The sequence below is a fragment of the Macaca thibetana genome, chromosome 1, assembly GCF_024542745.1.
Source record: "Macaca thibetana thibetana isolate TM-01 chromosome 1, ASM2454274v1, whole genome shotgun sequence".
NCBI lineage: Eukaryota > Metazoa > Chordata > Mammalia > Primates > Cercopithecidae > Macaca > Macaca thibetana.
Genome location: NC_065578.1, coordinates 115860775 through 115983259, shown reverse-complemented (window position 1 = coordinate 115983259; position 122485 = coordinate 115860775). Strand labels below are relative to the sequence as shown.

Here is a 122485-nt window from a genome sequence, read left to right as displayed (position 1 = left end):
TTTACATGGCCACTGTCTCTTTCCTTACTGGAACGTCTGGAACATTAGTTCCACCAGGGTCATCTGAGGGCTCCCAGGGTGACCCACACAGACCAGACCCCAGCCTGCACCCCAGGAGGCTCCTGCTCCCCACATACACAGAGCTCACCTCAGCCTTACCTCATAGATGAGGAAGACTTTGGCGCCCACATAAATGCCCATGTGTGTCACGACCCAGACAGCGGTGTTCATGCCTGCGAGAGGTCAGGGCAAGCCCGTCAGTCCCATGCTGAGATGCGAGGCCCTGGACGCCTCCTCACCTCAGAGGGTGAAGTGGGGAGGCCTGGACACCCTCTCCATCTCAAAGCGCAGCGGGTGAGGGGAAGGCCTGGCAGGCGAAGGATCTTGTGTCTCTTGTCCACTACTGTCCACAACCTCCAGCACAATGCTGGGTATATAATAGATAATATCTGTTGAATGAATAAATGCACACAGCAGCAAGCTGTGTGGCTGCTTATCCAACATAACTGTATCCCCGTGCTTCTCCCTTCCTAACATAACTCCAGTCTGCTTGGCAACATGTCCTATTCATGACCACGTGTTTGCCCTAAGCTGTTCATAGCATTCTCTTTCCCTGTGCTAATAACTGGTTTTTCAAAAGGACCCATGACTTAGTTCTGACCAAAACCATGAGCAGAAGTCTACTAGGTAGGGCCGGGGGTTCTAAAAGAGGCTTTCCCCTTTATAAAAAGAGAAGCAGCCACTGTCATATTATCTGGATTGGATCTGCTTAGTACAGCTGTGCCTTACTTCTCGCTCTGAGGAGAGTTACCGTGAAGAAAAATGCAACCCGATGAAGATAGCTAGGGTGGGAGTTGGAAGAAACTGGGTCTTCTATGACATTACTAAAGAAATAAATTAACCATCTCTGGAGCTTGCATATCTCTGGATCTCTTGCTATGGGGCATAATAAATTTTCCTATTATTAAGCCATTGTGAATTGCATCTTTTGTTACTTACAGCCAAAGGCATTTGAACGATAGAGACTATGGCATACACTGTCCCTTAGTCCTGGTGGCTGGCACTGCCCTGTAGAATAGAGCCATGACTTTTATCCACCAGGTATACTGTAGGTAAACATGAGTTAATGTTTTTTCTTTACTTCATTCATACACCCAACAAACTTCATTGAAAACTTATGTGTACAGGCACTGCACTAGGAAGAGTGATCAGAAAGGCAAGCTGCCAACCCCGAGGAAGCTCAGAGCTCAGTGGGAGGAAGACTTTTCAACAGAGAATGACAATCTAGCATGGACACACTACAGCAGAGGCATGCAGAGGTGCCACAGCAGCGGCGGAGAGCAGCAGGCACATGGCGTGAAAGAGGACAGGCAGGAGGGTAGCTAAGTTGCTTTCACAAGAGGTTGTGTCTGATCTAGTCTTGAATGAAAAGCAGGAGATGCCCAGGAGGACCAGCTGGCTGAGTCTCTCAGGAAGAGGGAACAAAAATGTCCCACATTGGAGAGTAGGCAAGACCACTTTTCACGATGGGCCAGGCACGGTGCTAAGAGATTACGTAGACATTGCGCCCTCAGATCCTTAACAATATGCACTCAAGGTAAATACAGTTATCCCGTGTTATAATATGGAAACCGAGGCTTCAAAGGGTCAAGGAACTTGTCCAAGGTCATACAACCAGGAAGTGGCAGAGCCAGGCTTTGAACCTAGATCTTCCAGAGCCCACATTCTGTTTACCACCCCAGCACTCCTCCTACACTAGTGGACCCTGTTAGGGAAGCATCATCTGTAGGGCAACCTAGTGTCCTGCCTGTAAAAGAGAGTACACCTCCGTGGGCAGGTGAGAGAAGAGACTGAGCACACGGGCAGGAAAAGGTATACTCTGAGAGGGGTAGTGGTTAGGTGGGTGGGCAATGGAGAGAGCAGGCAGAAAAGAGAGAATGTGGGTGGCCTGAAAACACCCGTTTCTCTTCTATTCTGTTTATTTTAACTTGAATGGCTTTACTCAGGGTCACCATCTTCTAACCTTTCCCCTTCAAATCACTCTTACAGTTAAATTATCCTGAAAATTTACCAGCCCACAAATTTTTGTTAACCAGCCTGCCACAAATATTACACAGATGGCAGAATAAATAAAATTCATTGGTAGTTACAGCAAGCCTCCCTGAAATGGTAACTGGCCCCGGGCCCACAGGGACTCAGCTTTGAGAAGACTGCCTTAAATAATGAACAGGCAGATGAAACAAACAGTCAGTCTCTGGGCACTGCATGGCACTGCAAGTTGGCACCCCAGGTCCTGCAGACACCCTCGGTTTGCAGGCTGTCTTTTTCATGAAACAAGGGGGGTATGGCAGACACCCATCATCATCATAAAATAATGGCACCAGCTAATTTCCTGAGGCTTCAAGCTCAGCAGGGAAGGATATAATATTGCAAGCCAGCAGAAGCCAAGCAAGTGGTGATACAGTAGTTCTGTTTTACATTACATTAAATGTTACTATTTCTGAAGGGAATATCTGCGGAGCACTGGTGTAACCCATAGCAACCAGCTAATAAATTGTAACTTACACTGGCTCAGCTTATTGTAGGGGTGGAGAACAGCAAGAAAAAAAGAAAAAAAAAAAAAAAAAAGGCAAATGCTGGCAAAAATGCCACATTTTTTCCCTCTTACTACGTCCTCTACACACACACACACATAAACACATGCGCGTGCGCACACACACACACACAGCACAAATACAGGCTGCATCAGCATTCTCTAGCAAAATTACTTAAGGTGAAGCGGGACAATTAGCTGCCAGGATTTTAGAATTCTTGACCTTCCTGTAGATCTATATATACAATGTCTCTTTTAAAGCTCAGAAGTCGTACTTTAAATGTTTCCAACACTGGGCCCTGCCCTCTATGAGGGTGACCCTTGGCATCATTTTGCAGCCTGTATTGAGGATGACAGTCCTCTGCATCCAACCTGCACGTGGAACTAAGCCTAAGCCATTTAGTTCACCGTTTTTCCTTCTGTCTACAAATAGCTCATGCCTAATTGCCCCCATACTTCAAATTCACAGCAGGCTGGTGAGCCTGGCTCTCTGCTACATTGAGCCTACTCTTTGACCTCAACCACGATAGATTCCTTCCATCCATTAATTCCTGTTCCCTGAGCCCTTCAGTCTTTTACACATTCAATCAGTCTCTGTGAAGTGTGGGCATTGGATGTGTATTTACAGGGAATTATTCATGGGGCACTCTGTGGCCTTCAGACAGTATGTTCGTCTATTTGGGTTGACTGAACGTGCACACCCACTGTCTGTCCATGTGAATAGTGCTAAACTTAATGAAAGTGCTCTGTATCCTGAAATGCCCGCCACTTAGCCACCAAGGGGGAAGTGACCAGCACTCAGAGCGCCTGAGTAAGTGTTACTGGGCATCTTCCTTCTGTCTAGCCATCTCTGAACTGTGTACAGAAGAGGAGAGCCAGGGAGTTCATCAAGACTCAGACAACAGGGGCTCTTCCTGTCTCTTTCCCTAGGACACAAGTGAGGGACTTAGAATCAATCACCCATGATCAAGAACCATTTCGGGCATTTGCTAGCTGAGTGTCACTTGGCAAAATCATTTTACTTCTGGGGCCTTCACTTCCTCACCTGCAATGCGAGAACATTGAGAGTATCAGGACGCATTTGGCTGCAGGAAACAGAAAACCCAACTCACAGTGCTTTAAAAGGGAGAGAAATAGAGTTTCTCATGTGACAGTGGATAGGGCAGGGTGGAGCCTCAGTTTCTACTTCTCTGTGCTTCTCTTTTCAGCTGGTTCCTTTCAACCCCATGTTCTCTACCCCAGAGCTTGTCTTACCGCTGCAGTGACACTGTTTGGGAAAAGATTGCCTGTTGGTCTCCCCACCTAGATCTGATCCCTTCATTCATTTATGAAAGCCCTGGCTTCTGGACCAGTGGCTGGCATGTGGTCTGGATGAATGGATGGGTGAATGAGCAGTTGAATGATTCTACAGTCTTACTTCTTGGACAATGAAAAGGGAATTTGGGGCAAATCGAAAGCTGCAACATGTGCAAAAATGCTCTAGAAACTATAAAATGCTACAAGACATTAGGAAATGTTATGGTTATTAACGATTACAATCATGAATCTTCATGCTATAAGAGCAGCCTCCTGGAGGCTGGTGTCAGCCATAACCACACCATAGTGGGGTTTTTGATGAGACAATGGAAGAAAGATGGTTTTTCCAGGAAAAGTAGATGACTTTTGCCCCCTAAAAACAGTTTTAACATCCACAGTGTGACTATTAATGAAAAAGGTCAAAAGGTGTCTTTACAATGGAGAGATGTGATGGATATCTCCTTAACCAAATAACTGAGCATCATAAACATGAAGGACCTCCTGATATGTGCAGCAGGAAGCACACAGTGTCACTTGCAGAGTGTTCTTGCCTCAAACATTTAGCCTAAATATCATCATGAGGAAACCATCAGCAAAATCTAGATTGTGCGATGTCCAACAAGACAAGTGAACTCTAATAATGCCAATGTTGGTCAGGCATGGTGGCTCATGCCTGTAATCCTAGCACTTTGGGAGGCTGAGGCAGGAGTATGGCTTGAGCTCAGGAGTTCAAGACCAGCCTGGGCAACATAATGAGCCCCTGTCTCTAGAGAAAACAAAGAAATTAGCTGGGCATGGTGGTGTGGGCCTGCGGTCCCAGCTATTCGGGAGGCTAAGGTGGGAGAACAGCTTGAGTCCAGGAGGTCAAGGCAGCAGCGCACTCCAGCCTGAACAACAGGGTGATACCCTGTCTCAAAATTAAATTAAAATACATGCCAGTATCCTGAACACAAAATAAGTAGTAAATAGAGGCAGGAAGCTTCTTTTAGATTAAGGGAAACTAAGAAGATATAAAAATCAGTTTTCAATGAGTAAAGTTGAATGGATCCTGGATTATTAAAATACTATAAAATAGATATTTTTAGATAGCTGGACTATATATCAAAGAATGCTATTGCGTCAATGCTAAATTATTTTAGTGTGATCATATTTTAGGAGTGTGTTATTTTTATTTATTTATTTATTTATTTTGAGACAGAGTCTCACTCTGTCGCCCAGAGTGCAGTGGTATATGATCTCAGCTCACTTTAACCTCCGCCTCCCAGGCTGAAGTGATTCTCCTGCCTTAGACTCCTGAGTAGCTGGGATTACAGGCACGCACCACGATGCCTGGCTAATTTTTGTATTGTTAGTAGAGATGGGGTTTCACCATGTTGCCCAGGCTGGTCTCGAACTCTTGACCTCAAATGATCCACCCACCTCAGCCTCTCAAAGTACTGGGATTACAGACGTGAGCCACCGGGCCTGACCTTGTTTTGCTTTTTGAGACAGTCTTGCTCTGTCTCCCAGGCTGGAGTGCAGTGGTGTGATCTTGGCTCACTGCAACCTCCACCTCCTGGGTTCAAGCGATTCTCCTGCCTCAGCCTCCTGAGTAGCTGGGATTACAGGTGCCCAGTACAATGGCCAGCTAGTAATTTTTGTATTTTTAGTAGAGACAGGGTTCTACCATGTTGGCCAGGCTGGTCTTGAACGCCTCACCTCAAGTGTTCCATCTTCTGCCTCAGCCTCTCAAAGTCCTGGGATTACAGGTGTGAGCTACCGTGCCCAGCCTGCATTTGTTTTTCGACTTCTACCTAGGCCAAATTGGGGAGCCTAGGATAACATATCAGAGTACACATATTTGTCAGGATCGCAAGTTTCTTTCAAAAACATTAACTGGTCCCCTGCTGTGTGTTCCTACTGTGTCTCCTCCATCTCCCCCTTTCCTTCTCTCTCCCAGTCTTCTTTTCTCTCTTCACTGTCTTCCCACCAGTTATCTCAAACGCCCCTGCATTTAAATGACCGTTGTCCCTGCCCTCCAGCCCTGCATATCCTAGATAAGACGTCCTTTGAGCAGAAGGAAGGAGAAGAAATGCTGGTTATTTCTTCCCCATCATGTGAACATCACACACACACACACACACCTGAGGCTTGGACAAAAAAGGACAGATTAAAGTTAAGCCTTAGTGGATCAAGTCCACATCAGAGGCAGTCTTTGGGACAGGGTCCCAAGTGACTCTGAATTATGAAAGGCTGGTTCTGGCCCTGGCTGATAAAATGCAGAGCAGACCAAGCCTGGGATGCTAGGCCATCTGGCAGAGTTTCCAGACAGGGCAGGTCCTTGCTGCTTCCTGTCCCTGGGACTAGATGTGGCTAGCAGGACCTACCAGCCATTGACAAGTGGCCCTTCGCCCCCTGGAGTGTCCAGTCCTGACTGTGCTCATCTCCAGATGCACACACCTCTGCGGTATTTGGCCATCTTGTGAATTTATTCCTCAAGTATTTACTCCTCTAATACAATCCTTGCTCCCCAGGCAGGGGCAGACTTCTCCACAGGCAGAATGGGGAGGGGAGCATGGTGATAAGGAAGACTTTGGGACCCCATCCTACTGCATGCTGCCTAAAGTTTAGAACGGGTGTGTCTTAGGCACACAACACTTTTAGGGGTCTAGAAAAAGGTTTTACTTTGTTTTAATGTCAGAATAAAAATAATAAACTTTTGGAGGTCGAAGATTATAGTCTTCCTTATACCAAAGTAGTCATAAAATGTAATCTTTAGAATTTTTTATGGTGAAAGTTCTGCTCACTCCTCCTACTTCCCCGAACACAGTGCCTGGGGCCGAAGAAGATCATGTGGCCCTGAGGACAGGTTGTTGGCTCCGCTTCCCCAAACCCAGGGTGGCTAGAACCTCAGCACCAGGAAAAAAATGAAGACCAGATGCCTCAGGACCTTTGTCCATGTCCCTTTACTCTGCTTGTGGCACCTTCTCCAGCTTCTCTCGCATGAAACAAGACAAATGAGGACAATGTGATGAGTTCTTCACAAAGCCAAATTCATACCAATTCAAGAACACTTCATTTTTGCCTGTTATTATGTCCATTTTATTTCTTTTTCTTTTTTTTTTTTTTGGTATAAAAATGTCCTTTCTTCTATAAAAGTATAATAGTGGATGATATTCTCAATAAACATTATTTCACAAATGTAAAAGTTGATAACCTTTTCCTGGTCCTGACAACCCCTATCCCCAATTCCACAGACAATTTGCTGCTCTGTGAAATCCCACAGTCTGAGAAGCACTGGTTTAGATACTTTGAGTTTATCTTCAAGGCTTACCTCTCACAGGTGTGTAAAGCTAGCATGTTGGGAAGCCGACCCAGGAGGTCACTTGAGCCCAGGAGTTTTGAGGTTACAGTGAGCTATGATCGCACTACTGCACTCTAACCTGAGTGACAGAGTGAGACACTGTCTCTCAGATTAAAAAAAAAACACAAAACTTACCTCTTATGACATCCTTTCTGAAGCCCTCTCTAACCCCAGAGCTCCAGAGGACCCTGTATCACTTCCACCTTAATACTCACTTTCTGTTTGCTCGTTAGCATTTCTCGGCTGTCTCCCCTCCTAGACATCTCTGGAAGACCAAACTGTACCTTACTTCTTCATGTCTCCTCTCCTTAGCATGGTGCCTGCCACACAGTAGCTGCTCAATCAATCTTTGTTGAATGAATAAATATACTAATTCCCAGAAAAATTAAGTTAATGGATAGAGTATCTTCAGCTTTTAGTTTTCTCTCTCTACATTTTTATTAAATTGTTGGCACCTGTTATTCCTTGTCCACTGGCCAGTGCTAGCAGATGACAGAAAGAATTAGTAAGTAACAAATGAATATTAATGGACCCAGACATCGCCGACAGTGCTTAGTTTGACAGCTTTTTTCTATGGACAGGTGTTTGGGCTTATGGTTGTGGTTTTATATTATGTGATAGTATCTGTAAGTTTAAATAAATTTAACTTTTTTTTTTTTTTTCCCCCAAGACAGTCTTACTCTGTCACCCTGGCTGGAGTGCAGTGGCACAATCTCAGCTCACTGCAACCTCTGCCTCCCAGGTTCAAGCAATTCTCCTGCCTGAGCCTCCCAAGTGACTGGGATTATAGGCACGTGCCATCACGCCCAGCTAATTTTTGTATTCTTAGTAGAGACAGGGTTTCACCACGTTGTCCAGGCTGGTCTCAAACTCTTGACCTCACAATCTGCTAGCCTCGGCCTCCCAGACTGCTGGGATTACAGGCGTGAGCCACCGCGCCTGGCCCAAATTTAACATTTTTAAGCAACTTAAGCATAAAGTAGCTAAATATGTAATTTTGTGCTAATTCATAGGCAGTATTTTGAACTTAAATATATCAATATTTCATGGTGTTCTGCAAAGGGTACCATCACTGATCGGAGGAGTCCCACTGTATGAAAATGTTGAAGGTCTGGGTGCGGTGGCTCAGGCCTGTAATCTCAGCACTTTGGGAGGCCAAGGTGGGAGGATTGCTGGAGCCCAGGAGTTCAAGACCAGCCTGGGTAATATGACAAGACCTTGTCTTGACCAAAAAAATAAATTAAAAGAAAATTAGCCAAAAGAAAATCAGCCAAATGTGGTGGAATGCATCTGTAATCCCAGATACTCAGGAGGCTGAGGTGGGAGGATCGCCTGAGCTGAGATTGAGGCTGCGGGGTGTGCTATGATTTGCACCACTGCACTCCAGCATGGGCGACAGAGCAAGACTGTGTCTCCAAAAAAAAAAAAAAAAGTGTTGGAGACTAGAGAAATAGTACTGTCCTGGTGCAAATTTGAACTCTGGGGGAAGATTTTAATTGGAATGAGGGCTCTCTGAAGCTCCAGGGAGCCTAAATGAAGTGGGTGGGACACAGAGAAAAGGGCTGAAAAGGCTTGCCTGAGGCCAAGGCAGTCTCTCTGTCTTGATGCTGCCTCTCATTGCTTGGGTCTGAGAATGTAATTCTCTCTTGTTTATTCTTGCCGAGGCTTTAGATGTGTTCATGTTAAACATCTGCGTATACTGAGGGTGTGGCAAATGACTAAAAGAATTAGTTATTATTGGATAAAAAAGAAATGCCTTCAGTCCCCCTGCTAAAGATAACTCTTCCCAGATTCAGCTCTGACCATGTTACTTCCCTATTAAAAAAAAAAAAAAAGGGCCGGGCGCGGTGGCTCAAGCCTGTAATCCCAGCACTTTGGGAGGCCGAGACGGGCGGATCACGAGGTCAGGAGATCGAGACCATCCTGGCTAACACGGTGAAACCCCGTCTCTATTAAAAAATACAAAAAACTAGCCGGGCGAAGTGGCGGGCGCCTGTGGTCCCAGCTACTCGGGAGGCTGAGGCAGGAGAATGGCGTAAACCCGGGAGGTGGAGCTTGCAGTGAGCTGAGATCCGGCCACTGCACTCCAGCCTGGGCGACAGAGCCAGACTCAGTCTCAAAAAAAAAAAAAAAAGTCTCTAGGGGCTGCCATTTCCAACCTAAGCAAACCCACATTTCTTGGCCTACCATTTAAGGCTTCTCAAATCCTGACCCAATGTAACTTTCCAACATTATTTTCATTACCCCCCTCCACACTCTATAAGTCAGCCAAACCAATCTTACCACGGAGTTTTCCAGACCAGTCCACTTTCTTGCCTGTATGTTTATTATTACTGCTGTTCCCTCCTTCTTTTCTTTATTTTCTTTTTTTTTTTTGGAGACAGAGTCTCCGTCACCTAGGCTGGAGCGCAGTGGCACGATCTCAGCTCACTGCAACCTCCACCTCCCAGATTCAAGTGATTCTCGTGCCTCAGCCTCCTTAGTAGCTGGGATTACAGGTGTGCACCACCACACCTGGCTAATTTTTGTGTTTTTAGTAGAGACGGGGTTTCAACATGTTGGCCAAGCTGATCTTGAACTCCTGGCCTCAAGTGATTCACCCGCCTCAGCCTCCCAAAATGCTGGGATTACAGGCATGAGCCACTGTGCCAGGCCTACTGTTCCCTATTTTCTAGTCCTTACTTCCTTGATTGACACTACCCCACCTTCTCCAAATGGATGTTTTCACCATCTTCTTTGACTTCCTATATCTCTTTCAAGGCACTAAACATATTCTGCTTTCTAGAATAGTAATTTTGATATTCTTATTATCCCAGTTTACAATGCACACACATATATATTTGTCATAAGATATTCATGGTGAGGAAGTTTTATACTTCTGTGTCTAATACTGTGCCTGGTACATTGTTCTCATTGTATCTATATTGCACTGAATTGAATTTGTGTTCTCAATGGTCCCAAGCTGAATTCTGTATCTATTTTACTAATGATCTATGTATCACAATTCTTCCCACTGTAAATCACAGACGAACCAACAAGAAAAGGCATAGTCGACAAGGAAAATTATAACAATATTTCACATATTAAGAAGGCTGGGCTGGGCGCGGTGGCTCACGCCTGTAATCCCAGCACTTTAGGAGGCCGAGGCCAGCGGATCATGAGGTTGAGAGATCGAGACCATCCTGGCTAACACAGTGAAACTCCGTCTCTACTAAAAATACAAAAAATTAGCCGGGCGTGGTGGCGGGCGCCTGTAGTCCCAGCTACTCAAGAGGCTGAGGCAGGAGAATGGCAGGAACCCAGGAGGCGAAGCTTGCAGTGAGCCAAGATAGTGCCACTGCACTCCAGCCTGGGTGATAGAGCGAGACTCTGTCTCAAAAAAAAAAAAAAGAAGTCTGGAGACAGGGAGTCTCCAGGATTGAATTCAGTGGTTCGAGGACTCATTACAGAACTGCCTTCTTCAGCCTGTGGGCCACCCTTCATACTGGTAACATGTGACTGCTGCAGATCTAGTTTCAACACACAGAGCAAAGAAAAGAAACAGAAGAAACATTCCTTCCGTGATTCTCTTGTTATCAGAAAGGAAAATATTTTCTAAGAGACTACCAGCAGATGTCCTGTCACATATTGTTGGTCAGAATTGTAACACATGTTTGTACCTAAAAGAATTGCTGGCCAAGGAAATAAAGCTATCTTGATTGGCCCACACTAACCAAGATGAACAGCCTTGGTCAGGGAAAAGACTCAGATTCCCCCAAGCACATGACCACCACATATCTGAACAAAAGGGAAAGAAAGAAATGACTTTGTTTAGGCATGATAGTGCCAGCCAAGATCTCTCTACATTACAGGCTATATCAAGCCTGGGCCCATCAGAACAGGAGTCTTGAGCTCCTGGATGTAATGAGTAAGTTGGGAACCCTTGCCTCCTACAAGAAGATAATAACAATGGATACTGTTCATTTCTAGATGAGAATTTCTTATCTTCTTTCTCCTCAACGTTCCAACAACCCCAACAACCCTCCCCCATCCTCAAGCTCAGCCAATGACCTTGCTGAGAAAACATAAGCAAAGAAGTTTTATGTTCTTCTACCTACGTGTGACCACCAACTTATGTCAGTGCCCACATATTCTGCCTTTCCTCTCACATTATATAAGATTCATCCTTGCTCCCAGTTAAAGCCAATGCCTTCAATGGGTCCCATTCCCACTCATCTATTCAAGGATATCATCCAGCAAATCTTTTTTTCTCTATTCTTCATCACTTGATTTTCCTCTCTCTACTAGATCTTTCATATCTATAAATAATATGCTCTCAATCTTAAAACCTGTCTCTTAACTGCAGATCCTTTTACCACTATGGACCCATTTCCCCATTTTTCTTTATATGAGAGTTCCTTAAAAGGGTTATCTATAGCCTTGGTTTTAATTCTTCTCCTCTCATTCTTTAACTCCTCCTAAGCAGGCTTCCACACTTTGCACTCTAGTAAAATTGTTTCTCTCAATGTAACCAAAGATGTGCCTTGACTAAATTCAATGATTAATTCTCAGTCCTCATCTTAGTTGATTAGGTAGCAGTATCCAACACAATTGCTTCCTCATTTCTCCCAGAGACACATTCTGTACTTGGTTTTCAGGACACCAAACATGCCTGGTTTTCCTTCTGTTGCACTGACTTTTGGGGATTCCTCTTCCTTTCTAAATGTTATGGTTCCCCAAGGCTCAGTCCTTAAACTTCTCTACCTTTACTCACTTCCTTGCTGTTTTTATCAGTTTCATGACTTTATCATCTATATGCTCATTAATTCCTGAATTGTGTTTTCAGCCTGGACATGTTCCCTGGATTCTAGACTCAGGCATCCAACAGCCTACTTGAAATCCTAATTTGAATGTGCACAAGGCATCTCAAATTTAACATGATTGTACCAGTTATATATTGCTACATAATTAAACTCTGAAGTTTAGTGGCAATTTAGGCTGAGCTCAGCTAGGTGGTTCTTCTGTTCTTGCCTTGGGTCATTCACGTGACTGAAGTCTTTTGGAGATTTACTGGATGGTTTAAGATGTCCTTGCTTACATGTCTGGATATTAGTTGAGCCTATTGACCAGGGCATTTTGGCTGTCCTCCATATGGTTCTTCAGTAGAATTCCTTTTAAGGCCAAGGCAGCATTCTAAGAGGGCAAGTCCCAGTATATAAGGCCCAGTACATGACTCACTGGGGACTATTAAGGTAATAATCTCTCACAATATCCAAAACATAATTCATAACATCTACCACCTGCTCCATCTCATCCACCCCCAAATTTGCTCCACTTACAATTTTCCTCATCTTAGCAAATAGCCACTCCATCCTTTCCATTGCTCAGGCCAAAAACCTCTGAGACATTTTTGAACTCCTCTCTTGTTTTCACAATTCCTTTCACAAATTCATCATCAAACTCTTACAGCTCTTCCTTAAAAATGATATCCTGAATCCAACCCCTTATCACCACCTCCTTCTCTACTACCTAGTCCAAGCCACCACCATCTTTCACCTGGCTTATTGCACTGACCTTTAACTGGTTTCCCTACTGACACTCTTGATCCCCCATAGCCTACTTGCAGCACAGCAGCCAGAGCAATCCTCTTAAAATGTGAATCAGATTCTATCATTCCTCTCCTTAAAACTCCCCAGAGTTTTCAATGGCTAACAAGTTCCTACATGATTGCACTCCCTGCTGCACCTCCCCTCCTTTGTGCATGCACCATTGCCTTTCCTGCCCCACTTCCTACTACTGTCCCTCCCCCACTGAGCTCCAGCCCACCAACCTCCTAGATATTTCTCAATCATACTGGGTGTACTCTTGACTCAGGACCTTGGAACTTGCAGTTCCCTCTGCCCAGAATGCTCTTCCCTTCAACATTTGCATGCTTGGCTCTTTCACCTCCTTTAGGTCTTTAACCAAAAAATTACATTTGCCGGGTGTCTGTGCTGCTCTGTTTAAAACTGCAACCCCTCTTCTCCTAGCACTCCTTTATGCCCTCTCTGGCTTTATTTTTCTCCTTTCACTTTTGATCATCTGATGTGCTATATATTTTATTTATTTACTTGTTTATTGTCTGTCTCCCCCTGCTAGAATGTTACCTCCATGAGGGCAAGATTTTCTTCTTGTCTCTTTTGTTCACTCAGCACCTGGAATAGAGCCTGGCATGTAGTAGGTGTATAATTCACTGAGCATTTACTATGTGCTATGTATTTCACCTAGTGTGTTATTCCTGCATTCCTCACACTAACCCCAATATCTACAATATGGGGGAAAAGCACTATGATATCTCCTTATATAAAGCAGGTGCTATTATCTTCATTTTGCCAATAAGGAAACCAAGGCTGGCTGTGTCACCCAGGCTGGAGTGCAGTGGCACCATCATAGCTCATTGAAGCCTTGACTTCCTGGCCTCAAGCCATCCAAGTAGCCAGGAGACAGGCACATGCCACCACGCAGGACTAATTTTAAATTTTTGGGGAGATGAGTTCTCCCTATGTTGCCGAGGCTGGTCTTGAACTCTTGAGCTCAAGGGATTCTCTTGCCTCGGCCTCCCAAAGTGCTAGAATTACAGTCATGAGGCACCACACCCTGCCTGAACTCTAAACTAGTAAGCTGAACTATCATTTGCCTTTTTTGATGTTATCTTATGCCCCAGAGACAGGGCTGGCGGCTCTGTGGCCTTCTGATGGGCATCTTTGTGTGGTGTGACTTCTGACTGCCTTTCTGTGACTCCATTGCTTACCCGAGTCAACAGTTATGAAAGAAAAGGAGGAGATGGAGGAGGAAAAGGAAGGGGAAGAGATAGAGAAGAAAGAACTGGAAGAGAAAGACGGAAGAGGTGGTGGGGTGATGGGGTCAGGAACCATCAGCTGCCTCTCAGTCTATGGTACAGTACTGGACTGCACAGCCAGTACTCAGGGAAGGGGGACTCTGTGTGCCCCACTCCATGTCCCCAGCTCACAGCACTCCTTTCAAATCCCACTATTATGTCTGTCCTTTTATTCTCTCATGCTAAAGACTGGATTCCCAGGCAGAAAACAAGCTTTTTAATAAGCAGCAGTTGCTGAACTTTCGGAAGAAATCTAACTCCATCCCAGCTCCACTTCCAGGTGGCTTTGCTCCTTCCCTTCCCCCAAAGCTGGCCCCAGGCAAGATTAGGTCACACTCAGATCTGGGGTGGGGCTCAGAAAGGGCTGCAAACCCCCACCCCTACACAGGCTGAAATGGCTCTGTGGTGGGTGAGGATGAAAGGGAACCACTGAATGACATCTGGTGGCCAGAAGCAGGCTGGGGGAACCACTGCTGAGTCTCACAAGTCAGCCATTGTTGCAATGGAGGCTACTTTGGTTCTGTGGCTGAAGCATACACACACACATGTTTAAAGAAAAAAAAATTGTTTTTAAACAGTCTAGGACCAAGACAGATGGCCGTGGCTGATAGTTTCTGGAGAAAAATAGCAATTCCTGTGTTTGGGTTATCATATGATAGGTCACAAAGAAAAGGGGCTTTGTTCTATGATTGGTTTCTCTAGTCAATTAAATGTTTAATATCGGCCACGAGGTTCCTGCTGTTTAAGTAGAGATACTTCAGATAAATTTCACAGATGTGTGTGGATGCTTAATTTAAAGTTCTCTCTTTGTTCTTTCTTTCTCTCTTCTGTTCTTTCCTTCTTTCTACTCCCTTTATTTTCCTCTTTCTTCCCCTTATTCTCCTTTATTTTTTTTCTCTCTCTCTCTTCTCTCTCTCTCCCTTGTTCTCTCTTCTCTCCTCTTTCTCTCTTCCTTCTTTCTTTTTCCTTTCTTCCCCTTCTGGTCCTCCCTTTATTCCTTCCTTTTCCCAATTTTTCTTCTCTGGTTCATCCTCTCTCCTCCTAGCTGTCTCATTTTTATGTTCCTCTGTACTTCTTCTATAAATAGCATATTATAAGTGAGGGGAAAAGGGAGAAGATGCGGGGGTCATGGACGATAGTAGAAATTACACATGACTATGAAAGATGAGTGTTAACATCCACATGTGATAATTTGTGCTGTGAACTTAAGGTACATCTGTGGGCTCCTAAATACAGTCAGCATCACCCAAGCTGGGAGGAAATGCTGCTTTGGGGTAAGTCCCAAGGGCTGGGCACGGGATTTGTGGGTGGCACAAAAGAGGGTAATCAGTAACTAAGGCTCTTGGGTACAAGTAGCTACAAAACTTTTGAACTCTTACTTTTTGTGTGAACCATCCATCTAAAGCAGCTAGGGAGAGAGGCACATGCCATGGCCAGCATCACCCAAATGAAAGCTCATGAAATACCCCCAACGCTGGTTGCTACAGCTTTCCTCTAGGGGCTGGAGGTCTGCTCTGTGAGCTTGAGTGTATAGTCTGGTGTATTTGTTCATTTAACGACTCCTTTATCCATTCCATAAAGATTTAGTTGAGACTAGGTGCAATGGCTTATGCTTATCATCCCAACTCTTTGGGAGGCCAAGGTGAGAGGATTGCTTGAGTCCAGGAGTTCAAGACCAGCCCTAACAACATAGTGAGACCCTATCTCTACAAAAATATTTAAAAATTAACTGGGTTTTGTGGTGCATGCCTGTAGTCTCAGCTACTTGGGGGGCTGAGGTGGGAGGATCATTTGAGCCCAGGAGGTTGAGGCAGCAGTGAGCCGAGATCACACCCCATGTCCAATCCAATCCACTTTACTCTACTCCTGGGTAACAGAGCGAGACCCTGTCTCAAAAAAAAAAAAAAAAAACAAAACAAAACAAAAAAAACTTTAGTGGAGTGCCTGCTATGTGCCAGGCATAGTATAGGGAGCAGCAGACATAGTCATATCAGGCAGCCTCTGACCTCAAGAAACTCAGTAGGTAAAACATACATTAAAAAAATAATCTAAGTAAAAAATAACCTAAGTGGAAAAGTGCTACCTTAGAGGAAGGTCTATACTAAACACAGAGCTTTCATAGATGATTAACTCAATTCTGGACGGACAGGAGGAGGGATACTTCTCAGAGAAACTCATGCTTTGGTTGTTCCTACAAGAAGGGTGGGAGTTTGCCAAGTTGATGGGCAGCAAAAGGAGGAAGGGCATACTGGTAAACTACCTAGCACATGCAAAGGCATGTCCAGGAAGCCATAGATAACTGGTAAGAGCAGGATATAGTAGGATCAAAAGCATAGGGAAAATGGAGAAAGATCAAGGGGGGTTGGAAGGCCCTTTAACCCATTCTAAGGAGTTTGAACCTTCTTTAAGCAATTGGCAGCCCCAGAAGTGTCACCTCTATATTTTAGAAAGATGCATACTTTAGAATGACAGATGGGCAGGGACTGAGATCATTACCTGGGAGATAGGTGGGAGACTATGATAATAGTCTAGAGAGAGGTGATGAAGGCTTGATCTAGGGCAAAAGCCATGAAAATAGAAAGAAACAGACAGCTTCCAAAGAAGTTAAGGAGGTAGAATTGCTAGTCCCTGGTCGCTAATTGACTATGGAAGTGAGAAGTCTAAAATTAATCCAAAGGCTCTGGCTTATGTGATTGAGTGAAAAGTGGTATCATCAACTAAGATAGGAAATTGAGGAAAAAAATAGTTTAGAGGGGCAAATAATGAGCTGAGTTTGGGGCACGTTCAGTAAAAGGTCTGGTGACATTGAGGTGGAACATTTCAAAAGGCAGTTGGCTGGATAGGTGTAAAACACAGAAAAAACGACTGGGCTGAAAATGCCAATTAAAGAGCTGTCTACTGAGAGAGAGAAGGAAAAACCATGTGGGTTGGGGGAGAATGGGGTCATACAGAAAGCACATGGAGGTGAAGAGCTATGCCGAGCTTTTTCTCACACCCCATGTCTAGTTCCATTCACTGTATATTCTGAATTCATTTCCCACCACCTCCATCATCACCACTTTACACTAAGCCTCTATCATCTCTCACCTGGACCATTCAATAACCTATTAATTGGTTTCCTTCCTTCTATTTTTGCTTCCTTACAGTCTATTTTCTATACAAAAGCCAAACTGACTTTTATACAATTAAGTAAATTAAGTTATACCACTTCACGGCTCCAAGGCATCAAATGGCCTCCTTTGACACAGAGACTAAAACCTAAAATCCCTTAAGACTCAACATGATCTGACCTTCATCTTCACCTTCCTCTTTGACCTCACCTACCACCTCTTACTCTTGTTCCCTCTGCTCCTGCCAGAGAATTTCTATCTTTTTAGCATGCCAAGCTTATTCCTGCCCCAGGGCCTTTGTACTTGCTATCCTCTTGGCCTGGAATGTTCTTGCCCCAGATCTTAATACGATTTTGAGTTTCTGTGCAAATTTTCAAGTCTGAATTTTATTTCTTTGAAGAGGCAGCCTCTGACCTCAAGAAACAAGCAAGTCTAATTGTTTTATTGGCTGTGCTGGATGATTTCAGTATCTCAGGGTTTTGTGGGCCTTCCTGGTTATACCTGACTACATGCTGGAAATTCCATTTTGGAATAATTTGAAGCTTAGAGTGATAGGGTTTTCCTCTTGACTCTGCCAGGTACCTGGCACTCCTCCTTGTCTGGAACCACTTTAACCCAAGTTCTAGGCTCAAGATCTCTTGTACTATCCAGGTGACTTGAAGTCAGGTTACAAGTCTGAGTAAGAGCTGGTTTATTTCTGCTTCACATTTACCCAGAAGATGCAGCTGCTAACGGGCCCCAGCTTCAAGCACAGAGTCCCCATCTTCTTCCTAGGCTTTGAGGTTTGTTCCCCTTGCCTTATGAGGTCAAAAGACAGCTTTTGCAGATATTTATTCCAATCCATAGATGTCCTCATGGCAACGGTGGCTTTCAGTGATGGTCCTCCTCTTCTCCTACTTTTTGCCTGGCAATTCCTCACCACTGATAACTATTTTTTCACATTATTTAAATTTTGTCCAGTTTTTTTAGTTGATCTCAGTGGGAACATTGGTACAAATGTCCTGGTCTGATATTAAAAGCAGAAGTCGGCTGGGTGCAGTGGCTCATGCCTGTAATCCCAGCGCTTTGGGAGGCTGAGGTGGGTGGATCACAAGGTCAGGTGTTCGAGACCAGCCTGGCCAACATAGTAAAACCCTGTCTCTACTAAAAATACAAAAAATTGCTGGGCGTGGTGGTGGGCACCTGTAATCCCAGCTACTGGGGAGGCTGAGGCAGGAGAATCACTTGAACCTGGGAGGCAGAGGTTGCAGTGAGCCGAGATCGCGCCACTGCACTCCAACCTGGGCGACAGTGTGAGACTCTGTCCCAAAAAAAAAAAAAAAAAAAGGCAAGAGTCCTTCTTCTCTCAGATCTTCCATGATTCTTTCTTTCATTCAGATCTCTGTATAAGTATTATTTCTTCAGAGATGCCATTCTGATCACCCTATCACAAACAGCCACCTCCAAAATTAGCCAGGTGTGGTGGTGTGAGCCTGTAGTCCCAGTTACTTGGGAAGCTAAGGCAGGAGGATCACTTGAGCCCAGGAGTTCCAGGCTGCAGTGAACTATGATTGCACCTCTGCATTCCAGCCTGGGTGGCAAAGTAAGACCCTACCTTTAAAAAAACAAAAACAAAAAACACCCCAGCCACCTCCATTCCTATGATCTCTGTTTCATTTTGCTTCATAGCATTTATCACATCTGCAACTGATTGCATATTTGTTTGCCTACTTGTTTATTGTCTTTCCAACTAGAACTTATTCATTCAACAAATATTTGTTGATCACATCCTATGTGCTAGGCATTATTCTAGGCATTGGACCTACACTAGAGAACAAGACAGACCAGATTCCAGCCCACAGGCAGCTTACATACCCAGGGGAAGATGGACCACAAACGGAGAAACTAATGAAGAATGTAAACTCATGAGGATAGGAAACTTACCTGCTTTCTTTACCATCCCTGGGCATAGAACAGTGCTTTATGTTAACTGAATTTATTTTTTTAAAGTTTTTGTCCTGATGTTATTTTTCAGTATTATTGAATCCCTGGTATTTCGACTGTACTATTGGTATACTGCTTTTCCTCTCTGAAATATGTGGCATTTCAAGCATGTTAAGGGTTAAACACACTTGCATGTCAGCCTGGAAATATAATCACCATTTATTATATTACTGTTATGGGAAAATATGTTCTGAGTTCCAAATAATTAACTTCCAAGTGAACTTTTGGAAACTGACAGCCAAATTCATATATATTTGGGTGAGATTTGCCAATGTCTTTGCACTCTTTTACAGGGAGAGGCAACGTGCCAGCCAGATCAGGCCAGACAGGCCTGGCGACTAGTAGGGTAACAGATGTCTCAGAAAAAACACCCCATCTAGAAGGCTCCATTCTGCTACAATCTCATGGTTGTTTGGATTCTTAGAATCTCAGATCTATGGTGACACACTTTTCCCTGTGCAAGGACAGACGCTCTGTGATCAAACTAACATCTTTCCTTTGGAGAGGCCAAGCCAAATTCTTACGAGTCCTCCACCTGGACCACAGCATGGTTGAAAGTGGCAGCCAGCCCAGGCAGACAGCCCAGCTGCCCTGGGACGTTGAGAGAGAGAGATTGGGGGTCAGCCAATCTAATTCAGAAAAGCTACTCCAACGCGACAAGCGTCATGGCTTTCAGCCTGCCCACAGGTTTGGGTTCTTTAAATTCTTTAGCAAAGGGAGGGAGCCCATACAGGGAAGAGCACTGGCCAAGAGCCAGAGCTAGATGTAAGGAGACATAGATCCAAGGCTATTGGATTCAGAAAAAAATCAGGATTTGGTGAGATTTGGAAAAGACGAATGGAGAGTCATTAAATGCTCAAGCTTTGGGACTGGCAAAGATCGGGAGCCTGTTGACCATGGTGAGGACTAAGTTCAGAATGGAATATTGGTAGAAGAGATGAGCTCCTCTGATTCTTTTTATCTGGGGTCAAGTTATGTAGTTGAGGGAATTCTCAATCCCAATAAAAAATGAACTTGGACAGAGGGGATGGGATCATGAATCTGAAAATCTGTCACAAAATGTTGACCTGAAAGACCCCTTTTAAAAGTCTTCTTAGACTAGTCTCAGAAATATGTTCAGAAATAAGATCTTCTAAGTGGGGCCTGGGAATCTGCACTTTAAGTGCTTTGGGAGTAACTCATGCACAGCCAGTTTGGGACTTTCTCACTAGTGTAATCAACCTTTTTTTTTTTTTTTTTTTTTTTTTTTGAGACAGAGTTTCGCTCTTGTCACCCAGGTTGTAGTGCGATGGCGCAATCTCAGCTCACTACAACCTCCGCCTCCTGGGTTCAAGCGATTCTCCTGCCTCAACCTCCCAAGTAGCTGGGATTGCAGTTGCATGCCACCATGCTCAGCTAATGTTTTGTATTTTTAGTAGAGACAGGGTTTCACCATGTTGACCAGGCTGGTCTAGAACTTTTGACCTCAGGTGATCCGCCCGCCTCAGCCTTCCAAAGTGCTTGGATTACAGGCGTGAGCCACTGTGCCTGGTCATCACCCTCATTTTACAGCAGAAACTTGGGTCCAGAGAGGTCAAAACACAGCATAAGCAGCAGACCCTGAACTGGAAGCTAGAATTTCTGACTCCTGGTTTCCTGCTCCTTAGACCATGTAAAGTACATGATTCATGAAGAGAATAGCTAATGAACACTGAGAACTAAATACCAGGCATTTTACTAAGTTCTGTCCATATATCAACTCATTTAATCGTTCCAGCCTCCCTTTGAGGGCAGGTGGTATTTGTTATTCCCTTTTACAAATGAGGAACCTAGAGTAAGAGAGGTTAAGTAACTTGACCGGAGTTAGGTGTCAATAAGTGCAGATCTGGGACACAAGCCCAGGCATTTGTCTTCAGATTCGCTCTTCACCGTCAGCCAAGAAAATAAGCTAACACAGCACAGGAGTTTTGTGAAGAAAGGAGAACGTTAGCTGAATACAATTGTATTCCCCCTCTGGGATAAAGTAGTCTTCGAAGCTCCATGAGGGGGCAAATCCAGACCCTTCTCTAACGCTAGATGGCGAATCTCAGGTTCTGAACACCCACCTATGGGTAAAGCCTTTGGGGACTACCCACTCGCTACCCTGATCTCAAGATCCTATAGTCACTTCTCTCTCTCTTTTATTTTTAAAAGACAGATGGTAGGGGCTGGGCGCGGTGACTGACACCTGTTATCCCAGCACATGGGGAGGCTGAGGTGGGTGGATCACAAGGTCAGGAGTTCGAGACCAGCCTGACCAATATGGTGAAACCCCATCTCTACTAAAAACACAAAAAAAAATTAGCCAGGCATGGTGGTGCACACCTGTAACCCCAGCAATTCAGGAGGCTGAGACAGGAGAATCGCTTCAACCTGGAGACTGCAGTGAGCCGAGATCACACCACTGGACTCTAGCCTGGGTGACGGAGTGAGATGCTGTCTCAAAAAAAAAAAAAAAAAAAAAAAAAGACAGATGGTGTCCTGTGTAAATTATTCCCAGGCTTCGGCTCTGGGGATCCTTGCCTGTGTAGGAGGGTAATCACCCAGAAGAAAGCTGGCTCTCGGAAGAATTGTTGAGTGGGACACTTTTAGCTCCAACTTGGCTATTCTGTGAGGTGGGGGGGGGGTTTGCTCTTTTCATTTGGCATTTTGAAGTACATTAAGAACAATTAACATCAGTTGCTTGTGAGTACACAGTATCAGGCTATCCTTAGACAAAATGCCTTGGCTTCAATCTTCTTTCAAGTGATGAAGGATAACTTGGCTAACACCCTTCATTTTTTTCCCCTTAAAACATGTAACTCTATGCCATTTGTGGTTTTATATTAGCCTTTTGGTTATAGCTATGGTAGGTCTAGAAACCTCAAACTGATATAACCACTTGGCCCTATCTTATCCACGAAAAAAATTTGTGTTGCCCCCCCACAGTTTTTAATTAGTTAATTAATTAGTTAATTTATTTGCCCTCTCAACCCAGCTTTTCCTCACTCTAGGAAGAACTAGAAAGAGAGGGATTAATTTATTTTTGAAACACTAGTTTCCAATGAGCAAAATTAAGAATAATTTTTTCTAAAAATGTGGATTTCCTGATTCTCTTAAAAAGCAGGAAAACCAGGTAACACCACACCTTCCTCACCAGCAGCAACACTTTGCCGAAGCTGTGCGTGCTCTTTCAGGCTGTGCTCTGGGGGCATGGGCCCCAGTACTCCCTGGCACTGTGCTTCAGCTTGGCTTCTGCAGGCTTCTGCATTTAACTCCCTGATGGACAAGATCAAGGAGTCTTCCAAAATGTCCAAAATAAACACCTGATTCCAGGCCAGTCCAGTAGAGGTTTCAAAATTCAAATGCAGAATGTTTTGAAGCAAGCTGGAATGTTCAGCCTGGGCATCAGACATTGCTGACTGGGAACTTCTGTACACTCCTCTCCCTTGACATCTCTCCTTCCCTTAGGACTCTTTCCAATTCATTTCTCTTTTTCTTTCTTTCTTTCTTTCTTTCTTTCTTTCTTTCTTTCTTTCTTTCTTTCTTTCTTTCTTTCTTTTTCTTTCTTTCTTTTTCTTTCTTTCTTTCTTTCTTTCCTTCTTTCTTTCTTTCCCTTTCCTTCCTTCCTTCCTTCCTTCCTTCCTTCCTTCCTTCCTTCCTTCCTTCCTTCCCTCTCTCTCTCTCTCTTTCTTTCTTTCTTTTTCTTTCTTTCTCTTTCTTTCTCCCTTCCTTCCTTTCTTTCTTTCTTTCTTTCTTTCTTTCTTTCTTTCTTTCTTTCTTTCTTTCTTTCTTTCTTTCTTTCTTTTTCTTTCTTTCTTCCTGTGCCCTCCTCTCCTTTGACATCTCTCCTTCCCTTAGGACTCTTTCCAATTCATTTCCCTCCCTCCCTCCCTCCCTCCCTTCCTTCCTTCCTTCCTTTCTTTTTCCTTCTCTCTCTCTCTCTCTTTCTCTCTCTCTCTCTCCACTCCTCTCCTTTGACATCTCTCCTTCCCTTAGGACTCTTTCCAATTCATTTCTCTCTTTCTTTCTCTCTGTCTCTCCCTTCCCTTCCCTTCCTTCTTTCTCTTTTCTTTCTTTCTTTTTCTTTTTTATGAGACAGAGTTTCTCTGTTGTTGCCCAGGCTGGAGTGCAATGGCACAATCTTGGCTCACTGCAACCTCTGCCTCCTGGGTTCAAGAGGTTCTCCTGCCTCAGCCTCCTGAGTAGCTGGGATTACAGGCATGCACCACCATGGCTGGCTAATTTTTTGTATTTTTAGTAGAGACAGGGTTTCTCCATGTTGGTCAGGCTGGTCTTTAACTCCCGACCTCAGGTGATCTGCCCGCCTCGGCCACCCAGAGTGCTGGGATTACAGGGGTGAGCCACTGTGCCCAGCCTCCAATTCACTTCTCTGCCTGCTGATGAGTTCCTGAAGGGGCCACCATCATATCACTATTCAGGACTTATTTCATTTAATCGTTTCTATGTCTGGAGGGCAGAGGCATTCTTTTAAATTATACTTTTCTCTCCCCACCCAACACTTTGCACAGTTCTCTGCATATCACAGAGGTTCCATAAATGTGGAAATTAGAAAGAATGCCACACTGGGAATCAGTCATAACACATCTGGTGGTGATGGAAGTCAAGGGTTGAAAGATTATCCAGAAGGATGCAAGGGGCCAAGTAGTATGAAAATGGGCAGATTGAGATTGAAAGAACGAGTAATAGAGAAGGGATAACTGAGTATAGGGGTTCAAAGATGAGGGCCTAGGCAGAGGCCTCAGAAAGTGCAGTCTTGGGAAGAGTTAGAGCACCTTGGTGGGGTCAGAGAGTTCCAAAGCAGGCTGAGATGGACCTTCTGAAAGATTCCTTGACTCTTCTCTTTTTCTCCCCCTCCATATTCAGTTCTTTAGAGAATTTCATTGACTTTGCTTTCTAAATGCTTCCAGACTCCACCCACTTCCACGACCTGCATCAGCACCACCCTAGTTTAAGCCATGATCATCTCTCACCTGTGCAATGGAAAGAACCTCCCATTCAGTGTCCCTTGTCCACCCCTACAACCTGATGCTCTATTTTTACCCAGCAGCCAGAGTGACCCAAGCTCCTCAGGTTTGAAGGTCCTACTAGATTTGGCCTCTTTGACCTCTCTGATCACATTCCTCCTTCTCCTTCTCTTTTATGCCATTTCAGACACACTAACGCACCTTTAATTTTCTGAGCATGTTACGGGGCTTTGCACTTGCTGTTCCCTGTGCTTGGAATGTTCTGCCTCCAGAAATCTCCAGCGCTCACACGCTCCCTGTACTCAGGTCTCTGCTCAAATGTCACTTCCTCTGAGAGGTCTTTTCCGACCACCTCACCTAGAAAAGAGTCCTTCTTCCCACTGTAACCCCCAAACATACACACTATTTCTTTTCTTTTCTGTTTTTTATTTGTTTGTTTGTTTTGGAGATACTCTCGCTCTGTTGCCCAGGCTGGACTGCAGTGGTGTGATCTCAGCTCGCTGCAACCTCTGCCACCCAGGTTCAAGCGATTCTCATGCCTCAGCCTCCCAAGTAGCTGGGACCACAGGTGTGGGCCACCACGGCTGGCTAATTTTGTATTTTTTGTAGAGACAGGATTTCGCCATGTTGACCAGGCTGGTCTCGAACTCCTGACCTCAAGTCATCCATCTGCCTTGGCCTCCCAAGGTGCTGGGATTACAGGCACGAGCCACTGTGCCTGACCACACATTTCTTTACTCCACTTCTCTTCAGAACACGTTACATTACATTATATACTTGTTTCATTGTCTGTGTTTGCCACTAGAATGTACGCTTCATGAGAGCAGAGACTTTTTTTGACACATAGTAGGTGCTCAATAAATAAGTGAAGGAGTCTAGCAGATGGGAACTGAGAACTGCCAGAGTCATGGGTGTCTCTGGGAAAGACGTAATAATTAACGCACAAGGAAAGATTCCTGGCGGGCACAGTGGCTCATGCCTGTAATCTCAGAACTTTGGGAGGCTGAGGTGGGCAGATCACCGGGTCAGGAGTTCAAGACCAGGCTGGCCAACATGGTGAAACACCATCTCTACTAAAAGTACAAAAATTAGCCGGGTGTGGTGGCGCACGCCTGTAGTCCCAGTGACTTGGGAGGCTGAGGCGGGAGAATCACTTGAACCTGGGAGGCAGAGGTTGCAGCGAGCCAAGATGGCACCACTGCATTCCAGCCTGGGTGACAGAGTGAGAACCTGTCTCTTAAAATAAAATGAAAAATAAAACGTATATCTGATAACCATAGTCCCTTACTCAACACCTTCAGTGACTTCCCTATGGTCCCAACCCCTTAACACACCATACAATGCCCTCTAGCTTCTGGCACCGGATTTCTTCTCAGCTCATTTCTTGTCACTTCTCCCCTACAGTCAAGTTTGGGCCCAGCAGAGCGTCCTGGTCCTCTAACCGGGCTCCTTTCTGGGCCCGCAGAGGTGCTGTTTCTTCAGTCTGCGATTCCTTACCTCCCCTCTGTCTCCTCTGCTGCTGCCTTCTGCTCCTTGGCATTCAACCGAGTTTTCCTTTCCTCTGAGACGCCTGGGACCTACCCGGACCAAAGCTTCCTCCTCCTCGCCCCTCCCCCAATAACACAGGGTTGGGGTCTGCATTTTCTTCCTCAGCACTGTACTTTTATTGTCATGTGTATTTTATGGTCTGTGTCCCCACTAGACTGCAAGTTCCATGAGGGCAGGGTGGTCTATTCTGCTTTGGTCGCCTCGTGATGGTGTCTACCCAGCAGGTTGTGCGTGTTGGGTAAGTAGTGAGGGAATGAAAAAGCACTTGCTTTACAGGGCGGTTGGTCATAAAACAATAATAGCTCATATTTACTGACCACTTATGATGTATCAGGCACCATTCTAAATGTTTTACAAGTATGTCACAGACTTCTCACATTACCTTCTTAAGTAGGGGTTATTTCTTCCACGGAACAGATGGGGAAATTGAGGCACAGAGAGGTTAAGTAACTTGGCCAAGGGCCACAGCTAGGAAGCGGAAGAACCGGCGTTAGAACCCAGGCTGTTTCCAGAGTCCAGATTCTATCCAAGAGTGAAGTGCAATATGGGGTTCCACTGCATGAACAGATTCAAGTCTCCAGCAAAGGGCTTTGTTTTTGTTTCCAGGAGAAAGGACGAGCTTCTGTGCCGCGGGCTTCCCAGGTTATGGGTCGCCGGCTGGGCTTTGGGAAGGGCCTGTACATCTCGCAGGCGGCCCCGGAGTCTGGGTGTGAAGCCCTGATTAACTTTGCGGGCTCCTCGGCCCACACGCCAGCGCTGCCCAGGTCCTCCGGTGCCCCCGGTGCCCCCGGCCACTCGCGTGCCCCCGCCAGGCCCGGAGCCCGGACTCGCGTCTCCGGGGGCGGGGCCGAGGGCGGGACCGGGCCGCTCTCCGTGGCCGCCGCCCTGGCCCCGCGCTCGCCTAGCTGAGTGCAGCGGGCCGGGCTGGAGCTGGAGGGGCGGGGACTCGGGAGGGGCCGCAGCGCGGCTGCTGGTGCCGTTGCGGGAGAAGAGGAAGCGGCGCGTCCCCTGAGGCGTGCGCCCGGACGGACCGACGGACGGACGGACGCGCGCGGAGGGAGAGGGCCACGGGCGAGGTCAGGCTCGGCGGGGGCGCGGGCGGCGCCCGGAGAGGGCTGCAGCGAGGGGATCCGGGGGGCCCCGGAGAGGGAGGCGGGGAGGGGGGAGCGGGCCCGCGCCAGCTCCGCTCGGGGTCGGGCCCGAGACCCCTCCCCTGGCTGGGCGGGCACGCGGCGAGCGCGCTCCGGCAGCGGAAAGCGGAGCCCCGGACTCCCTTCTTCCCCGGTCTCTTTTCTTTACAATCAGCGAGAAATAAACACCCTGGAAGGTAAAACAATAGCGGGGCCACCTGGGACGCGTCGCGCGCAGAGCTCCCACGGTTGGGGCGGGGGCCGGGAGTCGCGGCCCCACCGCGGAGCCCCTTCCCGATTTGCCCTGGCGGAGGGTGGGGCTACCTGCGGCGCTCGGACTCGGTAGGAGGTGACGGGAATTCCCAGGAGTGAAGCATTTGGTGAAAGTATTTCAGGAACAATCGGGCTTCCCACTGTTGCCCTGCTCTGGGCAGGGAAACTGAGGCGGAGGGAAAGATAGCGACTTGCCCAAGGTCAGAATGCAGAGGTTGACTGTCCTGGTCCAGGAACCGGACCCAGGTGTCCGGACCAGCTCAGCGCTCAGCCCCAGTGGGTTTTGCAGTCTTGCCTTTGATAAAAATCTCTGTTGTGTTTGTTTTAGAAATCTGCTGGCGCTGGGGGACCGCTTCAGGGCTGCCGAACGCCAACTTGCTTCGTGTGCCCTAGACAGGCGTGGGGCAGGTGGCGCCTCCGTGACCTACCACCATGGATGGAAACGGACTTTTTGGTGAAGAAACCCAAACGGTTGATGTCAGGCAGGGTGATTTGGCCGTCAAAGGTTTTGACGAAACCTGCCTTGTTCTCTTTGGGGAATCTGAATGAGGGAGATCACAGACACCTTCACTGGGAAGCCAAGGACATTTCTGTATAATCAGTGGATGAAAGGATTTTCTCAGACTCTTTTTTCCCTGATCCTGGAGGATTAATCCACTACAGTCTACAATTTCAGTGGAAACTGCAAGGCACACGATGTGGCAGGAGCCGGGAGCGCCTTCGGAATTGTTGTGGACCCTTCCTGTGGCATAGGGGAGTTTTCACACTTGCCTCCACTCCTCCCCTTCCCCCAGACTCCCTCCTTCTGATCTCTTTAATCTGTTCCCATTTTCCGAGTTAAGTTCTATTTCCAAAACTGTTCTCTGGAGCTATAAGTGGATTGCCAGAAATGAGAGATTAGGAGCTGGGAGAAGAGGAAGCGCCTTGTGTTGTGTCTCCTGGAGGCTGCCGACATGAAGCGCTTTTTCCTGGTGCTGAGCTGTCTGGCTGTGCTGGGTAAGTGGCTCTGCTTATCAATACAATCGATGTGAAAGTTTAACCTGCTCTTGGTTCTTGTAATTTCTTGTGGTTCTTTTTCATCAACACTAGGCTTTGGGGGACACCAGGAGGTGGTCGGTGTGTGTCACAGGTTGGAGTAGAGTATGAAGAGGCCCGTTTCTGATCCAGGAGCAGCGATGGAATATCATTTGTTGTCTTTAAGAAGGAACATTTGCTGTTCTTAAAGTGTCTGTCTTGGGCCCTGGGGTGAGGTCCTGCATCTGCACATCTGTGGTTTAGGGACTTCATATGGCTGGTGGGCTGCTGTCTGGTAGCATGACAAACATGGATGCTCTGGTGTTGTCACTTCTTTGTTGGGCTGCGTTGATTCCTAACTGGGAGTGGGAACATAATTCCCCTCTGTCTCGAAAGTTGGTTTGGGTGATAATGATGGTGCCTTTTTTGAGGTGGAAATGGGAGTAAATGGGATAGGGGTTGAAGGGATGCTTTGCCTACCTGAGTGGTCTGTAGGCTAAAAATGTGAGGGCACACTAGTCCTGTGTCTCCTCACCAAGGAAGCTTAGATCATAGTTCTGGGAGAAAGAGAGCCTGAAGAAAAGGAAGCTGCCTGGTAGAGGAGGTTTTAGGATTGGCTTTTGTGCTCCCACAAATCAGAATGCTTGGAGTGGGAAGAAGAAACTATGGCCCTGGGTGAACCTTTGACACCTCTGTTAAGGATCCCCACCACAGTGAAGAGGCCCCTCTGCTCATAAATTGCCTGTTCTTTTTATGCCAGTGAGCACTGTCTTCAGCGTGATATCTTAGAACACATCTCAGGTCTAGGATAAACTTCATCGCCGGGATTTGGTGCCATTCTCTTTCCCCATCTCAGACCTCATACCTAAGCACACCCCCTGCCCTCTCTGTAAGGCTCGGTCCTCTGCATTCAGAAGGGATTATGATTGTTGCCTACAGGGTTCACATCTCCAAATCTAGGTGTCTTGCACGTAACTTACGGTGATCTGTTGGCAGTGGAGATTGCTTCCATACATTGTCTATACCCTGGAAGTAGTTAACAGGTGTGTGGGAAGAGAATGGACTTTAGAATTAGGGGACCTGAGTTCCTATCCCAGCTTCACCATGATTGACATCTGAATATCAATAAAACAGAAACAATAAACAATTCAAGGATATAAGGTGTCGTAAATGCCTTGACTGCCTTAAATAATGTCTGAAACTCGTAATAGATGTTCAATCAGTGGTTCTCAATCAGTGGTTCAATCAGTGGTTCTCAAACTCTCGTGTGCATGTTGGAATCACTGGGGGAGCTTTTAAAAATTCTGATTTCAGGCAGCAACCCCCGACCAGTGAAACCAAACTCCCTTGGTGGGGTGGGACCCAGGTCTCAGCCTTTGAGCTCTCTCAGGTAATTCCATGCATGGTTCACTTAGAGAACCAGTGGGTGAGTTCATTAGCGCCAGTGCCCTACCACCCAACACATGCTGACACGCTGCCGGCAGTGAGTTTAGTTAGTCTTCTGTTCAGCTGTGGGCTAGGATACAGGCAGTGTCTCCCTGTCACCTCTATGCTCAGGCAGAGTCAAGAGGCAGGGAGCCCTCCATTTGCCAGTCTCTTCATATTGGATCTGTATTTGTTGTACTGTATGTGTCATTCGCTTAGTGTCTGGGTTTAAATCAGCAATTAGTGATTCATGTGGATTCAACAGGACACAAACAAGGAAAGCCCTTGGGGAGATTTGGATGTGGGATGGGGTGTGTGGCTAAGGCGGGAAAGAAGGCTGAGTGGCAGGGTGGGGCCCAGGGCAGGAGAAGTAGCCATCAATGGGAAAACAAGGCAATGTGACATTTGTGCCTTTTGTTTCTTCTGGCTGCTCAAGAAATGTAAGGCTGCATGCTGGTCCCCTGCTGTTCACTCTCTGGGCCACTCTGTGGAGTGGAGCTGGGGCCCTGGCACCTGGCAGATGCTGTCATTTTTCCTCCACCCTCACCTTCATGTGTAAACAGGTGCCATGGAGGAAAATGAGCATCAAGGTGGCTTTAAAGGGGCACAGTGGCAGACGCCTAGATGCAGGCTAACGTGGGAAGGTTTGGAACTATAGGCATGCATATGGATCTCTGATTTGGAGCCCCCCTGGTGGAACCTCATCTTTCTCTTCACCTGATGGCTGTCAGTACGGTAGGAAGGAGGCCTGGCTACTACTTTCCTAATCTGGGAGAGGTAGAAGGCGTTTCGGGAGGGAACAAAACCCATGTTGGGGTCTTATTTCCTGCTTGCAGTCTGCTGTGGTCTGGTTCATGTGTTAGCATTCTTGCTGTGTAATGTGAATTAATGTGTAGTGTGAATTTAAAACAGCAAAGAATTCTAAGGTTTTAAGCCCATGTAGGTCACATGCCTGGAATAAAATTTTGTTTATAAAAGTTGGATAAATCTAAGTGCTCTGAAAGTGAGACTGATGCAGGTGCCAGCCTCTAGAAATGGCAATTTTGGTTAGAAAACCCCGGACAGTATGTGAGGGGGTACACAGGGTAAATCTCGGAGACACTCTCATTTCCCTCAACATCATAGACCTGTGCTTTTCTGCACCCGTCCTTTGCCAGTATCTGGGATTGGAATCAGATTCCTCTTTTTCTGTCTCTTGGGACACTGATTCCTGCTTATGTCTTTGTCCTACCGTTTGTCTTTGTACCTACCCCCTTGACCACTGTGTTGTTTTCTTCTGTCCTAACCCTAGGTGCCTCACCCAGCAAGGGTTGTGGTGGCAGTGCATGGCCACCACAGGGTGGCCACAGGGCAGGGGTGGCCCTGCCACCACAACCCTTGGTTCCAATTACAAAGCCACTTAAGCCTGGTCCCGGTTGAGTCATGAGGGTAGTAACGTCTCTACTTGAGGACAGATGTAGCCAGAGGGGCAGAAGATTAGAGAGAGAATGCAGGCTGGTGCAGGGGTAGGAAGGGAAGGGTAACTGGAAATGTGCCTCTGTCTGGGAGCAGCCTGCATGAGTGACAATGACATGGGAAGATGACAGCAATGTGGGAAAGAGAGCATAGGATTTGTGTCTGCAAGAACAGGAAGAAAAATTCTCAGGAAAGATGAATATAAGCTTTAGACACATACAGCACATTTTGATTTTGTGTAGCCATGAAGAGTTATACCTCCCAGACCAGTGCTGATGTTGCAAACAAGATTAAATAGCTTTAAAAGTGTTAGCAATGAAAAATGTAGGAGATTGGGACATCTGAGAACCTGTAGATGGCAAATGATCATTTGTGTTCTGCTCCAGAGGGAGAGAAGTTGATTTGTAGAGTTTGGGAAGTCTCTTCTTTGAATACGGTAAGGCCGAGGAAGCCATGTCTTACTTCCCAGTTAGTTAGAAAAGGTTTCTTAAGGGAGAAGCCAGAGGGTGGTTCTGAAAGGGATTGAAAGAAACTTTGAAGTACTGATGGGTGTGACCTCAGAGACAGGGCTGGAGTGATCAAAGGCAGAAGAGAAAGAGGAGGCAAAGAAAAGTGAGATGGTTTGGAGCAATCAGGAGAAGAGTTCTGAAAGAAGGAGATGAGGATTGTGATTTATGGATGAACAAATATCACTGTCCTAATAGTTGTCCCAGAGGTAGTACACTTCCCTTTCCTGGGGGCCATTTGACAAGGGTGCGGGAGAAGGAAATTCTTGTCAGGAGGACTTCGCCTACTAGGATGCCTTTCAACTGTGAGAATCACTGAGCTACCTCCAAGTACCCAGGGCTGTGTTAAGATGTTGCCATCTTCTACAGTTTTCATGGCAGCAAGACTGCTGGTACTTCCATAATGGCAGTAATACCAGCTCCCCTAACTCTAGTTCTTACTGTGACCCAAGCCCTATATCATCTTTCAGTCTTCAAAACAACCCTGCAAGATAGATACCTTGCATTATCACTTTTTTTTTTTTTGAGACGGAGTCTCGCCTTGTCGCCCAGGCTGGAGTGCAGTGGCGCGATCTCGGCTCACTGCAAGCTCCGTCTCCCGGGTTCATGCCATTCTCCTGCCTCAGCCTCCCAAGTAGCTGGGACTGCAGGTGCCTGCCACCACACCTAGTTAATTTTTTGTGTATTTTTAGTAGAGATGGGGTTTCACCGTGTTAGCCGGGATGGTCTTGATCTCCTTGACCTCGTGATCCACCTGCCTCGGCCTCCAAAGTGCTGGGATTATAGGCGTGAGCCACCACACCCGGCTGCATTATCACATTTTTATAGATGGGGAGATTGAAGCTTAGGGAGGTTAAGTAACTTGCCTAAGCTGGGCACGGTGGCTCATGCCTGTAACCCCAGCACTTTGGGAGGCTGTTGGATCACTTGAGGTCAGGAGTTTGAGACCAGCCTGGCCAACATGGTGAAACCCCGTCTTTACTAAAAATACAAAAATTGGCGGGGCATGGTGGTGGCACATGCCTGCAATCCCAGCTACTTGGGAGGCTGAGGCAGGAGAATCGCTTGAACCCAGAATGTGGAGGTGAGCCGAGATCACGCCATTGCACTCCAGCCTGGGCAACGAGAGCAAAACTCTGTCTCAAAAAAAAAATAAAATAAAATAAAAAAAAGGAACTTGCCTAAGATAGATTGCTGACAGTGGTAGGGCTCCAAGCTCCTGCTGTCTTTCTCCATGTGCATGCTCTCTATTCCCAAGATGATTTCGTGGTCCAGGATGACTTCTAGCCCCAGCCATCAGGAAGGAAGAAAAGGCTAGTGAAGGGTAGGACCTCTCAATGTAAAGATACTTCCTGGAAGTTATATACAGTACTTCCACTGACATTCTCATTGGCTAGAACCTAGTCATGTGACCATACTTAGCTGCAAAGAAGGCTGGAAAATATGCTTATCCTGAGGATCCATGTGTCCTGAGAAAAACTTGGGATTCTATGACTGTAGGGAAAGGAGAGAACAGATTTTGGGGGACAGCTGCCCGTCTCTGCCACAGTCACAAAGCTAAAAAGTGGCAGAGTAGGGTTTTGAAGCCAGGACCATTTGGTTCCAAATCCTGTGTTCTTTCATCTAATAAGCTATTCCCTTTGAGTCTGAAGCCGAGCCTCTGGCCTCCAAGAAGGCTTGTTAAGAAGGCATGAGTTTGATGAATCAACATTTGTTTCGTAGAAAGCAATCTAAATCAGCATATAATTAAACACTACATGTGGTGGTTTTATCAGTGAGTATTAAAATGTTTATAGAGTGCTTATGTGCCACTGTGCTAAACACTTTACATAGCATGACCTTCTGTATAAAGTTCTTAAAGACCATCTCTGTCATGTTCATTACTGTAGCCCCGGAACTCAGCCTTGTGCCTTGCAAAGTAAGCAGGTGTTCAGTTATTTTCTTTTTTATTTTTTTGAGATGGAGTCTCACACTGTTGCCCAGGCTGGAGTGCAGTGGCACGATCTCGGCTCACTGTAACCTCCGCCTTCTGAGTTCATGTGATTCTCCCGCCTCAGCCTCCCGAGTAGCTGGGATTACAGGCACACACCATGACACCCGGCTAATTTTTTTGTATTTTTAGTAGAGATAGGGCTTCACTATGTTGGCCAGACTGGTCTCGAACTCCTAACCTTGTGATCTGCCTGCCTTGGCCTCCCAAAATGCTGGGATTACAGGCATGAGCCACCACGCCTGGCCTGGTTAATTTTTTGATGAGTGAATGGTTTCACAAGGTAGGTGTTGTTTCTGTGTTGGCTTCCTTGATCAAGATAAGGAAATTCAAGACACTTTTCCCTTGAACACAATTATGTTCAAAGGAAAAGAGCTGGAATTTGGCAGAATCTGAATTTGAATTCATATTTGTCTGATTGTAGAGCTTAACGTTTTTTGTGTCATGGATCCTTTTGGCAGTCTGGTGAAGCCTATAGACCCCTTCTGAGCATAACATTTTAAAATGCATACGTGGCTGGGTGTGGTGGCTCATGCCTGTAATCCCAGCACTTTGGGAGGCCAAGGTGGGCGGATCACCTGAGGTCAGGAGTTTGAGACCAACCTGGCTAATTAGCTGGGCATGGTGGCGCCCGCCTGTAATCCCAGCTACTCGGAAGGCTGAGGCAGGAGAATCCCTAGAATCTGGAGGTTGCCATGAGCTGAGATTGTGCCACTGCATTGCAGCCTGGGCCACAGAGCAAGACTCTGTCTCAAAAAAAAAAAAAAAAAAAAAAAAAAAAAAAAGCTTACATAGGCCAGGTGTAGTGGCTCACTCCTGTAATCCTAGCACTTTGTGAGGCAGAAGCAGGGAGATCACTTGAGCTGAAGAGTTCAAGACCAGCCTAGGCAACATAGTGAGACCCCCATCTCTATCTACAGTCTCCTACAGAGTTCAAAGTGAAGTTCAGTGTAGGTGGCTGTTGTTGGGGAAGACGAAGAGGACATGGGCTGAGTGTTCAGAAATGGTCAGGATTTGGATGGGGAGGGCATTCTACTCCCAATGAAGTCCAGACAATGCAAAGGCCTCAGCGGGCCTTTTACAGACTGGAGAAATGACTGTCAGTGGTTTTAAGGACCAGTTTAGGTGGGGTGATGCTGGACACAGAAAATTGGCTTAAATTATAATGAGTTTGGGATTTAGGCTTAAAGTAAGTCCCAGAGCCCAGGCCACTGCTGCTTAGCCCAGGCCTGGGAAATGGAGGAAGCTGTCCCGGTTGCTGACCTCTTGTGGTCCCTGGCTTCGGGTGTGCAGTGCATCCTTAGTTATGACTCCTTGATTAATATTTTTAGCTTCTGACCAGGCATGGTGGCTCATGCTGATAATCCTAGCACTTTGGGAGGCTGAGGCAGGAGGATCACTTGATCTCAGGAGTTTAAGACCAGCCTGGGCAATATAACAAGACCTCATCTTACTAAAAATCAAAAACATTAGCCGGGCATGGTGGTACACACCTGTAGTCTCAGCTGCTTTGGAAGATGAGGTGGGAAGAATTGGTTGAGCCCAGAAGGTCGAGGCTGCAGTGAACTGTGATTGCACTACTGCACTCTAGCCTGGGTGGCCCCCATCTCACACATACAATAAAGAGCGAGACCCCATCTCAAAAAAAATAAATAAATAAATAAATAAAAAAGGAGTTCCTCATTTGCCATGAGTGGACACCTGCTTCTTTACGGCTCGAAGTGAACACAGCTATTCCTTGTAAAGGGTTGGTTTTTACTTTAAGGAAATTTAGAACACCTGTGTGTGAATGCCCCCTGATTTTCAAAGAAATGAGTGGTTGCATCAAAATCAAGCTTGTATTTGTGGAAAATCACATGTTACCAAATTCTCTCATCAAGAACCCTTTATTAACTGACTAATTGTGGGCCACGGTGGCAGGCACTTAACAAAGACCATGGCAGCAGACCTCCCTTAACTGGAACCCTCAGTTAAGTGGGATTTTGTTTTTATTTTTGAACTCCACCTTCAGAAGGGCAAAAATCACAAGATGTGGTAGCAAGGGTTTTTTCTCGAAATTAGCTTCCAAGCAGTCATCAGCTCAGTCTCTATGTCTTCCGCAACTGTAATTATAGTAGCAGAAGAGAACGGTGAGCCTGGGGCACTGCAAGATCCTAAATCAAAGATTAAGTCATATTAACTCTACCCTGGCTGGAAAGTGGTCAGATGTACTTTAAAAAGCTTTATAATAGGCTTTATAATAACGAGAGTTGAAGCAAAGTTTCCACCTAACCCTGTAATTAAATTCACCAGAAGACCCCATTTCCCATTTTCCAGACAACCAAGGCTTTGCCAAACACCACCCGTCCCTGCCCTCTATGAGAGGTCATCCAAGGCTGGCAATGAAACAAACAATCAATTTGCAAATGGACAGGAAGACACTGACAGGATGTGTTCACTGAGGCTAGGTGTCTACCCGGGGAGAGAGGCCAGGCAAGTCTGTTCTTGTTTTCAATTTAGCAGGAGGAGTGAAGGGGAGGCCAGAGTAACTCCTGAGTGGTCAATCTGGAAAGGCCTTTTGGAAGGGCTGGAATTTTAGGCATTTTTCTTACGTAATAGGAGAGTGACGTCCTGTTGGAATTGTGGGGTAGAGGATATTCTGGGCATTTGTAAAGGGGTGGAGAAGCCTGAATGTCCTGGGATGGGAACCCTAAGGGTGTAGGTTTGTAAAAATTGGTGCAGTCGGCCGGGCGCGGTGGCTAACATCTGTAATCCCAGCACTTTGGGAGGCTGAGGCGGGTGGATCACGAGGTCAGGAGATTGAGACGATGGTGAAACCCCGTCTCTACTAAAAATACAAAAATTAGCCGGGCGTGGTGGCGGGTGCCTGTAGTCCCAGCTTCTGGGGAGGCTGAGGCAGGAGAATGGTGTGAATCCGGGAGGTGGAGCTTGCAGTGAGCCGAGTCCGCGCCACTGCACTCCAGCCTGGGCGACACAGCGAGACTCTGTCTCAAAAAAAAAAAAAAAAAAAATTGGTGCAGTCAGTTGCCATGAGGACTGGGTATTTGGGCTAGAGACAGGTGGGCGACAAGTCAGAAAGCTGTGAGTGGATATCCTGGAAGACCACTGAGAGGAGGAGCCAGGGATGGCACTGGACATTTCTGAAGGTGGGGGGCCCACAGGTCGAAGTGAAGCGGGGCCTGTTTCTGTACTAAAGCAAGAGCTTCTGTATATCCATCAAAACATAATCAGGCCAGGCACGGTGGCTCACGCCTGTAATTCCAGCACTTTGGGAGGCCAAGATGGGTGGATCGCCTAAGGTCAAGAGTTCAAGACCAGCCTGACCAACATGGTGAAACCCCATCTCTACTAAAAACACAAAAAATTAGCCAGGCATGGTAGTGGGTGCATGTAATCCTAGCTACTTGGGAGGCTGAGGCAGGAGAATCTCTTGAACCTGGGAGGTGGAGTTTGCAGTGAGCCGAGATTGCACCATTGCACTCCAGCCAGGGCAACAAAAGCAAAAAAATTAAAAAAAAAAAACCTCCATCTCAAAAAAAACCCCATAATCAGAGCAAAAACACTCTAACAAAACTGTGAACTCAGAGAAATTAGTGATGCCTGCTTCCCGTCAACTTTCAGGTGTCCAGGCCTTCTCTTTATTAAAACAGAAAAAATCTGGTACCAGTTGTGTGTTCTTTCTTTGATGTGGTGCAGCTTACCCAGGCTTGCCTTAAGTTGGTGCTATTTTTGTGTATTTAATTCTGTTTTTGCATGTGACCCATTGTCTGATGCTTCAGAATGCAGTCTGCTGCCTCTTTTTGATAGCAACTCTGAGAACATTGTCTTTGCTCTCAGCAGAGCACTGGGTACACCTGTGTCATCGCGGGTGCCATGGCATGAGGCAGGCTTCCCACTTCACTTCTCAAGGACCCATTTTATTAACTCTCCTTCCCCTGGGAGCTCCGTATTTTGAAATCTTTTGTTTCCCAGACAATTAGGGAGTAATTAAACCTTTTTTCCCACATGATAACCAGTATGATCATTCACACTTGATATAGTCCAGTTCTAAAGCAAAATTAGTCTGGTGGTCTGGGTTGTGGATGACCAAAGCACATATGTGTTTGACCCATTAGGTCCCTAAGCCCTGTGGTTAGGGAAAGTGGGGTTATTTTTAGGTGATTTTGAAATCTCTAAGGTGATCAGTTTCCCAACCCCATGTGCTGCTTTGGGCCTCAGGAACCTTGGATAACCTGGATGGTGTTTGTCCACTACTTGTTTGCATTGGTGACCTTGACTGACCTTGCCAAGTAGCACTTTTCAGCAGGGAGAGGGGAAGGAGATGCAGAGTTGAGCAGCCATCATTTGCTGTGGGTCAGATCACACCTACCCTATCCCAGCCAGGTATGATCTATTCCTTTTTAAAAAGACTTTCAGAGAATGAAATTTTACAGTCTTTTTTATATAACACCCCCAAAAGAAAATCTTGATTTTCACTTAAGATTTCATTTGAAGTAAGTCATGATTTAGAACAGCAGATAAAATGCATTAGGGTAAAGTATTATGTAAATGTAAGGTGAAGAGATACTGGTTTCTACTTCAGGAGGTAGCTTATATTTGTTTGCTTTAATTTTTTTTTTTTTTTTTTTTTTTTTTTTTTTGGGATGGAGTCTCGCTCTGTTACCCAGGCTGGAGTGCACTGGCACAATCTTGGCTCACTGCAACCTCCACCTCCCGGGTTTAAGTGATTCTCCTGCCTTAGCCTCCCGAGTAGCTGGGATTACAGGCACCCTCCACCATGCCCGGCTAATTTTTGTATTTTTAGTAGAGATGGAGTTTCACTATGTTGGCCAGTCAGGCTGCTCTCGAACTCCTGACCTCAGGTGATCTGCTGCCCCAGTCTCCCAAAGTGCTGGGATTACAGGCGTGAGCCACTGCGCCTGGCCTAATTTTTGAATTTTAATTTTTTGATGGAGGTAACAGTGACTATAATTCTAAGAATGTAGAAAGTAAAATGTGAACGTTCCCCTCCTTGTCCATGTGCCTTATTGACTTTGATATAGATTCTTTATAGTTTGGTATATATTCTTCCAGACCCTTTTCTATGTATATACTCACAAAAATATATTTTTTCTGACATAAGTGGAATCATGCAGAACATATTGTTCAACAACTTGATTTTAAAGGAATGATTTACTTCACTATTTTTTCAGGCTTAATTTTATGGCTATATCAGAACTGATTTGGTTATTTTATAGCTGGTTGAAGCTGTAATTTGTGAAATCATTGGGAAGTAGTGAGCCTCCTTCAATAACTATATAACAATAACTTTGCTATATCAGGAGAGCAAGTCATAATAAAAATATTACCTTTAAATTTTAATGTATTTAGTGAGAATAATTGACTTGTTTATTCTGCATATTTTCTTCGAAAACACATAAATTCAGCAAATTAAGCACATTCATATTTTGACTATTTTCCTATAATTTTAAAATTATGTTAAATTAAAATGAAGCCTATTTGAAACCTGTTAGGATGACAACCATAAATACTTAGTTTGTGTCTAATTCATTTAAGCGTTCTTGTTTGTTCATGGACCAGAAAAAATGTTTTCCTGTGTTTTCAATTCCCAAGTGGCTCCTCCAGATAGAATGAACTGGACCCGAGTAGCCTTTAAGGTTGCTGGCTGCGGGCTCAGCATTTAAGACTTTAACCCAAAGGAAGATAATTTTTTTCTCAGGCCCTGCAGCAACAGTTATTGCTGTAAAACGATTATCATTTCAAAGTGTTGGGTTACTTCTCATGTTCACGGGAATGACTTTCTTTAAAACCTGTGGGAGCAGGAGCAGTTTCTTGGATGGCTCACCTTTAGACCTGATTTTTAAAATAGTTGCTCTTTTGGAGAGATGGCTGTGGGATTCATGTGTCATATAATCATCCCTTCTTAGACATCAGTGTTTGACTTTCTACCCCTTGTCCTGAGACCTCTGGGGGTAGCCCCTGTTCTAGTAGAATCTACTTCTAATACTTTCCTAAGAAGGCTTTCCCGAGAAGCTCGTTCAACAAATAACCGAGTGTCTGCTACAAGCACTCATTGTTCTGTTATCTCCAGTGCCACAGAATTCAAAGTTAAAATCATGAGTAACATTTTAAGTAGTCACCTGATATGTATTTTTAATCTTTAATAAATAGAAGGATTAATTAAATACACTGTGACTTTGGGGAACTCTTTTTTATTCCTAAGGTACATCTTTTTTCTTGCCACTGCTTAACCTCTTTTCTTCCTGTTTTGTTCTCAGCTCTTCTTTACAGCCATGAGTTACCAATGCCCTGTGCCACCATGAAGGGGGGTATCTGTAGGAGTAAGATCATGAATAGCAGTGATGAGGGGAGAGCGAGGAAAAGGTGGGGGGGGGGGCTTTGAGGAGGCCAAAGGGCAAACTTTTTTTCTTGAAAATACACAAATATCCCAAGTCCTGGGTGTGTGAAATGTCTTTATTACTGCTGGGGATGTTGCCTGTCTGTGGGAATTGGGAATTTCACACCTAGCTCTGAATTTCTAGGAAGCCCGAACAAAAGAGAAGTAGAAATAGAGAAATCACATACTTCCCACCAGAGAGGAGACACCATCCATACCGTGCTTTCTTCAGAGGAGCCTCGTATGGGGGGTGGTGAGGATAAGGCCGATCCATCTTCCCCACCTCATACTCTGCCTCCTGCAGTGTGGCCTCCCTGAGGGCGCCCTGGCAAGGGAGGATATGGGGACATAGCCCAGGGCTTCATCACTGTGGCTCTTACAAATTCCCAGATGCTGCTGTAGCAGCTCAATGAGGGGCAGGCTCTTCCAAGTCTGTTCCTTGCCAGATGCCCTCTCCCAACCTGGGGTTAACCCTAAACAGGCATTGATCTGTACTTTTCTGAGAGTCACTGGTGACCTCCTGGGTAGCCAAGAGCTTCCCCCTTCCCTGTGAGCCCTCTGAGACTGCAGGTCCCAGATGGTTGTAAATTCTGCCTGGTGGAAATCACCAGGGCTCCAAAGCAGGCGCCTGCTGCCCTCGGGAGCCTCTGTGCAGGGCCATTCTTCTCCCTACAAGCAGCACTTCTCCGAGACCTTTCTGGTTTTCCTCTTCAGGTTTGTTTGGCCGTGGTTTGGTGTTGGTTTGGAGATGGTGATGTGTTGGGAATTCTGCTTCACAGATGGACACGTTTGTTAGGGTGAGGAATGATGGTGCAGATAGATTCATTCCGGGCTTACCCCAAGCTAGGTAACCCTTTATGACATTGTTTAGAGATGATTTGCTGAACGGTTTCATAATGCCTTCTGATGTTTCAGTACAAAAAAATAGCTTGCTGAACAACGTTGTAATTTGTCTTCTGATATTTCATTACAAAGAAGCAAGAGCACATTCTGAGCACCCTGCCCAGCGCGAAATGTCGGAGCAGGTGATTGGCTCCAGCTCTGCGTTTCGGCACCTCTCTGGCTAGGCGTCCCTCTGAACTGTGTACTTCTAGAAGGGAGCAACAAGATAGAGAACTAATATGCCTCTAGGCCTGAGTTCATTTTGGAAGAATCTTTGTAGATTTCATGCCCAATCCTCTTATTTTATTTTATTTTTTTTTTTTTGAGACGGAGTCTGGCTCTGTTGCCCAGGCTGGAGTGCAGTGGCCGGATCTCAGATCACTGCAAGCCCCGCCCCCCGGGTTCACGCCATTCTCCTGCCTCAGCCTCCCGATTAGCTGGGAGTACAGGCGCCCGCCACCTCGCCCGCCTAATTTTTTTTTTTTTTTTGTATTTTAGTAGAGACGGGGTTTCACCGTGTTAGCCAGGATGGTCTCGATCTCCTGACCTCGTGATCCGCCCGTCTCGGCCTCCCAAAGTGCTGGGATTACAGGCTTGAGCCACCGCGCCCGGCCCAATCCTCTTATTTTAAAGGTGAATTGTCCTGGAGGGAAAAAAAGACCATGGTGACAGAGGGTGGAAGGAGTACTGGAAAACGCCCCTAACAGGAGCCGATAAAGAGACTCTGGGGCACGTCATCTGTGTTTTAATTAAAACGTTATGCAATACAAACATTCGCCTTCCCACTCTTCCCCCTACCACAGAGGAGCTGTAATTTCCCATATTTGGAATCTGGGGAGAGCTGGGCCTCATTTGAAGATAAGGCCAGATTCCGTCTCTGATTTGGGGGAAAGTAAATAACTGAGAGCCTCGAGGACTGTGGTATTTATGGTGAATATATCAGAACTATATGTGCCTCCTTGTCATCATTTATTCAACACCCCTGATGTCCTAGAGCTGGTGCTATGCCCATCAGTAATCTGACTCGTGTTTTCTTCTGCATATTTTCCCTTTTGCAAATGTATAGGCATTCAGCTTTAATCAAGTAGGCTTTTTACTCTGTGATCTGTAACGGGGATGACTGAAGTCATGTGGAGGATTTTAAGAAACTAATCTCTTAAGACATTCAGAGCATAATCTTCCCTAGCCCGTGATCATCCTGCCTGCATCCGAGAGATTTGTGAGGCTCTGCAAAGGAGGCTGGATGGGAACTTTGGCATCCTTTGGAGAGACCGGGTGTCTTCCTTGCTGGTGACAGGTTTTTGTTTGCTTTTGGCATGGGGACAGGGCCTGCTGTTCATTTACCATGTCAAGAGAGTTCAAGATGCCCCATGAATGTGACCAGTGTGTTACTAAATCTCCATACGGGTACAGAGACCAATGGCAGGCCAAACACACATGAAGACACTGTCTAGGCTCATTGATATTTATGCAGTTTGTGTCCAGGGCTGGTTCTCAGGGAGATACTGCAAAATAGATAAGAGAGGACTGCTGGTCAGTGGTATTCACTGACATTTTTCCTTGAATGATACCAGGTTAATCAAAAGATAAGGATCAAAAATTTTGTTGTGCTCTGCTTATAATTTGAATGTGACTTCATATATGTGTCATCTGTTGGACTAAATTGGATTGCAGTTGCTCTTCAAATTGTCATTCCTTTATTTTCTATTTCTCCCTACCTCCTGATGTTAGCTCAGGTTCCTGCTACCAAGGTGTCTTGCAAAAGAATTTAGTGACTATTACTCTAAGTGAAGCCTTTGATACTTTCTCTTAATATGATGGTTAAATCTCTAACAGTGTAGACTAATGAGGAAGATTAGTTTGAATTAGTAAAATGTCTGAATTGCCAAATATTTTTCAAGAACTTCACTGTTACTACTTTTAAGTAAATACTGTAACTCAAACTAGGCTAACAGAATGCCTAATAAAGATCCTTAGGGGATCCTGCTTTAGGAGAGAAATAAGAATGATTTGCAATTAGCGTACCAATTGTTCATGTGAATGGAATTTCTGAAATACTAGACTGAGCTTGAAAACCATTTGTTCTCTTAAGTATTTTAAATAGTCCCTATGAAACCCCTGTGCATGCTGGTAGTTGTTTATACGCTGTATAGAGACCTGTTTCGTGAAGACCTAACTCAACCTTATCATCAGTATCAGAAATTCCAAGTTAGTGACGTCCAGGATCCTTGCCTTCCAAGATTAGATTAGATCTCTCTGCCAAAGGCTTCCATAGCACATGCAATTGTCTGTTGTAACACTAATCAATACATTTAACAAATATAGGATGTATTCTGCTATATGCTTGGCCAGTGTGTGAAACGGAGGAGACAACCCTCATCTTTGTGTAGTTTATAGGCTAGCAAAGAAGTCAGGCAGTAAACAAATAAAATGCATTTATAATTAATTACAATCCTGAAGTTAGATTGTACTTTTGTGAGTAATGGTTTAATAAACTAAATTCTAAGTTCCATTAGGACAGGGGTTACTGCTTTGTTGTTTGTCGTGGTGTCCCAAATCCTTCCTTAGCCTACTGTCTGGCATCGAGTAAATGTTAAGTTGAGCTTTATTGCCATTTTGATAGGTCAGAAACAGTCGAATGTCAATAATGTCACGTAGTTCAACCTAATAGTTGCCCAGTCAATATGTATTGAATGTTGGATGCATGTTGTAATCAATGATCCTACGGTAGGGTGCATTTAACACAGTTTTCTCCAGCCGAATAAATGCTAGCTATGGTATTTGAAAAGGAATTCTAAAACTTCAAACAGCTAAAACTGGTGATCTGTGATATAGACTGTGGGGCTGCATATCTGTGAGACTGCAGTGCCTTTTGTCCGGTATATTTTTTATGCAGTTCTTGGTACATTTCCCAACCTCAGGTGGGAGCACGTGTATTTGGGTCTGGAGTGCTTGTCAGTAGCCCAAAGAACCTGGGAAGAGTATGCTGGAAAGCTGAGATGGAAGGCAGGAATAGGAGCTGTTTGGTCTGAAGAAGAAAGAGAGAGGAAAGAGCTATTGGCATAGCCGAAGAAGCCTTCCCTTTAAGCCCGAGTGTAGGGAGACTTGCTTTTCCAGACCAGAGCTCATGAGATCATGCACTCATTCCACAGATTTGTGTGAGCCTGTGATGTGTTCAGTTATGGCTAGGCATGGGCGTTCCTTATTGTGAGCTTCCTTTTTGTGCCTGGAACTTCTGTGTGAAGGGTTGTGGGATGGACTGTAGACCACTGGTCCCCAGAGACAAGGGTTGAACTGAGGAGAAGGCCCCAGCTGGATCCTGCTGGGAGAAACCCAGCACTCTGGCCTGGGGCCTGCTCCCTATCTGTGGAACTGGGAGTTGGGCCCAGGCTAGGGCTTAGATCAGAGCTTCCCAAACCTTCTCTGTTAAGAACGTTTTTGCATCTGTTTGGATTTCATGGCTCTTTTTCCATTTTCTATGCACACATGTCCAATTGTACCACCCTATTATAATGCACACTCTTTTCTCACACCCACAGGATAATTTGTAGTTCCACAGCTATTTGTTGAGCATCCTTATCTGCCAGCACAGGATGGGGGTGGCAAGTGAGGGGAAACACAGATATGTGGTATTAGTCCTTGCCTGTGGTAGACGGGATTGGTTACCTACAGTGGCTCTTCTTTTCTCTTCCTGCTGGCAGGACCCAGTTGGGTTGGATGCCACACTTCTCCCACATGCCACTCAAGGAAAGGTGACCCTGCCTCCAGCTCTAGGGTACATGCTGATTGAGCAGAACTCCTCCTAGAGGCCTGTAGTTTAGACATGGGCATGTGACATGGTTTTGGCCACTGAGGTATGAGAAATCTGCTGGGAGATTCTGGGAAAGATGTTTTTCATTGTAAAAGGAAATGCAGAAGGGACAGCTTCTTTCACTAGGTTCTTGGACGTGAAGCAGCTGTCTTGTTGCAATGAGGAAAGCAGGTTTGTTGAGGGCAGCAGAGGGGAAGAGACGGGAAAAACCAGGATCCCTGAGGGGCCAAGCCCCTGAAGACTGAACAGTCCAACCTCCGTACATTTTGTCGTCACTGTTTAAGCCAGTTGCGTTGGAATTTTCTACTACTTATAGTTGAAGGCAACCTATATTAGACACTCCCTCAAAGGAGCATGAAATAGGATTTCTTGTACCATTCAGATTATCATCAAAAAGCACATTACTCAGCGACAGAGCTTAGCCTTCTGGTAACGCAGAAAGGAGAGAGGAAAGCATGTTGGTAGGAAAGAGTTGAGTGAGGAGGTTGTATTTTAAGTGGATCCTGAGGTAGGATTAGGATTTGTGTGGGAGGAGCAGAAGGGCGTTCTGGGGAAAGGAATGGCGGCATGAGCAAACCTGTGAAGACAGGAATGGATGTGGCACTGCCAAAAAACAGGGAGATTATGTCCTGACTAATTCCACGGGCAGATTCTAGAGCACCTCAAATTGCGAGTGTATATGGTGACTCGTGACGGATGCAGCAGGAAAAGTATTGCAGGCTCATGAACAGGGGAGAAAGGAATGAAATTGGGCCTTGGGAAGAAGGATAAGGATTAAGTAGCTGGGTACCAGGTTCATTGGAAGGGAAAGAAAGTAAAAGGCCAGTGACGAGTTCAGGCTACTGGAATAATTCACATTTGAGTTGATAGCAGTGCGGAGAGGGAGTGAAGCTGTCAAAGGAAGATTTTAAGTGAATAAATTAATTGGCGAAGAAGGATAAGAGGGATATCTAGGAGAGGATGATGGAAGAGGAATATTTTAGGAAGATGCTGTTTGCTTTTTGCCACTGTGGCTTTGAGGTAATGAGGAAAGATCTAAGTAACAAGGCGTTGAATTCATTTGAAAATAAGGCTAGACTTTGGGAATGAGAGGCCAAGGCTTAAGAGGATGTGGTGGAGGCAACTCACTAGACATGCACATACTACAAATTTTCCAGCCTCCCTCACAGTTCAATTAGGGCCATGTGACTAGTGTTATCCAATGAAGTGGGAGAGGAAGGAACCAGGGAAGAGCCATGTATTCCTCCATTGATTCCTCCCATGCCACAGCAGCCTTGGGCCAGGGCCAAATGGTGTGGCTGCCAAGACGGGGAGGGCTGTCCTTCCAGGACCAGATTTTGATGGTTCCTGCTCAGCTGGGAAATCCTGGTAGAAGCAAGATCTGAAGCTTTGTAACAGGTGGCAATGCTGACAGCTATTTGTGTTGGGTCTGGGTGGTATGTGGTCTTCAGGGTACAGTTGTCCACCTTCTCCTGACTTGATTTGCTCAGGGGTCTGCAGTGAATGGGCTGGAGCTTGCTGGCTGACTCATTCTACCTCTAGGACTCTCAGTGTTTCTAGGGGCAGGTTTACATCTTTGCTGTCCAGGGAAGGGGATCCTTGTTCATGAGCTGTGCTAGCGAGATGGCTGCTCTCTCCAGAGGCACTAGAATGCCAGGTGCCTTGTGGAGGGGACTGTTTGGGTGGCTGGCGTCCAGTGGTGACCAGGTGGAGTGTCTCAATTATCTGGCTAAACATGGAGCTTCAGGAGAAGTTCCAGATCTCCAGACCTGTATAGGAATAAGGTGCAAATCCCATCTTTCAAATCTTTCCCACTTTCAGAAGAGTCAAAATGTGCCTTTTCTGCAAGGCTCAGCAGTCCGGAGCTAGGTAGGCACTTTGCACACGCTTTGTTACAGTGTTGTATCAAACTCGCCTGGCTGAATCATGGTGTTTTCCTAAGGGCAAAGGGCCCCATGAGTGCTGGGAGGCCTTTGGCACCTGGTTTTCGTCAGGCAGCAAGTAAAAGTGCAGATGGCGGGTCTGATCGTGCTTTAAACAAAGCAGAGTTGGACACGTGGGAAAGGCATTTGAGAGGCACCTCCTGCTCTGTGTGTGATTTCCTGTGCGTCCTGTTTCTCCTCTAGCTGAACACCTCAAGTTCTAATACCCAGAGGGAAACCCTTCAGACTTGGGAGACAGCTGGCATTGCTGGCACTGGCCTCTCTGGAGCTTTTCTTGATGAGTTTGAAAATTTAAAGACAGCAATGGCACTGTTTCTCTGTTGAATGGAGAGTTGACATTCTTATTTTTCCTTCCCCTTCTGCAAAACTGGGGTGTCATCAGTGTTTGTTGCTGTTGTTGTGTTCTTGGGCAGCTACTCTTTTTTTTTTTTTTTTTTTGAGAGGGAGTCTTGCTGTGTTGCCCAGGCTGGAGTGCAGTGACTGGATCTCAGCTCATTGCAACCTCTGCCTCTCGTGTTCAAGCGATTCTCCTGCCTCCGCCTCCTGAGTAACTGGGATTACAGGCATGTGCCACCATGCCCTGCTAATTTTTGTATTTTTAGTAGAGATGGGGTTTCACCATGTTGGCCAGGCTGGTTTTGAACTGCTGACCTCAGGTGATCCGCCCGCCTCAGCCTCCCAAAGTGCTGGGATTACAGGCGTGAGCCACCGTGCCCAGTCAGCAGCTCTTATTTTACACACTGCTTCTGGCTGATAGGCCTACAAGGTCTAAGCTTAATCCCAGGAAAAGTGCTACCCGAGTGGTCTGTCAGCCGGCCTTTCGTTTGCTTGTCTCGTTCCGGTCATCCTTGCCTCTGTCCACCCAGACAACATCCAATCAACATCTGTTACAGAGCCAGCAGTATGATTTTGCTAGTTACTTTTCTAAGCTCTGATTTCCTCATCTGTAAAATAATAGGAAATACTCATTAGGGTGATTCTAACAGTTAAATGGAACCATCTGAGGAAAGCACTTAGCATCGGTCTGGCACATAGTAAGTGCTCAGTAAATGATGGTTGTCATTGTTGAGCAGAGCCAGGGGTTGCCACCCTGGTCAGCTGATTGGCTGTAGACATGGGGTGACCATTTGGAGCTGGGATTCGGGCCACACTCAGCACACAGTTGTGAGCCATAAAGGCGCGACCTTTGGACCCTATTGTCACCTCCCTTGGAATATCTTGGTGTTCCTGTTTCAGTCTGATAAGGCCATTGTAGCTGGGTTCTAGGAATCTCTGAGCCCGGAGCACTCACGCCAGCCTCAGACATCGCTGTCAAGGGCATCGGCAGCTGTGAGGTGATTCCTCAGCCTGTCGTTTGGGCATCGCTGCCTGGGTCTCTCCTGAACTTCAGCCTCATCTTTTTTGTCACCTGCTGTACCTTTGCCTCTAAGTGTCCCCCAGCATTTAAACATTTTTATTGCTGCCCTCTCCATCCGTGCCAGTGCCTCTCTCTGCCAGTTCCACCGTTCTCTCGCCTGCTCTTTAGGATTTTCTTTGTTTCGCCTCCTTGCCTGGTGCTTTCAGAGAGCAGCGCTGACGTCATCCCAGGAACCGTGCTGCGTCTGAGGGAAGAACCTGCATTAGCCGCTTAAGTGTGAGGTGCTGGAAGAGCACCTCCCTGGAGGTGTCCTGGGGAAAGTGAGTGATTGCTCACCGGGTGGTGAGCCAGGGGCAGGGTTTGCGGAGACATCTGCATTAGCAAGTTAGCATCACTTGAAACACAGGCATCTAACAGGCAAGGACGTGCTCTTCAGCTACCAGGCTGTCCTGGCTGGAGCCGGTGGCCACAGACCTGAGGGACCCAGGCTTTGTTCCCTTAGCTGCCTTTGTTGTCTCAGTGTAGCTCTCTCTACCTTCCTGTGTATTTCACCGCTGACAGCTCACTCGATTCTCCCTCTGGCAATCTTAGTTACCTGTGAATACTCTTGAACGCCATCTTCTGCCTTCTCAATGAATTAAGGAGATTCTCTCCTTGACTGTTTGTGAGCCAAAACCTAACCTTCTCTTGGCCGATGAGTATTAATATATTGTGCTGAGAGGAACTTTTGGAGTAGAATTAGACATCAAAAAGAACGGGCACAATTAGTTTCCAAGCCTTTTAAGGTTCCTGGAAGTCTTCTGAATCCATCCTCTTTTTGTGGACCCACCCCAATTCTCCATCTTCCTCCTAAAAATAACGATAATGGCATTTCACCAGAAGCCGGACAAAAGAATGCTCTGTCTGTTTCGCCTGTGGGAAGTGACAGGGACTGCTGAAACTTGTGTTCCGTGTCACAGAGCCAAGGGTTCACACAGTGCAGAAACAAATCACAGTGTGTCATGAAGGAGACTTTTTCTGTCTCTGGCCCCACTCTGTGTTTGAGTCCAAATGTGGAGGGAGATGCTGTAGTTGTGGGAAGGCACTTCTATGACCCCTCGTTAAGGTAGAGGAAATGAGAGGCCTGAGGCCACAGTCAGGCTGGCCTTTTGCAAAATGGTCAAGTCAGCAGCAATTTGCCCCTGGCTCCCACTTTGTGCCCCACCCGCCAACTCCTGCTACCTCCCATCCCCACTCCCAGCGCAGTCGCGTCCATGGCTTCCAGGGCCCCACCAGGCTGCCCTCCCTGTCTGACTGTGGTCAGCCACTGTCCTGGTTCTCCCCAGCATTTCAGTACTTTCCTGAGTCCTCCTGCTGGTCCTTGACTTGGCTGGTTGGAAGGTGTGTGGATCATTAGAGCCACTTACTCACACTGAGGAAAGAAAACAGAAGTAGATATTTGGGGAAGCCCCACATGTTGCTGGCTGTGTGTGTTCACTCACATTTTCTGATTTCATCCCTACAGTTCCCCTGCCCGGGGAGTGTTATGCAGCCACCTGTACAAATGAAGCAGTGGAGACCCAGCAGGCTTATGTGATTTCTCCAAGTCATAGCCAGCATGGGCCACTACTTTGAGCTCTAGATAAGGAAAAGGAACCTAGTGTTTTAAAGATCTGCTTCATTGTGGTACAATTTGCTTGCATATAATGGAATTCACCAATTTAAAATATGTAGTTCTTTGCTGACAAACACGAGCAGCCACATAACCACCACCGCAATCAAATATGGACCACGCCTCTGTCCCCAAAAAGTTCCCTCATGCCTCCTTGCTACCAGCCCCTCCCCCGCCTCCAGGCCCCAGCCTCAGGGGACCTGAATTCTGCCACTACAGTTTTGCACTGTCCAGAATGTGATGCACATGGCATCCTACAGTGTGTAGCCCTTTGGATCTGGCTTCTCTCGCTCAGCACAGTGCTTTTGAGATCCCTCCATGTTCTTGTGTGTATCTAGTTCATGTCTTTTTATTGCTGAGTAGTGTTCTGTTTTATGGATATACCACATTTTGTTCATCTCTTCACCAACTGATGGGCATTTTGGTTGTTTCCAGTTTGGGGCTACTATGAATACAGCTATCAGGATGTGTACAAGTCTTTGTGTGGACACAGGTGTATTTCTCTTGGGTAAAAATACTTAGGAGTGGGATTGCTGGGTCATTTGGTAACTTTGAAAGAAACTACCAGACTGTTTTCCAAAGTGGCTGCACCATTCCCCTCCCCACCAGCCCTGTGTGAAGGGGACTGGGTACTTTTGATGCCTAATCTAGGTTCTTTTCCCTATACCTAGATGTGAATTGCTGACTATCACATTCACGCGCCTCGAGCCTGTCCTTTTCACAGGAATTTCTTGGGAAGTCTGACCCTTTGGAGCCAGTTGCTGGTGGAGAGGTTTCCTGAGGAGGTCCTTTCATCACACAGGGCCGCCTCCTCTGATGGCTGATCGCCACACACACCCTCCTTTGCTGTCCATCCTCTCTGCCGTCACCTTGGTTCATAATTAAGATTCACCTGTCGGTGACGTAGGACCCACTTGCCGCCCATGGACACTGGAATAATCCATTCTGTGCAGTTCACTTCCTGGCTTTCACGGCACCTACTATGCTGGCTCCTGGCCAGAGATGGAGTTAGAGTTGTCGTGTCCCAAATGAACCTGCATGCAGAAGCCACTGGGGCAGTGGAGACACTGCCTCAGCATCATTGCAGCTGCCAGAGGCTGATGGCTGCTGCGCAGGGCTGTGTGGAGCGGCTGCTGTTATATGGCGCATCTCCGGTCTGGAACTCACTGCTCAGGGCTCTCCTTAACAAGCGGCCAAAGGACTGCAGTTTTCTGCATTGCTTTCCTGTCAGGTCCCTGATGTTTTGAAAGAGCCAAAACCAGACAGGAGTGCTATCAGGTTACAGTTCTGCTCTGCTGTGGTGTTTCTGTGAAATGGAGAGAAGGATTTTGAGGAATGTGTGGTTGGGTTTACTTTTGTCTTTATTTGTGGGCACATTTCCTGAGTGGGGACCATGGATAATTAGGTGTTCTTTGGTGTAGGGGCCCAGATGGACAACATGGGACCCCTTTCTAAGGGATTGTTGTCACAGAGTGAGAGGGCTGAGCACTGAAGTTTTTCCTGCAGCATATGTGCTGGGAGCAGCCCCTCCAAATTGGTGCATGTGTTTGGGGAGGGCAGAGACCTGGGCATAGTCTGGCTGGCAGACTCACCTGCTGGGCTGAAAAGCGTCCTGACCTTGCAACTAGAAGCTCTGGTTTCTTGTCCTTTCCCTGTTTCCTGCTAACTTTATGACCTTTCATCAGTCACCTGACCTTTCTGGACTTCAGCGTCCTCACTGTAGAATAGAAACAATGATCCCTGTTTCACAGGGATTGGAGGATCTGCCGCACGTCAAAGCCCTTTACACACCTGTGACAACACAAGATGTGCCCGTAGATATCTTTCTGAGCATGGGTGTGGCAGGAGCCCAAGCTCACACCCAAGAAGCCACCTGCCCTTCTTCTCCTTATCCTTGTCAGTCGCTGTGCCTGCATCCCCAGGAGGACCTCACGGGGCTGGGAGGGCCTGGGACAGGCTGGCCACAGGCTGGCCTCAGAGCACCAGGCATTGAGACCTCCTGCTAGCCTCAGGCTGACAGTAATAAATGTACAAAAGAGGACAGAGCTGCTGAGGAGCAGCTGGGAGTCCAGACACAAAGGACTGTCAGAGGAGTGAGTCAGGGCATCTGAAGGTCATTTGAGAAGTGTCGCCCTGAATTACTGACCTGCGGTGGTGTGAATGGAGAAGTAGCTGGGTTGCCAGCCCTGGGGCAGTTCCATTGGGTGGATCTTTAGAAGAGAGGTGGCATGGGAGGAGTAAGAGCACTGATTTGGGAATCAGAGACCTGGGTTCTTCAAGCCACTTTGTCCAGGACTAGCTGTGTGTCCTTGGACAGGTTGACCGCAGTTTCCTTTTCTGTGAAATGATCGACTCCAGAACTGTTGATACCTGTCACATTGTGTTTGGTAAATGAGGCTCAACAGCCCAGCCTGCACCATGACCCTGGGGCCTCTCCCCCATCCCCCTGCGCCTTTCGGACCAAGAAGTGCAGGCACAGATAGAGCTTTGCAGCCTCTTTTGTTCCTGGATGGTGGATCCCTGTGGTTAATGAATAATTGCTTTAGGGGCAGAGGTGAGGGGAGTATTACAAGTGAAGATGGGTGGGACAGGGAGGCTCCAGGTGGTGAAATATTTTCAGGCAACAATGTGCAGAGGAACCTGACCATGACTCAGCTAAGCAGTGGGCTCACTGGCCCCTGCTGACATCGGCTACTACTGTGTGCTCCCAAGGCCCAGCGAGCAGCAGCGGTGATTGATGATACCACAGCGCATCGGAGGAGCTTGTATCCCAGGGCAGCGCTGCACCTACTGCCAGCCAAGCCCTTCAGTGCAGGACACCAGTCCACCAGCCTCGGAGTGCCCAGTTCCAACCATCAATTTTAATTCTTGTGAGGCTTTTCTTTTTCACATTCAGTTATCCTGTTGAACCAATCTGCTTCTTCCCACCAGTATGACAGTTTTTAGCTCCTTTCCAGGCCAAATTTTGCTCTGGCCCAAGTCCCACTGTTTGTTTCTTTCATGTGTATCTTTTACATTCTGGGAGCTCTGATCGACTCCCAGTGCCTGAGCCCCTTCCCCTAAGCATGGGGACTCCCGCCTTAGGCCCTCCCTGTTCCAGCTGCTGGGAGGCATCCAGAATTCTAATGTTATTCATCGTAATTGCAGTTTCACTACAAAGCATATGGTTTGACCTGTTATCCTTACTAAGTCATCTCAGACTTTAGGGAAAAAATACCCACTTAAGGATAATTTTTTTACCAAAATATTTTGTGTTTTTTTCCTAATAAGAGGTAATTCATGCACATTTTAAAAATAAAAAATCAGATGTGAGGTGTGTGAAAAAAATGAAATGTTCTATATTTCAAAGTAAAACTTTGAGTGACAAAAACTTCAGTGATTTTTTAATGGTGATTATAATATCAATAATACTTTTGAAATCTGATATTGGGCTGGGGCACAGTGGCTGATGCCTGTAATTCTAGCAATTTGAGAGGCTGAGGTGGGAGGATCACTTGAGCCCAGGAGTTCGAGACCCTGTCTCTCCAAAAAAAAAAAAGCTCAGGAGTTTGAAACTGCAGTGAGCTACTGTTATACCCCTGCACTGCAGCCTGGGTTACAGAGTCAGATGCTGTCTCAAAAAAAAAAAAAAGAAAGAAATCTGATAACACTTTATTAGGTGCTGCAGGGTTGTAAAGGATCATCAGACACACGAATTTGATGATTGAATAATGTTCCTAAGTCTTCTGACTGAAATAATAACACAATGCAAAATCTCTTTTCCTAGCTTCCCTTCCTGGTCTTCCTTTTGTCCTCTCTTCTTGCCAGCTCTGCTCTCTGCCCGTTCTGAACGGCTGTCTGCTGCAGTGATCAGTGCTCTTCTTTGGATGTTCTTTGCTACAGATGCTTTATGACATTTCCTTCTTTTATTTATTTATTTTTTCTTTTCTTTTATTTCTTCTTCCTTTTTTTTTTTTTTTTTTTTTTTTGACAGAGTCTTGCTCTGTTGCCCAGGCTAGAATGCAGTGGCATGATCTTGGCTCACTGCAACGTCTGCCTCCTGGGTCCAAGCGATTCTCGTGCCTCGGCCTCCTCAGTAGCTGGGATTACAGGTGCACACCACCATACCTGGCTACTTTTTTTGTTGTATTTTTAATAGAGATGGGGTTTCCCCATGTTGACAAGCTGGTCTTGAATTCCTGACCTCAAGTGGTCCTCTGCCTCAGCCTTTCAAAGTGCTGGAATTACAGGCGTGAGCCACCATGTCCCATTCTTCTTTTAATTTTCTATTGTGAAAAATTTCAAATACCTCCCAAAGTGGAGAGAGCAGGATAATTAACCCCCATACACTCACCACCTAGTTCCAACAGTTATCAGCTCATGTCCAATCTTATCTGTACCGTCACTCCTGTACCCTCCCTGTAGAATTTTCAAGAAAATTCAGGGAACACCTGGTGTATTCTCATGTGTTAATGAAAACTCTTGTTGATTAAGCTGCACTTATTAGTAATTTATTTTCCCATTTAAAATTAATTTTCGGAATACCAAGAAGGCACCATTTCATCCTCATAGCTGATTGGTGAAAAGTGTAATAGTCAAATAGTACCAAGGTTGACAAAGACATCAAAGAATAGGAACACTTAAACACTGATCTTGGCAATGTAAATTGGTGCACTGATGTTGCAGAACAATTTGGGCAATGCCTAGTGTGGTTGAAGATACCCTTGGATGAATACTTACAAGAATATTTATTGCAATGAAAAGTTGAAAACCACTTAAGTTTATCAGGAGGAAAATGAATAAATTGTGCTATAGATAATGATTATTCAGACAGTGGACCATGGTATAGGGCAGTTGAAATGAATGCCCTAGAGTGACATATATCAACAAGGATTACCCTCAAAAATGTTTTGTCAATAAAAAAAGATGCAAAAGGGTGTGTACAGTGTGATGCCATTTTAAACAGTTTTAAAGCATGCAAAAACTCTTTATATTGTTTATGGCTACATACATAGGTAGTCAGAGCATAAAAATGTAAGAGTAATAAATAGCAAATTCAGGATGTTGTCATTTCTGGGATGGGTGGAATAGTGGGGCTTGAAAGGGGGTGAAATAGGGATTGAAGCACAGCCTGTAATGCTTGCTTTCTTGAAAGGAAAATAAAAAAACTAAACCAGGTGTGGCAAAATGTTAAGATTTGACAAATCCTGGATGTGCACAGGCATTTGTTATACATGTGTCTGTGTGAGTGGTTCCTTATTCAGAAATGAAAAATCTGTAATTGTCCATCTTCTGATAAACTTGCAATGGCTGCTGTTGTCACATGATGTCATTTTCTTGACTGGAGCCAAGAAACTTGGCATTTTTTGTTATCTAATCCTAAGAAAATGCATATTTTCTTTCTCTTTTTCTTTTTCTTTTTTTTTTTTTGAGATGGAGTCACGCTGTTACTCAGGGTGAAGTGCAGTGGTGCCATCTCGGCTCGTTGCAACCTCTGTTCCTGTGTAAGGGTTCAAGCGATTCTCCTGCCTCAGCCTCCTGAGTAGCTGGGATTACAGGCGCCCGCCACCATGTCCAGCTAATTTTTGTGTTTTCAGTAGTGACGGGGTTTCACCATGTTGGCCAGGCTGGTCTTAAACTCCTGACCTCAAGTAATTCGCCTAACTCAGCCTCCCAAAGAAAATGCATATTTTCTTTGACATCTTATGTTGGTAGATCGTGGAGCTCCTTAAACTTAATGGATTCCTAGAGGCCAGCAACTCCAGGTATTTTCCAGACACTTATATGAATAGCTAGAAAAAGCCAAGTAATGAAGCTCTAATTCTTTGACTTGCTTTGACTTAACAAGCTTAGGGAAGAAGCAATGATACTGTATTTTCTTTCTTTTTGAGAGAAGGTAAGAACAGCTTGAAAGGAGAAGGCAGAGGAGGATCCCTTCTTGCCTCTGTGTAGACTGATCATAGATGCAGCTTCCTTCTGTCATCTGCAGGTGGTTGGGACCTGTCTCCACACCTGTGGTTTGCTCAGGAGTAGGGAGGACAGGCCTAAGAGGAAAAAGGACTTGAGCTGGGCTTCGCAAAGGCACAGTAGAATTTAGGTAGATAATGAGGACTGGTTGAATAGATGTGTCATGGAATTAAGGGTTTATCTTTAGCAAGACACAAACCCTTTAAGACCTGGTCCTGCCTGTCCATCTTCACTTCTTAGTACCCATCTCTATCCACCCTCCCATTCCAGCCAGACCCTGTATTGGCCCTATCAGTGAGCTCACCTTTGCCCTCTGGCCTTGGCTTTGCACGTGCCTTGACATCTCACATGGAAGGGAATGAGTGCCTATGCCTCACCTGTCCCTGTGCTGCCTGCCAGGCTCCTGCATACTCCCAGACTCTGATTGTGGCAATCTCCCGAGGAATGCCCTCCTGATTTTCCAGGCTGACCACCCTTCCACAGCACCTCGTACAGTTAGCACCCTTCCATAGCACCTCGTACTGCTTTGTTTTTAATTCTATGCTTGTCTTCCTACCTGTGACTTTTTTCCTGGGCCGTGGTGCAACTGGAATGGTTCAGCATGCATGCAGACTTTGCACGTGACCCTGGGCAGATACTTAACCTTGGGGTGCCACACTCATCTGCAGATGTGGATGGAATGGTACCCACTCCTGTTGTAGTTGTGAGGGTTAAACATTGTAACACATATAAAGCAGTTAGGAGAGGGCCTGGCAAGACTCTGCTATAGGAGTTAGCTGGTCCTTTTGTTGTCCCCATTTCTTCCCTTTCTCTTCTTTTTTCTTTTCCATCTTGTTTTTAGCTCACCAACACAAGAGATGGAAAACAATGTAAGCAAAACCTTTAGGTGTGAATGACTTGTGGTCGACTTGGGGGAAATGGCAAAATCCAGTAAGACGTCTGGAGATGTTTGGAGGGAGTGGCGGGCATCAGATTGGGTAGGTGGGGTGGGGCCGGACTTTTGAAGCCTTGGATACCAAGATGCGGAGTTTGGACTTAATGTGATTGGCAAAGTGGAATCACCGGCCATTGTTTATCTGGTGAGAAACTGTTGTGGGAGACCTGTATGGCAGTAGTTTACTGAGTGGACTGGCAAGGGTAGGGAAAAGAGTGGCAGTAGGAAACTAACTTTAAAATATGCTGAAGACCTTTAATATTGAAGAGCAGCATGGCTGGATTAGGCAGGTGACAAGTGGCAGTGACTCAGGAGAGATTCTAGAGAGAGAGCAGCAGGACAACACCTGGCTTGATGAAAGAACAATAGAGAGGGAGCTACAATCTTTGGCTTTGAGATTTGTAGCTAGTTAGACTGCAGGAAACCACAAAAAGAGTGAGGGTAGCTGGAATAACACATTTTGTTTTATTTTTAAGATGTGTGGGATGGCATAGGATTTGGCATCAAAGTTGGTGTGTTTATTGAGTATAGTTACTGTGGATGCCAGCAAGAGGGAGAGCGAACCGATATACTTACAGGCAGGACAAGAGCAGTCCACGTCCGTACGCAGGAAAACAGCGTGGCCAAGCATTGTTTTCAGACTTCTTTGGCTGCATTAGCATGCTGGAGGGTTCTGTCCTTGACCTTTCTGCATTGACTGTTGAGTTTGGTGAAAGTAGAGGTCACAGTCATCTGAATCATCTAAAGTCATCTGTATGACTTTAAGGCAAGAACGAACAGCAAGTGTGTAGGTTGGCAAGTAAGATAAAAAACAGTCTGGATGAGATAGACTGATGGTCTGGCCCTGCTGATGGAACAAGGGTGAATGCAAGGTTTTGAATCCAGCTGCAAAGTGTAGGAGGGGGAGGCTGTGGGAAGGATGGAGGATTTTAGTTGGCAGGTGTCCACCGTGTGATGTGGCCTCTAAACAGCCATCTTGTCTGCACTGAAAGAAGGTGGTCTGCTTGCTTCATCCTTGTCCACAAGCTGGTCAGGCCACTCGTGGAGAATAGCATGCAGTTCTAGGCAATATACTCTGAAGGATAGAAACAAACTGGAACCTGTTTGTAAGACACGGGGAAAGGAAATGAACCCATAGAACATGAGCTCCTTCAGGGTAAAGATTGTTCCTCTGCATCTCTCTGAAGCTTTAGTGCCTACCTACATCAGTGTCCAGGCCTAGTATGTGCTCACCTGTTGTCCACTGAATAAATAAGAGATAGGGGTTGTCCTGTATCCAGGACCCCTGAGCCCAATTTCAGTTCAAAGTGAAGAAGAACTTTTGAATAGTGCTTTCCCCTTGCTGCCGTTAGTGGGAATGTGCATCTGCACGCAGGATGTCCACAGGCACAGGGGAGTCAAGCTTAGGTGGGTGGTTAGACCAGTGGGCCTCAAGATTCCATCACTCTCTGCATAAGCGGGACTTTTTGGTGGGAGAGAGTAAGGGAGCGTGAGTAAAAGTCTGTGATCAGTGAGGGTGGCTAGGAGCAAGTCGATTTGTAAATGAATCTGCTGGCAAACTTCCTTACAAATGCACTCCCCCAACAATTTTTTATAATTTCTAGATAAAACGCCCTGATTTGAAAGAACGTCAAGTAGAAGTTAAGTTAATAGTGTGAATTGCAGTCCCATCTGCTCAGCTCCATGGCCCGGTAGATCTGTTGAGCCATTTGTCACAATTTGTTGTAAAGCCAGGAAGAAAAACACTCCTGGACACTGCCCAACACTTCTCGTGGAGATGCTGTCTTTGGAGTGTGGAAGGGGTGGGGTGGGTGGTGAGAAAGCCAGGTGGGACAGAAGGAGGGCCCTGTGCTTCGAGGCAAAAGATGGGGTTCTAGCCCCTCTTCACTGGCTTGCTCGTGACCTTGGGTGAGTCATGCAGCTTTTCAGGCCTTGCTCCTGGTGTAGAAGGGCTAGACAGATCATAGCTTCTCCAAGTCTGGGGCTGGGCCAGATGGCTGTTCATTCTTTCCTCCATTCAACTAATATTTTTGAGCTCTGTTTAGGTGCCACAAACCATTCTAGGAGCTGGGGATCCAGCAGTGCCAATACTTTTTCTAGTTTTAAGACTGGATGCTGAGAACATCATTGTCCACTTCATGGTTTTGGAGAGCAGCAGTTCTTCCAGGCATAAGAACCTGGAGGAACCAGTTTGCGTGAAAACTGTCCTGAGCTCAGGAAAGATTGTCACCAGCCTTCCTCTTGACATGCTTGAGGCCGAAAAGGTGAGATAGGGCCAACAGAGTGTGTGAAACCAAGCCGTGAAGAGTGGATAGCTGAACAGATGCCTGTGAAAGCAACTTTGATCAGGGAAGGAACGGTAGACTCGGTATGGGGAATTCTTCTTGGGAAGGTGATTGTGGAACAGCTCTCAGGAGATGAGGCTTTGTTTGATGACTGGCAAAGGCCTTTCAAGAGGGTGTGGTTGGGGTGATGGCTGGCACCTGTGAGGAAGACAGTTGTTCTGGCGAGTGGAGGTGTACTGGGAAAGGGTGTTCCAGGAGAATAACCAATTGATTCATCCCACAAGCATTTATTGGGCACCTACTGTCTGAAATGCAAAGGGACACACAAAGATGAGTTAAGGATATGACTTAAGGCACCCACACAACACAAGGCAGGAATGGTTGCCTGTATAAGGCACTGAGGAAGGTTCCCTAGCAGAGATGATGGATGAGCTGGGCCTTAAAGTATGAGTGGGCATTGGCTGGGCGTGGGGCGGAGAAAAGGCCTTTCCAGATGAAGGACTTTGAAATGCTTTATGAGTTTGCCTTGGTAGAGACCAGAGACCCCATAACCAGATGTTGTTCATTTGATTCTGGGAATCATGGGAATACTTCAGAGTCCCGAAAAGAAGATGCCATTACAGTGTTTGAAGATGATATTCTTTGTGCTTAAGTTGCCTTAAGCCTTTTCTTAAACAGCCTGGATGTGCAGCAAAAAATAGTCCTTTCTGCCCTATGTTGTAGGGCGTTGGAAAGGATGATGTACTGGGAGGTGACTGATGCAGCCTCCAGTGCAGAAGCATGGAAAAGTGGACGATCTGTGGCTGCAGGAGGGAGAGGTTAGGGTGGGCAAAGAAGTATTATGAATGAGCAGAATCTAGGGACAGCTCCATGGGTGAGGGTAATATTAAGAAATAAGAGAAGGGCACAGACTACTCTATGCCAGGAAGAGAACTAAGGAAGGCCAACTATAGCAGGGATTGTTTTGGAGGAATAGACAGTGTGTACAGACACAGTGAATTTGTTTAAACAAATATCTGGAATTGGTCACTCAAGGGCTTGGTCCAGTTCAGTGGCAAAAAATCAGTGAGAACAGGAACATGAAGTAAGTTAGAGATGGGGCCTAGACATTTGGGATTCTACTGTTTAGAAGGAGGCGTTGCAGTTGTCCAGTGCTGCATAACAAATCATCCCAAATCACAGTGGCTTAAAGCAAAAATTAGTTTATTCTCTTTCATGAAGTCTGTATGTCAGCCTCCGGAAGGGCTGGGCTCGTGGTTCTGGCTCAGTCTTTCATGGGGGTTCAGTCAGTTGGTGGCTGGGGCTGGGACACTAGGGATCTGGAGCAGTGGGACCGGCATCTTGTTCTCTTCACCTTGTCTCTCCTGTGGGCTAGCTTGGGCTTCCTTATAGTGTGGCGGGCTCAGAGCAGGCAGACGGCTTACACGGCAGCTCGGGCTCCAAGCGTGTGTCTCAGGAGAGCCGGCAGAAGCTGCGTTCCCTTTATGTGACCTATCCTTAAGGTCACAGAGTGTCACTTCTACCAGAGCTGTAGCCCACCTAGGTTCAGGGAGAGGAAACACAGGTTTTCCCCTCTCAGTGGAAGGAGTGTCAAAGTCATGGGGAAGCAGAGCAGGCATGGGAGATGGCATTGCAAGCCAACTTTGGGAAATACATTTTGTCTCGGGTGGGGAAATCGCATGAACAAATGAACTCCCTCATAGCCGGGAACGGAGAGTACCACCTAAGATGTGGTGGGCAAACTGAGAACTGGGAGAGAGGCAAGAGAGGAGGCAGCCAGTGACTGAGGAGATGTGGGCAGGGAGACAGGAGGAAAGCCAGGCGATGTTCTGGGCACGAAGCCAGGCTTGCTGTGGGTGCTCCAAGGCAGATGTGAACGAGTGAGGATGGGAAAGAGGTGGGGTTGGCCAGGACCATGGAACACGTGTCTTTTGTTTTTCAGTTGTTCTCTCCACTAGCTCAGCCTACCCTTTTTTCCTCTTAGATTTTTTAAACAGCGTTTTATTAGGAGAAATTTAAAATTATCTTTTTCTTTTTTATGTTGTCTCCTCATTTTGCTTTGTCATGGCATGTGTTTTTACTCATTTATTTTTGAATAGGTAATGCATTCACATGTGTTCAATTAAAAAGGATACCAAAGGAAGTACACAGTGCAAATTAAGTCTGCTTCTGACCTGATTCTTCCAGAGACCATCACCGTTACTGATTTAATGTGTATCTTTCAGAAAATATTGTCTACCATTGTTGCCTCTTTGATGCCGACTGTACACACTAGCAGGGCTGATTTGCTCCTGCTTTGGTTTTAGCCTCGATGGCATAGAGGCCCTTCCATAGCACGAACAGCCATCTCCAGACCCATCTGCTCACCTTCGTGAGAGGGCAGAGCCTGCAGACTCAGGGCTGAACTCAGCCCTGGATTCTGTTCCAGCTTTTTCTGAACCTGTAATTTTAAGTGCTGCTTCTAATTCAAGTCAGACTTTTTCTATGTTGGCTTTTCACTTTTGCTTTCTGTGGTTTCTCAGTGTCCTTTTACCCTTAAGATCATGATTGTGAATTTTTATTTTTTATTTTTATTTTTTGGTTCTAAGGAGCAGAGAGTTTAGTAGACAAGAAGGAATGGAGAAGACAGGAGGAAGAAGCTGCCCCGTACAGAGACAGAGGGAAGGGAGCTCCAAAGCTGAAAGAGGAGGTCCCCATGATTGTGAAATTTTTTGTTCTCTCACTTATATGCACCTTTCCCTGGCATAGGGGAATATATAGTTAGGGAAATGCAGGGGCTTTCAATACTGGTATCACAGAATTACACAGTCTTGGAGCTGAAAGGGGATTTTAAGGATTGTTTAGATGTTTTCTTTTTAAAAAAAAATTTAAAATTTTGCTTATAGGGAATTCAGCCTTAGAGAAAAAATTAAAAGATTATATAAGGTCTCTTCTTCCACCCAACTAAAAAAACACCCCCACACCAAAACCAACTCTGTTGGACTTTCTGGGATGGATGATGACCTACTGAGATCTGATTTCCCAGAGCAGGAGGTGGGAAGTGCTTGATCCAGCAATGGGTGGGAATGCTTGAACCCAGGAGATCCCAAATGGCTGGAATGTGGGACAGTGGTCCCATGCCCAGGCTGGGACCAACTTCTTAGCTGACCTTCAAAGGGACAAATGGCAGCGGAACTCTGTGAAATGCCCAAATACAGCTCACAGAACCCAAAGGCTGTGTCTCTGCAGTGTGCAGCATTGATCTATTTTTGAAGCTATTTTTTTCTCTGTTAGTGTCCACAAAATTCATCACTTTCCAATGAGCCTGGCAGGGTAGCTGCAGTGAAGAAACTCTCCACACAGGTCCCAGTGTCTCTTTGGAATTTTGCCTGAGCAAGTAAATCAAATGCTTGGTAAACACACTGATGTCACTGTCCCTAGGCATGGGGCTTTAGAACTTTGTCAAAACCCCTTTCTCTCTGTGGCACCGCTTGTTTCTCGCTGCAGCCTTTTGTTTTTCTGGAGTTGGCTGTGGTTCTCCCTCCGCGCTCCAGGCCAGGCTCTGTGGGCTGGACAGGTATGGCGAGTTAATCCTGCCAGACGAGGTCAGCCTCTCTTTCTCCCCTCCAGAGCATGGATTTCCTTTAATGTCTTTCTTAAGTTTGAGGAGACAAAAATATATGCCTGAAAAAGGATTGCTGGGAAGAATTAAACACGAGTCCTTCAGCATGCACGTGTCCATTTGTTGCCTTCCAGGTTTGCTTTCTTCGCTGCCTGCGAGGCTCCTCATTCAGTATGCTGTGTTGTGTGGTTAGCTGTTCCGCCGTTATATTGAAGGTGGCTTCTCAGATGCTGCTTGAGTCCTGGGGAATGTCACCATCTGATGACAGTCTAGCTGAGAAATGCTAGCACGCCCACCCCTTCTTCCCCCCACAGATCCATATCTCATCTAGCTGTACACAAAAGGAAACTGAGATAACTCCTGTTATCAGCACTAGGTGGGGTGGGAGGTTTTGGGGGATGGTAAGCATTTTCTGGTTTCAGTTACCATGTAAGTATTTTAAATGTGCAGCTCTAGGAAACTGATAACCTCCACAACTATATCATCAGAGCCCTCATTAATGGAATCATTTTCTAAATTGAACATCTTGTTTGTCCTTCCTCTCATTTCTTAGTGAACTTGTCAGTCTTCCCCGGCCCTTCACTGGTTGAGTTGTGGAAGTTTGGAGTCTTTTGCTTTTCAGGAATAGGCTCTGCTCTCAGTGACCTTTTCTGTGTCTTGACCTTTGTGGCGAGTGGAGCTTATTTGGGATGTATAGGGTCTGCAGTTGATGGAAACGCTGAGGAGGATTGAATGCCAGGTATTTTAAAGTGGCCTTGAATTAACTGTTTTCTGGCATCTTTCTCAAATCGATCCATGGGTTATCATGGCCTGTGGAGGCACCTCCCATCTGAATGCTTGCCATCCATCAGCTGAGTAAGTGTTGACCTCTGCTCCCTATGTCCTCCTGTGGGCTGGCTGGGGAAGATCACTTCTTAGGGGCACATGGCAGGGTGGTCTAGGGACTTGGTTGGGCCCAGGGAATAGATTCTCTGTCCAGTGATGACCTCATCAACTTCTCCCCAGCCGTTGCCTAAGACCTGGAAATTGTGGACAGTTACCTGGACATGCCCACATTCTCTTGCCTGTTAACTGCATCTCTTTACTATCTCTCTGGCCGGACCACCCCCTTTCACTCCCAGTGGAGGTCCAGTGATCTGATTTGTTTGGGGTCCTCAGCAGCTCTCACCTGGATCACTGCAGGACCATGAAGGAATCTTCTGCCAGGGCCTCTTTCCCATCACTCCTGGCAGAACAGTCTTCCTAAGGCAGGATTTGGAATATCTGTTTCCTTATTTACACCCCCAGTGGCTCTCCACTGCTCATAGTTCAAAGCCCATGCTCTTTAGTAGAGCACCCTATCCCTGCCCTGGCCTGGCCCCTGTCTGCCGCTTCCTCTTGGTCTTCCTCTACTTTCATGGACTCTACCACCCTACGGGTGGTAGGACCCTATGCGCCCACTCTGCATAGATTCGAGCTGCTCTCTGCTGAGGTCCTATGTCATGTCCTCCCCACCCCACCATGATCAAGCAGAAATACCTACTCATCCTAATTAAAACTGGGCATAAGCAACCTCTCTTGTGTGAAGCCTTTCCTGATGCCCATGGAACCCCTTGCTCTGTGTCCTCAGTGCATCTTTCACAGTGCCACGCTTTGCCCCCTCCGTTTACTTATCTATCTCTGCCTCCTAGACTGTGAAGATTGGGTCTTGTAGCTCATCAGCCCAGCACAGTGTCCAGCAAAGAGGAGGCACCGTATAGATTTGTGAAATGAATGAAACAGAAGCTGAGTCAGAGATTGTGGGTTTGGATGCCAACTCTGTATCCCACTAACAATTTCTCTGAGCCTCAGTTTGCTCATCTCATCAGTAAAATGGGGAGAACATACACTTCCCTCACAGGGTGGCTGTGAGCTTAAAGTAAGAAGACACCTGTGGAAATGCTAGTTTGCTGCAGATTTGGCTAGTGCCTGGAATTGAGCAGGTACTCAGTCCTTATTTCCTGTTTCAGGTGATAACCAGAGAGAAAGCCTCTACTTCAGGAGACTACATCTCATTGTGCCTTTTGTCTTCTTCCAAAGAGGCCTCTCAGATGTTGCCCCTAATTAGGAGGGTGTGCCTGGAGAGCCCCTTAACAGCATCTGGGCAGGGCTTGCCACCAGGGGGCAGAGGCTTTTGAACCATCACTGCTTTGTCAGAGCCTGCAGTGAAATGTGCAAAGCCCAAATCCTGTTCCAAATCCCATTCCCTCCAGGACCCTTGCCCTCAGTGGGGATTTAGAAACAGCCCCATGCTGTATGTCACATCCTTGGCTCTGTGTAAGTCAGTGACAGCCTGCATGTCAATGCCTAAACTTCTGCTTTCTCCAGATTCCTCAAACCATCTGTCATTCAGGTGCCTTCCTTGTACCCTGAAAGGATGATTTTCATCAGGGCTCACAGTATCTGTTAATGCCTCATGAAGGCATCCAATTGGAAGAAGCAAGAGAAGAGATGCGTTAGAGGGCTCGGAAGGGATCAACATGGAATGGAAAGTTTAATAACTCAGAAAATAGGAGTTTTTAGGAAAGCGGCTAAACAGCTTTAAGAAAAAGTAAATGAGGTCAAACCTGTTCAACCAGGCCCTTGTACAGTAAGTAGCTCAAATAGAGGGCAACTGATTAACCATTTGACACTTCACACACCTGCAAAGTTGACCTGACCAGGTTGGCTCCAGCCAATTTTGCAATCATTTTCTGTCTCCACCCATTCCCTATTTCACATCAGCCCCCCTCCCCCACTTCAGGCCCCTTGGCCACCCCCCTCCTCTCCACTTACGCAACCTGAATTCATCTGTACCAAAATATTCACCCCCCCCCCCCGACTTCTTTTTTTCGGGTTTTATGAGGCAGGTGGTCTGAGAAATTGCTTATGACTGTTGGTCCTAATTCTGAAGCTAATTCATTCAGACTATAGAATACTTAGAAAACACAAAGTGCAAGGAAAAAACAATCTCTTATTACCCGACCTCCCTTTAGCGTTTTTTAAATATACTAGCCCAGTCCTTTTTCCACACATATATAGAGGTGTGTGGGTGTGTGTGGGTGTTTATCTTTACAAAAATACTTTCAAATCCTTTTATAGCTTTTCTCCCTCCCCTTTTACTTAGTAGTGTGCTTTCAGCATTTTTAGGTGTTCATAAATATTGTTCTCTGCAGTTTTTAAATGGTTGCATACTATTTCACCACATGGGGAGAGTGCTGTAATTGACTGATGGATTCTTTGTTTGGGGACCTTTTCCTGCTTTTGTGACCCACCCCCCTATGATATAGTGCTCATTCTTGTACCTTCTTTGGAAGCCCCTGAACTCTCCAGCGTGGTCTTATGCATCTGTGAGGACCCTGTTTCCCAGTTCTCTTCTCTGGGCTGCTGAAGAATTCGTCTCTACCTCCACGGTTCTGTTTTTTGCATCTGTGATGCTGGCTTATCTATGCCTCCCCAGCAAGAATGACCAGGGCCCACTGCCTACTGCCTGGTCATAGTTATGCTCAAGAGCATGGTCCTTGAATTGAATAGGGAAAATGTCCAATCCAGGGCTACCACCGATGAGAGCCGAGCACAGGAGCCTGAGCCACCAGCAATGAAAGTCAAAGCTGAGGGAGGAGTGACCATCCATTGTTATCATAGGTAACAGGTGCTTGGGAAAACCCCCAGAAGCAGTGTCAGTGCTCTCACTATGAATTTGTAGTTGTGTGTAGATGTTCATGCTTTATGAGTGTGCTAGACATATTTCAGGGTACCTGCCACCCACACTCTTGATGGAGAACAGTCTGGGGGCCCTTCACAGTCCCTGTTGCCCAAAGTGGTTATATGCTGGGTAATGGAATACAGATGCCCACCTGGTCAAGTCCACCTGGATCTGAGTGTGTTGAGGAAAATGCATACTGTCAATGACCCCAAACCTACAACTTTGGGGGTCTGGTTAAAAAAAAAAGTCTCCCAGCCACTCCGATTGCTTTCTGGGGAATTTGCACTGCGAACCACAATGGTGAGTGCAGCAGCAACAGGCATGTGTAAGCTGAATATTTGGAGCGCAGAAACCATGGCCAAGTAAAGGAACTTTGTCCCTGAAGAGTGGCGGGGCTGTCCTGAGGAGGGTGGCCTAAGTCACAAAGGTTTTCCAGTTCTGGTTCTTGCAAGGCATGGCTGTCCTCTGATCCTCACTCGTGGGCTGCCCTGAAATCCCACGGTGTCGTTTTATATCCTTTCTCCATCCTCCCCACTTCTCCCCACACACTGGAGCTAGTTGTTGGGGTTCTGCTTCTTGCGATTATCCAGCTAACATCCAAGAGGATGGCACATTGGCTAGTGCTTCCAGTGCTGAGAGGGTCACAGCAGTGCCTTGGGCGGAGTCAGGAGAAGAGGAGCATTCCTGTTTTGTACCGGACTGCTTTCCAGGGTGAAGAGCTGGAGTTGCTGCTCTGCAGTAGGACACGGCTCTGAGGTTCCTTCTGGAGACCCTGATTAACAGCCTGGGCATTCCTAGCTAGGCAGCCCCATTTTCTAGTTTTGTATCTCCATGGCCTGGTGTTGGGAGACAGAAGGTGGGGACACTGTGTTGAAGGACACAGCAGACTGATTTATCATGGACTTCCTGAAGCCAGGGCCACCCCTTTGTATCCAGGTCTAGTTCTGATGCCACTTGAAAAAGCCCCTCCAAGTGCTTTTGCTATTGGCGCCCGGTATCCCTCTGCTGCCTGGTAGCTGACATCCTGACGCTGCCTTCAGATGCGCTCCTGGCATGTTGTCAGCAAGGCCCTGGGCTTAGCAGTCCTCTTCCTGAAGCCGTGAGAGCATTGAGGGGTGCACAGCTGGGGCCCTGCCAGCTCCAGGAGGAGGTGCAGGCAGTGCTGAGTGTGGCAGGAGCTGTGGAAGAGTTATTCCAGTCCTCTGGGAGAGGGTGGGGGTGGCGGCCAGTAGAGGGACTGTTTGAAATCCAGCTGACACCTTTCTCCCAGACTGAAAATCTGGGGACCAGACTGAGAGTCTGAAGAAACTGGGGTATCTTGGGTCCAGAAATGAAGCGTAAAATAATAGCAACAGTAATTGCTGTGAAATGTGTGCTGTGAGAAGGAATGAGGCACTTGCTGGTTCGAGTGATGGTCCTTTTACTGGAAATCACTCTAAGCTGCGGTTCACTGAGCCTCTGGACTTCTCAGAGGGAGTGTTGCCACAAAGCTGCCCGCTTTAAAAAAAAAAAAAAAAAAAAAAAAAGCCCAACCCTCAGCCTATTTCCGTTATCTCCAAAACCGGACGGAAAGAAAGAGCAGTCAGAGTAATTATAGGGAGAACATTTACAGGCAAGTAATCTGATCTTGCCTTTTAATTTTTTTCCCCTCTAGAAAATAGAAGGCAAATACTAGCACTTATATTTACTTATAAGCATTTCGATTAGATGCTGCCTTGAATCTAGGTGGGGCTGAGGAAAGTGTCTATTCCTGTGGCAGTGGGCATGGCTGGCCTAGGGCAGGCTGCAGGGCCCCCTCGCTGCCTTTCTGTTTGGATATTGCTTCTGTGCTGTCCTTCCGTGAGAGGGAGGGGGAATGCAGGTGAGAGGGTGGCAGGACTCAGGCGCTATCCCTACCTTTTCTGGGAAGAGTGGAGGGTGGAGGCAAGAAATGAGCGATAGGAGAGGAGGAGCAGAATAGAAGGTCAGGAAGTGGGGTCTTTTGGGCTTTCCTGATTCCAAGCATGGCATGGGGTGAAAGAGCCATGGACATCCCGGAAGTGACAAGGTCTTCCCTAGGGTTTCAATGGTCATGGATAAGAGAAGCTGGGGATGGTACAAATTCAGGTGGGGAGAGGATAAGCGGTAGAAGGCATGGGAAAAGGAAAGGGCTTGTTGGTTATAGAAAAAATACATATAAATAACCTAAATATTCAATAATATTGGAATAAATACAATGTAGTATATTCCTATGATGGAATACTGTGCAGCTATATAAAGAGGAAAAATGGGAACTATATTTGATCTCAAAAACGTTGAGGAGGAAAACTGAGGGAATATAACTCAATGTAAGGGATGATAATGTTTATGTAAAAAATGCTGTGTATTTTTCAGTACTTACATATATCTGGATATAAAAGCATTTTTTTTTTTTTTTTAAGTCTGGAGAGATCTATCCTTCAATCATAGTAGTGCCAGTCTCTGGAAAAATGAGGGGAAGCAGGGTTAGTGGTGGTAGTCAGAAGAGATAAAAGACTTAAAATACTATAATTTAAAAAAATTAAGTAAATATTGTAATCTAAATAAATAGTAGCATGTTTAAAATATTTTTGAGTTACGGTTTAGCAGTCCTCTAAGGAAGCAGCTTCAACATTTAGTAATGAGGGAATTAGGCAGCAGCTTAGAAGCAGCCATCCATCCCTGGGGCTCAGTAGCTAAATGTCTCAACCTAGGACAATCAGGCAGTCTGGTGACACAGCAGCACAGACGTCAGAGAGATCACAGTCAGGTTGGGATGAAATGAATTACTGGGTTTGCAGTCCTTTTGGCTGGTTCTGTAGCTGGCAGTTACATCTTCTTAGAAGTGGTATTAATAATTTAACATTCATTAATCATCATCTTTAGACCAGCTCTATTTTAGGTACCACTGGGGATTCAGATAAGAGAAATAATGAAAGAGTCAATGAATGATATTTTTGTCCTTGGATTTAAAACCAGGCCAGGCCCTCATCTCATCACATTTGACTGTGAATTTGGTCTGTCTGCTTCCAGTCCTGCCCTCTGCTCTGTCCTCCACCTGCCACCAGAGTGATGACTCGAAAGTGTAAATCTGATCCGCCTTCTTACTTACCTCTGTTAGTCTCTTTCTCAACTTCCCCTGTCCCAGAGGAGGTGTTTGACTTTATTAATGTGCCTTTCGGTGCCCTTTTCCGCCTGGCACTGAGGTGCCCTCCAGTCATGTGACAAAACGACCTCGGCAGACTTCTTTTGCTAATCCTGGAATGCACTGCAGTGTTTTCATGTGGCATATATTTCCCTTGCACTTTGGGACCCAATTCAGATGTCACTACTTTTGTGAAGGCTTTTTGAATACTTTCACTTTCTGAGAGGGCTTAACCTTGCACTTTGCACCTCACTGCTATCGTATACCATTAAAATGATTAGTTATGTGTATTTATTTTAGGATCGTCAGCTTAGGACAGCTTGTCAACTATGTCTTATTAATCTCTCACAGTTTCTGTCCTAGTATCCATCGTATATAATAGGTACTGAAAAAAATGTTGATTGAAGCCATAGCATATGTCCTAGTTACCTTTCTATGTAACAAATGTTTCCAAACCTCAGTGGCTTAAAACAACCATTTTATTATGCTTACAGAATCTGTGGGTTGAGAATTTTGGGGGGTAGAGGCACATCAGGCATGGCTGTAAGTTCCAAGGCTGGGGGGCAGCTCACAGTAGAGGCTTGTTCAGTCACATGGTTGCAGGTGGAGCTGGCTGGAGCCAGCTCTGGACTGGAGCATCTGCCCAGGGCCTCTCCATGTGCCTCGGGCCCCCTCACAGCATGGCCTCAGGACCGTTGGCTTTCTTACGTGGTGGTTCAGGGCTCCCTGAGTGAAATAGAAGCTGCCTCACTTTTCATGACCTAGGATCGGAAGTCACAGTGACTTCCTGCCCAGATCCAAAGAGAAGGGAATTATTCTAAACTCCACCTCTTGATGGGAGTGTGTGGCATGGTCACATTGCAAAAGAGCATGTGGGAAGGAGATATTGTTACTGTTGTATCTGGAGAATACAACCTGTCAAGGTGTGTGGGAGAAATTAGTTCCACAGCTAGAGTTAATATCACTACTATTGCTACTACTGCAACTGGTGGCTGAATATTTATTGAGCACTTATTATGTGCCAGGAATTAAATTTTAAATGTAACAACTCATTTAATCCTTCCATAACACTGTGAAGATTATACCGCTTTACAGATGAGGAAACTGAGGTGCAGAGAGGTTAAGTAACCAGCCCAGGGTCTCACAGCCACTGCCCATGCTGTGGGAAGTCAGTGAAGGGGAAGACTTAGGAATTCACACTGATCTTTAGGTTTGCTGCTGGATTGTGGCAGTGCATTTATTACGTGGGAGTTGATGGCTGTTTCAAGAGCCTTTTTTTTTTGAGACAGGATCTTGCTCTGTTACCCAGGCTGGAGTACAGTGGCACAATCATTGTTCATGTTAGCCTCAACCTCCCGGGCTCCAGGGATCAAGGGACCTTTTTTCTTTTCTTTTCTTTTCTTTTTTTTTTGAGATAAGAGTCTCGCTCTGTTGTCCAGGCTACTGTACAATGGCATGATCTCGGCTTACTGCAACCTCCGCCTGCTGGGTTCAAGCGATTCTCCTGCCTCAGCCTCCAGAGTAGCTGGGACTAGGGGTATGCACCACCTTGCCGGGCTAAATTTTTGTATTTTTAGTTTTTAGATTTTGTATTTTTAGTTTTGTATTTTTAGTAGGGACAGAGGTTCACCATATTGGCCAGGCTGGTCTCAAACTCCTGACCTCAGGTGATCCACCTGCCTTGCCCTCCCAAAGTGCTGGGATTACAGGCATGAGCCACTGTGCCTGGCCTCAAGGGACATTTTTGATGAAAGTATGGATTCAGATAAGGTCCTTGCACCTTTGGTGTTAGGAAACTGAACCTCCAGCTGTCCTGGTTTGATGGCTTCACTTCTGCCATCTGAACCTTGGTTAGACTGTCCCTTGATGGCAGTGACATTGACCTAGTGGGCTGGAATGCAGTGGTATGATCTCAGCTTGCTGCAACCTCCATCTCCCAGGTTCAAGCGATTCTCCTGCCTCAGCCTCCTGAGTAGCTGGGATTACAGGCGTGTGCCATCACACCTGGCTAATTTTTGTATTTTTAGTAGAGCTGGGGATTCACCATGTTGGCCAGGCTGGTCTCGAACTCCTGACCTTAAGTGATCCGTCTGCCTTGGCCTCTCAAAGTGCTGGGATTACAGGCGTGAGCCACCGTGCCACACCAGTGCAGGTGTCTTTAGTCAGCTTCATTTTCTCCCTAACTCCTTGCCTCAGGTTCTGCATCTGCAAAGTGAGGTCACTAGGGGTATTTACCTCAGAGGGCTGTTGTGAAGGTTAAAGCTGGTTATACAAGCAGAGTACTTGGAACAGTTACCTGGCTAAGGCTCAATAAGTGCTGGCTGTCCTTATTGGAAAGGTTCAAGTCTTGTGGTTTTCCTGTCACCTGATCTGGAAAGATGTCAAACAAAGGATCTTTTAGCCCATGCCACTTCCTGTACTTCCTTGGCTGAAGGCTGACAGGTGAGAATCCCCAGAAGTTGTCACCAATGTGGCTGTGGAAGTGGCTTTCCCCATTGCTGTCTCTCTCTGGAGCCTTTAAGTTCCATGAAGCACTAAGTTGACCTGGACTCCACCTATTCAGCATGCTGTGGCAGCTCAGTTCAGCTCCCATTTTTAACTTGGGACTGCACAGATTCCCCATCATTTCTTTTAGGACCAGGTGGGCAAGAAGATCCAGTCAGTGCTTTATTACTTCTCGCTGATATTCACAGAGCACATTCAGTGTGAGCCATGCAGTAAGAAAACTCTTAGTCACATTCTGTGTCATGAGAAGGTTACTTAACCTTGAAGACCATTTCCTTGTTTGGTATATGTGGCTATAATGAAATCGACCCCATTCAGCTGTTGTGAGGATTAAATGAGATGATGTATGCAGAGCAACTAGGACAGTGCCTGGGAAAGCGCTACTCATCATGATCATTTATCTTCAGTTTAGAAACAATGTATACTTGCTTATTTAAAAAAGGAGATAATAGAGAAAAGGTATTGAGAAAAATAGGAGAGGAGACAATCACTCATATTCTCACCATTCAGTGATTCAGACCAGTGTCATCAATGTTTTGTTTGGTTGTTTTTGTAGGTGTAGGATTTTTTTTTTTTTAATCAGTAGTTTTACTGCATATGCAGTTTTGCACTTTTAACCCAAACTTAATGTTCTTTTTAATGCTTTTGTACAAAGATTGATCCTGTTTTTAGATTGATATCTCACATTGGTAGAAATGAGATGAAATTTTAAAATATTCATTTGGTGGCTTTCACAGTATGATTTGATCTCTAGGGTCTCCTGTGGGATTGCTACATGGTGCATTGTATTTTTTTCATCTTATAGATGAAGAAAGATACTAGTGTGGCTGAGTCACATGCAGAATTTGGAGGAGCAGGGTGCTGAACGAGTTTGATGATTGTAGGGGCCACAACCGGAAGAGTGGATGTAAAATGGTGAGGTTGATCCCTTTGACACTTTCACATGCTCAGTCACACATCTTGAACATATAAGTTGGATCCTGTGCCTAGAGATAGGTTTGTGAGCCAAGTCATATTCCAAAAATTGCATGAGAAGCTGGCTTTCCCAGGCACAGTGACCCCTCCCTGCTCACTAACTCCTGAATCATACCTCCTGCTCCTAGCCAGGTTTGTCTAGGACTTGAGCACAAAGAAAAAGTGAGAGCATCTTTAAACAAGAAATACCTTGAAAAACTAGTTAAGTGGTATCATGTATTTGTGGGATGGGTGATTTCAAAACTCAATCTAAAAGGACAGGACCTTGCTCATTGACACGTTATTGTCTGATGCAATGTTTCTTAATCTTTTTGGGTCTTGAATTCCTTTGAGAATCTTTTGAAATTTATGGACTCTTTTCTCAGAAGAACACACTCATGTGTATGAAACACAATTTTGCATTCAATCTTAGGTACTGCAGGTGTCTACATTAGTTATATATTGGTGTAAAAAAAAAAAAAGCCCCAAACTTAAGGCTTAAAGGAACAATAGATGTTTATTATTTCACAGTTTCTGTGGTTCAGAAAGTCAATAATATCTTAAGTGGGTACTTCTGACTTGGAGTCTCCCAGGAGGTTGCCGTCAAGATGTTGTGGGGAGGAAAGGGGCAGGTTCAGTGGCTTGTGCCTGTAATCCCTGCACTCTGGGAAGCAAAGCCAGGAGGATTACTTGAGCCCAGGAGTTTGAGACCAGCCTGGGAAACATAGTGAGACCCTATGTATTAGTCAGTTCTCACATTGCTATAAAGAAATACATGAGACTGGAGAATTTATAAAGAAAAGAGGTTTAATTGTCTCACAGTTCCACAGGCTGTTCAGGAAGCATAATGCTGGCATCTGCTTGGCTTCTGGGGAGACTGCAGGAAACTTTCAATCATGGTGGAAGGTGAAGGGGAAGCAGGCATGCCTTACATGGCCAAAGCAGGAGCAAGAGAGAGAGAGGGGGAGGTGCCACACACTTTTAAACAATTGGATCCTGTGAGAACTCTCACGAGAACAGCACCAAAGGGGTGGTGCTAAATCATTCATGAAAGATCCACTCCTGTGATCCAGCCACCTCCCACCAGGCCCCACCTCTAACATTGGGGATTATAATTGAACATGAGATTTGGGTGAGTACACAGATCCCAACCATATCCCATCTCTATAAGAAATAAAAAAGTTAGCCAGGCATGGTGGTGTGTGCTGGTGGTCCCAGATACTCAGGAGGCTGATGTGGAACGATCACTTGAGCCTCGGAGGTCAAGGCTGCAGTGAGCTCTGATTGCACCACTGCACTCCAGCCTGGGTGCCAGAGTGAGACCCTGTCTCAACAACAACAGAAAGATGCCTGGGGTTGACATTATCTGAAGGCTTGACTGAGTTGACTGAGGCTGGAGAATCTACTTCCAAGGTGGAATCTACTTCCAGTCACATGCTAGCAAGTTAGTGCTGGCTGTTGGCGGGAGGCCTCACGTGGTCCTCCCCATACGGCTGCTTTGATGTCGTCATAACATCGTGCTTGTCTTTTTATGACTTAGCCCTGGAAGTCACATTCCACCATTTGTGCATTTCCTACTGGTCACATAGGTCAGTCCTATTTAGTGCACAGGGCAAGGTCTGAGAGGGGAGTAGTGCTGACTGCCCACGCCCTCTCCTGGTGCATGCTGCTCCCAGCACCCAGAAGCTCTCCTAACTGCATTATTTAGGGTTTTCATATGGGGTTTCATTACATGGGTATGACTGATGAAATCACTGACCAGTATCTATATAAAAGATACTACAGTAGTGAATACAGAAGAAATTTTATATAGCAAATATGCATTATTTTTATTTTTGGCAAAAATTTTTTTCTAGTTATTAAACTGGTACATACTCATTGCAGAGGACTGGGGGAGGGAGTAAAATATTAAGAAAAAAATAAAAATCACTTGCCATCCTGTCACCTAGTATTTTCTTTCTAGTTCTTTTCATGCAGTTGTATATAACATTTTGATCTTTCTTTTTATATTACAGAAGTCATGTTTGCTTATTGCAGAGTAATCCAAAGAGTACAGAATGTCTAAAGTTTAAAAAGTTAATTAAAAAAAAAATGATCCTTGCCTGGGAGGAACCTTCTGTTGTAGGTTGAGAGGGGAGATAGAGGGGCTGTGGGTCAGAGGATGCCCTGATCAGGGTTGCGGGCCTGTGTCTCTTTGGAGGCAGCAGAGGTCTGCACAGCAGGGTATTACCATTAGAAGGAAATGGGGAGGGGGTGGGTATGTGGAAAGGGAATTAAACTGCCAAGAAGAAAACATTTATTTTTATTGTTATGTTGAGAAGCATTATTTTCAGGGGTCAGAAGCCCTTTGTGGGGCAGAGGGAAATTAAGGACATATTTAATAAACAGGTGCAGCTGAATGTGTGTGGTTGAAGTGCAGTCCAGTAGTTAGTTATTTGTCCAGGTTGTTTATAACCTGCTTCCGGCCTAGGCAAGTTGATTTGACCCTGCTGTCCTGGCTCATTCAGGCCACTTAACACTGTTTATCTTTGGGTGGGGAGGACGTTGATGATCCGCTGGCCAAGTGCCTTTGTAAAGTCTGTAAATAGGATGCATTCTGGTTAAACTCATTATTGCATCACAAGAGCCAGTATCTGATGGGTCTCAGCTGTTTTCTTTTGCACTGGGGAAGACTAGAGGAGAATGAAACTTTCTTGAACCAGGGATTGGGTCTCTACCAAAGAGAGAAGCTTAAAGCTAGTGAGAGCCTTAAGATATTTCATTTGAGCACTTCGCTGGCACCATGTAGGTAGAGACACTTTAAAGTAACAGTGCTTTGCTACACCTGATTTTAATCATCTGTGGAGCTTTAAAAATAATCCTAATTAGTCCTAAGACCAGTTATGTCAGGTGGGGTCCAGGCACTGTTAGGTTTTAAAAGCTCCCCAGGTGATTCCAATGTAGGTCCAGGATTGAGAAGCAGTCCTTGAAGATGCTGGTGTACCCTGACCTGCCTCCAGCCTTCTTTGCAGGAGATGGATGGGGGTTGGTTGTAGTTGCTCTGTCACAGAACACTGCAATTCACAGGATACCTAATGTTATGAATGTAGTTAAATTGTTTGCAAAATGTTCTGTGTTTCAGGAATACTGCAAATATTTGATTCAAATGTCACCATATATGTGTGTGTGTATATATACAGTCATGGGTCACTTAATGATGGGGATATGTTTTGAGAAATGCATCATTAGGCAATTTCATCCTGTGTGAACATCACAGGGTGTATTTTAACAAACCTAGATGGGATATATATTTTCATTTATACATTTTCATATGGAAAATCAAATGTCCCAGCACTGTTACTGAATATCAGTCATTTCCCCTACTTGATCTGCCATGCCAATATTAAGTGCCATATACTAGATCTCTATATATGCTCTGTTATAATCTTACAGGATAACTGTTGTACATGTGTTTCCTCATTGACTGAAATGTTACTCAGTGCATGACTACATATAGCGAAAATGTTATACAGCATATTTTAACATACTGATATTACTAAAGAGTTGTCCTCATGGTGACTTTAAATATCATAATTAATGCCATCAACCAGAATATATCAAATAAATTCACATACCACTTGTTCTGTTTCCTTCCCCTGCCAATTTTTTATTTTTCCTGATTCTGCTGAAGCCAGGATGGGTTCTGTGTAAGATTTTGTTTGTGAGGAAAGGTTCTGCGTGAATTAAAGTTTTGCGAGCCATGGGCGTTTCATTGTATGGGCCGTTTTGAGGTCTGTCATCTTGCAGATTAGATCAGCTTACACCGAGGCACAGTACCCTGCTGAGCTGGGCTGAGAGCTTCACTCCACTAGTATTCGAGCTGTCCCGGCTGTTCACCAGCTGGATCCACTTCAGATAGGCATAGCCGGGGCAGCCGCCATTCCCATTTGTGGGGGAAAAGGGAAGCTATCACAAGAATGGGCTGCAGCTGTGGGAGGACATGGGCGGCCCAGTGATGGTGTCATTGTCAAGAGGCCTTTGAAATGTCCTTAAGCAGTCATTGGCCAAATCCTGTCCTCTATGGATCCAGAGCCACAGAATGTTCCAGCCAAAAGATATCTTAGCCAGCAGCTCTTTACTGAGGACTGATTGTGGGCTAGGCTGTGTGCTAGGGGCTTTACAGATGTTATTAGATCTTCTCAATAACCCTATGATGCACACATTATTATCCCCATCTTACAGATGAGAAAACTGAGGCTTAGAGAGGTTAAGTAGCTTATCCAAGATCACAGTTAATAAATGACAAAGCCAGCATCGGAACCCATGCTAGTCCTCTCCAAAGCCTTCTTCTTAGAAATCATTTGATAGATGAGGAGATCAAGGTCTGGAGAAGAAAAGCAACTTGTTTGAGATGACACAACCAGCTCTAATTGGTGGCAAAGCTGTGCCTAGAACTCACCTGCACTTTTCACAACCTGCAGTGCGTGACCTCTGCCGAAAGGGAGAGGCAGGGGTGTGCCCCCTCCCACCTTCTGAGTGACCCAGGCACAATCAGTGTTGAGTTGGCATGAAATGAGAAATTAAACTCACCATGCCACTTTAAGAAGAACATGGAGAAGGCAGGCAGAGTGACCTTGGAGAACGCTATCTCAGCCAGAAGGCAGTAGGTCAGCGGGGGAATCTGAGTGGGAAACTCAAGGGTAGCCTGACTGTCCTTGTCATAGGTTTAGCTGGGCACTGTCCCCTTTGTCAATTTGTGGGAGTCTGGGCATCAGGGATCTGCTTCAGCCCTTCACATTAGTATTTGGGCGTGCTCAGCTTAAAACGATAGCAGTCTGCAGGAGCTCAGCTCTGCCTCTGTTTATGGAGGGAAGAGAAACTAAGGAATGCTCCTTGGGAGTGGTATAGGGGAGCAGCCACATGGGAAAACGAAGGGTGTGGCACCAGAAAAAAGGTGCTCCCAGGACTCCCTCCCACCAACGCTCGGACCAAGGAAGAAGCATTTAATTTCAACCAGATTTCTAGACGGTTGCTTTTATTTGTTTTCATCTGAATTTGTGCCAAGGATTCAACTTTTCCTGCTCGTTTTATTAAAAACTTTATAAACAGCATTAATAAATAGATATAAAACTGCCACATAAATGACAAATAGAGGGACTAAATGAAATTCCCAAGGGTCAGCTGTTGAATAAGTAACAAAAGCACATCTTGGCATGATCAAATTCCCATATATGCAAATTAGGGACCGTGCTTTACCACAGAGTGTTTTAATTAATATTTATAAATCACAGAGCGCCTTTGAAAGGGCCAGTAAGCTATTTATATTATTATCATGTCACACAAATAACAAACCCTTTGGAGACTGCTGCCTACTTTGCATTTTGGTCTGAGAAGTGAGTGAGCATGTTGCCTGTGTTTTCTCTCCCTCGTAGGTGTGGTGTCAGCACAGCGGCAGGTCACCGTTCAGGAAGGACCCTTGTACCGCACGGAGGGCTCCCACATCACCATCTGGTGCAATGTGAGTGGCTACCAGGGACCTTCGGAGCAGAATTTCCAGTGGTCCATTTACCTGCCTTCATCTCCAGAGCGAGAGGTGCAGATCGTCAGCACCGTGGACTCTTCCTTCCCCTATGCCATCTACACCCAGCGCGTCCGCGGAGGGAAGATCTTCATAGAAAGAGTCCAGGGGAACTCAACCCTATTGCACATCACAGATCTTCAGGCCCGGGATGCCGGGGAGTATGAATGCCACACACCCAGCACTGATAAGCAATACTTTGGGAGTTACAGTGCAAAGATGAACCTAGTGGGTAAGGAGATGCTGTCTTCGCATGGCCCACATCTGGCCTGACTCAGTTCTTTAGTAGTGTAATTTTGCTTTATGCCATGCATTTGACTTTAAAAAAGTCCCCAAAATCCCCACATATTTTAGGGGTCAACAGATAGCACAAGTAAACTAAATTTCTTTAGTTTACTAATAGGTGGTTGAGGGTGAAACTTTAAAAAGGTCTAATGCAGATGTTAAGAATTTCATAAGTTAACACTGTAACTGGTGAAAAGGGATATGAAAATATAAGGCAAGATGTTTGTGGTTGATGATCTGAATGACAAGGAAGATGAGACGTATGACATCAGTTGGAAGAGAGGAGAAACCTCTCAGAAGGATAGGCCTTTGGGCAGCTCTGAGACCCACGGGGCACTGCTGAAGCAGGAAGCACATGTGGCTGTGGGTCCTTGCTCAGACCTCGTACATTGCAGGTCCTTTGGCTCCATGCGTAAGCACTATGAACTGGCTATCTCCCTTGTTGCTCCTTAATGCTGAAGGAAACATGAAGAAGAGGGATGCAGGAGCTTCCAATGTGGGCAGCCCTGGTCATAGTGTTTGTCAGTGTCAAAGGGTTAACCATATCAAGGCTGTTCTGTTTTTCTGCCTATCTTAATTTCTAGTTTTTATTATCACAATTAAGCAATGGGTTTTCCTTTTTCTTTCTCTAACAAGTCTATGTCCCAGCAGGAGACCTGTGTGTGTGTGTGTGTGTGTGTGTGTGTGTGTGTGTGTGTGTGTGTGTGTGTGAGATGGAGTTTTGCTCTTGTTGCCCAGGCTGGACTGCAATGGTGCAATCTTGGCTCACTGCAACCTCCACCTCTTGGGTTTAAGCAATTCTCCTGCTGCAGCCTCCCGAGTAGCTGGGATTACAGGCATGCATTACCACACTGAGCTAATTTTGTGTTTTTAGTAGAGACGGGGTTTCTCCATGTTGGTCAGGCTGGTCTTGAACTCCCGACCTCAGGTGATCCGCCTCCCTCAGCCTCCCAAAGTGTTGGGATTATAGGTGGGAGCCACCGCACTCGGCCGTTCCCAGCAGGAGACCTTTAAGACCCAATCCTTGGGTGAGAACAGGGAGAAAGCACATACTAGTTGTGACTAAGGTACTCTCATCAGACAAAGAGGTGGTGCTATTTAATCTCCAGAAAGATGCAAGCAAGGATCAGGGTATGATTCTGACCAAGAGATCACAGAGAAAATCTCTTCTCTTGCCGGAATCTCTCCAGACTGTGGCTTCCTTCCAGTGAGGACCCCTTGATGGATGAATTACGCGAAAATTAAACATACTAAAAATAGGGTATGATGATGATTTTTTTCTGCCAAAAATGGTTTTTTTAAAAAAATTGTCTTCCTGGGGCTGTACTGCTGAAGTAAGTTACAGAATTGGGATGTGGGAAGGAGAGAAAGGGGAAAATAAGGATGTTGTATAGAAATGTAAAACTAAAAGTTCCAGGAGGCATTTCCATTTGAGGATCAGTCAGAAGTGAAGTTAAAGTATCTCAAAGCAGTGCCAGAATGAACAACAAATGTTATTTGACCTGTGAGACAATTGTTTAAAGACAGTATTTTCAGGGAGTTCATTTATTATATAATATGAAATACACCCCATGTTTCATCCAAGTGTTATTAAAATACCAAACAGGTAGGTGTAAGCACCAAAATAATGCATTTCCAAATCCAAACAGAAAACTTTCTGTTTATGTGCATTTGGGGCTGTCTGTGACCTTGAATGGATGGTTCAAGGATGACTGTTAGAGATGCAGGGCAGTGACGCCTGCATGGAATGGGAGCTTAGGCCCTGGGAGTCTCAGATTCTGTGGCTTTGTGACTGCACTCTCGGGACATTTCTGTGTTGCAGTGATCCCAGACTCCCTGCAGACCACTGCCATGCCCCAGACTCTGCACAGAGTGGAGCAGGACCCGCTGGAGCTCACTTGTGAGGTGACCTCGGAGACCGTTCAGCACAGCCACCTGTCTGTGGCCTGGCTCCGGCAGAAAGGTGGCGAGAAGCCCGTGGAGGTCATCTCCCTGAGCCGAGATTTCATGCTTCACTCCAGCAGCGAATATGCCCAGAGGCAGAGCCTGGGGGAGGTGCGGCTGGACAAGCTGGGGAGGACCACCTTCCGCCTCACCATCTTCCACCTGCAGCCTTCCGACCAGGGCGAGTTCTACTGCGAGGCTGCTGAGTGGATCCAGGATCCGGATGGGTCATGGTATGCTATGACCCGAAAGCGTTCCGAGGGAGCCGTGGTCAACGTCCAGCCAACTGGTCAGTCTCTCTGAGCCTCTTGTCCTGTCCTTTACCTGGTGGTGAAGGCTGTCAGATACTGGGAGGATGTGGAGACTCCTTCTTTGGGGGCCTCTACCAGGACAGCTGGTTTTCATGTGAAGTTAAAACTGATCTCCTGTGCAGCTGGAGGGAGCTGAGGGATGTGCAGGACAGGGGTATCCTAAGACCTGAGTCACAGGCAGGTGCTGCACAGACTGAATCCTGCTTAGAGACATGCTTTCTCTGACCTACATGGTGTTTACACTTTTTTGAATTAGAAACTCATGTTAAAAATTGGGAGATTTCTGAGAAACTATTTGTATTTTAAAACTCTGGGTTTTCATTCCCATTAGCCACAGTTGCTGCCCCTTTTAATGATGTTGCTTTCCTCAGGTGCCCATCTGGTTTCATTTGCAGAAGACATTTGAGATAATGAGACTTCCATCCAAGGTCTAACATTATGAACTAGAGAAGTTTTGTCATAAATTATTATTTTTTATCTAGTAATAGTCTTTGGTGATATTTTGTAATTTCCAAAATACTTTATCACATATTACTTCACCATCTCCCAGACGTTCTGTGAGGTGAGTAGGTGGTAGTATTTCTATTTTGCAGGTGAGGATGCTGAATGCAGATTACTTTATGTTGGGGCTCAGGAGGAGTCATAGGGCATGTTGATAAGGCCAGTCTGAGAGTACCAGTTTCCACTCTAGATGTTTTCTTAAGGCCTGGAAGGGGTCCTGAGGAGGTTGTGTGATGTCTTTAGAGCTAAGGCAAAATGATGGTGGCATAGCCAGCTGAAACCCTAGGGCCCTGGCTCCTCTTGGTATCTCCTGTGGTCCCAGACTCTATCTCCCCAGGTTCCTGAGCCCACCAAGCTCCAGGCCAAAGCTGATGGCTGTCGCTGGCTGCCTCTGCTGGGCTGAGGGCAGGTTCTCACATGGGCCTTCAGTTCCCCCAGCTTTGGTGGAGCGTGGCTGTTGTGCCATCACTAAGTTGCGATGAGTGGCTTGAAAGCCTTTCCTTGTGCGGTTGCTCACTTCTGGTGAGGACTGTGGTGGTTCTGGTGAGTGAGTGGAGGTGTGGCTTTTGGGAAATGAGCTGGGGAGTCCCAGTACAGGTGGGGTCCCTCTTCAGGACCTGTCTCTTGGACTCCCTGTCCCATTTGCCGCAGTCAGTTGTCTGGGTCTTTGCATACTTTCTCTGCCATTCTAGAGTAATGCTTCAGACTCAGCTAACAGTACACATTTTGGGGCTTCATCCCAGAAGTCTTCATTTGGAGGCTCCTGGGATGGGACCTGGGAAGCTGGATTTCCGGCACACTTCCCAGGTAATTCTTCTGCTATCTACATTTTTTTCAAGCAAAGCTTCTAGGGCAGAAGCAATTCTCTGGACATCATTTTAATAAGTCATCTAATGTATGTGAGATCTTTTACCATAGGGGTTGGGTTCCCGGATGGGGAGCACTTTATCTGCTCTGTAGGACATTTAGCAGCTTGTGGATCTTTCAGTATTAAAAAATCTATCCAAGGGGCTTTACTTTATATTTATCCTTTCCCTTCCTGGATAGTTCTAAGATCAGCTTCAAAAGTTTGGGCCAAATTTTGAGTCTTAATGCTTTTAAATTAGGTTGCATCGGTTAATCTTCTTTATTTTAATCTTACCAATTTGGAATTAGAACTTTTTGAGTTTACCCTGAAAATGTATCTAGACTAAGCCAGCAGATGGAAAACTAAGTGCAAAAAAAGTTGATGACTTCACTCTGCATTCCTGTGCTGCTTAGGTTCAGCTGTTGCATCTCCAACTCTACCCTTCTCTTAGTTCGTTTCAGTAAACGTGTAGTTAGTCTCCACAGCATTGAAGGTGTGGTGGTGATAGGCATTAGGGGCTTCAAAGATGACTAGCACTGGTCCTTGCACTTAGGCAGACCTGAGAACCAATGACCAAGTAGAATGTGCTAAGTGCATTGATAGCATTTGTATAGAGTGCTCTGGGAATACCGGAAATAGGAAGTGTTCTTGCAACCATAAGTTTTCTCTGAATGGGATGGTTGATAAGACAAATCCAGGAACGCCAATAAGTTTCTTGACTTGAACTGAGTCTGGAAGCTTAAGGAGTCAGCAGGAAGAGAAGCATAAAAGTACAAAAGTGTTTGATATGTTTGGCAAGCAGAAAGAAGTCAAGTATGACTAGTTCCGGATGTTGAGTTCTGGATGTGCGTGATGAGAAGAAAGGCAGCTGGAAGCCCCAAATGCTGTAGTGTAGAGCTGGGGCTTGACTCTGTGGGCCAAGAGTTTTCAAGCTGTTCTTGGAATCCTGGGAGCCCCTTAAAGGTGCCTAGGAGGTTAGACATGGGTGTGCGTGGGTGTTCATGTGCATTTGTGCACGCCCAGGAGTTCAGGGAGAAGGCATGAGAGGGCCTGGGTGGTCCCCCACTTGCTTCAACTGAATGTTTTCTATGTTGGGTGGCAAAAGATTTTATATGACTAAAAAGTCCCCTTCCTTTGTCCTCTTCTTAATAGTTTGAAAACCTCTGCTGCAGATGGTTGGAGAGGAGGTAGAGATTTTTAAGCAGGGAGTAACACAATCAGATCAGGGTTTCAGAAAGAAAAACCCATGGAGGCCACCTGGAGGTTGATTAAATCCATTGGGTCTGAAGTCAAGAGACCAGGTAGAAAAGAGCTAATAAGAGCTATGGCTAGGTCAGTGGGTGCCAGAGGCGAAAGAATAAAGAGCACAGTGGAAGGAGGGGTCCAACTGGCTAGAAGCCCAGGGGCTAGGGCTGGGGCTCCGGGGGTTCCTTGAACTGTGGAAGGGAAGGAACAATAATGAGGACATGCGGGACCTTTGCATTTGTGGCAGCATTGGCTGTCTTTTGTGTTTGTAAATTCTAATGAAAGAGCCCATCCATCAGGTAGACTCTGATAGAGATACTTAGTATGCGAAACACCCATTGAGTCCTCAGACATAGGGGTCTGGGGCTCAGAGACTGGGCCTGAGAGTGATCAGGGCCCCAGAAGAACCCATGGGGTAAAAATGGGACAGGGCCTGGGAGAACAGTAGCAGTAAGGTGATCAGAGAAGCAGGTGAGAGAGAGTGTGGAACAGAGTGGGCAGGCCAGCAAGAAGAGGAGCAGGAGGGAAGGTATCATGGAGCAGGCTCAGAGGCCTCAACCCACTTGAGGAAAGCCTTTGGTTGGGATGCGGGTAGGGAAAGGGTGGATCATTCGTGACATTTGCTGTCAGTGAAGCCTAATTTCAGTGAGTTGAAGTGGAAGGGGTATTGGAAAAAGCACAGGTCAGTTTCTAGAGATGTAATTGACTGGGCATAACCAAGGGCAGAAACGGGGGTGATGTACTGTAAATCTTGTGTCTTCAACCTGGGAACATGAAGATGTCACCACAGCATGGGGGGATTCCCCTGAGATGAGAAGCGTCTTTGGCTGCTGAAAGAAGAAAGCCAGAGTTACAGCCAGGCTAACGTAGAGCAGTGGAAAGGTCTGAGGTCTAGGGTACCCCTTGCACAGCTCCAGTGGTGTTTATGTGGAACGAGTGCTTTTCTGTCATTGATGTCGGGTTATAAATAATTGGGTTGACCTGAGAGATAATATCCAGCAGATAACACGAGCACTGTCCCATACGGGTGTGTGCATCTAGGCAGATGGTGGCAGAGAGAAATGTGCTTCCTTCAATCCATGCCTCTTAAGACTTGTCCCTTGGGAGCTGGAAGCTGTGACAGCAGCTACTTCATTGGAGGGGAGGCCCTGGAGTTGATGAGGTGGTTTTCCCTGTCAGGAAGTTTGGCTGCTAGAGGAAGTGGTTAGGTCACTGGAAAAAAGGGGTGTTTGCAGCAGGACACCAGCCTATGTAGGAGGGGAGGGGCTGGAGAGCCTGAGGAGTGGGAGGGGTAAAACTGAGCTGGGGCTGGAAAAGAGGAATGTGGATGCCGCTCATGTGTGATTCTTATGTTTTCTTGGGAAACAGAATCCTCATCTGCTTGAAGAGCGCCTAGGACGGGATGAATGGGCAAGATCTTGAAGACAGTGGGAAAGGCTAGAAATGCCAGTCTAGGGAAGGCAGGCAAGGTTGGAGCTAATGACTCCACATGGAATTCAAACGTCTGTGCCATGGGATTTTGCCCCCTCAGTGTTCTTTTTAGAGGAACAGAGCTAGAACTGGGCGGTGGTCACAGCTCCAGTCTCTAACCCTTAACTCCGTTTTCTTCCCCCGACTTCTGCCCTGGGTGCCTATGAGATACGATAGCTATCTCATGAGATTAATAGCCACTGTACACTGGTACACAGGTTGTGGTGATGCTCTTAGTGGTGATGAGCCCCTCTTTGGTCACCCCCTCGTGCCTGGTTAAACACCCAGCTCAACAAAAATTAGCCGGATGTGGTGGGTACTCGGGAGGCTAAGGTGGGAGGATGGCTGGAGCCTGGGAAGTCGAGGCTGCAGTGAACCATGATCATGCCACTACACTCCAGCCTGGGCAACAGAGCGAGACCCTGTCACGATAAATAAGTAAATAAATAAACATTTAAAAATTAATAAATAAAAATTAAAAAAACACCTAGCTCTTTGGAGGTTGCTTGGGTTTGGTAATCATTTCACAGGCTGCTTGGCTTTCAGCGTAAGTAGGTACTTTCCCACTAAAGTACCTACTAAGTACTTACTAAGTGGGAAAGTACCTACTAAGGTTTAACCAGACGTGAGTACTTAGTAGGTACTTTCCCACTAAAGTAGGTACTTTCCTACTAAAGTAAAAGTACTTAGTAGGTACTTCGGTGGGAAAGTACCTACTACCACTGAAATCTGCCTGAAGATTTGGTCTGACAGGTGGTAAACTAGTGAACAGACATTTGTTTTCATTTTTTTCTGTGTAATTCTGTTAGGTTTTGTCATACTTACATCTTATTTCTAGTATTCATATGGCGGGGGCTAGAGAGGGAATTTTAATATAGTCATCCTTGAGCATTTGTTAGGATTGGGCCAGCACCTAGGCCGCTCTGTAGTTTTCTCCCACAGACCTCAGTGGGGTGAGTCTTACAATATCTGCTGAAAATGTTTATAATGCTGTTGCTTAAACAGAGTTCTGGGTGCATATATCAAGGCTATATCTTTGTAATCTACCATTCGAGTGATATTAGTAGCTTCTCACTGACCTGGGGGTCTCATCTAAGATATCTAAAGCTTCCGACTGATCCCCATTGGTCTTCACTGGGGTAACAGTTTGCTTAGACCGTCTGGGCTGAACTAGTTTTGAAATCTCTGTGATATTCAGAGGTTTCTCTAGGCCTCAGAGAACCTGGGTCTGAGTTATTTTTCTCACAAGCTAAGCACTGTGGTCCTCCCCGCGGTTAGTATTGTAAAGAAGAGGAAGGGTAGTGGGAATGTGCTGATGTGGTTTACTTGGCTGGGGCCCTCATTTACCCAGGATATGTCTCTTTTCTAACTTGTTCTCTCAGACAAAGAATTCACTGTTCGGCTGGAAACAGAGAAGCGGTTGCACACAGTGGGAGAGCCGGTGGAGTTCAGATGCATCCTGGAGGCTCAGAATGTCCCCGACCGTTACTTTGCTGTCTCCTGGGCCTTCAACAGCTCGCTCATCGCCACCATGGGCCCTAACGCTGTGCCTGTCCTCAACAGTGAATTTGCTCACCGGGAAGCCAGGGGACAGCTTAAAGTGGCCAAAGAGAGCGACAGTGTCTTTGTGCTGAAGATCTACCACCTCCGCCAGGAAGATAGCGGGAAATACAACTGCCGGGTGACTGAGCGAGAGAAAACCGTGACCGGGGAATTCATTGACAAGGAGAGCAAGCGTCCCAAGAACATCCCCATCATAGTCCTCCCCCTTAGTAAGTAGAGAGATGTGCTGCGTTCTTCTCCTTTGGCTCAGCATGATTTAGGAGAGGTAGGGGAAAGAGAATAGCATGGGGAGGGTGAGGGGAGGGCAGGTGTAAGGAACCCTTGAGGTAATGCAGAGCTGGGGGAAAACCGTTGAGCCTCTCTTCCCTGTGTAGCCCACCTGCCTACAGTTAGCAGGCTCCCCATAGCAGAGGATCAGGATCAGGGGTGTGTTGGCAGGCCAGGGCTGGGCATAGGCCTATCTGAGTGCTAGCAGCCCTGTGCATACACAAGCAGTGCCAGCTCAGCTTGGAGGGAAACCAGGAATCCCAGAAAACTGTTTGCTCCTGTGTGGGAATCAAGTCCCAGAAGAAGTAGGTAGATGCCTGCCTTGAAATCTCACTTAAGGAGAATTGATCTTTTATGGGAGGATTTTAAATCATAAAGTATATTATTAAGAATTTGCCATCTGGGTTTTTCAGGTATAAAGGCTGGCATTTCCCTAAATGGCTCTTCCCTGTTGAAATTGCATTTCTAAACGTCAGTGGGTGGGACCTCTCACATCTTCCTGGAGCATAGCCTTTTAAGCTTAGCTGATTTCTGAGGCTGCCTCAGTGGGCTCCCAGCTTCCATGTAGACTGGCCTTGTGTGGGTGGGTAGCGGCCATTGCTAGGGATTCCAGAAACTACTGATGTTTGCTTGTGTTGTGTTTAAACATTCATATTATCAAGATATTCTTATTAATCTCATTCTCCCATAGTTACGTTTTTAGTAAAAAGAATAAAAACTTATAATGCTCTGATTTTAAACAAATGGTAAAGTTTTAAGACTAACCTTTAACCTTTTCTCAGCTGCTCAAACTATTCTTTCTCTAAGCCTTGTAATAATTTCCTTTACATTTTTGTTTATATGTTTTAATATTGAAAAGATTTCTCTTCAAGTGTGAAGTAAAAAGTAGCCACAGGGGTCATCTTGTCCTCTTGCCACTCTTTTCTTCTTTTCTCATCAACTGGATTGTTTTCTTTTATGCTTATTATTATTTTGTTAAAAACCATACACATACATGTCTAATTATCTTGAAATTCTTTTGTTTCTTAGCCTTTCCCCCCCACTGCAATGCCTAGCATGGTGCTTTGCATAGAGTAGGTGCTCGCTGAATACTGTACAATTGAAATTATTGAATTGAATGCCCACTGTCTTTACTATTTTCCTGTCAGTCTGTGCTTGCCTTAACCACGGACTCTCTACTTTTAAATCTGCAACTAATTCCTCATTGTTTTCTAAGGATCAAGTGAAGGGCAGCCACGCTGTTTACTTCCTATATTTTTTGTACTAAGATTTCCCCCAACCCCTTCTAAGAACTTGTTTGATGATCTGTGGCCTGCTATATTGCTTTTCCAGCAGATAACTGGGTAGTTAAAGTCCCCCAGCACCACCAGATCCTGTCCCAAGGCCACTTGGGTAAGTCTACCGAAGAACAACAACAATCACATCGGTAATGGTGATAATGCCTTGGATTTTAATGGCGCTTTTCCTCCAAAGAGACCAAAGTGCTTCTGCATATATCATCTCCTTCTCCGCTCCCACCTCTTAAATCCTTGTAGAGGCCAATATGATATCCGCCTAATGAATGAAGAAATCAGAGCACCACACAGGAAGTGACAGAGCTGATTGTTCAATTAGTGGTTGAGCTTGCATTGCATTAGGAAATATTTGCTTCTAACTCCAAACCCACCGCCCTGCGCTTAGCCTGTGCTACACCATCAACCTCCTGATTTGAAATTTCATTTGTGAACGTGTACTCAGTTTTTCATTAGTTCTGTCCTAGTTTTCACTTAATCCAGAGAGTTTAAAATTGTCAGCTGCCTTGTCTCAGGCCTGGAAATCCCCGTAAATAGTGTTAGTGGGTAGTGAGGCACTAGGTCTGTAGTTGCCTTTGCCTCAGCTGCTATAATAAAATAACATTTCTTCTTGTAGCCCCACATGCTAACTATGTGGGTTTTCCAGGCTTGCTCAAGCAACAGAGCACCACCAAACAGTAGCCCTTACAATAAATGAGCCAGGACGTGCATAAGCGTCCACTGGGATGACAGTAGTGGATGGGAGTGAGGTCCTACAAGTCATTCTTCTGCTTAAGACAAGTGAAAGAATTTTCTTCCTTGATGCTGAAGTTGCCCTTTTAATCCCTTATTTTGAATTGATAACAGTGGGGATGAGTCTTTAATCTAAAGAGGAATATTGTTGTTATTAATGATGAGGAAAAATAATTACCTCATCTAATCCTCTCAATGTCATGCCCTAAGAAGTAGGCACTATTAGTATCTCCATTTTGCACATTGGAAATGAGAGCTTTGGTAGGTTAAGGAAGAACCACAGGATTACAGAGTTAGGAAGTTTCCAAATCCATCCTCTTAACCATTAGTGCTATACATGGTGACGGTTCAGGAGCCTGATCATCTCTGTGAATCGTCCTGGTATGACTCCTGGGGGAGGTTGCCCTCCTGGGAAAATTGCTATTCCCTGCCCTATCCACACCTTTTATTTTTCACATAAAACAAGCAAATCCAGAATGGGTAGCAGGCATCCTCGATATAATAAGAGCTACATGCTGAGTCTCTGTGCTCGTCTTTGTTTCGGCCTGTTGGGGAAATAAAGGAGAGATAAGCTTTGATTCAAATGCATTGTTATGTGTATGTGTGTGTTTTCTCTTGGTAATTGGGTGTGCCTCTTAAAATCTGGGATTTGATTTAATTAATTGGTTTAAAATTATTGCATGTATTTCATGTGGGTGGTACCCAAAAATTGGAGCCAAATTAGTTACTTTGTGTTCTTTAATACTTACGGGCCTTCTGAATTCCATATAGATAATTATACAAAATACTATATGCATAATTAAAACAATTAGGCTCTCTGTGATGGTTATAAAAACAAAGAGTTATGGGGAATAGTAAAATTAATCATGATCATGATGACCAGTTTATGAAAACCTACTGTGTGTTAGGTGAATCTACGTGTCATCTCATTTACTTTGTAATATTTAAAGAATTCTGCAATTAAAGGTAGCTCTCTGTCTTACAGAAGAAGAGGCTGAGGCATGTCGAGTTTAAATAACTCGATTGAGTGAATTCAGATAGTTAAGTGAGCAGCAGAGGCTAGATGAGACAGGGAAGGGAGTGGAATCCTTATCCCAAACTTTTGATTTACAGAATGTTTCTAGACAGAGAGCAAAGGAGCCCCAGGGTTGACTAGACAGGCGGGAGAGTGGTGGATGACGAGCTGCTGGCTTTGTTTTATTCCTGTGTGTTAATGAAAGAATGAAAGCCCGCTCCTCACGCACTCTGCAAAACTAGACCATCTGTGCTCCCTTATTGCCCACACTTAAGCACACGTTATCGTCCAAATACTTCCTATCGGGTTTTTTTTTTTTTCCTATTTACTAAATTGTCCTGAAGGACTCAAATGGCACATTATGAATGTTCAGCTTTTATTTGACTGCTGGAGTACCGAATGGTAGGAAGAGTGAAGTGAAGTAGGATTTTGGAGTTACTCGTCTTGCTGAAGATTCAACTTGAAAAACCTGGAACTCCAGCTGAATAGATTACCCGATAAATTGTTTTATGCCCTGAACATCATGCCACTATGTTGTATTTCTTAGGTTCTTATTCAGTCTCAGGTCTTAGAACCTTGTTATCCCAGTCCTCTGCACACGGCAAAGAACATCCTAGATGATCAGATCTAAAATCCCAGGGAGCGACGCCCAGAGCCAGCCAGGGCTTGCAGCAGCTAGTGTCAGAGTGTTTTTGACCCTCCGAGGCTCACCGTACCTGAATGTGATTCCATTTGCACCCCTCCTCCTGTTTCCTCTGTGGGGAGGGCGCCGTGGAGACCGTTAAAGCCTCCAGTGTGTTTCTCTCTCCCTCTTCCTAGAGAGCAGCATCTCCGTGGAGGTGGCCAGCAATGCCAGCGTCATCCTTGAGGGCGAGGACCTGCACTTCTCCTGCAGCGTCCGCACGGCAGGCAGGCCGCAGGGTCGCTTCTCTGTCATCTGGCAGCTCGTGGACAGGCAGAACCGCCGCAGCAATATCATGTGGCTAGACCGGGATGGCACCGTGCAGCCAGGCTCGTCCTACTGGGAGCGCAGCAGCTTTGGGGGCATCCAGATGGAGCAGGTGCAGCCCAACTCGTTCAGCCTGGGCATCTTCAACAGCAGGAAGGAGGACGAGGGCCAGTATGAATGCCACGTGACTGAATGGGTGCGGGCGGTGGATGGCGAGTGGCAGATTGTTGGGGAGCGCCGGGCCAGCACTCCCATCTCCATCACAGCTCTTGGTGAGTGAGCGGTGGGACTGGCGGTGGGTCTGGCATGGAGACTGCTTCAGTGTCAAACACCTTATCCTGACTTTTGTCAGAGTTCTAGCAGGAAACTGTGGCCAGTCTTTCACATATAGAGGTTAAAGTACTTTCCTTTATGTCTATTTTGTTTCTTATAAGAGTTTAATTAATTAAGATGGTGCTAGCAGGGTCTAAGGGACCCACAGTGGATGATGGGCTCCTGAGGGATAGCAATAGCTGGGAGCTGTGACTACTCCTAGTCTGGCTGGGAGGGAGTGATGTTATCAGAAGTCCATCCAGGTTAGGGAACCCACCCAACCAAAGTGGTGGCCCCAGGTAGAGAAACGTGGCCACTGCCATCCTGGCCTTCAAGAGAGCAGAGGGACTGAGCACTGTGTGGCATGTCTTTCCTGCCCTGTTGCCCAGGGGCCAGCCTTCCTGAAAGTGAGCAGAGAAGGGTACAGAATCACCTGTTGGCATTTATTTAGCATTTACTATGTTCCTGGCTGATCCTTAACACTTAAACTTAGTTGTCCCATTGAATCCCCACCTAGCCAAGTGACAGACACTTTCATTTTATGGAGGAAACTGAGACCGAGACACGTTAAATACTTTGCCTAAGCCTACAAGTTTCTACTACTCAGTGGGGTCCATACCTAACAAAGCTATTCCCTCATTAGCATGGAATGAAAAGATACCTTGAGATTTGCTAAAACCAAAGAAGATTAGATTTGCTTCTCATAGGGTAAAGAGGCTTCTATCAACATTTACCTGCCTGGATAGAATCAGTATATTAAATTTTAAACGACCAGTCTGTGGCTTTGCTGGGAAAGAAACTTGTTATGTGACATCGGTTGTCCTCAGCAACGTTATGTCCCACTCCCTGGGACTGTGTCACCGCTTTCCTTGCAGGTAGGGATGGTGGTGCTTTTGGATACTCCCAGTAAAGATGGCAGCCCCAAGTGGTTTTTGTTGTTAACAGAGTCCTCCATTTTCTTACCCCTCTGAGATTAGAATTACATTTATTTTCTAAAGCTTAGTCCTAAAGATTGACCTGCTTTTTGCAGTAATTATACAGCTCAGATTTCTGTCTTAGAAACTTCTTCCAGTGATTGTGTTTCCTGATTAGCTCAGTTCCTGTGTCCATACTCAGCACTGTGTGGACCCAGTGAAGTGGAACTTGGGGGGCAACTTTTGGATGTCCAGTACTGGTAGTTTTTTGTTTTTTGTTTTTTTTTTACCATCCTGGAAGGTTAGGAATGTCTGATGAGTGATTCGAGTTATGAGGATTGTTTCTCTAGAAGTAATTTATGGTATCAGGTTATCCCCTGAGTTTTTTCTTACTCACCATATGTCTGGTGGTTCTTACAGCCAGGGGCACTGAGAGGCTCTGCCCTGGGATCCGGAGGCCATCACTGTTCACCTGATCTCCACCACTGAGATACCTCTGGCTAGAGCCATAATCAGGTGGCCCAAAGGACTGAACAAGGAAGAATGGGAGGGCACTCTGGACTAATTAAGGTTGTCTTTTCAGTCTAAAGTTAACAATGACACACATGAATTTTCCTATCAGTATAATTAGATGTGGGTCCCAAATGTACAACGGGCCATTATGACTGTTCAGTTAGAGCAGCTTGGGTGCTCTGTGGCCATGGCATGTGCCCGTGTCAGGACTAGACAGTGTCATTTACTTGGAGAAGCACTCTCCCCTTCAGGTGTGAAGGCAGGAGCACCTGCTGTGGGTCCTGTCCCTGAGGTTCTGTCCTACACCACTCTCATGCAACACCTACTACACACAGGTGCACAGTAACCATCACAGGTGCTTCATGTTTAAGGATGGGCCTCTGTGTCGTAAAGTTTTTTAAAGGGTATATAGAGATAGCTTATGAAATCCAAATTGAAGGTCCAGAGTTTTCAGCAAATTGTACCTATTTGCCAACCTAACCTCACCATAGAAAGCCAAAAGATTCATCCTGTGGCCAGTCTTTCACATACAGAGTTTAAAGTACTTTTTTTTTAATTTCTATTTTATTTTTTAACAAAATACTTGACAAAATATATCTCATGTGCCAGGTACTATTTGAAATATTTTACAAACACTGATTTATTTAATCTTCACAGGGACTCATTTTACAGATGGGAAAACAGAGGCAGAGAGAAGTTAAGTAACTTGTTTAATGGAAGTTATCAAAGCCTTGGCTGCTGGCTTCAGAGTCTAGGCCTTTAACCCCTGTGTTATGCTTTCCGTGGGTAGAGCAGCCTGAAAAGGCCCCTGGAATCAGTTACATGTGGTTGGAGACTGACTATGTCATTGACTTACTAAGTGCTTGATATTGGGCAATCTATCTAACCTCTCTCTGCATCAGTTTCTACATCTGCAGGAAGAGATGATGAGCCTGCCTGTTCCACAGGGTTGTTTTGGGGATTCAGTGAAGCATGATGAGAGCAAAGCAGCTGGCACCATGCTCACACCTAGATAGTGCTCAATACATACTGGCTACTGTTAGCTTTATGATTGTGATCAATGTATGAATATTAAGCGGTATTTCCAGGCTGAAGGAACTCTGAGGTACTCATATTGAGGAGTCAGTGTTAGGGCTTAGCAGTGCTGCCCATTCAATAAGGAATATTGAGAGACTCACAGCGGCTGAGACTGCAGAACCCTGCATTTAGGACAATTGTCCCACCCCACTGGAGGTCCCCACCTGCTTTGTTCTTGGATTTCATGAGGGACGCGGGAGAGGGACTGGAGGCCAGTTCCATCTGCTTCCCTTCTCGGCACCAGTGCGCTCGGGGACCAGGAAAAGAGGTGTTGGGGCTGTGTGGTTGTGTTTACCTCCTATGCAATGGAGGAAATTGGCTTTGGGCTTTTCTTTTCCTGTCTTCTCATGGAATCTCAAGACTTCTGGGAGCGACCCTGCCTACATGCAGTCAGTCCCCGAGAGGACTGTGGTGTCTAATTCCAGGGGAGGAGCAAATGCACAAGGATCTCATTGGGAAGGGTTAGGCTAGTGCTGCTCAGGGGGAACTGTGGTGGGCCTCTCTGTGGAGTCTTGGAAACTCTTGGACTGGGCCTCGGCAGGATACTAAAAGCAACACTAGCCTGAGAGTTCAAAAGGGGCCCCGAGAGCCTCTGCTCCACTTTGCTTGCTTTGCCAGCTGCCCCATTGCTGATGTCACGCTGCCCTGAGAAAGCCACGGGCCTCCTCTGGTTGAATCTCTCTGCTCTCTCTCCAGAAATGGGCTTTGCAGTCACAGCCATCTCCCGGACACCGGGAGTGACGTACAGCGACTCCTTTGACTTGCAGTGTATCATCAAACCCCACTACCCTGCCCGGGTTCCCGTGTCGGTGACGTGGCGGTTCCAGCCGGTGGGCACGGTGGAGTTCCATGACTTGGTGACCTTCACCCGGGACGGAGGGGTCCAGTGGGGGGACAGGTCCTCCAGCTTCCGAACCCGAACTGCCATCGAGAAGGCCGAGTCCAGCAACAACGTCCGCCTAAGCATCAGCCGAGCCAGTGACACGGAAGCGGGCAAGTACCAGTGTGTGGCGGAGCTGTGGCGGAAGAACTACAACAACACCTGGACACGGCTGGCGGAGAGGACCTCCAACCTGCTGGAGATCAGGGTGCTGCAGCCAGGTGAGCGCTGCGGACCTGGGGGCTGTGTGTCCATGCTGCCTGAGCAGATGTGAGGGGAAAGGAAAGGTGTGCATGGAGCCCTTAGCATCACTTCCCCCTTTCCCAGCTCTTCATTGAGAGACACTGCAAATCAATAAGAAGTTTTAAGAATCATGCAGTGGACACTTGTATTCCCTTTCCTTGATAGCCAGTTGTCTGACAGCATTTGTTTTCTTCCTCTGTGTGTGTGTATTTTGTTGTTTTTGAGCCATTGGAGGGAAAGGTGTGGACATTGGGATACTTCCCCTGAGTACTTCAACATGTAACTCCTAAGAACCTACCCACACACTGCACCATTATCGCATGCTTGGGGTTTTACGTTAGTGTACTGCTATCACCTACATTTCCCCAGTTGTCCCAATCATGCCTTTTAGAGTTACTTTCCCTTTCAAATCAGGATCCAATCAGGGATCACACATCACATTTGTTATCCTGTCTCTTTAGACTCCTTTAATCTAGAACAGTTCCCTAACCCGTGTGTGTGTGTGAAGACATGCACATTTGTGAAATGCACAGGCCAATTGCTTTAAAGAAAGCCCTTTTCTTAACCTCATCTCCTGTAATCCTCATACAACGATGTGGAAGTGGTATCATTGCCTCCTGTTCACAGGCAAGGAAATTCTGAGTAAAGAGGGAGGGTAATGGGCACCTATTGAGCATCTGCTTTATACGAGGCGCTGAAGGTCAATTACTTTATTAGAATTGCACAACCACCCCAGGAAAGATTTAAGTGACTAGCCTAAGGTCATGTAACCAGTGAATGGTGGAGCCAGGATTTGAACCCTGGTTGAGTTTCTCCCACAATGTTGCCTGCACCCAGGCCCCGTCCAGTTGTATGGGCCCTGAATTTGAGCTCCTTTCTCTATGGAGGCTGAGTCTATCTAAAAGCAGATCATAAGGATGCATCAATTTGGGGAGCATTAGTCAGTGGGGATTTCTGCAAACACTCTCACCTTCATCAGGCTCTTCTGCTGACATGTGGGAGGAGTTAAGTACATGTAGCTCTTATGGTTTTCCTCTGTCTGTCCTTGTCTCCTGCCAGGTTAGAAGCTGGTGGAGGGTGGAGCCCGGGCGGTAGGCTCCTGTGTTCCTTCCCTTGCCCAGCCCATGCCTCGGCTAGAACAGGCACCTGTGCAGGCAAGGGTGAGGGTTTGACTTTGTAAAGATGGCTGGAACGCCTTGCCAAAAGGATTTTTCTGCCCACTGACAGCCACGGTTAGTGCCAGACCTGGTCTGCTAGACTACTTCAGGTAGCCAAGTGTTGTTTTCAGCAATGTGAGGTTAAATAATGGTCACCTTTGGGTTTCTCCTTCACCTCGTCTAACCCCATAACAGAGTTCTGTTCTGTACCAGATTTTGGAACAAGTGAGTGGTATAAATGATGAGACTGTTCCCTTGGCCAGTGAGAGCCTAAACTTGGGGACGCTTGGGGAAGAGGCTGTTTTGCTTAAGTGGATTTTCAGGTTAATGGAAGGTTAAGCAGAGACGCCATTTTATGTGAACCCTTGTTGTGGAAAATGTCGAGGTACCCACTTGCCTGCATTATTGAGTGGTACATTAGGATTGTAATTGCACCTTTTTTTTGGTCCCCTCTGGCTCTTAAGGTCAGTTTTCTGAGCAGTAGTGCCCGTCACATGGTTCTGCAGCTGTAGAAGGTAGAGGAGATGCTGACCCCAAGACCTTGTCTGACATTGCCTTTTTGAATACATCCCGCGTATTTGCCTGTTTCTGGTACTACTTGGTATCTAAGACTGGAGTGCCTAAGGGAAGAATCCAGAATTAATTCATTGAAGGTTCTAATTATTTAATTTATGGTGTTACTAAAGGCACACAGGAAAAAATATGTATAAAGTACCTTTTGGATGCCAGGTTTGTGCCTAGTGCTTTACTCATGTTTTTTTTTTAAATTTATCCCACAACCTAATAACACAGGTGTTTGTATCTCTATTTTGCTAATGAGGAAACCAAGACTTAAAGTGGTTGGGAATCTTGATGGAGGCAAGCCAGCTGGTTAAGTGGCAAAACAGATTTGAACTGAGATTGGAGCCCAGGTCTCTCTGACTTCTGTAGAGCAAACGTTTTCCTTTATACCATAATTGCCTCCTGGGTAGATAAAGTAGCTGGAGGGTTGGGAGTCCCTGGATCTGCTCTGAGGACATCTTTCGGGTGTCTTGAGTTGGTTTCTGTTGTGTTTTCACTGTAAAGTGAGAATGAACAGTGGTTGGCAGAGGGGACTTAGGAGTATCACTGTACTTGGGCTGTTATGAGGCCTTTACTTAAAAAAGGTGCACAGTAATATACTTTTATGGCCCTTTGGAGGCTAGGAAGAGCAAAGGTGGGTGCTTGAGGCCGTGCAGGACTCCCAGAGGGCGGCTGAGGCACCAGGAGAGTGCATCCCCTTAAGTGTTACTGTCTCTCCTCTGTTAAATATTTATGTGTTTAGTACTTAATATTTTCCAGAGAGCTTCATATGAGTTTTTACTCTTTTTCCTATAAACTTTGGTGCTGGTGCATTCATTTTGGGGAAATAGAAGTGGAAAAATACATGAGAGCTGACTGTGTGCTGGGGACTATTAGACACTTGGTGTATATTATCTCACTTTAATCTTCACTGCAACCCTGGGAGGAACATATTGCTTTCCCATTTTACAAATGAAGTAACAGAGGCTCTGAGAGGTTCTCACTTGCTCAAATTAAACACCTAGTGAGTAGGGGGGGAAGTTGGGATTTGAATCCAGGTGTGCCTTGTTAAAAAGTAATTGAGATAGGGAGACTTTGACCTTTTTAAAGGCTGTGTAATCAGAGATTACTCTTTCTGCATTCAGTTAATGGTGTCCTTCACAGAAGAATTTTCTCCTTGTAGATTGATGATGTGGCGGAGTTATGGCACTAGTGTTACTGGTAGTAACAACAGTAGCAGCTAATATTCACTGAGCATTTCTTGTAAACCAGTGTGAATGCTTTACACATAATCACTTAGTTCCTCCTTCCTTAATCCATGCAGTGCTGTGAGGGGGACCGTTTTACCCAGCTTCACAGATGAGGACACTGACACAGAAGTTACATAAATTGCCCAGTGTGCCATAGTAAGTGGCAGAGCCAGGATTCAAGTCCAGACAGGCAGTCTGGCTCCAGAGTCCAAGTTCCTAATTTTATTATTGTATGTTCTAGACAAGTGTTTTTCTTCTCAAGAATCCTCTTTGGTACCGTATACTTGTATTTAATGTTTCCTCTCTCTGGTTAACCACCCCTGATTTCCTAATCCCCTTTAGCAAATCCTTAAATTTGTTTTTTTGGAAGTTGGGGTCATAAGACACTCGTGGAGGTTCCTCCAGACAGTTTGCTGATGGTGTAAAAGTTTTATCTTGTGCCTCTTTTAACTCCTGATTCTTCCAGCTTCTGCCACAAGGTGGCTCTAAGACTTGGGGATACTAGAGCTCAGAACCAGCGCTGTCCTCTCTTCCTTTGCTCTCCCTGCATACCTTGCCCCTCAAAACATAGATTCTTAGCCCTGCTCTGGTGTCTTCCATAGAAATGTCCCCTGCTACCCCTGTTTTAAAGAGTATTGTGTTGAATATTCTTATTCCGTCGGAATGAAATAGGAATCCAGGGACTGTTGACTCACGCTGGTCCATTTACCATCAGCCTTCCACTGCTGTGAGATCACTTATCGCAGCAATCTACTTTGTGGTCTGTGCCCCAGACTCGTCCCTGCTGGAGCCACCTGCTAATCCTGCCCCCGTATCAGTATTCATCAGAATCTCTGGTTGGATGGCACAGTTGACTTGTTGTGGATGTGTTATTTGACCATTCCCTGTGCGTGCTTCCTGTTGCAAATGCACATCCCCAACAGAATCTTCAAGGAATGCTGTCACTCTCACGTTGCCGTTGTTCTAGCTTAGTCTGATCCCCATTGATCACGTAGCGTGACCCCTCCAGGGGCGCTTAGGCAAGACTTTCAGCCAGTTCACATATTTGATTGTTAGCTCTTAATCAGTTCTTTTCTCTTTTAATTGTGAAGCATAATTGCCTTGCTTCCTTCTGATTTTCTTTAGCTCAAAACACCCACCAATTACACATCCCTAAATACAGAAGCAGTAAGGGAAATGTCAGCACTCATTTTCCAACTGTTTACGACAATATCTTGGTTTGGCTATTAAATATTGTACATTAAAATTGACAAAGCCATAAACAAGCTTCCAGGAGGACAGCCTCCGGTGGTGGAAAGCCGACTTGTCAGAGGGTGTATTCTGCTGGGATTTTACTGATGGGCAGTCAGGATGAATATTTAATACTCTCTGGGTGTTGCCAAATCGGTTTTCTTCTATTTCTCATTGCTGACCTGGCAGATTGGGATAGCAGAGGGCTTTTCTTTGACTTCCCTGAGTCCAGAGCATGTGAACACTGGCTCTCCTTGTTGCATTCTGGTGGGTGACTGGCTGTCCCATCCCTCAGAGGACTGGCCTCTACCTTCTTTCAGGGGAGTCTGGGGTTCTCCTTCTTCCATCCCAGGTGGCTTCTACCTGTTGTCTGTGCCAAGATAGAATGGGCATGAGTGCAAGAGCCCTAAGAGGAGTGCCCAGCCCCTCCCCGATGCCTCAGGCCTGTTGTCATAGTAACAACGGGGCACTTGTTTTTGGCATCAATGAGCCAGGGTCACTGCCCTGCCTGCAGACAGGTAAGGCAGGGTAGGGCGCATCTGGGTTACCTTCATTAGCTCTTTCCACCTGCAGACTCTTGCCACTTTCCCCTTGCCCCTCCCTCCCTGTCTCTCTGCATGCATGTTTGAGCACCTACTAAGTGCCAGGTTGCCATGCTGGTGAGGCTGCAGAGATGGGTGTGTCATGTTCCTGTCTTGCGGGCTCTGTGGGAGGCAGCAGGCCTACGGACAGAGGAGAGCAGAAAAGCATTACAGGTGTGGAGGCAGAGCCAGCACAGGGCAGGGGTAGGGGCCGGAGGTGTGAGGAGGGAGTCGGGTAGGAGTGAGGGCAGTAGGTTGGGAAGGAGGAGTGCAGCATTTCGGGCTCAGAGAAGAGTGTGAATACAGACAGTCACAGAGGGTGGGAGCACATGCTTATTTTGAGATGACTAAAGCATGGGGTCTAGGAGGGGTTCACCCCTAGGCAAGCTGGCAGGGATCAAGAAGTCCATTTTGTACACGGGAGCATGGGGTGAGGGTGGGCATATGTAATAGCTAAAAGCAAGGACAGACCAGACGGCCTGGGTTTGAATTCCAGCTCTACCACTGAGCCAGCTGTGTGACTGTGGGCAAGCGTCTTTATAAAATTGGGAATAATATTTATTTCATAGGATTGGTGAGGACCAAATAGTTAATATTTATAAAGTGCTAGAATAGTGCTGAGCACATAGGACCAGATGAAAGTTTGCTAAATAAATAAGAATATCCTAAACTCAGAAATAGGACTTTAGCTCGTACTCAGATCATATACTCCATTTTTGTAATAATTTATATTCCCTTTACCCAGAAATGAAATTAATATACAATATAACATTCCTAATCGTATCATCTTTAAAATGTGCTATACTCTCCTAGTTGTGGGATAAAGAAAGTTTCTTTAAAAAAGTAGTTCATAGTAAAATAATGTGTTTCAATGTGTAAATGCTCAGGACAGCTATGCTAGGGGGCACAGTTACAGTCAATGCTGCCTCTAAATGCACACTGACAGTCACTGTATCAGACTTGGCACCCTGAGCAGGACTGCCATCCCGACAGGGTTTCTGAAGTCCTGAGTAAGTCTTGCTACAATTCTGAACAAAACAAAGGAAAATCTTCTCTTGACTGACCTGGCACATATTAAAACTATGCAAAATAAAAGTATTGTGATGATAGTAAAATGAAAGTAGGTTCTAGACTCAGAGGCATAAGTTTTGCCCATATGAATGTCATTCGAAAGTCACACAGGACACGAGGCAGAGTTTTGTTGCATGGAGTTGTCCCAGATAGGATTTTACATCTTCAATGGCTTTATTCCATTGAATATATACCCCTCCCCAAATCAATATGGCAACCAGAGACCTGCTTGCGATTAGCTGCTTTATTGAGAACTGCTGTCACGGGCTGTGGGGTGGGCAGCCGTGGGCAGTAGCATGCCCTGCTTGCCATTTAGGAAAATCCCCTGACTGTGGTTAGGCTGAGAGGGAGGGATGCAGGCCAATTATAAGAGTATGAGAAAGAGATCACTGGGGCCCAAATAGGGAATGGTCATGTGGAGAGAGCAGAGAGCCAAGGGGTGTTAAGGACAGAGGGACTCAGGGGTAGTAACAGTTTGACTGGCAGGCAGCTATGCCACTGGCTTCCCAGGCAGCTCACCCTGCATTCTCTCCTTGTCTCTCGTCTGACTTGCTTCCCTCCACTTGAAACATCTCTCCTGCCACAGCCACTGGCCACCTCTATCTCTGGCATTACTGTCTTCTTTCATAAAGAGCAGTGTCTTCCTCCACACCACTGCACAGAAACCACTCTCTTCAGACTTACCGGCAACCACCTCAGCAGCACGGCTGTGGCTTCTCAAACTTGAGTGTGCATCAGAATGGACTGGCGGGCTCATAAGACTGCAGGTTGCTGAGCCTCACCTGCAGTTTTTCTGACTTAGCAGGGGCTGGCAGATTCCCAGGTGATGCTGATCTGCAGATCCATGGCGTGCACCCTGAGGGCCACAGGTGGTCAGGATGAAGTACAAGCTCCAGGCCCCTTGCAGTGTGGCCGAAGCTTACCTTTCTAACCTCATCCACTGCACCTGAGCACGTGCTCCTCCCCGAATAGACTGCACAGGGTAATTGTCCTCTTTCCTCACTTGTGCTCTCTCTCTGACGTGCCCTTTCACTCTCCTTCTCTGCTTGTTTCACAGGGCCTAGCTCAGAGGCCACATACCTTTCGAAATGTTCTCTCTTCTATCAAAATCAGAATTGCTTCTCCTTTGAAAAAAGTAACCACATTTATTCAACCATTCATTGATTAGTTTAACAATGATTGGGTCAGAGTCCCTGCCCTGAATATGCTTAGAATTTTGTAAGAGAAGACTGTTTAAAAATTACCTTCGTTGTAAGGCAGCAGTAACAGAGCTATAGTGGAGGGTAAGGGAATCCTTTATTGAAGACATAAATGAGTTTTGAGTGAGAAGAGCACGCACAGAGTGGAATCCGAAGGGAGGGTAGGCTGGCTGAGAAAGCTGCTGCTGGTCTCCGCTACGGAGTTCTTCCCTCTTCCTGATGTCTCACCTTGAAACCACCCTATCCTGGCTTGTAACAAACACAACAGCCTCTCCTACGATGCAAAACACAGATCTTTCAAGTTTTAATCAGAAGCCTGGGAAGGAAACTCTCCAGTTGCAGAAAGAAAGGGCCATTCCCTTAAGCAGGGCCCGGCCCCTGGGGGCTGCTGTGAACGCGGCTGCTGGCGTGAGCTGGAGCGGCTCTCTCTGTCTCTTGCTGGATTCTTTCTTCCTCCTGCCAATTCGCTGTTGGGGGTTAACCAAGCCTTAGTCTTTTCTTTCACGTCTGTATTTATGGCCTCTCAAAGTCCATTCACTCACACGGCCAAGTCCAGGGTTTCTCAGGTTTGAAGCTATGTGTGAATCACCTGGGGATCTTGTTAAAGTGCACATTCTGATTTACTGGGTCTGGGGTGGGGCCTGAGAGTCTGCATTTCTAACAAGCTCCCAGTGCTGCTGATCCAAGAACAGCACTTTGAACAGGAAGATTGCCACTTATGCTTGACAACTCCCAATCTAAGTGTTGAACTTTGAACTTGGGACAAGGCACAGAAAACAAAAAGGAATGAGAATAGCTAAAATTCACTGGGTGTTTGTTGTATACCAGGTTCTGTGCTAAACTCCTTTTATAGACAATTGCTTTTAGTCTGCACAAAACTCCTAATGGAGATAGAGACATATTGTTCTTATTTTGAAGATGAAAACACCTGTGGTCTCTGAGTGGGCAGGGCTCTCCTAGCCCTGCGGAGGAAGGTGGTGCACTCAAGCTGTACACCGCCCAGGGCAGGGCTGTGGCAGGACATGGGAGGGCTCCTTAATTGTATATGGAGATTCCAGTCTCCCCCGTGCCTCAGGAAAGGTCCTACCTGCCCTGGAGATGTGGGAGGAAATCCAGAGCATAGAACAGGAGCTGACCCCTTGCCCACCTGTCAGACATGCACCAAATTTTAAAAATGCCTCTCTTTCAAGCTTCTCAACACTTCACAATATTTTGACATGGGAAGAAAAAAAAAATGGAAATGCTTTGAAACATTTCTCTTCCTTGGATTCTTGTTCTCAGACCATGTGACTGAATAGAAGTTTCGTCATAGGATTCCAGTTTAACATATGCAGTTACTATAGCAATTGAGGTTTCCTTAGTAACAGTTGCAAAAATAATCTGGCCCCAATTAATAATACATTTTAAAGCTCTTTCTACTCCATTGCTGAACAACCCAGTTTTTTTGGCGAAGAACCAGATAATTCAGGTGGTGTCATTTGCACTGATATAGATATCATTTGCATGCGGTGAATTGGGTTGGAAAGGAATGAAAAGGGAGCCGGTTGTTTCAAGTATTATATGAATCCAATCTGAAAAGTCGACTGGCAAGCGAATGGGAATCTAGTTTCCAGAGCTTGGGAGCTTAATGGTAAACCCTGTCCTGGATTCCTAATGTACCCTAGAGGACTTCCTGTGTTTGAAGAAGGAGAAGGCAGAAGATTGGACTTGCTAACAAAAAAGATGAACCCGGGAGGGTGGGGCTGTGGCACACAGGATTTCTCTCTAAATGGTTCCTGGTGTGTTCTTGATGGTGTGAGAAGGTCTGTGGGTTTGTGAATTCAACAGGTCTTCCTGGAGAGAATGTCTGATTCACCGCTGGGAGATGCTCCTCAGTGCTGCTCAGTCATGGCATTGGGAATTGGACTCTGCCACACCTTGGCTTGCTAAATCCTTCCATCCATTCAGAACATTTGTCTGTGTGTTATAGGGAGACCAAGTGGCAGTCTGTGGCTTTCACAAGTTTTGATTTCGTGATGCATGGGACTCAACCCTTGGTGCTGCCAAGCCAAGCTTAAGCAAGCTGGCAGGCCAGGGTCATGACCAGTGGGCTGGGTCCTGGGTCTAGATGCAGTTCCCTGGGTTGAGCTGGACTAAAGAAACAGAGTCTGACCAGCAAAGTGCTGGAGCCTGGCCAGGCATCCCTCCCCTGCCCCTGCCCTCCACACAAGTTCAGCTGGAGGAGGCCCAGGTTGCTGTACCTGGGTGGAATCTGCACCCTGCCCCTGCTTTCTTTCTCAGCTGGGAAGTGGTTTGGTCCCTGTGGCCGAAAAACAGTGTGAAGAGAGTGGTGGAGGTGGAACAATGCTTGTACTATTAGTTCCCTAAGAGGAACTTAGAATTTTTTTTTTTTTTTTTCATTTTTAGTAGCGGGAGAGGGTGGGTGGGTGGGGGAACGCAGAGCCGAATGGGGTGGGTAAGATCTCAAATCACCTTCCTAAGATGGATTTCATTACACCTTGGCTTCTTGCCACTAGCTGCTGGGGAGGCGCTCTACAGGCTGCCCTCTTGTCTGTTTTTGGAGTGAGACAGTGAGGAGGAGGGAGGACTACAGTTGGCTTTGCCTTGTCCCATGGTTTGCTGTCTTCTTGGCCTTCTCTCTCACTCCTGCAGAGGAAGCCCCCTCCCCCCCAGCATCCTCTATTTACCTGTTGCTGTGTTTCTCCAATGCGCTCTCATTCGCTCACCCACTCATTCACCTATTTCAGCAAGCACTGATTGAACGCTTTCCTGGACCAGGCGCTGTGCTAGGCTCTGGGGCTGCATCGATGAGAATGTCCACTAGGCAGTCCACCCCATGAGGGCTGGGACTCCGGCTTACTCTTCAGGGCATCCCCAGCACTTAGCATCCTGTGGGAAACCGAGTGGGCCTCTGTAAATACTGGCTGATTGAGTGGAAAGAGCCTGATCCCTGCCCTGGGGGAGCTCACCATCTAGGATATGGGAGAGAGAGATGAGGACACACAGCCCAGAGATATATAGAGGGTGCTGAGGAAGGGTATCGAGCCCAGGGGGACGGGAGCGAGGGATAAGTGGAGAGAAGGGTCAGGGTGGGAGGTGGCAGAAGGAGACAGGCAGAGAGGACAGCAAGGCAAAGGCCAGCGCTCAGGGGAAACTGCACCAGGTGCGTGCGCCCGTGGAGGGTGCTTGAGGGTGAGTCGTGAGAGATGAGTCAGGACACTTGGGTGAAGGCCAGATCCTGAAGGGACTTTGTGCTGTGAAAAGGAATTGTTTCTCTCTAGCCCTTAGGTAGTTCGGAGCCATTAAACTTTTCAAGCAGAGACCTGATATAGCTAGATTTGTATTTCAGCGGGATCACCCCAGGAGGCCCTGTGATGGTGGGCTGTGCAGGCAGCGGAGAGGGGAGAGATGGTGAAGGCCTAAACCAGGGGTATGGCAAGGAGGAGATGGGGAAGGATGTTTAGGGGTGGCCTAGGCTCCGTGCTGCCTTCCGCACACTGAAGCCAGTCGGTGTTAAATCCCCCAGGAACTGTGCTGGAGGAAACCCGGCCTGGAGGTGGATGGGCCATGTTTCTGGGAGTGTGTGGCGATTCCTCTGTTCCTCTTTCCTTTGCAGTGACAAAGCTGCAGGTGAGCAAATCGAAGAGGACCCTCACCCTGGTGGAAAACAGGCCCATTCAGTTGAACTGCTCAGTCAAGTCTCAGACCAGCCAGAACTCCCACTTTGCGGTGCTCTGGTACGTCCACAAGCCCTCGGATGCGGACGGCAAGCTCATCCTGAAGACCACCCACAACTCCGCCTTCGAATACGGCACTTACGCCGAGGAGGAGGGCCTGAGAGCCAGGCTCCAGTTTGAGAGGCATGTGTCGGGGGGTCTGTTCAGCCTCACGGTCCAGAGAGCCGAGGTCAGCGACAGCGGCAGCTACTACTGCCACGTGGAGGAGTGGCTGCTGAGCCCCAACTACGCCTGGTACAAGCTGGCAGAGGAGGTTTCTGGGCGCACAGAAGTCACTGTGAAACAGCCAGGTAAGGCCGCATGGCACGGCTGTCCTGGGCCAGTGGGTTTAGTGCAGAGACTGCCTGGGGGTGGGTGGGGCTCTATGGGGCTGGTGTGGAGAGACTGTCTGCAAGGTGCATGCTGGGTGTGGGTGCAGGTACACAGACCATCGCCCTAGCACACTGCAACCCCATCCATTTTACCTGCAGTGGGTTCTGATGCTGATGGCAGACTCATGGAAACATCCTTGACTCTGCTTCTGTGAACACCATCTTCACCAAGGAGCAGGGCGGCTGTGGTTGGCAAAATGTGGCAAGGCAGGGTTCATGGCAGCTCCTGAATCTCCTTCTGGGTTTGCAGTTTGCACCCTGAATCTTGGGCTGGCACCAGCTTCACACCCAGAGTTCCTACCTAGAAGGCATTTTCTGGTTTTATGCATCTGTATCCCCCTTCTTCGTTAGCTCCCAGCCCAGCCCAGACAAGCCCTTCCTATCTCCAAACTGAATCATTCCTCCTCTGGCCCTTTGACCCCGTGGTGTAGCCCTTATTCCTCTGCCTCACAGGTGGCACTAAGCCTCTGCCAGAATGCTTCCAGAGAGGGAGAGTTACTCCCTCCGCAAGCCTCAGTTCCACTCTCGGGCAGCTCTGATTGTTAAAAAGTTCACCGTCCTGTAATTTCCCATTTTAGATCTGCCTCTGGAACAACCGAAGAGAGGTCTGGGTCATTTCCTTTCAAATACATGAAGTGTAGGCCCCTCTCCATCTCCCCTTCTCTGTTAAAGATCTCTAGTTCTTTCAACTTCTTCTCACATAGTGGAGCCTTAAGGGCCTCTCCATCCCTCATTCTCACATCCCTACAATTTGTTGTTGTCGCTGCCTATCCTTCCTGATGGGCCATGGGAGGTGCTGTGTTACCACTCAGCGTCTCATCTCCATGCCTTTGCTTGTGCTGCCCTCATTGTCTGGAATGTGTTTCTCCTGCTGCTTCTCCCTTGTCTTCACCTCATCCCTAAGACTTCATCCAGGACCACCTCCAAGAAGCCTACCCTGATTTCTCCTATACCAATAGGGGTCCCTTCTAAAATACAGAGTCTAATAATGGTTTGCATTTCTTCTATACTACACTGTAAGCATGTTGAGGACAGGGCTCTATCTTATATCTTCAGCCACTGGCATGGTACTTTTAGTAAATATTGGTTGAATAAGGAATAAATGGTTGCTTTCCTTGAACACCTTAAGGCCTTTGTACTTACTGTTCTCTTAGCCTGGAACATGTTGGCCATAGATATTCATTTGTCTTGCTCTTCTGTGAAGGGGGATTCCTAGCTCATTTTAACTTAAATGTAGCCCCCTTGTCACTCTAGATTTCCTTTCCCTGGCCCTTTCACAACACATATCACCACCTGACATTCTGTTAATTTACTTATTCATATATAAGTAATTATGAAGTATTTACTTATAATTGATTTATCGGTTACTATGTTTTATTATTTTTTTACTGGAATGTATATATATACACATTTGTGTTCTATCTCTTCTACTAGAATTGAAGCCTCCTGAGTAAGCCTAGGGACTTGGTTTTCTTCACTATTACTTGTCTCCTAAGGAGGTCTGTTCAGTAAGCCAGTGGAACTCGATACCAGACTCCAGATGTGGCCTGTCCCCTGCTGAATGCAGTGGGTCTGTTCCCCTCCTTTGCCTGAGGATATGATATTTCCAGAGATTCTCACTGACCTCACAGTGGCATTTTCTGCTAACCTCTGCTGGTGCGTTAAACAGGAAGCTCTGGTCTGAAGTGATTCCCGTTGGCATTTTCGGTGACCTATGTCCTGACTTCAGGCCAGTCCCTGGGGCTTTTGAAAATGGAAGGTTGTCATTAGGCCCACCAGTGTTCTTTTGGTTCCTATTTTTGATCTGTTTTCAGTTCTGATTATTTTCTCTACTGAAAGAACATGAGCACCCCCACCACTCTGCATTTCCGCTCTAGTCATCATCATTTTTTCCTTTCCTCATTTGTACTGGAACCAAGAGATTCTTGGAGGATCCTAAATTTATTGAGGAGAGTTCCCTCTCTGAGACTACAGTCAAGCTAAGTGGGATAGTGCGGAAGGACTAGAAGGATCCCCCTCAACACATTTAGTGAAGTCTCTGTTTCAGTGAACTTTAACACTGTAAACATGGAACTCAGAGGACACCGAGTAAAATAGCTTTCACCGTTTCAGTTGACAGTTTTGATTTGTGTCGTTTTCTTTCTTTTTTCTCTGCTTCTAGTTTTTTTCTTTTCCCTGCTGAGAAAGCCTACACTTACAGAGCTTTTGGAAAATACATACACACACACACACACACACACACACACACACACACAACTGCCCCAAACAAAACAAAACTCAACAAAAAAATAACCTTTCAACCCTGAGACAACCAGAGTCAATATCTTCTTTTATTTTTTGGATGGTGAGGGAGAAAGGGAGACTGGTTATTTAAAATATATTTTGTTGTTTTATATTTTCTGACTTTTTAATTCCAGAAGTAATCATGAATGTTGTAAAACATCCAGGCAGTATTGAAGTGTGGAGAAAGTAAGGAATGAAAGTGCCCATCCTCCCCTCCTCTGATGTCACTCAGAAGTCTCATTCCTGAGGTGCTACTGTGCATTCATAGTGTCACAGCTTCTAGATATCTCTGGTCCTGATAGACTTATTTGGGCCCCTGTGAAATTACAAGCATGCCATCGGGGCATGCTGTCATTCAAGACATTTTTCTACTGGAGGAGACTCTGCTTGGCTGAGTTTTCAAAGCACCCAGTTCCACCAGTAACAATCTTTTCTTTTTCTTTTTTTTTCATTTTTTTGAGACAGAGTCTCACTCTATTGCCCAGGTTGGAGTGCAGTGGCACGATCTTAGCTCACTGCAACCTTCACCTCCAGAATAGCTGGGATTACAGGCATATACCACCACACCCGGCTAATTTTTGTATTTTTAGTAGAGATGGGGTTTCACCGTGTTGGCCAGGCTGGTCTCAAACTCCTGGCCTCAAGTGATCCACCCACCTCGGCCTCCCAAAATGCTGGGATTACAGGCGTGAGCCACCTTGCCCGGCAGTCTTTTCTTTACTGATGTCATACTAGTTCCATTCCCAACCTAAGAGGGAACCTGTGTGGGTTTTTGTAAGGAAATTGAGGACTATAATTCTTAGGGCTAACACATGAACAGATTAAACTGGGTTTCCCCTGAAGTTCTTTTGTGGTTGGCAGCCCATCATTTTCTAGCCATCATATGGTCAGTTTTAAAAGTTTACTCTTGCTTTTCAGAGGTTTCTCACCATCCCCTTCCCTGGCCCTTCCCAGCCACCTGCCTCGGCCAGCCATATGCTTTGTGGTCCGTTGTCATTTGGATGTGCAGTCTCTACAGCTTGCACTAATCCTCCTGTGAGCATCAGAACTGATGAGGGCTATGACTTTGGGACAGCTGTTATTGTAGCATTGAACTCCTTGAAACCCAGGCATTCTAACACATGATCAAGGAACTCAGAATGTTCAGGGAGCCACATCTGAGAAACGTTTCTCCTGATGGAGTGTGTGCTGCCGTCCTTCTGTATTTGGAAGGCACCCATTCACGTACCCTGGGAAAGGGTGCATACGAATTGCTTGTTGTTCTCTTGTCACTGATGTCTCTTTCCTTACTGTTCCAGACAGCCGCCTGAGGCTCAGCCAAGCCCAGGGGAACCTGTCGGTTCTGGAGACCCGGCAGGTGCAGCTGGAGTGTGTGGTTCTCAACCGTACCAGCATAACCTCCCAGCTCGTGGTGGAATGGTTCGTATGGAAGCCCAACCACCCTGAGCGGGAGACTGTGGCCCGCTTGAGCCGTGACGCCACCTTCCACTACGGAGAGCAGGCAGCCAAGAACAATCTGAAGGGGCGGCTGCATTTGGAGAGTCCTTCCCCCGGCGTGTACCGGCTCTTTATCCAGAACGTGGCTGTGCAGGACAGCGGCACTTACAGCTGCCACGTGGAGGAGTGGCTGCCCAGCCCCAGTGGCATGTGGTATAAGCGGGCAGAGGACACCGCTGGGCAGACAGCTCTGACAGTCATGCGACCAGGTGAGAGTCCATGTCCCCAAGCTTCCACTCCCTCTGGTGTTTCCCATTTAAGTAAACTATTTTATGCACTGGATAAAATTAGTTTATTAATAAATTATTTGCAGTTAAATATATGAGTGTCTACATGTGTATGCATTTATATTCAAAATTGCCTGAATTTGTTTTCTTGTGAATGGAAAATTGCACATCTGGCTTTGGCATAAGGTGATTTGATTTATTAATTAGAATAAAATCTGGCCATTCGTTTTTCCAGGTCATAGAATATTTCCTTTTTCCAGACTTGAACAAATGGTGGATATGACAAAAATCTTGAAACAATAACCATGTTGTTAAGAAAATTTGGCTTGTGGATTTTCAGTGGAAAATAATCGATTTACATGCTTTAAATAGAAAATAATGAATTGTGTGCAGCCTTCACTCTTTGACTTCCAATAATTTTTTTTTTTTTAAATGGAGTCTCACTCTCTCGCCCAGGCTGGAGTGCAGAGTGCAGTGACGCTATCTCGGCTCACTGCAACCTCCGCCTCCCAGATTCAAGTGATTCTCCTGCCTCAGCCTCCCGAGTAGCTGGGACTACAGGCACATGCCTCCACACCCAGCTAATTTTTGTATTTTTAGTAGAGACGGGGTTTCACCATGTTGGCCAAGCTGGTCTTGATCTCCTGACCTCGTGACTGTCCTCCCACCGCCCCGGCCTCAGCTTTTGAAAGTGCTGGGATTACAGGTGTGAGCTACCGCGCCTGGTCCCAATAATTTTATTAGTACTAATAACTATTCTGTGTGGCCTTTTGTTTTTCTTGCCTTTATTGCTGTTTCTAAATATCTAAATGCATATAATTACTAGATATAATTGTTGTTGCACATTTAAACACATAATTAAAGCTACGGTGTGTAGGATTCCCATGTCCTTTGCAACATCACAGCATCATCCATTCATATTAGAATGAAAAGTCGATGGTTCCTGTAAGGACCTGGAGCAGAAGTGAATTTGTGACCCCATCAGTATCTTGTTTGTTTTCTGAGCATCCTGACATTCACATTTGTGGCCTGGGGCACTACTGGAAGTTTTCATCACGTCTTTATGTCTGAGTAGAGCAGCTCATTTTGTTGGTGGAACATTGGATCTCCAGGGTGGTGTCCCTTACGTCATGGAACATGCTTCAGGGAAGCGCTGCAGCCTTGGTTACAGGAAATGGGCAGTATCTCACTCGCCTGTGTCTTGCCTAAGCTGCAGGGGAAATCACCTCCACTTTGAGTTAGCTCCTATTTTTCCATGAGCTTTTATTTATTTATATATATGTTTTGCTTTTTACCTTGCCTAGAAATGGCTGCATGTCTTTTCCCAAAGGTGAAATTGAGAGAATGGCAGCTGAGTGCCCCTGCCTCAACTCCCACCCATGCTGCAAGTCACCACTGAGGCCCCCAGATGGAGTGGGAGGAGACAGATGTTTACATCTGTCTACATCCCAGCCATAGTTAGGAGACTTATGTTCAGTCTTCACAATAACCCTGAGTGGTAAGGTTTACTCATGAGGAACCAAAGCTCGGAGCGAATCACCACCCAGCTAGCAGGTGAAGGCGGAGTGACCACCCAGGCTTCCCTCCTGCCACACTGTGTGCTTCCAACATGGACCTGAACCGTTAGCCTTGTGTCTGCCTCCTGTTCAACCCTGTAGCAAGCCTGGATCAGCCTCTGCCTTCCCGTCCATTTGTCCATCTGTCCCTGATTGCATAGGTTGATTGTACTAATTACAAAACAATGGAAAACAGAAAAGTATAATTTTGAAAAGAAAAGTTAGCCATAATCTCACGGCCTACAAATATCTACTATTAATAATTTGGTGTATATTTTTTGATCTTTGCCTCATGTCTTCATATTTCCTCTGTCTGTAAGCAAAGTCAGGATCTTACTGTTTTATGTGATCTTTTTTCCCACTCAACTTTCTTTTTGAGCATTTTTCCATGTCTGTGAAAGCATTTCATAGCCACCATTTTTACTGGTTTCGTAACGTTCATTGTGCAGATGTACTTCAAAGATTTTTTTTTTGGAGGGATATGTTAAACACATGGAAGACTTGAAATAATGTAGCTCTAAAAGTATTGTTAGGAAAATAATCACCTTCGGCTGCTGAGGGTTGACATTCACTATAATCTGAAATACATGGAAGGAAGGGCTCCCACCCTCACTAAGATTGCAGATGAGTCGATTAGTAGTTGTGTTTGGCACACACAACTGGGGAAGGGAGAAAACCACAATCATCACACACAGGCCAGGAATCGGCGGTCACAGTGAGAGCCAGGGGAGCTGTTAGCATCACACAGACAGCAGTGGCAGAAGTCGGCATCTTTCTGTGGCTCATACTTGGAAAAGAAGAGAGTATTAAAGTCCAAACAGGGAATAGGGTTGGCATATTCTAGACGGGGGCAGATGCAGGGAACCAAACTGGTAGAGAAACATGTTAAGGGAAGAGAGATTGTGGGAAGGTGGAAATTAATTTCTTTCAAAAAACTTGTATTGAGTCATTTATGCAGGCAAGGCATTTGAAGGGGCCAAGGAAAATGTTAACTGGTTAAAAGAGAAGAAAGCAAAAGGAGAGTGAAGAGGGAGGAGGCGTTTCGAGCTAAATGCCTGATGGTCTCTAGCCATCTTGCCCCTGGCCATGATAAGTTCCATTGCACATTGCCCAGGGCCACGTCCCTTGATACCTTAGCCAGTCACCAGGAGCCTGAGGATACTATGTTTAGACTCTGGAGGAGAAAAGCACGGGGTGGGGGGTGTGGGGTCTCCCCTTGGTCTGTAGTAGGGCTCTCCAATGGCCTGGGAGTTAGAACTGAGGAGTTGAGTGAGTTTGAGTTACCTGTGAACTGATTGAATAGTCCCCACCCGGCCATTTTCTGTTCTCAAGCATGTTCTTGTCCCTGAGAGAGCTGGGCCTGCCACCTGTAGCTGGTTACTGAGCCCTCCTGTGCCAGCAGTGCACACTGAGATTCCAGGTGGGTGCAGGAGGCGGGTGCAGAGGGGCTTGGCAGAGCCCCCACAAGAGTAATGGAAAGCCCAGCTTTGTGTTCACCTGTGAGCGACACTAAGCCTATTGGTTGAAAGCCCAGGACCATACTTGGAAAGTGCTCCTATTTGGTCTTCATCCAAGTAGGATCTGATTTGGTATCTCTACTTTGGTTTACATTACATTGGCACCTTTCACGAACATTTCATAAACAGAGCCAAAGGGAGGCCTTTTAGGAGTTAGGGAGTGAATTATTTGTTTAGAACATACCACAGTGAGCCAGAAAAAAAAAAAAAGCAAAACAGATTCGAGTCTTTTGGCATCTGTGAGATGTGACTCACCTGCTTGGGGTCCCTCTCTGTGTACTCTGTGTCTCCCGCCTAAGTGGGGAGGACACTTTGCGTACATCCTTCTGAGACATCTGTGCTCACAGGGAAGGGCCCTTTCAACCTTATCGTCTGTTATTTGGCTTTAATCCTTGGAGAGAGATTGATCTCCTTGGGTTCACTGTGTTTTAGGCAATAAGCTACATGCACGCAATTTAAATTTAAGTTACTGCATGGGTGTTTTAACTTCCCAGGGCTACCATAACAAATTAGTATAAACTTGATTGTTTAAAACAAAAGAAATGTATTCTCTTGCAGTTCTGCAGGCCAGAAGTCCAAAATCAGGATGTCATCATAGCTGTGCTCCCCGTGAAGACTCTAGGGAAGAATGCTTCCTGGCTTTTGCCAGTTCCTTATGGCCACAGGCATTCCCTGGTTCACTCCTATTTGGGCCTCCATCATTATATGGCCACTTTCTCTCTGTGTCCCCTCCTGTGCTCATAAGAACAGTAGTTATCTTCGTCTGCTCAGCTACCATAACAAAATACTATAGACCGAGTGGCTTAAACAACAGAAATGCATTTTCTCACAGTCCTAGAGGCTGGAAGTCTGAGGTCAGGGCACCAGCATGGCTAAGTTCTGGTAAGAGCTCTTCTGACCTGCAGACGACGCCTTCTTGCTGTGTCCTCGAAGAGTCTTTCCTCGGTGCCTGCACCTGGAGAGAGACCTTCTCTCTTCTTATAAGCCACCAATCTTACTGGATTGGGGTCTCAGTCAGCCTTATGATCTCATTTAACTTAAATTAGCTCCTAAAAGTCCTACCTCCAAATGTAGTCACATCGTGGGTTAGGAAGTCAGCATATTAATTTGGAGGAGGACCAGTTCAGTTCATAGCACCAGCCACTGGATTTAGGGCCCACCCTGATCCAGTAAGACCTCCTCTGAGCTAATTACATCTGCAAAGATGCTATTTCCAAATAATCACATTCTGAGGTTCCAGGTGGACATGCATTTTGGAGGGACACTCTTCAGCCACTACAAGGGGTTACAGTGAAAGTAAACATCCCTTCCTCCCAGGATTCCCGCAAGGAACCACGTTACCAGCTTCTTATGAATTCTTCCTCAGATATTTTGTGCAGATATAAACAGATATGTCAAAATAAAATATGTTTTCTGCATACAGTGACATGGACAGTAACATTGTTCTGTACTCTAACAATTTTTTTGGATCAACTTCCACCTGCAGCACTGCCTATACCTTTTCAATAGGTGCATAGTATCCCATAGTATGGATGTTACTATCATGTGTTTAATGATGGACATTTAGTTTATTTTGAGCAAATAAATTTAAACAACCCCTTCTCTCTTCTTTGTCCCTTGTCCTTCCCCAGATGCTTCCCTGCAAGTGGACACGGTGGTCCCCAATGCCACGGTCTCTGAGAAGGCAGCTTTCCAGCTGGACTGTAGCATCGTGTCCCGCTCCAGCCAGGACTCCCGCTTCGCTGTGGCCTGGTATTCCCTGAGGACTAAAGCTGGGGGGAAAAGGAGCAGCCCTGGCCTGGAAGAACAGGAAGAGGAAAGGGGAGAGGAGGAGGAGGAGGAGGAGGAGGATGACGACGATGACCCAACAGAGCGGATGGCCCTGCTGAGTGTGGGCCCAGATGCTGTCTTTGGCCCAGAGGGCAGTCCCTGGGAGGGCAGGCTTCGCTTCCAGAGGCTCTCCCCGGTGCTCTACCGGCTCACAGTGCTGCAGGCAAGCCCTCGAGATACGGGCAACTACTCCTGCCGCGTGGAGGAGTGGCTGCCCAGCCCTCAGAAGGAATGGTACCGGTTGACAGAAGAGGAGTCGGCCCCCATCGGCATCCATGTTCTAGATACAAGTGAGTTTCTCAAGTACAGAAGAAGGATGTCACTGTTGGTTCCAGTTGTGTCTGGAAGATAAATGTGAGCTTGATTATGGGTTAATAAACAGGTTTTTTTTTTTTTTTTTTGTTTTTTTTTTTTGAGATGGAGTCTCACTCTGTTGCCCAGGCTGGAGTGCAGTGGCACAATCTCTGTTCACCGCAAGCTTTCACACCATTCTCCTGCCTCAGCCTCCTGAGCAGCTGGGACTACAGGTGCCTGCCACCACACCCAGCTAATTTTATTAACAGTTTTCTTAACTGTCATGGGCATTTGTTAGTAGGATTTGAGATATGGTAGGATTGGATATACTAATTCATATAATTGACCCTTGATTACCCATGCAAAAACAGGGATAGAAATTAAAGTGATAATATACCATATAATCTTTATAATAAACATCTACCAGATTCAATTTTAGTAAGACTTCATTATACTAGTATATTGTTAGGTGTTACTTTGTTATTTTTTAGAATATTGGAACTAGTTTTTAGAGAATTAGCAAGTGTTTCAGACTCACAAGGGAAAGGGGAAAAAATGAAGGCTGACTACCTCACGGTGATTATTTCTTTTTGTCCAGTTTCTGGGTCATTGTTATTTTGGAGGGTGCCTTGGAGGTTGAGGTGGATCTTGTATGGTTGGGAGGACCAGCCTAGAAGGGCTGTGATGTTAGAGGAGAGCTGAGGGGGGATTTGCAGCCACCCAGAATGCAGTTTCCGTGATCCTGAGGGACTTCCATTATGAACAGAGACTGGGGGAAGTAATGCTGGCCTGAATTATTTGTTGTAACAATGCACTCTTGGTTGGCTTGCCATCAAAACGTGGACTACATTAGACTAAAAATGGTGTTATAGTAAAGTTAGCCTAGAATGCAGAAAGAAAAAACATTGCTGGGATTTTCAACTTCTTTTTAGTCAAAACACTTTGCCACATAATCTTGATTGGAGTTTTTTAAGTTTGGGTCACTATTTTTTTGGCTTGATCACCCCGTGTTCACATTGTGTTAGATAGAACCATATGAAATTGCAGTTTTGCAGGTCAACAATGGTTGACTATTAGCAGTTTCATACACTTTGGAAATTGAATAAGAGGCAGATTAAATGTTCTTAATAATACTGATGAGCAGCAGCTATTCAGTGGACGGGAAAGCAGGCTGCATCATACATAGACCACCCTGTGGTCCACTGAATAACCCACTGCCTCAAAGCGAAAACAAAGCAGTCTAGGCAACATTGTACCTGTCCATTGTGGATGTCCGTAATAATTAAGCTTCATCGAGCACAGAGGTCACCCAGCGGCCTTATTTTACAGAGAAAACAGGCACTCCCAGAGGCGAGGCTCCTGCCAAGGTTTAATGACTTATAGAGCAGCTCTCAACCTGTCTTGGGGCACCTGGTTTATTCTCTTCCATATCCAGCTGTAACTAATACTGTGTTCTTTGTGGCCACGGACACACTGTGGACGTTTGTAAGTGGTCCATAATGACATTTAATTGATAACATTAATCAGGTAAGTGTCATTTCTGGTAAAACTGCTCTCAGAAGCTGGCAGGAAGGGATTGTGTCATAATCCCAGAGAAGGAAGTTTGTAGCAGAACTAAGTGCAAAGGGGCATGTAAAATCCAACCATGCAGGAGGCTCCGACTAAACCAGAGTGGCTTCTTCACCATCCTAGATGCAGTTGAGTTCACAATCAATAAATTATGTTTCATTATGTGGCTTTCCAAGCAGCAATAATGGCTCTCAGTGGAAAATAGAAGCATTGCTTTGTTGGAACGTACAGCCGTAAATTAGGAGAGGTGTCATGAGAAAAAGAATATAAGGGTCGTCTTCCACCATTAGTGATAGCAGGGGAAAGACAAGGTGGTTTGGAAGTGTCACCGAGGAGCTTCCATTGGGTCAGGCGAGGTCTTCAAAAGGAAATGTGAGCAGTCCAGGTTCTCAGCCCTCATTGTCTTGTCTCTCTCACAATCCTTTTCAGGTCCCACCCTCCAGTCCATCATCTGCTCCAATGATGCACTCTTCTACTTCGTCTTCTTCTACCCTTTCCCCATCTTTGGCATTCTTATCATCACCATCCTGCTGGTGCGTTTCAAGAGCCGGAACTCCAGCAAGAACTCCGATGGGAAGAACGGGGTGCCTCTGCTGTGGATCAAAGAGCCACACCTCAACTACTCCCCGACTTGCCTGGAGCCCCCTGTTCTCAGTATCCACCCAGGGGCCATAGACTAAGCGGGTGATGCCCCAGCGGATGTCGGCCACGGAGGAGCTGAGGCTCTCCCTTGCTCTGTGATCGGACAGTTGACAGCACCCAAACTCTGGGGTGCGTGTGTGGAAAGTTGTCAGACTTGAAAAGTGTTCCAAGTTCCTAGTCAGTCACAGAGACAGACTGCCTCTCGGTGGCAGTCTTGGTTGGTTAGCTATTTGCGCGCAAATGTCGTGATCCTGCCGTCATAGATTTCTTGTTTCTGTTTTTAGTAACGTAGTGAGTAGCTCCAGGTGCCACATCTACTCACAGATTTATCTAGTATTCTCAGATAGATGTTACAGGGCTGCTTCTTCTTTGTAATGTACTCTTTTTAGATCCCTTTGGTTTACCCTTTTTGGATTCCTTAATGTGGATGAATTTCTCTTACGTACAACTGACAGCAAAAGGAAGGACGAACTTTCTAGTGACAAGGAATCTCTTCCAAGACTTTTTGTTTTTGCACATTTGAAAATGCCACCCATGGATCAAAATATACCCAGACATTTTTTACTTTCTTAACAAGACTTAAGAATTGTGTGTAGTGTGGGCAAAATTTGTATGTCGTCTTTTCCCTCAGCTGGAGTTATTGGAACCACTTTGTAGTCAAGACGGAAGCACTGAATTTTGCTTCAAAGAACTGTGTATGTACAAGAGACATCCTGCATAACCCCGTTAGAAGTAGATGGTGCCCGGCCTATCTGTCAGGGAGACAAAAAAGGTTTCATCCCATCCTTGCCAAAAAATAAGAAAACTGTCTTGGAGAATGGGTCAGAAGCCCCAAACGGCACACACTTTCCAAATTAAAGTGGGCAAAGGCTGCTTTGAGCAGCTACTGACCTGCAGATTTGTCAAAGCCAGTGACTAGAGAAGGGAGAAAGGCTGGCTGTTGGCTTGCTCTGAGCTGCCAGGGTGGTCTCTAACTGATAACTGTCAGCAGGTGGGCCTTTGTCTTCAGGTGCTTTGCCAAACTCTTAAAGTGTCCAGTGAACTTGGAAGGGGGCCCCTGAGCTGAGCACAGGGCCGAAGCAGCCACAGCAGACACCTGACGGAGGGCACGGGGCTGGCCGACACTAAGTTTGGTGGGACAGTGAGGGGTGGGAGGGGGCCTTCCAGGGCCTGGTGTTGGAGAGTGCAGAGAAATATCTACCTCCCTGGAGGTGTGAAGACTAGGTTTTTCTTCTTCCTTCCAATTAGGTTTTCCTTAATGATAGTGATGTCTTCTTTATTCATTTTTCTCTCTCTGCCTCTCACTGCCATAAGAATATCAGCCTGGGGGCAGTCCAGACGCAGCCCTTTGTCATCCTTTCTGTTTGCCTAGTCTCAGCAGACTGTGATCACAAGGCCTTGTCTGTGGGATTTTTCCCTTCCCTTTCTTGATCTCTCTTGTGGTTCTAGGTTGTTTGGTTCATTGTTATGGTGGCTTTTTATTTTAACGCCCCTTGAGCCCCGTGATGGCTGGTGTCACCCTGTTCTTTTACCCTGTTGGGCCAGATGCTTGTCCCTCTGGGGGCATCATCAGTTGCAAATATTTCCTTTTGCTCACTTTATGAAGATGTTCTTATACCCTTGCTTTCCCATATTTTTCTGGCCAAGCATGCCATCTCCCTTACTCTGGGAACTTGCATCCTGAGTCCCAAGAGGGGGGTCACAATTTGGAAAAAGTCAGGGATTCTGGAACTAAGTCTAATAAGAGATTCCAGTGAAGCCCTGTTCTGAAAACGAGCAGACTGCAGGGGAGGCCGTGGGATTCCCCAGGCCAATGTCTGTGCTGATCCTTCAAGGGTCTGCAGGTGTGCAGGTGGCCCAGGCTGCTTGGCAGATGCTTTGCTGATTCCCAGCTGAGGGGAGCACGGCAGCGATTGCTCAGTCATTTTCTGACAGACACACAGACCTGCCTTTTCTCCCCCAAATACACCAGTACCCTCCTGTGAGACAGTGTGCAGGCACCACCACCTTAATCCTGCTGTTGCCTGACATGCTGATTCTCATTTATTATGCTGCATCAACACATTTGAGGTACAGGAGCGGCTCAGTCATGAAGAAAGAAGGTCTTTTGCCCCATTTCTTTATTTCAGGGATGTGGGCTTTCAGTGGGAATTTGCTGACTCCTACTTTACAGGCTGAGTCAATGAGGGAAGATGACTGGCGTTTCCTCTGTCTAAATGGGAGGATGCCAGAGGGCTGGCTGGGACTAGGATGTATAACTAAGATTTCAGTTTGAATCTGTTCACAGCGATAGCAAAGTAGGTGCTGCACGCAATTAAATGTGTAAAGCAATTGCAGGAAATTTGAAAGGAAAAGAAACCGAAGCCAGTATTTTAATAATTGCTTTTTCTGTGTATTTTGTATTGGGCTGGGGGATAGCATCAAAGGTTGAACTTTTCGAGCTTTCTATGAAAAACCCCAGGACCTTCTTTCTTTGGCCATTTCTGTGGAAATGCGATGTCAGATGGATGGTAATGGTGCCCTCCAGTGGCTGTGAGACCTCATTGCGCATTGTCTACTGGAGCTTTAGTCTTCTGAGACGGAGGAAAACTGCTGAATACTCTCGATTCATCTATGTCTACAATGTTGCATTTATGAAAAACTACACTGTGCTAGGCGCATTCTAGGACATGAATATGACAACACCCTCTTTCACCGGGTGTTTCTGTAGCAAGTTTTCATATTTTCAAACAATGGTTTCTCTGCGTTAATTATTGAAGAAAAAAAAAAACGATGGGGTAAGAAAACTACCCATGCATGATGTAGAGAGCTGTTGATTTGTTTCTGTTTTTTAAAGGAAAACTATTTGTAAGATGTTGCACTAAAACATTTTATATACACTTCAGAGACCTGTAGTAAATTATGTTGAAAATATGGCTGTTTACATTTACTGTGGTCTTCTATCATTCTTTCCCCCTTACTAACCAGCCCCCTTCCTCTGTGGGACTGTGCTGTGGGAGGCCTACAGTTCTGCCCTTGGCATTGGCCTGCTAGGCCCAAGGTCTGTGAATTGCAGTCTTTATCATTACACCCCGTAACCTTTAAATGATAAAAACACCTCTTCCTCAAGACACTTCACTGCCATCTGCTGCGACATACCATAGTCAATAGACACCTCCACCCTGATGATCAAGGCTATGCTACCGCTAGAGCTGTGCAACACACAACACACTTAGCCCCTGAAAGGCAGGTTCAGAATGTAGATCTTACAACCTGTCGCGTTTTTGTTGGGGGTTGGCGTATAGAAACCGGATGAGAAGGAGAGCAGGAACACAGGATGGCCATCTCTAGGGCCTCTGCAGCAAGTCCACACCATCCTTTTCCAGCTATGAAGTGCTGCCCTGGCCATGAAATGCAGCAAGGATTTCCCAGAATGATAAGAGCAGGAGCTGTGCCTTCTAGTTGAATGACACTGCACAGCGCACTGGTCTCTGTTTCCTCTTCCAGTGTTGGGAGGGGTTTACATCTGCAAATTGAGAAGAATGTTAGAATGATTAAAGCCATAGCAGTGATACGGGATTAGCCAGAACCCAGCTGTAACTCTTTAAAATTCACAGAACATGCAAAAAGGAACTAGATAGTAAGAAGCAGAGGGAGACACTTCTTTTTTTCTTCTCCTAAGTCCAAGACTTTCAAAGCTTTCGTGTGTGCTATCCTCTGCTCCCCAGAACCATCGGCTGCATCCTTATCAACTCCTTGCAGCTGCTGGCTTGGCCAGGAGTTGAAAATGTGACTGCCTCTCCCTTGGGTACCCATAATGGTTCCATGTTAAGTCTTAGGTATAATTTTTCCTAATTTTTTTCAAATGTTCTTTTTCTGCCAGGGAATGTTTTAAAAAGGGAAATAGAGTATTATGGAATAAGATTACCCTTCTATGCCCTTTGTGCAAATCCACTCAGTATTGATATAAATGAAGTGAACATACATTCCCCCATGAGGCATGCAATGAAAATGACAATTTGCATTTATGCAGGATTGGGGCAGTGTTTTGCTCACTACATTCTGGGATTCCTAAGCTTTATGGGAGTGGTTCCAAGGGTTTGGCAAAAACGAGAGTCAAGACACCAGAGAGTGACATGCTAGGAAGAACAGCCCCGGCCTCTTAAGCAGCCCTCCTTTCTTACTTTCTCATCCATGATTACCTACAGTGACAAGAAGATAAAACTGGACCTTGCAATACTGGTCACAGCGTGAAAGATACATCCACCCCTCCTTTTGATAGCAGGTTCTCAGTATGTAAAGGGAACCTTTTTGGCTGCCTGCCTAACACATTGCAGGTCCAGCATTCCTGAGCTGCTTTTGATTCATAAAATTAACCAGGCATTTGAGTGCTTCTAAAAGTGCTTGATGGACAGCATTTCTCTCAATGAAAGAGCACGCACCGCTCCTTGGTCAAAGGAGAGTCCAACCAAGGAAGCCTAATGAGTTATTCCTCACCCAATACCTGGAGACCATGACCTGGGGGCAAGGGGCTTCCGCAACCCCTTGTGACTGGGCTGTTCTTTCCTCAGCCCTGCTCTTAAGGGGGTTAACAGCTCTTGCTGGCAGTCCAAAAGTCCCATTATCATATCCCGCTCCTGTAGGAAGGGGTAAGAGTAGAGGCACTGGACATGGCCTCAGCTGGACTCCAAGTTCTGCCCTTTACTGTGTGCCCTTAGTAACTTACCTTCTCCAGGCATCAGTTTCCTCATTTGCAAAAACAACAGCAGTAAGATTAAGTGAATCCAAGTAATGCACTTCACACGGGGCCTGCTCAATAGATGTTTGCTGTCATATCACTTCCCAGCTCAAAAACTTTCTGTGGCTCCCCAGTGTCTGAAGGTCTGACCCCAATCCTGCCTTTCTAAGTTGGCCTGAGTTCCTACCAGCCCAGGGCAGAGAACACTTGATGTCCTTACATTTTATGTTACACACTGCACCTGCCTTGTGTTCCCAGTATCTACAGATGGTAGGGAGTATCTTGAGATAGCAGGTTTGTGGTAGAGGGCTTTGGTCCCAGAAGTTTCACTGATAGAGATAACCTTTTAAGACTTTATGGCTAACTTAAGAAATAATTCATGTCTCTTTGCAATATGGTTCAAGTGTCTCCAGTGACTTTGAGTCCCCACCTGGGGATAATGGAGGGGAAGCAGCAAGAAAGCACATTCCCACTCAGTGTTACAGCCTGCACCATGTGTTGGTGGTTATTTGGGCAGCAGGGAGTCCTGTTCATGGAAATGAATTCCTGCTCACATCATAACTAAGAGTTCTGTGAACTCCTTCGGCCGGGCAGGGGCAACTCTGGTGCTTCTGTCTGCAAGAAAGGGGACAGATAGGGAGGCTGATGTGAGGAGTTGGTTCTGGGAATAGAGTCATTTGTT

General features: G+C 46.1%; 1 protein-coding gene across 2 annotated transcripts; it reads left to right on the top strand.

The window, feature by feature from the left end:
• Positions 1-26652: 26652 nt before the first annotated feature.
• Positions 26653-119999, top strand: IGSF3 (immunoglobulin superfamily member 3). 2 transcript variants are annotated; one of them, XM_050747988.1, is made up of 12 exons: positions 26653-26790; positions 27446-28113; positions 78030-78407; positions 80283-80693; positions 86161-86550; positions 87941-88000; positions 90467-90868; positions 94109-94513; positions 105180-105590; positions 109253-109660; positions 114383-114871; positions 116874-119999. In XM_050747988.1, exons 2-12 carry the CDS (start codon positions 28071-28073, stop codon positions 117122-117124), a joined length of 3648 nt encoding a protein of 1215 aa, XP_050603945.1. In that variant the 5' UTR covers positions 26653-26790; positions 27446-28070; the 3' UTR covers positions 117125-119999. The 2 variants fall into 2 exon arrangements, with proteins under 2 accessions (XP_050603945.1, XP_050603954.1); XM_050747997.1 differs by lacking the exon at positions 87941-88000.
• Positions 120000-122485: the final 2486 nt, after the last annotated feature.

Excerpts from the sequence above, each read along its gene's own strand:
- IGSF3 (XM_050747988.1), top strand. The coding sequence starts at position 28,071 with ATGAAGCGCTTTTTCCTGGTGCTGAGCTGTCTGGCTGTGCTGG. Across the intron at positions 109,661-114,382 it reads TCTGACAGTCATGCGACCAG|ATGCTTCCCTGCAAGTGGAC; the intron begins GTGAGAGTCCAT and ends GTCCTTCCCCAG. Across the intron at positions 114,872-116,873 it reads CATCCATGTTCTAGATACAA|GTCCCACCCTCCAGTCCATC; the intron begins GTGAGTTTCTCA and ends AATCCTTTTCAG.